This window comes from Pyxicephalus adspersus, chromosome 3, assembly GCF_032062135.1.
Source record: "Pyxicephalus adspersus chromosome 3, UCB_Pads_2.0, whole genome shotgun sequence".
In the NCBI taxonomy this organism is placed as follows: Eukaryota; Metazoa; Chordata; class Amphibia; order Anura; family Pyxicephalidae; genus Pyxicephalus; species Pyxicephalus adspersus.
The window spans coordinates 53209326-53326879 of record NC_092860.1 but is presented as its reverse complement, the minus strand read 5'-3'; the positions used below and the strand labels follow the sequence as shown (position 1 = coordinate 53326879).

Here is a 117554-nt window from a genome sequence, read left to right as displayed (position 1 = left end):
TAAGCACATGTATGAGAAAAATTTGGAGTGGTCAGAGGAATCCTAGGAGACCACACATCCAGAATGTTAACACTTGCAGAAGTCTTCCACGTAAATCAACCAGCTGTTTCCAGAATATATCTTACGTTTACATATATAATCTTTTTTACACACACACACACACACAAACACACACTTTCATTACCAACTGAAAAGTAGTTGTGCAGTCATGTTACACACTTTGTAGTCTTGATTGACGTTAATGCAAGCGGATTGTGTGAAGAGTTGGCAGATGATGAAAGGGTTTGATTTACCTTATGCCAAGAAGCCAAGACCTTTGGAGCAATGCTTTGTACATTGCTATTGAAAATCCTGTGAATCCCCTTGGGAATCATGGGGTATATTTATTTGGCAGTGAATGTAATTTACCATACAACCAATGCTGATGAATCTTCCTTGTGCATGTATTTTTTTTATACAGTGATGCATGATTTGTCATATTCACTTCTTTATAAATATGCCACTTATTTAGTTAATAGTATGTGTATGTATTATTATAAATTAATATGATTAAAAAACAGGATTTATAAAATGCCAACATATTACGCTGTGCTGTACAATTAATAAAGAGTGATAAAGAAATGACAGACAGGAAGAGGACAGGACACAGGAAGAGGAGCCTGCCCCGAAGAGCTTACAATCCAGGATGTGGGGGAAGTAATACACAATAGGTGGTATATTGTCTGAAAAAGGTTGAACCCATCTTGTATTGGATTTCTTCTGACCATGCTATAATAATTCCTTTGCTGTGGCTCCAAACTGAGCTATGATCAGTTTTCTAAACAAGACAGGTTTCACCAACCATCTATAACCCTTTTCAAATTAAACAGTATTTTCATCCTGCAATTATTAAGGCTTTGAAGTGCCAATTTTATTCACTTCTGGGTTTTAAAGAAAAGGATTCTCATTGTAGCCTCTAGATAGCTTTACACTACAAGTGCACTCACTAAGCAATTTTTACTTCATAAAAAGAGAATAAAGTAGTGACATTGGGCTCTTGATGACTGGTAATGTGCTTTTATTTATGCGTGTTTAAGTGAATCTTTCTTGAAAGTAGCTCAGGCATACTCACTGCAGACCTCCTCCTGAACCTTCTATGCTAGTTGACTGACTGTTATGCTGTTTCACTGGCTTAGGTCAAAGAAGCAAGGATGGACTATCAGAGGTGTTAATAGTACATATCCATATAAGCAAAAGGGTAAGCAAGACAGCCATGCAATTATCTGTAGCTGAAAAAAAAAGTCTGATTTCATATTTCATCTTGCAAATCATGTATGGTCTGGAAAGGTTTAAGCAACAACTTATCAACTACAGGTGCTAGAATGCACCTGCAGCCCTTTTTCTACCACCAAAGTCATTAAGGTGCCCTAAGACAACAGGGCTGTTTTCATATTAAGTAAAAGCAGAACAAAGTCAAGCATATACCTAAACACAGCTGGTAAGAATATTTATATTCAAAACAAAAATTTTATATATTGTGCTTAACTAGTCTTTAGATGTGGTGGTTACATTAGATTTTATTCATACTCTCCTTTTTTCCTGAGAATAACACTTTGTGTCCCTTTTCGCTATTGTATCTATGGAAGCAAGCATGGTTCTTACACAGGCTGGATTTCAAATGCCTTGATGGGACTAGTGGTTTACACGGGAAAAAACAGGATGTCTGAGCTTTCTTTTAAAGCAGAACTAAACCTGCAATACTCACCTACTCCCATGTCATCCTATTCTTCCTTCTCTTCCTGTAGACAATCCTTGGCCATCTTGATTTGCAGTGCTGGGGTGACATACTTCCCACACAGGCCTGCGGGATTTTATTCAATGCCGTCATGTGCATGGGAAGTCAGGATTGCCAGGTATCCCGACAACCAAAGCAGAAGGTGAACAGATAGGTAGGAGCAGGTAATTGCAGAATGGACATCACCAGCCCTTTCAGCAATGATCAGCTACCTTATTGTGCATTCTTAACTTCTGCTTTAAACCCTGAGGTTACAACAGTTTTATGGCAGAGTTGGGGGAGATTTCTCATAAATTAATCAGTATTTGGTCGAGAAGATGGAAGGAGTGGTAAGTAATAACTTTTATAGAGCAACCTTGCAATAGTTACATATTTGGTATGAAAGGTCAGTACCCCCAAAGTTGTTATTACAGTTTTTGGTAGATGTGTAAACCACTTGACACTATTTATATCTATTAGAGATACTACTAGTGAGAAACTGAGTTTCATAGTAAGCATACTTAGGAAGGTTGTTACAGAGGGATCCTATTTCCCAGAATAATATGGATTAAAGATTAATGTGTAAATTATTGAACAGAGTCAAAGCTATAAGTTACCAGTTTTTGGGTGCATTGCTCATCTTGAAGCCAGTGTGGTCTTTTTTATTTCCCTTTTTGTTTGTCTTCAATTTGGGTTTTCCTTTTTGAGAAAGAATAAAGCTGTACACACTTGTTGAAAGCTGCAAGGCTTTATTAGGTCTGAGAAAAGCTTCAAAATGTCTAAACAGTTTCAAATGTACGAAATCTCATTGTGTTCTACCGATACCTTAGGTATAAATAAGGGAAGTAGCAAACAAGGGTTGTTGTGCTTTTATAAAAAACAAAAAAAACAAAACATAAACCCAAAAAAGAACCCCAACAAAATAAATGGCTCAATGTTAATTGGTATTTTTTTTTTTTTCCTGAACTATAAGTGAATGCAAGCTAAGCCCTGTAATATTCTATTGAACCAGCAACCAACAATTGTTGCAATGTCTACTTTTTCCCAGAAATCATTTTAACATGGCATTCCTGAGATTTCAAGGCCTAGAATAAAGAGCCTTGCATTATTACATAGATTTTCGTCGATTTCAGAGGAATGCAAAACTGTCATAAGCACACAAGAATGTTGGGTATAAAATGAAACCGAGCCTAAATATTAGCATTCCTTCCTTACGTACCCCTAGATATCAGGTGTGTCAATTTATCCCATGTGCACCTAAAGTGTATACATTTTCTGCAGCCTGGTGTGATATTCAGAAGAACTCCTTGTAGCCCGTTTCCTTCTTTTATAAAGTAAGCAGTAAATTAAATGTTTCGGCAATTCAATATACTTATGCTTTTTTTTGTAAAAATAAAGATTGCTCTAGAAACCTTGAAACATGGGCAGCAGCATTCCAATCCTCAAGGACTTTGATTTTCACAGCTTTCATACTTCCCTAATTAACAGACTACCCAATTGTTGTGTCTGCCTCAATCAATGTCCTTTAGGACTCAGATGCCCTGTACTTACTCAAGTATTTCAGTGCTCATTGCCTCTCTTGTGTCTCAAAATGCTTGTATGTTCTAAGAATTCCAATCCTACCAGAATTAAAAGTATTAGTAACTCTAGTATTCAACATTTCCTTGGATATATGCCATATGATCAAAAGTTTGTGGGCAACTAACCATCATAACTATATATGCTTGTTGGACGTCCAATTTCAAAGCCATGGACATTAATAGAGTTAGCATACCTTTTGTCACTATAGTAATAATACCAGCCTAGCAAATAAATCTTTTGTGGTTAGGTTCCGATGTTGAATTAACTTAAAGCCACTATTGATCACCTTTGGGGTCTTCAGAACACCAGGTTTGCAGTTGACTCCAAATGTGTTCAAAGTAGCTTTGAATTCCATCTTGTCAAAATATGTATTTGTAGATCTGGCTCATGCAGCTAATTTTAATTGTTTGGATTTCGTCCACATGCTTTTGGCCATATAGTTTATTTTTGATTAATAGTAATAAAGTAAAAAAAAATTCTGGAGATATTTATTATGCCTGTATGCAGCTTATATATTGATAGTGCAAAAATTAAAAGCCTGTAGCTTTCTTACATATCCTTCTTAGATTATGAAACTAAAATGGACGTATGTGTCCACATTTTTCACTACAACTGTTTTTTCTGATTTTGGTAAATACACTGTTCATAAGCAGCTACTTTATTTATAGGAATGGACAATGTACTGTAAATGCTTTGTAGTCAAAGTATACTGTCTCTTTGTTGTGCACTGTTCTTTCCCTAAGGTTATCTTTCCACTAACTTTCATATTGTACCTTGTTTGTTGTGTTTGATATTAATCTGTTTAGGTTGGAATGTTAAAGTGTGCAAACGGATTTCTGGTGTGGGTGTAAGCTATAATATAGCATGCTGGTGGCAGCTCAAAGATTCAGGGTAATAGTGGAAATAAATGTCAGAGAAAGTCCCCAGTTAGAAGTGTGAACAATGGCATGGTGAAATATGTTGCTTGAACGTGGTGACTGTTGTAATCATGAACATACCTTCCAACTGGCTTGGACTGTTGTGTCTGGAGAGGAGAACTTTAAAAACCATTAAAAAGCAGTAAAATACAAGCTTTTTGCTTGGGCCAGTAGAATCTGACTGCAAAGCTAGTATCGATGGTGTATTAATGTCTGATCTTGCAATGTAAGCTCTATTGAAAGGGAAGGAGAGAAAACACAAATGCAACCTCTTATAAGTAAGAGAAATAGTGGCAATAAAGCTAGGTTTAATAAAGTCTCCTGTGCACCAGTGTGCAGGGAGTGTTTCTATAGAATGAAAATGGAAATAAGGGTGATTTATAAATATTAGGTGAGGAAAGGAAGGCAGGTAAATAGGGTGAGTTAGTGAAGTTTTTTTTTATAATACATGGCTAACAATAAAATTATTTTTACAGTTTGTTTTTTCTTCCGTTTCCTGTGTAAATTTTCTGTTTAAACCAAATGACTACATTCCAGGAGCATAAAACAAAAGGTGTTTAAATTCTTATAGTTTGTCTTACAAAATCAGCCCAAGTCTGAGTAGGGAAGCCTGTGTATCCTGCCAGCATGCTGAAAAGTGGAAGTGGTGGTCTCTTTTCAGAGGTACAAATATACCCCCTGCTGAGTCAAAGCTCTCCAATCAACAGGTAGCCTAAGCTTTGTTGGGTCTGACATAGTAGAAGGTGTGTCAGATCTCTGGAGAGACACCATTGCTTCAAACACATTCCCTCTATGCAGCTGTTAGCAAATTTTATGTACCTGGAAAAGATAAAGCCTATTTTTACAGGAAGATCAATTGGGCTTAAACTTAAAATAAAAATAAATAGTGTAAAGCAACTGGTGTAACAAAAATAGTCATTACTGCTTTAGGAAACTTGCCAGACGGTTCCCCACATGGAAAAAGATTGAGAAGCAATATTCTAAAAATAATGTATGTACTTAGTTCTGGCACTTCGGACTGCAAAGAGATTTTTGGCTGCAGTCACTAAAATCAGCAGGTGAATGACAAGCAGAGAGTCTACAGAAGTTAAAGAACAAACTGCAAATTGTTTGCTTCAGAAAATGCCATGAAGAAGTTTGTCTAATGCTTGTTCAAGTTTATTAACACAAATATAGTGTAATGGGTCATAAATAAAGGATTAATATTTTAGTGGCCATTCTTCTCAATTAACCTAAGGGAATGTATCGTTCTTCTTTTGGCCAAGGACCCTTTTTCACTGTTTTTATTTGCGGTCTCCATGGCTTTTCATACCTCTAAGAAGGAATAGTTTTGGCAATTACCATTATTGCACACTGGTCTCAATAAGCTGCAGTACCATATTTCATATCCAATAAAAAAGTACCTTTTAGGAAATGTTTAGAATAACAGGTGAAAATGCTAACAGTCCTATCATGGGTTTAATTAAGGCATTTAGATAGCTGGTCTCACAGGGAGGGTTTTCTGCATCTGCCTTAGGAAAGCTGGTCTGGGCTGTGAAGTGAAAATACACATGGATTACATCAAGCATCCTATAACTGATAAAAGGGATCTGAACTACATAGACGTACCCTCATCTGATGCACTTTATTTTGGTTTTGTTTCATGGCTTTTGTTCCTGGTTTTAGATTGATAGAAATTGCAGAAAAAAAATCTATTTTACTATTACATTTGCAGTGTAGTCATTACAAATAAGAGCAACTAAGTATGCTCATCCTGGCCAAGCAGGTGATTTGTTTTCCTACACCTACAGCTGCCTGGCCTAGAACATTAACATGGTTTACAGGCACACAGCCAGTAAAAAAATTAAGCAACTATAAAGTGGGACTCCAGCAATCCAGGCTCACCTGTCTCTTCAGTTTAGCATCCAGGAGCAAGGTTAGTGTTGCCCTAAATTATGCTAGGAATACAATCATTATCAACAGTTCTCAGCACCAACCCTTTCCAAATACTTAATTGCTTTCTAGGAGTTGAGAGAGTCCCAAACGCAACTCGTTGAGCTGACAGATCTTTATATCCAGCTCATCTCCTGCTCGGCTGATCTCTTCTTTTATTCTTTCCCTTTCCAAATGTGTTTCATTCAGGCCCTGCTCCGCCTTCTGCAGCTCTTTTTCCAGCTCCTGGTTTCGATCCTCCAATTCCTGCCAAAGCAGATGGTAAAATGTAGATTAGGCGTAAGAATACCAGACTTTTTCTGTGAGGTTGGATAAGTAAAATAGGGCTGATAATGTAATAATATAACCTTTATTGTGAATAAACACAGGGCAATGCTACCACTATCCAACATGCATAGTTACCATAGCATACACATCTGCAACAATGAATGTTCATTTCAGAAACTATGGGACCATGTAAGAGTCTGCTTACCTGCACATTCTCGTGAATTTGATAAACATTCCAGCAAACTCAAAATTACCACTGAGATTAATGATATGTGCCCACTTGCACTACACTGAATTTTTAGGCAGAAGACAGTATGTAGGTGATAGAAATTATATGGGATTATACTGGTTCAGATTTATACAATGCAACCCAATACAGTAAGCACAAAATGAATGGCAACACACATACAATATCACATAACCATGCTTACTCCAATACTGCACCCCTGGCAGTGTGTGAAACAGCCAGTACTTCTGAGTATGGGAATCATGTCACCCTTTTCTCATGGGATTGCAGTGAAATTGCTGTTATTTTTATAATGTATAGGCACTGCTTTTCCCCCACCTTCCCTCCTCATGGAGTAGAATAGCACAACATCTGCACAGTGCTTGTTTGTTCTCAATGGAAACAATCTTTTTCCAAGGACAACTATTGAACATCTATATGTAACTTAAGTGTAAGCCATTGGTCTCTGGCTTGACAATTTGTATTGTTAAAGCTAATGTATTGCAAATTCTATGTCTGATTTTCTAAAAACAAATTCACTACAGTTCCTCTGATGACAGAGACCGATTGGTTATGGGTGATTGAAAGCACTTCTAATGCTTATAAAACATTCTGAGATTGCGTGATTCTCATTACTACAATATTTTACAAAAACAGAGAGGCACACACATGTGGGCTAAGAATGCGCAAATACTTGTTTACTGCAAAATCTCTTCACAATGAATTTGCTAATGGCTGAGATACTCCAGACCAGCCATCTCTTATAGGATGTGGCATTTATCAATATCTGCTGATTTCAGCTGTATCTACTGACAGCATGTATTACACTAAAGTCAGTCTATTGCTACTCATGAAGATGGTTATCAGAGTCTGTGAAGTGTGTGCATTTATGAAATACAAGGGGTATGAAGAATATTCTTTTACTATAGTTTGTATAGCATAAATAACTGTATACCCAAGAACATGATCAAAAATGGTGCACAGGATAAGACTGTCACATAATCTTTAATGTGCCCATTCTTTGAATTGCTCATTCAGAATGGTGCGTTCAATTAAAATGCATCATTAGTTGTGCAGTTTACATTGTATTTTATAATACTGTACAATGAACAATGCATTTAAGGCAGCGGTCCTCGATGACCAGGATTCACACACATTTTAGTATCTCTCCAAACTATACACACATCAGATAATTGTCACTGAAAAATTGGTGGTGCTCCCCCGAGGTGAAATACTGTTATGCATAGGGCTGTCCCCCAAAGTCATGCAATCCTGGTGGATAACCATAACCTAACTTCTGGATTAAAGTTTATTTTATCAAGCACAATACCTACTCAGCTCCACACCAAACACTCTCTGCATTGGCATAATTTGTAGATGGGGCACTATGGGGCACTGAACAATCATTAAATCTTTTTTTTGCTCACTACACAGATAACCTGGAAATACAATGCCTAATATTTGCACTTATATGTGCAAACCATGAGAATTTTTACTGCATACCTTATTCCCTATAAAAATACCTGGATAAAAAACTATAGTTATAATAAAAAAAAAGCCAACATGTGGGCATTCAGATTTGGTGAGAGGTTTTAGTTTATCCCAGGACCTTAGTTACATCACCTCCTTTGTGCATACATACATACATTCACTTCCTTTCCTGATGGCCACGCCGGATGTTTATAAATAAACCCATATTGATGAATATACAATACAATCTGTGAAAGTGGGCCACAGACAGCCATAAAAACCTATTTGAAATGCCAAACCCTCCCCTCTCTGCATTGTAAAAAGATTTTATTGTTGTTTTCCCTCATTTACTGGTCCAGTAACTGCACATGAAATAAATTATAGCCATACAAAAATATTTTCTGGGGACTGTTCACACAGACAGATGTGAAGCTTTGCTGTAAATGTCTTTGGCATTTGCCCATAATGGTTGACTGCTAACAAATGCTGCACCTAGTATCTACTAACATATGATCTAGTGCATGTACCTACAGAATCTGCCACGAAAGCCACCACCATTATCATAAGGGTTTACATTTGTTTCACAGATAAAGAGTATGGTGTAGCAGTGGGTGATGCATCCACACTGTAAAAATCTGCAAAACCATCTGTGTGAACAGCCCTTTTTGTTTAGTGTATTAACAAAGGAAACAAATGTTGTAGATGTAATTCTTTATTAAGGGACAGATGTTGATGTCTTTTCCTTGTGAAGTTTTCTAATTTGTAATTGTAATAAACAAGTACATCTACCAGCACTATACAGCTGATGCATTGAAGAACCCAACAACCTGTCACAAGGATGCTTTTATTTTATCTTGAAAACTAGAAGCTAACATAAAAAGCAGGCACTTCACAACATGACGCCTTCACAAGAACTGTGGCAGATCAATGTGCAAAGAAAGAGATAAATGTGTAGAGGTGACCTGCACTAGTCTGCTCTTCATGCTAATGCACTTAACCATATTATCTGTGACAAAACAGATTTTCCATGTTTGCTCATTAGAGATAGTTCAAGGTCATCATTAAAGCAGTCATTTTTCCTCACTGCACAGTGAGAATTACTATGTGAAGCATTTAGAAAACAGCCATTCTAAGAGGGAAAAATAATTAGAATGCTTATGTATAAATGACGACTAGACCAATAAATAGGCAAAGTACTGCATTTTAATGAAAACTAATTTGTTTTGCAGTTTTTTTTATATCTCCATGTGGTACTCCTGACTCAGCCTTATTGCATTTTGTGACCAACAGTAAAAAAAAACAAAAAACACCTAATTGCTAATAACATTAATCTTTCATAATCAGTTTAGGCCTATCATATTAATGATGAGTAAGGCATAATGTCTTCCAGCAACTTTTCTTGTCAGTGTGCCCCTTTATAACTTGCCTCCCCCATGCAGAGTGACGCAGCTTAGAAGTATTTAGGAGATGCATGTATGTCCAATCTTTGTCTCAATAAAAATGAGTATGTATTTGCCTTTGTAAATCAATCTGTGCCAGTCTGTAAATATTTTGGAACCTTTCAGTTTACTTTTGCCAGGATAACTATGAATGCCAATCAATGTTCCTACCTATTTGTTTGTGACAATGTTAGTTGGTCTATTACTGCTAGTCTGAGTATCACTTCCCATGTGTGTGTGAACCATTCTGCCTGTCCACCAACACCAGAACACCATCATTGTCTGGTATTTATCATTGTTAATCAGTCCATGTATGTCTGTCTGTGTCGGTACCATCAGTGTTAATCATCATCATTGTATTTGTGTCTATTTGTATTTAAGTCCAGCCTTTCAAAAGGCAAAAGAAACTCCTAATGAAAGTACACACAAAAGAACTGAATTTCAAAGGATTAACTGGACTGCAGTGTATATTTTTTTAATAATTTCCAAATTATAGCTTTTTGATTTTCATTATGGTGCCATAGGTACAGAATGCATTAGTGATTATTGCAGGCGGGCATAATATGCACAGGGGACTAAATATGCTTATTGGGTAAGGGGCAGCTGAAATCTATTGTGCTTGATGATCTATGATTTTAATATGTTTGTCCGCTTATTGCAACATAAGAACATTTATTTCAATGCCATGTTCTGTACAATCACTTGCAGAGAATAACAGCATTTTCTTAGTAATCTGATTGTAAGCATGTGGTCATTTCTATGGAATTCACTAGAACTCACTGTGCAGAGAGAATACACAAAGAAACCATTGTTACTTGTGCTAGAATAAGATGTTATGACAGTCATGATTTCTTTGGTACAAGGTAACAAGTCAAGGTAATGTATATAAATGTAGATGTATAAATCAGTTCATATATGGGAATCATATGCAGTCGAACACACAGCAAGGTTTTTAGCGCAATTGCTCTAGAAGGAAATCTCAGAGGAGACCCGGCTTTCTTCATGCATAGTGTGGGATAGACTGCTCCCCCCTCATTCTGAACTTCTCCCTTCCAACATGTTAGAATAACAGGGAGCCAGCTCTGTATCCTTCAACAAAGCATCAGTGCAAAGAATTGCCATGGCAACCTGGAGCAAGCTGACAATGAGAATCCACAGCAAAACAAAGCCACGTGAATTAAAGGGAATTCAAGACACAAAATGTAAAGAAATATATAATCTACAAGATAAATGTCATATTCACTGGTCACTTCCTTTACCATATGACAAACTCTGGTACACTACATTTCCTAAAACTGGAAACACCGTGCACTGGATTGACACTGCTGTTTGATCTGCAAATGCTGACTGTAAAGAGTCGATTGCACATCTATATGATCTTGTATGGAAATTGTATACATTGTGTATAAAGATGGACATAATAGCAAGGCAGAAAACAGAATAAATATTGCTGAAGTTGGAAAGTCTAAAATGAGGGGACAGCTCTCTAAAGTAAACAAAGTTTCTATTCCAGAGAGTTGATCCTGGAAAATGTTTTTCCATTGGAGGATTTTCCCTATTCTATTCCCACCTATTTCTCCGAATTTATATAAATGCTTAAAGGGGGGAACCTTTTAAGAGAACCCCCAATATAGTTACTATATCCACAGTATAAGTGTGGGAAGAAAGTCACCCTTACAGATAGCCATAAAAATCATTGGTGGCAGTGGTAACTGACCCGAGAGTCACAAATTAATCTTTGCTCAAGGAACCCTTAGCAACCTCTGGAGGAACCCTGGTTGAGAAACAACTGCTCTAAACAAAGCATTTTTAAAGTCTACTGAAATAAAACCCAAGTCTAACCACACACTTTAAGTTTTACATAAAAAAGGAGAGTAGTTAGTATTTCTGTCAGCTTTATATAGTTGCTTATAAACTCAGTAATTCCAACCCCTGTCACAGAAGGACAAAACCTTTTAAAGGTTCCATACAGTGCCCACTGTTGGAGTATCTGCCCCTGATGGAAAGACATTACAGTATATTTCCTGTACAAGTCCATTATTGTCCACCTGCCACCATGACGGCTGGTGGGATAATAAAAAATATAAAAAGCAGCAGGAGAGGTTCATAAATCCAAAGAATGCATAATGTTGAAGCAGAAAGATGCATCTAGTGCAGGACTTCAGTTACATCTTCCTCTCCAGGAAGGGAAAGAATAAGAAGCACAGTAGTCACCATCACCAAATTTGTAATCTCCGCTCTAAATCTTCGGACTCCATAACCGCCTCTTTTTTATATAATTATATCATATACAATAAATTTAATTAAACACATTCAATGGCCCAATAGGGATGAGGAACGCTTTCCTACACCGGGAACAATAAAGTAAAGAAGCAGGGACTAATCAGGGATACACGTGCTATTACAGAGGACACAGCCTCAATGCATCACTTCTAACAGCTACAAGTGCTAATAGGACCAGTTAGGCTGTCCTTTCACCTTCCTTGTTCCTCTGTCACTTTGTTTCATGGAAATTTTCTCCCTAACAGGGATTGTGTATTGACTTATAATGTTAATGTAGAGGAGTGGGGAAAGAAACATAGATGGAAACCTAAGTGTATAGAAGATGGAAAATGATATATAAAGCACCCATATACTATTCACAAGAAAAATGTGAAAATATCACAAACTAAATACCACATTTATTACATTGTTTCTCCTAATGCGATACTTGTTTCTTTTTATCTATTTCAAAGCTTTAATCCTTTACATACCTAATATATATATGTCTATTATTAATATAGTGTATTACAATATAAGTCACTGGGGGGAAAGCAAAGGCAGACACCTTTGGCAATACTTTACTTCAGTGAGATCAAATCAGGTCTAACTTGTCCACTTGATGTTTCATCCAAGAGTAGTCAAGTAGTAGGCTTTTTCCCAAAGATGCACTGTCATTCACATAAAAAACTGTATTGCTTAGTTATTTTCAGCAAATCTAAGCTGTGTTACCTGTATGTGCCTTACCCTTAGCTTCTGCAAGAGATTATCCCGCTCACTCTCCAGTTCTGTGAGTTCTGGTCTGTGTCCTTTCAGTTGAAGTATCTCCTGTAGCCAAAGGAAATGAAAACAGATTAGATAGATAGATAGATAGATAGATAGATAGATAGATAGATAGATTAGATAGATAGATTAGATAGATAGATTAGATAGATAGATAGATAAGATAGATAGATAAGATAAGATAAGATAAGATAGATAAGATAAGATAGATAGATAGATAAGATAGATAGATAAATAAGATAGATAGATAAGATAGATAGATAGATAGATAGATAGATAAGATAGATAGATAGATAGATAGATAGATAGATAGATAGATAGATAGATAGATAGATAGATAGATAGATAGATAGAGAGACTACATTAAGTAAGAAAAATATAAACTGCCTTAACAAGGCACTGCATCTGCCATCTACCGGTTTCTGGACTATGCTATTTGACTGAAGATTTACTTCTTCAATGGTTGCCCTTAAACAAATCTCACACAGCAACTTCCCAATTTACTTAAGGGAGTCCATGGTAATTGTTGTTACTCCACAGACGTGGATGCCAATACTGGTTTGCTAAGGCTATTGACACCTCTATCTTACCCCTGTAACACTTTTCCAACTAGGTCAGCTTCAAAATGCTAAGCACAACATAATTAAGGAAATTTAGAGCCCATCTGCCTATGTGAATCAGTTCCAAATCATACCTGAAACATTTTTAGGTTTCTTATACATCAGGAAATCTGCAAAACAGGGCATTTATTTGGGCTTTTCAATTAGACCAAAATATTTGTATAAATCCATGAATTTTATTAACTTTTATCAATCTGTTCCACTACTATTTGTTAAAGATATAGTACATTGAAGGCTGTCCCATATATGTATGTGTAAGAAGTCACCTCTTCTTTGCTCTTTAGTAGTATTTCCAAATCTTGCAGCCTCTCAGTGAGGTCGCTTTCCTGGTCTGTGGCTGTCAGTGTGGACTGAGACTGGGACTTTGACTCCAATTCTGCCACCTGTAGAATAAATATATATAATATTAATTTTTATTGTACCTTATATAGTATATATAATAAATATATGCTATAAACAAAAAGAATATGTACTCATAATAAATTAGAGAAAGACATTGAAAGAACTAGTCTATTTTTGATAGCTAGGTCAAACAGGCCAAATGCAAGTCTAAAGGACGTTAGGCACAGGTCAAATCCAGCTGTTAATGCTTTCCAAATTATCCGAGCTACATCTCATACTGATGGTAAACCTAGACATCAATGAAAACACAATACATATCCACACAAGCCCTTTGGTTATACACATACATACACAATGGGCCCGATTTATTAAAGCTCTTCAGGACTGGAGAAGACAGACTATTCATGGGTGAACCTGGGTTTCAAGGTTTGCTGGATCACCCAGATTACCCATATTAGTTTATCTTCTACAGTGTTGGGGAACTTTATTAAATCGGGCCCATTGTATCTTGCAATATGACCATATTTATTTTTTAGATTATTAGGTCAACCTATTTTTGGTTTAGTGTATAAATTAAAGCTTTATCAAGCAGCACATGTCTAATGCCCTGTGATAATGTGTGCATTAAAAGCTGCAGCAAATCATATAGGGCCTGCCTTATTTTCTGGCTTCCCCTCATCCTGCCCAGTTAATAGGCAGCATAGTTACCAACATTAATTTTATTACCATAAACACGTTGCCACCAAGCTACAGATTCAAAGCATCACAAATAGTATAAAGCAGGCATGTCCAAAGTCTGGCCCAGATTTCCACCACCCCGCAGCCTCTGTCATAAAATCAATATTATGCGGCCCTCCAGCACTGTTGACCACAGTATAAAATACACGCGTACAAAAAAGCTATGTTGATCAACCGCCTTGCACTAAGTGCAATAAGTGTCTCGCCACTCGGTGGGCATAATCGGCAGGACGGGTCCCCATGTGTGCACAGGGAATCCCTACATCATTATAATAGGCGTGTCTTGTGCGGGACCTGCACCGACCACGCCCACTCCGATTCCAAGATGTGTGCTCTGCACAAAGCCTGCACCGACACCGGACTCCATGCACTGGGAATCCGTCATGTCACCCTGGTGGACGTGTGCTGTGAAGGACCCGCGCGCACCATGCTCACACTAACCCTTAGTACGTGCCGAATAGTCGGCCACCACACATTTTTACCTCATTAAATCTGGCTCTCTTTGCAAAAAGTTTGGACACCCCCGGTATAAAGGGACCACAAACTATTACCATTGAGCACTTATGTAAAAAGTAGAGCCAAGAAGAATATTTTTTGCATTTTGACAGCTTAATCCAAAAAAAAATCTAACTATTTGACACACTTTAACTCTCTAAAAACCATTGATTTTACAGTATTGCCAATCTCATGGTTTGAATCAGCATTCTAAACAACCACTGAATATTTCTCTGCTTGCATAGCTCTAATGCTTACAATATGTGAGAATATTGATCAAAGAGTCTTGAAACACATTGTCAGGTTTTCTGATTACACAATTGATTGTGAACATACCATCCAGTACACAATACTCATAACAGAATACATTTTAAAAAAAGCAGCATAGCACAAAACCCCCTCTGTTATGATGATAGTTATCAATATTTGTAAACATTTCCAGCTTGCATTGTAAAACAAAATATTTCTATTTTGTTTTTCAACACTGTAAAGTTTCATTTTAAATAGCTACTAAAGTTTGTTATTCTAACACTGAAAGCGTTTGACTTTCCTATAAGTTTGCAAAGGTAATTCTGTAATATATTTCAACTAACTTGACAAAAGAGATTTTGCATTGCAATGTCTTAAAAGCTTGTGATTTCGACTAGCTATCCATTAAAGTTATAACTCTTATTTCATTTTATTTATTTTCACGATTCATTATAAAGTAATTATAAAGTAAATTTGCTTTGGGATTTGTTTAAGCAATATTTTCATGTGCCATATGGTGATAGGAAATTAAATCTAACTAACTTTGGCCAAATATGAATTAACAAAACCGAAAGGGTTTTACAGTAATAATGGTATTTCTGCTTTGGGTACAGCAGATAACAAAATACTGTTTTTTCTTAAAAACACATTGCAGCTTATTGATGCATTATAACACATTACAGTGTTTTGCAGCATTTTAGCCTGCAGCATAGCATGTTTTATTTTTATCCAGTGCATACAACTGTAGTTGTTGATCCATGGTAGGCCTATTAAAAATGGAATTCAAGCTGGTCATTGCACTGAACAACAAAACTCTTTGCATCCACTGTGAATAGGCTCTAAGGGGTTTAGAATTTTGAAGCTAAAACACTGCCTTACTAAGTACTGCAAAGTTACATTGGATTTTACTGCAGATTTTTTCACATACCTGTGAGCATTGATGTAAACTAAGCTTCGCTGGTTATAAGCTGATAAAAGCATATACAATATACATTTCAATCATTAGGATTAGGGCATACCGCCAGGGCAGCAGTCTAAGTTCCTTTGGTAGCAGTCTTACTGGAGATTTGGTGTTAAACTTCCCTAAATCTCAGTCTCAATGCATTTCTTATAAGCATGGCTTGCAATAAAAAAAAAAAAAACAACATTTTCTGACTTCTTGTGTTAAATGCTAACAGCATGGGAGAAAATTCTGCCTAGACTCACGCTGACAGAAAAACTTGAAAGTGTGACATTGAGGACAAGCTATGAAAGAAAGCTAACAAGGGGGCCTGCCTGTCCTCGGTGCTGTACTGTTTTCCCTGCCTTAGTTCAGATTATTCTGTTTCTCCTTTCTTTGTGCTGTCAATCTAGCTAAAGTATGTCCATTTTACAGAGCACAGGCTGTATTTTACACCCACACCTATACCATGCACTTAGAAGCCACCTTTACAAAGTCCATTTATTTTTAACATAGTTAATATAACTGTATTTCAAAAGGAGTACTACAAATATGAATTGAATGTATTTACTAACCATTGAAAGTATGCCAGTTAAAGCCAAAACTGTTCTAGGTTTAGGCTTTTTTCTAGTGATCATAAGTATCTGCACTCATGGTTCAAGCTCTCCAAACTGCAGAAAATAGACTATCATGGGAGAACCTGGGTGATGTAGCAAACCTGGAATAGATCCGGTGCAGGATTGAAAACATTCTCCAACTAACTGCAAATGATCTTAAGAAATGCATTGCAAGTTTGCTGGATCCCCCAGATTCATTCATGATAGTCTATCTTCTCCAGTTTTGGACAGCTTTAATAAAACAGACACAATGTTTCTGGGACACAGCCCCCCTCCTCCTTTATCAGTGTGGAAAACTGACACCATGTAGGTCTATATAATATCAGTAAATGTTTTTTTTTACCAACTATAAATGCTTAAATGGATACAAATGAGAATTACAAGGTGTCTTCATATTTGTAAACCACATGTAACTGGCACGTTAGGTGGTTATGTAGCATCATATTTTTTTGCACACCTTGATAGAGAATTTCCATTTAGCTTAATGAATAAGGGGAAGCTTTGCTGACTTCATCCAATTATGTGCAAGCAAGAAAAACATTTGTCTTTACATTTCCTTGCATGTAAATGGGTATTTATTGCAAATTGAATCTTCACCATTTTTTTTATAACCTAAGTGACAATTCCTTTGCAAAATGATTATTCACTTTGTTATATAAGTAGCCTAAACCTACACAAATCCCCCTCTTTTTAATAAAAAGTACTCTAAGGTATTTTTTTAGATTATTGCTTAATAAATATATGAAACAGAAAATATGATAGAAATAAAGGAGTTTTATTTGCTGATTTGTTTTTGGAGGTTTTCAATCATCTTCTTTAATATTTAGTAGGTCAGTGAACTAGGACAAGAATGTGCATTTTTGGTGTCATGACACCTCACAGGATTACTTTGGTTCTAGGTCATTGACTCTACATATAGTAAAGAAAGATCAAAGATGACAGCCCATAAGGATGTCATCTCCCATGTTTCTTCAAATGTAAAACGAACACTACCGACCACATGAGAAACTTACTGCAAATATACAAAGGTATATAAATCCTATTACATACATCCCTTACATACACAAACAGCACCCATAGGTTGGAAAAGAACAAGATTTAACTGAGCAAGATAAATAACTTATGACTAAGGGTGGATTTGTATTTTAGACTTTCCCCATCATTGTTTCACCCACATCACTCCATTAAATTGTATGTTACATGTCTGGCTTTAAAAAGCATAACTCATTTATTCACATTAACACACAATGAATTAATGTGCTGAAATATTGTACCTCTAATAACTAAAACAAAGCTTCTAGAGAACTTGTTAGTATAAACCTTCTAGTTTTATTTAGTTTTCGTCTAGTTGCTGTATTTTTCCAATACCAACTCACTGGTATCATGCCGGTTACTAGCTAAGTAATGAAAGTCTAAAAATCGGAACAGTCTAAAAACCAGGAAGAATAACTTGAAAAAAAACTAAATCTAATCTTTGAGGATTTGTGGATGTAAGAAATTTGGTGCAAGAGCTTTATGCTGAGCCACTGTAATGCAATATAGTGTTTTCAAAATGACTACCACACTACAGCAACACTATGTTTTTTTGAACCCAGTTGGATGGTTCATGGTGGATTGTCTCTAATTTTTAAAATTTTTGAGCCACTGTGGTTTTAAATGGTGGTGATAAATAAGGATGATGTACTGATATCAATATTAATAGCAGAGGCACTTTCTGCACTTTGTTAGAAAGTTTGTTACTCTGTAAAGGTGTCTATATTTCATGCACACCTCTGTTAAACATACATAATATAATTTTTACTGAAGTAATTCCCACTGAATTAGCATTAACCAATGCAAAGGTATGTATGTGAGTTCTAGTATATAGTGTACTGTATAAGTTACAACCAAACCAATATGAATTACATAAATGTAATACACAATTCAATTTCCCTGATATTACTTTAGTGATTTGTAAACTGGAACCCCTGATCTACTACTGATCCATCAGAAATCTTTGTTACTGAGCATTCTTGATGCACTACTTGTAATGTGAATGACATCAGACCCCTTACCCTTAGCCGTAGTCTTTCTGCCTCTTCTTGGTATCCAGACAGCTGCTTTTTCCATTTCTCGACATTCGCATTTGCCTCACGCAAAGCAGCTACCAACTTGTTGTTGTTGTCCTGAAGGCTGAAGAACTCCGCTTCCCATTGCACTTCGCACACCGAACTGCATAAAGAGACACATGAAATCCTGATTTTATTTTTTTATACAAACCTAACTTGCCTAAAGTTAGCCTCCCATACTTCTAAAATAGAAAATAATTGCTAAGTGCCTGAGCCAGGGTATTAAATGATAAGGAATGCTTTTTTTTAAGTATACAGTATCTCAACACCAGCATGCAATATGATAGTTTCCAGTATCGCTATCAATGTTCAGGCCACATAAAGGCAGAACGAAAAAAATTTAGGAGCATTAAATGATTAGCCTTCGCAAGTTTTATTATTATTATTTAGCACCGACATAATATGTGCTTTACAACGTCCATAGTCATGTTACCAACTGTCCCTCTAAGGGACTCACAATCTGATAGCCCTTCCATAGTCATATGTCGTTACCACATTCTATGGGTAGTTTTTGAGGGGAAGCCAACTCACCTAGCTGCATGTTTTTGGAATGTAGGAGAAAACTGAAGTACCGGAAGGAAACCCACACAAACACAGGGCAAACCTGCAAACTCTATGCAGATAGTGTCCTGGACAAGATTCAAACCTGGGACCTGGCACTGCAAAGGCCGTAGTGCCTGCCTATGAGCCAATCGAACTGCCCATATGAATATCAATGCAAATGCAAAAGGCATGAGGTCGGTGGTGCAAAAAGATGCTTCCAGTCCTCCTAGCTAAAAGGTAAAGAATAGTGGTTGTGGATTTCTAACTAGCAAAACCAATGTTTAAATTGAAAAGGCAACTGTTATAATATACGTGTTACCAATATACCTTTGTTTGGTAACATCTGGTTGTTGTGTACTTGTTGCATCACACATACATAAACCCCATACATATAGATAAAAATCTGACATCCTAGACTAAAGGTACCACACACAAATTTTTGTGAAATGCATGCTCAATGTTTCTTGTTGTCACACCTAAGCAATGTTATTTTTACATAACAACGTTTCCCTTTTCTAGTTTGTTCAATGGTGCATAAATAAATAGAGACAAAAATAAAGTTTTTGGTTTGTAAAAAAAAAAGATTTACTGTAAATATGTGATTTTGCATCGAAAAATTGAACTTCTCTAATTTGCAGTATAATCACACGGCTTTGAAAGCCCAACTGAACCCGGAATCAAACAAGATAAATTCCTAAAGAACCCCCATTAGTGTATATTGCAAATATTGCCTTTGAACTGAACTGTGCAAATTAAAAAAAAAAAAACAATTAGATGAATAGTGAAGCAATGAATAATACACTGAGGGAATATATACCAATACAATCTCTACAGAAAGCCTTGAGCATAATCATAGAACAAAAGATAGGTAGAAAGTGAGAAGAAAAAGGCTCTTTTTAAGGCACCAGATTAAGTGATTATCAAAAGATTATAATTCTATTCACAATGTCAAAACATAAAAACCACACAAACATATTCAGAAGGTTGTATCAAAGTAGAAGGTCCCAGTTGTTACTAAAGTATGACAAAGATGTTAAGCTGAGTGTCTTTCCCAACACGTTTTGCCCGCAGGGGGCTTCATCAGGGGATTTTGAAACAACAATACAGGGACTACAGAAAACCACATGAAATTTAGGTTAGTATAAATATAAAAAAAACATAGCTAATTGTAACATCATATTAAGTGACAATGCAAAGGTATAAACAATTTACAACATGTTGCATTAGTCAGAAAAAATTAATGTTGCTAATCATAGTAATAATCAATAATTTAAAAGTATATTCTAAATATAAGAATTTCGGTTTCCAAATAGGAGAAATGACATCAACAGAAACAGAATAAATACAAAACTATAACAATATTTTTAAAAAAGCTTGGAAAGGGAGTGTGCATGCATGGGGTCGGCGGATGGTAATCCTGTGAGCCGGCTTCGTACTGTGAGGGGGAAATCAAAGGCAAAAATAGGCTTACCTGTTGGTGGATCATGTCCCTCCTACTCTCTCCCGCATCCTGGTACACCAAGGCACATAGCAGTGCCGCGATCAATGGCATCCCAGGACAGACGGAGGTATTCAAGGCTGACTACTAAAGCACCCTTATTATGAGCACCAGGCAAGATGGAGCCGGTCAGTCCCTCCACAGACCATGCGGCTGCAGCCACGGATGAGGTGAGTGAGCCAGACATCTTCATGGATAGCTCTCCTTACTTATCATCACAACAGCCTGTTACTGATAAAGAGAGCATGCTGGAAAAGTTCCAGGTGATGCTGCACTCAGCTCTTATAGCTACTTCTAAGAAAATCACAGATCACTTCTCTAAGGGGCTGGGAGCCATAGGCCACTGTACTGTACAGCTTGCACATCGCATGGATGATGTTACAACAGTGCTTGAGGGTCATAAAGAGGACCTAGACCACCTGAAGCAAGAGATACAGGTACTACACTATAAGTTAGAAGATCTAGAGAATAGATCTCGCCGCTCAAATCTGTGGGTCAGGGGGCTTAACTTCTACGGTCACAGCTTTGTTTAAGGAGTTGTGCCCTGAAATACCAATCAAAGGGCTAGAATTTGAGAGCATTCACCGATGGTCCTCCAATGGACATTGTTGTGAAGTTCCATTATTACTGGTCTAAAGACAAATTGCTGCAAGTAGCTCGTATTAAAAAGCCCCTGTCATTCCAAGGTCACACTTACCAAATCTTCACCGACTTGGTTCCAACCACTATCCAGCGTCGCAGGGAGCTTAAACCGTATGTACACATTCTTCAAGACCAGAGGATCAAGTACAGATGGGGTTACCCCTTAAAATTTATCTTCCTCCTTTAATGGGAAAAATCAAGTGATCATGAGGCTGCTCATAAGGCAGTCATCAGAGGCCGCTTGATTCAGATGGCTTCACAGATCAAGAAACAACATTTGGCACAAATAGCACAGTTAGAGCGTGAATACACTGACTTGCGCAGGTAATTATATGCAATATGTATGCTGTCCAAGCCAGATACTGATTCTACCATATAATCCAACTATCGCCCGATCTCCTTACTTAACAAGGATGTCAAACTCCTGGCCTAGTTTTGCGGCATAACTAAATCAAGGAATAGATGGAGTGATAGGCTTGCACCAGACGGGTTTTATCCCTAAAAGGCAGGCTGGAGACAACATTCACAGAATTCTCCACCTGGCATATCACACACGCACCAAGGTAGTACCTGCATTCCTTCTTAGCTTAGACATAAAGGTCATACCTCACTTATCTTGTAGAGAGATGGGGCTTTGGCCCTCACTTATGTAGCTGGGTAGCGGCACTGTATAACTCCCCCAAGGCATACATACAATATATGGGTCATAGGTCCTCCTATTTTCCGATAGGCAGGGGAACCAGGCAGCGTTGCCCGCTGTCAAAGATACTTTTTGTGTTTACAATGGAACCCTTGGCCCAAGCGATCAGGGATCACCCTGATATCTCAGGCAATAATATAGGGCCACACAAACTTAGTATTTTTGCTGATGATGTGCTCCTGTGTCTTTTCAACCCTTTGGTTTCCCTGACTAACCTGATGGCTTCTCTTCAAAAGTTCCAAAAATTTTCTGGCCCGCCACTCAACCTGCACAAATGTAGAGCACTAAATATCACTTTACCACCTGAAATAGTTTCCGCACTTTGAGCATCCTTCCCATTTATCTGGGAAGAACGCCACCTCCGCAACTAGGGGTTTTCATTACAGCTTCCTATAAATTTATGTATGCCGCCAACATTCCAGAGCTAGCCCGGCATATTATCCCCTTGCTTGAATCTTGGAAGAGATACCAGATTTCCTGGCTTGGGTGCATAGCGTCCATAAAAATGACCTGGTTGCTAAAATTGCTGTATCACAAGAGGGTACTGCCAATAAAAAATCCCACCACTACCCTTAAAGTCTTGCAAAAACAAATGTTCTCATTCATTTGGAACTCACGCAGGCCCTGTATTCCTCAGCACACCATACACCGACCACGGCAGGGGGGCCTATCGGTGCCTTGCCACCCATCATACTACACTGCAGCTCAACTAGTGCCCCTCACTGCTTACAATGTTTCACCGGACCCCCCTCATTGGGACACTATTGAGGCAGGTCTGAGAGTCCTGGTTTCAATTGAGAATTTACTGTGGATTCCCCCCAGGGTACATCCTGCACTCTCCAACCCACTACTGAGACATTCGATTCAGATTTGGGATTCAGCCAGACGGTTGGGAGGCTTGGCCACCAATACTGGACCCATGTATATCAAATAGCATACAGGATTGTGGGACAGTCCTTCCCCAAACGCCCTGCAGAGGCCCTGCTTAAACTTAGGTTTGCACTGCGACTCAATTCCATTTATCGAATTAATAATGGCAGCTAAATTTGTCATAGCAAGAGCTTGATGTTCGGCCACCCCTAACATTGCACAAGTCAAGCAGAAGATGTCATGGTTCTTGGTAAATGAAAAAATGAAGGCCATCCTTACAGACTCTTTAAAACGCTTCAATAAGGTATGGTCACCTTGGATCGATTAATATGGGCTGGGATGCTTTAAGGCTTTATCGTAAAAGATATAACCAAGTCAATGGGTATATTCATATTGTGTTCTGTGTTGACCCATCCATCCCCCCCAACCCCTCCCCCATCTACCCCTTTTGAGGGCCTCTTCTTCTTTTTTTACTATTTTCATTACTCTGGTTGAGTATTATTTTCGTTTGCATACCCTCATGCACCTAGCGGATCCACTTGTGCCGCCTCCCCATGCAGACGTGGGCTTGATTTTTGGGGGACTTACCTAATCCCCGACCAAGGGGGGTTTACTCTCTTGGGTGGCAGCAAATGTTTTTTTTACCCACTCTGAAGTAAATGTTTATTAAACTGACCACCATGTCTGCTATGTACTAAAACCTTGCCTGTTGTTCAATTTTGCTAATATATGCCTTCTCTCTCCCCACTTTACTTGTTGGAGTGCCTTATTGCCTGTATTGTTTTGGATTTGTACCTTTATTTTTCTTCAAAACTTTAATAAAAATTTATTGAAACAAAAAAAATGCTTGAAAAGTCACCTTTCAGGATCATGAAAAGGACCAATATTTACAGAAGCAGATTTTAAAATTGTTCACCGCTACAACTGATTGGTTGCTAAGGCAGCATTCTTTTTTTTTCCAGATAATATCCTTGCATGAGAATGTTGTCATTTTGTAGATAGATAACTTGGACATAAAGCCAAGAACCATCAAATTAAGTGTGCTTTCCAGCAAATCATTTACTTAGAAGATAAAATCCTTTCTGAAATAGTTTATCAGGATGGCCATCAGATTTATACTGGCAATAAGTGTGGATAGCTTCCTCATGCTGAAAGTGAAAAGCATAAAATCGTCTAATCCGCTCTGTAAATGCAAGTGATTTACCAAGGTTTCATCACACTAATCTTCACTGAAGTAATCAAGTGATTCAGCACCACAATTCAGGAGTAGACTAGATAATACAAATGATGAATGTTTGAGCATTTCCTTCTTTTCCATCTGACCTCTGCCAGTTACCAGATTGCCTAACATACCCTATCTAAAGGGAAAGGCAAAGCAACAATTTTTTAGCTCTTAAAAGGTTTTTATTTTTATGGCAAAATATGGAACTTCTAAACACATGGAGGAACCTAAATAACTTTACATGTTTTTTAAGTAATGGTTACTTTATTGGCTTGTGGCAGAGGGAGGGGGAAGACTTAGACTCTTTTTTGGGTTAAAATGACATACAATAAATTTCAGCTACATTGTATCCTCTGTATTATTGTAAAACCCCACTCCATTTAATCATTTGTGCATAATGCTGGGTTTATAAAGGATTTACATACAGATGGACAGTCAAAAAGAACTTAAAAATGAAGTTTTAATGTTACCACACAGTGACACTATTTTATTACATTATATATATTTTATGGGCTATATTATAATTCAGAGAAACTGACATCCACCATTCCCTGGTGTTAATCACTTACTGTCATTGAAATACATGGACCTGGAAGATTGCTACCAGGGAATCTTTGAGAGAATGTCTGATTCCCTGGTTTATAAGTAGAGCCCTATAATTAGAATATCCATTCCATCAAAACAAATATTTAATGCCAACAACTATTTAAAACCCTTGGGTAAGATTCAGTGATATGCTGTAAACTATGTCAGCCATTTAAAAGCCAGTGTTTAGAAGTTCCAATTATAAAAAAAACAAATATACATACAGATTTCTCTTTTAATAGGAGCTTTGCTCATGGTCAAAATTTAAAGAACCAAATGATGCAATATAAAGGTACAATTTTTGCTCAAGAATGCCTTTTCTGTGTTAGGAAGATAGAAATTGAAGTTGAATGCACTTGCAGAGTCTGAGTTGTCTATGGACATAGTAGCAATAAAGCAGGTGAAATGCCTTAGGCTTATTACCTATTCCCTGCTATATTACTACACTTTTATGAAATAGTTTATCACAATTACCAAAGTTGGTAATTTCTCAGTCTGTGCCTTCAGAGAAATTAATAAGTGTTGTTAGTAGTTTGCTATTTGATACTAATAATGGATGTAAAACAAGAACATTAAACATCAGCCTAAAACCCTCCCTCTGTTCATTAACAACTCAAAAAATAAGCTTAAATTCTATATATCAATAAATATAATAAGGTTACATGACATGAAAAGGCCGTGGTTTACAGAGAAGAGTGAAAAGGATAATAAAATATTTTGTCAAACAAAACCACTACCTTCTCACTATGTTGACAATGTTCATACATAAAGTAACACTTCACCCATAAGCATTTACTAAAGGTATTTTTATTCCAAGGTTTTTTAGCCCTTCATTGTACAATACCAGTTTTGTATTCATCATCATTATTAGGTACCACAAAACACCTAAAGGCCTTCCTATATTGAATGGGCTTGTTTAGGGTAAATGCCCATAGGTATTTTTTTTCAAATGTTATATTCTTCAAATGGCTATGCATGAGCATAGATGACACAGACAGCATTTAACAATACTTGTTTCACTTTTGAAGTGCCTGTGTCAGTTAACCACAAGTGACTAGAAAATACTGCATTCTAATAGGAAAACATCAGATTATCAACACATTCTGAAACATAATTCACAAGTGTCTGATACCTTAGATGCCTATCAACACTGCATTGTGAAATACCATCAGGATCAATCCAGCACTAAATAAACTTTTGTTTAAAGATCAGTTAAACACAATTAGAACATGCAGGTACTTTAATGCCCAGGATATTTGGCCATAAGAAGATCTTACATACAAAAAAACAAATACAAGAAAGACAAGCTATGTAATACACTTTGCAGCATATATTACAGGATTTGGTATTTTCCATTACAAAACATCTTAATACCTAATATTACAAACAATGTGAAGAAAAATATATTTAGGAAAGCAACTGGAATGTATCTCAACTAACTCTTCCATGCAGAAAAGTTACCTATACAGATGGACCATAGAAATAACACAAAGAGGTAACAATAAAGTCAAGGAATTGGGGAACAATAACGACAAATTAAATAAAAGGACCAAAAGGGGGAATGAACCTTTGTCACATTACACTAACACTGGGGGAGGTACCTAATCCAGGGGTCCAAGTAGCATCAAATTTTAGGAGAATATTAGGCATGCAGATTAATTTATCATTAGTCATTATCCAATTCAATTTAGGAGTAATAGCAGAGAGAGTTAAAGTGGATGATCTCCAAGATTGTGGCTTTAAAATTAGACTCAATAGGAGAAGTATTTATAGAAATCTTGGAAAGTGCAGCAGCCAAAGGATGCCAATGCTCTGGGAATAGTTACATTTATAAAGCATAGTGGTATGTTTTACAAATGAGCTCTGGGCAGTAAAATTTATTAGAAATGTAAATAACAAATACATTGGGAGGAGAGTCTAATCATGTGAACAGTCAAAATCACTTCAATCAGTCAAGAAACCTTGGTTTTCCAGCTACACACCACAACCCGGTTTTTATGAAGCAGATAGTGATGTCAATTTTCTGTTATAAATGATCTCCTAAGAGGTCAATAAGGGAGTCCCTCTCCTATGGTCGTGGTATGTGTCACAGAAAGGTATTTCACTGCCAAGGCTAAATCTAGGCTAAGTAATGCAGGCTATGTCATTTTTGTTTTGTTAAATTATAGGTGATCTAGAAACATACTGATATTGTTGTATATTGTAATATATAGGCACTGAGAAGCCATGACTACATTCAAGGGCACTAATGTGTATTTAAGAGAAACAATGCATTCAGGATATAGCTTCCAGGAAAAACAATAAATGTGACCCAAGCCCCCAGATGATACATTGGGTCTGATTTATTAAAGCTCTCCAAGGCTGGAGAAGATACACATTCATCAGTGGAGCTAGGTGATCCAGCAAACCTGGAATGGACCTGGTCCAGGATGAAAATGAAAACATTTGCTATCAAATAGCAAATGACTTTGAAGAAATCCATTCTAGGTTTGCTGGATCACCTAGCTTCACTGGTGAAAGTGTATCCTCCCCAGCCTTGGAGAGCTTTAATAAAACAGGGCCAATATTTTTGGAAGAATTACATTTTGTTATGTAACTGTTTCAAGTAAAGTCTTTGTTTTATATTAAAAAAATGTTTGCCTGGGTGCAGAGATGCATACCTCATCCTGTTTTGAATGATTTCCAGTAGCCATTACAAAGCACATACATGTTCATAAATCTTTCACATTTGGACAAGAAATGACAATACCTTTAGTGGTGAGGTCAAGACACTAAATTATTTTTATATAATAGCTGGATTTTTTATAAAGGGAGAAAATTAACAGTGATTCAAAAAAGAAAAGCAAAATAATGATGCTCAAAGTGCAGCATGTTGTTTTTGTTACTTAGAATTTAAAAACCATTTAGGGAAACCTCTGAACTAAGAAAAATAACAAAAAGATAATGGCTTCAGTGTCAATATCAATTTTCTAATCTTTTCTGACCATTTTCACCTATATACCTCTACTCCCCCTCAACTCCCTAGCCTAAATTATTGTTATCCGAACTACAGAACTTTTGCATTTCACCATTGTAAATCAGTGCGTTTGCTCTGATGATAAGTGTGAATTTCTCTAATACACTAGTTAATGGGCGCATATCCAGAATAAATGATTGATAACTTCCCTCACACTGATTATTTACCTGGTTATCATTGTGCACTAAGAAGAGTGGACATTGAGTTGAGAACCCTAATAAATTTGAAAATTGGCTATTAGTTGATCACAATGAATACACTAATACTGTACATTTTTTTTATTTATTTGATCTCATATTTACAGATTTATAAATAGCAGTTCCAGTTTGGGATTATATTATAAAACAGGGACTGACCTTCTAGTTTTGTACAGATTTTCAGTAGTAAATATCAAGAAGACAGGGGTTACAGTATACCTGTGTATAAATGTTTTTACAATCTATATTTAGCTACTTTGTCTATGGCCTGGATTCTAATTAATCATTTTGGTAAGTCCATTAAAAATATTGGCATAGAACTGTTCCTTAATAATTTTTTTTAAAGAAAAACAGAAGTTGCCATTGTCTACTTCTTATTCCTAAAACAATCTTTGGCTGCCATGCAGCACATTCTAGATTAGTGACCCAGAACAAATGAAGATTAGGCCTGAATTCAGTGTGACTTCACTGGGTGTATGCTTTTTCCAGATTAGCAGTTTACTAGGTGGTGAAAAAAGAAGAATGACAACCCATTTCTATTTGTTGAGTGCTTACCACTGTATGTAACAACATAGGCATAGTTACATTTCATTTTTTTTTTAATGGAAAGGAGCAGTACCTGTGCTGTCCTTGGTCCTGATGGCATTATGCAAGTTGAATGTTTTTGATTTTTATCCTCACCATTAAAAATCTAAAGGGGATAATGTTCCTAAATAACCTTGATTAAACATGAGCAAACTTTCCTATCCCAGTTGGGTTAACATACAATTGACATAGGACCTTCCTTTCTCCAGCACTTGAAATGTAGGGGGATCTAAAATGAGGAGCAGTATGAAGAGTACACAAATTGCTGGGCACAATATAACAAATATTGTGTGTAGTGATTAAAGCAGGGAACCCTGACTCATGAAAGCATCTAAACAGTACCCCGTCTGACTGTGCCACAACTGCACAATTTTTTTTCACCTAGCCAGTGAATTAGTTGTTACAATGGTAAGGTAAAAATAAAATGCCCAAATAACACACAAAGCTTTTCCTATTTAAAGTGTGCAATTATATTGTGTCATGTGCAGCTTTTAGCATGCTGTAGCACATATTTCAGCTTGATAAAGCAGGCTCTTTGTATCTGAGGTATTCAGATGTGCGTCTGTGCATACTGTGTGATCAAGCTATTCTTGAAACACTGACAAGTTCTACTAATGACCAATAATAACCAGACATTCTTCCTGTTTCATTGCAATAACCTCCAAATAGAATGGTATAAAAGTCCATGCTAAATCATTTGGAAAATTCTGCAGAACCTGTAATTCAGCTCTGTGGAAGCATTCGGCCTCCTCCTGGCTAAAGTGGATTTGGCATTTAAATTGCTTCAGACACAGTTCAATTTCTCCTATAGGGCATGGAAGCGCCTTACATATTTATTGGTCTGATGAACTATCCTTTGTACCATCGCAGACCTCACATATCTACTGGGTACTGTGCCAGGAAAGCTATTACAATTTTCCCTGAGACATACAACTGAGAACACTCATATAGAACTTAATACTAAATTACTGGCTATATACTAAATATTATTTATGCATATTATAGCAAAATATCAGATTTATGTCCAGTTTTAAATGGTTGCAGGGTACTATAAAGATTTATCTTTTGTAAATAGAATGATTTTATTGTCATGATTTTCTCTGGATAAAAAGATTTAAGTTACTTTTAGCAGACCCATCAGTAACAAACTTGCCTAAATATAAATCTGAAATAAATATAAAGTAACAGTATTTTTGAAGGTTGTGCTTTTCACTAAATAGGGAATGTAAACCCTAACAACAAACTACTTTTATTTAATCCCTTTAAATATTCTATTGAAAGAGTTTTGTTATACCTGTTGTAAAAACTACCCATTGATTTAAGCAGGAAATGTTTCACCTGTGCACTCTTGTGTCTTATCAGTAACATTGTTCCCCTGTATCTCTGATGACTACAGAACCATCTCTCATATGTTATGCAAAATAGGGGCAGATTTTAGGAAGCCTATTTTAGGGTGACAACGTTGCTTTTCCATAGATTACAGTAAGTGCACATTGCCACCCTTAGACAGGAAATCTGATATTGACATGATCCCAAAATGAAAATTAGGAAAAAAGCAGGAAAATGAAAACCAATTCAGCTAGTACACCTGCTGCAATATACCACATTTTTACTTGGGCTTGGGTAAATCATTCCTAGATATGCAGTTAGATGATTAAGTATTTATTTCCAAAGACCTTTTAATAAATTTTCTTATCTTTTAAAAGGGGTCATGTGACCACTATTCAGGACAGTATCCCATCTCTGAGATGTAGGGCAGAGACCGCTAGTGGGGATCAGCAGCTTACTTCATGTCAAGTCTTACATCAGCCAGCCCAGGTAGGACTCTACGGATTTGCTGTGCATTTGCATGATCTTCCTGCTGTCTTTCAATGCTGCATGTCTGAATCCAAGACTAGCATTAACAGAAAAAAGTAAAAAGCTTTGCAGCACATATTACACTAGAAGGAAGGGTCACCAAGTATTTGGAGTTTTTGGTAGGTGTGTTCTATAAAAATGACACACACTTAAGTCTAAAATGGAGATTACAATTCATTAAAGTTTTTCATTGTTGGTGGTTTAAATACCTTTTAAAGCATACCACTGGCTAGAAAGCCCATATCTGAAGTAGTGAGTCACTGATCTAAATAAGTATTTTGATAGTAAAGACAGAATTGCCACTCAGTAAACTTGTTCAAGGCCAGAGCTCAGAATTACTGAAGCTAATGGATTTACATGCATGATAGTCAGGCAAGTACCATTTTCAGAAGGTAAGGTCAGCAATGCAGTGTATATATTCTCCCAGTACAAGTTTCTTTTAAAGTGGTACTGAAGTGGATTTATAAAAACCTTAACAGCTTTTTATATGACCCTACATATCTATTTTACAATAAATGTTTAGCATTTATTTTCTACCTGTTCAATGAGCTACTAATTCACAGCTCCCAGCACAGTACAGGCCCAGCATGCCTGACTGAAGGCAAAAGTAACTTCTATGCACATGTGCAGGAGTTACTTTATCCTTACCCAGCCAATAAAGACAGCTTATGACTTCAAATTTAGAGGACTAACATTAAAGGAATTTCATTGGCAACGGGGTGATGACTAAGATGGCAGCCACAGTATCTCTGGGGGAAGACACTTTTAAAGGCAAGTGGCCATATTATGTAAACATGCTACGTTCACTTCATCAACCTTGGGCCAGTATCCTAGTCCAGGAAGCAGACACTGATATTGGAGATAGTAACATGAATGCATTTTCTAATATGAACTTTTTTCAGATGCAAATAATGATTAGGAACAATAAAATGTTTGAAACTGTGTACACTTTAGCATCTGCATGATAATGGCATTGCTTCCAAAATTCAATTGTCATGTATAAAACAATAAAGCTGCTTTATGGGCATTATTATTACACGGGGCAGTGGGATAACACATCTGGTTAAAATATTTTTGTTACCTACCTTTTTAATATACTACCGTGTTTCCCCAAAAATAAGACAGTGTCTTATATTTATTTTACCTCTGAAAATCTCAGTTAGGGCTTATTTTCAGGGGATGTCTTATTTTTCTCACAAAAAAATCTATATTTATTCATGTACAAAAATCTGTATTTACCAAAACCTGTAACCAATATTACAATGCTATAGAAAGATACCACTGTGTTACCTGTGACCTGTCAAAATCACAGATTTCTTCTGTTATATACAAGAAGTCATGAATAAGAATTGACATAAATGAGTAATGAAAAAAAACACAGCTTCATAAGCAAACAAGTGCAACATAACAAGAAAATGTGCTGACAATTAACATGTGACTCAGAGTTACATGTTAAATCTGAGTAAAAGCAAAAAAAAAAATCAATTAATAAATATGCATTGCTGCTAATGAATGAAACACCAGCAAGGACCTATTGAAAAGAGAATCCACCAACCTCTTAGTGCTAGTGTCACACCAGAGTACTGTAGGTTAATTAACCCTGCAATTTCTTCACCCCTTGCTCCAGTGCTTTTGAAATCTCCTGCTCTCTCTCTGCTCCCTCCTTCCTCCTCCTCCTCCTGGTATCCCTCCGTGTACCACGTGACCACACCCTCCGAAGAAGCCTATAGGGCTTACTTTTCGGGTAGGGCTTATATTTCACCCTTGCATGATTAGCATGCTAGGGCTTACTTTCGGGGTAGGTCTTATTTTCGGGGAAACACGGTAGTAAAATGTCCCTACTGTTGGTTGTGATGGTGGCTATATTGTAACAAGCAACAATCCAGTCTCAGAGAGCTTATTAAATCAGGCTCTATGTGTCAATCTGCCTCTATAAAACTTTTTGGGAGAAAACTGAACCCTGGCAGAGATGTGGCTCTTTCCTTTCTTTCTTTTTGCCGAATTTTATTACGGCTGCAGATAGTTTCCCCTTGTAGCTGATTTGGAATGCCATCCGTCTATCTGGAGCAGCTTTAATGAGTTTCAGTAATCCACAATGGACATTAGTATGGATTCAATAATAAATATGAAGGTCCACCTGAAAGTGGAAAGCCATATCAACTCTCTGCTATATTCAGCTCCCCAAGCATGGTTTGCTGGTTTCCACATTACCCTTTCCTGGGCATCTTCGATTGTTGTCCATATACACTGAATATTTGAAATGATTGAAGAGAAAGAGAGGCTTTTTTGGCATTATCAGTATACAAGTTGACTTATAACATGAACAATTACAAACTATTTAATTGTGAAATGACTCTGCAGGATAGAGAATCCATCATATAATTCTGCTAGATATGGAGATGTCCAAAATTTCAAATATGTAAAATGTCTCGTCCTGACATGTTTCGCCAGTTTTGGCTTCCTCAGGGGAATATGGAGACTTGGATAGCAGAGCTATAAGTGTCAAAAAGTAATAAACAAGATCTAATATGTATTGCAAATAAAGCAAAAATGATCAAAATCAAAAAGCAGTGGACTCATTATTCAATTTAGATTCTACCTAGTGGTTATAATGATATACATAGAGAATCTATGTTTCATATAACATAATGCCATATACCATATTACCATCATTCATGTTATAGAAAATAGAAAAGGGTTTTCAAATAATGTAAAAGTTAGGTATGAAATTAGTTATCGTACCCATTAGTATATAAAAGGTAAAAGGGGGCTGTAATTACTTACAAATTGGTTTCCAATGGCCCCAGAGTAGTATCAGTGCTGAGAAATAAATTTTTAGATGTTGTGAGTGTTTACTGCGTGAAATAGTAGATGATATCAAATGAGAAGTGAGATGTTAGTACTTAAAACTATTAGGGGTTTGATCAGTTTAATTAGAATAATAAAACTTACATTCACATTACGGGAATCCAATAGCCACAGATAGGCTATTTCAAGGTTTTAGGAGAGCTTATTGAGCGTTTTTGCTTTTTGCTCAAAGGGGTAAAGGGCATTAAAGTCCCTTGAATTGGTTATGTTTATTCTGAAAAGACAATAAAAAGGATAAAAGGATAAAAGTTTTTTATATCACGATAATATCACAGCTTCTTAATTTAAACTTTTGTGGGATTGTACATCTATGATAATGACACTTACATGATCAGGAAAAGAGAATTCTAATCTATATATCTGTTGTTTTGGGGAAAGTCCTATCCAGGTAGTGTAGCGTGATACAATGGACTTAGTTGGTGCAAAAAAGGTTCTAAAGGTTAAAAATGAAATATTAATAAATACTCAAAAAGCTCAGATCAATTGAGATATATTTAAAATAGTATGTTTGGAGTATCCATGTAATAGCTGTAGGATAGGGTTAAGTGTAGGTCACCAATTAGGTAAAGAGAGAGGATATATTGAGGCCGTAGCTGTCAAGAATAGTGAAAGGTTGTAGTAAGAGACACGGGATAATTATATATACAGTGTTGGTATGCTTGAGAGTAGGAGAGTTACTTACTTGGGATGTTAAAGTGTATCAAAAGAACAGAGCATCCGCAGCCAGCCAGCAAAGCAACTGTGTTCTGCGGGCGGACTGTTCTAACAAAAAGTTAAGTCTCATTAGAGTTCGTACCGCACGCGCAGTGGTGAATAGGAGGCCTGAACAGGCCAATACTTCTGCCCCTAACAGGGAAATAATAATAAGTTGGTAATGTGCCCGCGCATTAGGATGCGCACGTGCAAAGTGGTATAGGAGGTTCCCGGTGATTAATTTTCATTCCCTATTTAATAATAGGCGTGATTCCTAAAAATTTATGCACTCCCCCTTTGCGCTCTCACCTGCTAGCAGCGGAGAAAGATTTCTTTATAGAACAGGCTCTGGGCATCAGAGCAGATCAGATGCTCAAACAAGGGGCCGGCATTAACGGGCACTTAGATATTGTGCACAGTTATCGACTGTCACGCACTACATCATCTACACGGACTACATCCCATTAACCAAGAAAAATGCAGCATCTACAAGGATATGCGTGGTTTGTTACTCAAAGAGAGATGACAGTGAACGGAAGACACGAAAAGGAAACCAGGTTCTACTGTCCTGATTGTGATGTTGGACTTTGTGCAGTACCATGTTTTACAATTTACCATACCCGGGATGTTTATTAGACATTTAATTTAAAATTATTCAATATTATTGCACCCTTGTTTGGACAGATTTCAGTGTTTTTGGTTTGATTTATTTTTAAATTACATTATATTACTTAATTACTTTTTTATAATTATTATTTATAATTATTTATTATATTATAATTTATTATTTGTTTTTCAAACTTTATCATATCTGGGAGTTATTCCTAAGAATTACAGACCTACAATATTAAACAACAAATTTCCATGCAAAACAATGTACCGCTTTTGGCATAAAAATATTGACATATTTAGACCGCCAGGGAGATTAAAACCTTGAAATAGCCTATCTCTGGCTATTGGATTGCCGTGAATGTAAGTTTTTTGATCATTCTAATTCAACTGATCAACTAAGTACTAACATCCCCTTTCTCATTGGATAACATCTACTATTTCATGCAGCCAACACTATCAAACTGTAGATTTTGCCACTCCTAATATTGTAGCAATTTCTCAGATGGGGCTTGTTTCACCTGCATGGAGAGCTCCTTTGACCGCATGTTGTCTGTTCAGAGCAAAATCTTCCACATACAAGCACCTCTGCTTAATTGATAATGACATAGCGAAGGAATTGCCCACACCAGCCCATGAAATAGCCTTTGAGTCAATTGTCCAATTCCAATTGAAATGAAGTGATTGTGTAAAAAAGGCATTAGTTACTTGTATTTTTATGCAATCTTTTTGTTCAACCCACTGAATTAAAGCTGAAAGTCTGCAGTTCAACTGCTCCTGAGTTGTTTCATTTAAAATTAATTGTGGTAATGTACAGAACCAAAATTAGAAAAAGTTGTCTCTGCCCAAATATTTATGGACCTAACTGTATATCATTATATCAGTTACAATATATAACTGTATTTATTATCTAAATTGAATAATGAGTCCACTGCTTTTTTAATTTGATAATTTTTGCTTTATTATACAATACATAATAGATGTTTTTATTACTTTTTGACACTTATAGCTCTGCTATCCAAGTCTCCATATACCCCTGAGAAAGCTAAAATAGGCGAAACCTGTCGGGGCGAGACATTTTACATTTATGAAATTTTGGACATCTCCACATCTAGCAGAAGTATATGATGGATTCTCTGTCCTGCAGAATCATTGCACAATGAAATAGTTTGTATTTGTACGAATTATAAGTAAACTTGTATACTGATTATGCCAAAAACGCCTCTCTTTCCCTTTAATCGTTTCAAATGTTACTGCGCATACAGACTTGGCATACACTGATGAACATGCTACTATACTTTCTCCGTCCTCTTCTTTCCTGAACTACGTTCATATACACTAAATATCATAGGGTTGCACAGTCACCTGATAAGTGAGAAAAAAGTCTCAGCCAAAGTCAGAACAAGATTGACACTGCTGTAATGTTTCTAACCCAATGTGCAAAAAGCATTTCATGGTTTTGGAGTTTGACTACAGAAACCCCATACTTTCATACACTTATTTAAACATTCTTTAATCAATTGAGTCACCTTTCCTTCCACTAAAATATGAAATGAAAGATCAGTAAATTGTTTTTATTTACCCCTCTGATAGCATCTTCTTCACCCGTTCTCTCTCTGTGCTAAATTCCATTTCTGCACTTTGGCTTCTAAACAACTTCTCATCTCCTGGTCCATTGGCACTAATGATGGGAGAAGGTACAATCTGCAGAGAAATTACAAAAGGGAATTTGAAATTTAACTAATCAACAACAATAAAAAATATTCTCCACTATCACATTGTCTATATAAACAAGTGCAGGAATTTAGTATAACAATTATTTCCTGAAATTACATTCTAGATTTTCCTCTTGAGATAGGCTAAACTACAATCTTAATCTCTTGCTACTGTGAGCAAGTGTTGTGCATTGGGTTAAGGCATTCATTGTTCAATTCTTACATATATTCTTCACTTCAGCCTTGATAACTATAAACATTTTTTTGATGGCACAGGTTCGGTCAGCTTTATTTCTACAGCTGAGTTCCAGGTAAAAAAAATGACTTTTTAAGTAGGGCTGTTTTCATCTAGGGGAAAAAAGCAGCTTCTTACTTATTACTCTGCTTACATTATTCTTAGGTCCTCCAACAGCTGGCACTCCTCTATCTTATTGTCTCCACTTCAAAAGCAGGACTGCTGGTCCTGCACTGTACAATAGAACAACAGAATGTCTGGGATCAACAAAGCGTGAAGTGAACAGGACCAGCTGTGCAGCTGAGGGGAAGTCTTTAGGGAGCAAGGAAGATGGCAACTATAATCATTTTGTTATGTTACCTTGACATTTAGCCCTTGGATGGGGAGAAACCCACTGCAAAGGTTCTTTTCATTCATTTCCAGAGTTAAGTTTTAAAGTACAGTGGGAAAGGGTTAGAATCTTACTTTTTGTCTGTCCCCAAGGTGCCCAAAGTCAGGATTCTTCAGAAAGAAAACAGTAGAAATGCCCCAATAGGAACACAGATATAAAAAAAAAAAACTTACAGGTCATCTACAATTCTCTCTAAGCTAATCCCAACATTTTTTGAAGGAGTGTTTAAATTGTGAATCTGAAAAAAGAAGAATATGACAGAATACTGGTGGATCCTATTTCTCATAACATGAGCCCCAGGGCAGAACTATCACCACACCAGTTCAAGAGGCTTTTATGAAAAGCCTGGAGTGACAAGAGGCAAGTGCGTGTTAAAGTTCTACCAAGCATCACCAAGTCTCCATCTTGTTTTACTTTTGGACACTTCACTGATCACAAATGTAACAGGGGCTGTTGTGAATAAACCACTAATGTGGTGTGGGGCCTTCTTCACTCACTACTAATATAACAGGGACAATACACTGACCACTGATGAAACGGGCTGTGCTGAACACTAACCACCAACAATATTTTATGTTTTACTGCATTTCAGGCACATTTTTAGTGTGGTGAAGCATGCTAAATTACAGTAAAATGTATGATAAAAAAACAAAGATAAAGTATTTTACAGTCCTTCAGTAGGAACCTTTATATAATAAAAAAAGCAGAACTAATTATATTTAACAAACTATGTAGTTTTAAAAGCACCTATTTATTATCTGATAATAAACCAACACTAACAGCAACACAAGAGTGGAAAAACATTGTGGTCAGCTTTGGATTTCATGCAGTCAGACTATGATAAAAGCCGCAGGTCAAGTATTAGTGCAATAACGTATTGAAGTGAATGAACCTTTATTGCATCTTTTGGTTCATTTGCTTCCTATTCGTTTGCATGGAAACTCAAAGTTAAAGCTCGTGACACTGAATGCAAATAGAGGGATGAGGACAAATTCTGCAGCCTAGCAAGAAGTTTAGAAGAAAGCATTTCATATTTGTTAAAAATAATTATTTCTCTATCACGCCCACTAACAATGATCATTCCTGAATGCAAATGTGACATGGATACTTCTATCACTTCCTTTTCGTGATATGTGATATTCTTAATTTAAAAATGTCAAGACACATCTATTTCTGAATTAAAAATATATAAAAAGGGTAAAAAAACACTGTGAAGTCAGCATACATTAATACATGATATGCAATCAAAACATGTAGCCAGTATCAGGAACAGAAAGCGTTAAAACTCTGCGATGGAAATAGCCTCAGTTAACCCGGTGTGTGCACCAGCAAGGGGCTGCAAGTCATAGAGAGGCTAAATTAGGAGATTCACATGGACCTCACAGCTGAGCCAAGGAAATCAAGGAGAGGGATTGACAGGCCAAGCTGTGAGAAATTGATTAGTCCGTGTACTTAAATATGTAGAAGATGAGTTGAGCACCCCCCTCCATTTTACACTGTAAAATCATGCTGACTTTTCTGAAGGAAAGTGACATCTCAGTCCAAGAAAACCATGAAATATGTTATTTCATAACCTGAGAGATGTTACATGTGTTCTGAATTTACTGTAACACAAACTGTTTTTTTTTGTTTTTTTTACTGGCTACAGTTCACATCCTAGAGCAAATAAAATGTAGCCATTTTTGTATTTCAATATACAAAAGATTGTAAGAATAAACTGAAACCTGAACCAAAATGTCTTGTCTTGAATAAAAAAAACTTTGCATTATACAAAACAGAACAAATGCAGTACATGGCAAATAGGTCTTCGGTTAAATTTTGCTATCCTGGTGCAAATAAACCTTTGTGGCAATACATGTTTATGAAGCTGACTTACTGCTTGATTCACACAGGTTCAGCTTGTAATCACTAGTTTAAACAGCGGAGCATGTACATCAATGTTATGCAAAGCATTTGAAACTTGCAGTCGGCTTCAAACAGTGTTTTTGAAGCCTAAAGGACTTGCAAAGATGCCCTTCAGCTTGGATAAGAACAATGTGTACAGCAAATTGTTGCAAAGCTTTAAGCAACATTCTGAATACAAAACTTTAAGGGATGACTGCACTTATAAAGTAAAGTACATATATCCATTTCTCCCCAACCTTTTTAGATTTTATTAGTACTCCCTATCTGGGACTTGCCATTACATTGATATACCTACCATGGCCTGCTGCATCTTGGCTTCTGTTTTGCTATATAAACAATCAAAGGTAGACCCAGCTCCTGTTGTTCTCAGTAGAACCTGGAGCCAAAGGTAGATTGCAGCATTTACAAAGGAGAAAAAGGAGAAACAGAACAGAAGACCCAGCGGGCAATTTCTTATGTAACAGTGGGTAGAAGCACATTTGGATGATAAAACAGGTATTTTCCCCACCAATTTTTTATTCATGTATCAACCTGATTGTTAATAAAATCTGTCTTGCTTTATTGTGGGTTTAGCTGTGCTTTTCATTTAAATTTGGGTGTGTTCAATACAGATTGTAATAGAAAAGTTGAACGTGGCTTTAGACAAGCTGCTAGCGTCAGCACTAGTAAACCCATTTTTATCTGTATTTGTTTCCAAACTGGAACTGAGGAATGGTTCAAAAGAAAAATTCTCAGCTTTCTAAAGCATGCTGTACACATTATTGTTTACAAACTGGAGCCCATGTAAATTAAGCCAAAGTTTAATAAGAAATCATTTTAAATAATTTGGAGTCCAGGGGGATACTATTATATTATATTCAGTATACTATTACATTCTTTTTGAGATGGGAAGGTTTTCAGTGCTTAATGATGTGTTTAACCACTCTTTGGTTTTGTTTTACCTTTTATCCTCCTAGGATGTTTTTTTTTTTTTTTTTTTGGTCATGAAACCAGTGGTTTAATTTGCTAGTAATTTTTTAAAACATGTTCCAGGCAAATGCAACATAGGTAAGTGGTTCTTTCTCTATATTGTTCTATGATGACATGGTACTTGGCGCGCGCGCGCACACACACACACACAGTTAGGTCCATAAATATTTGGACAGAGACAATTTTTTTCTAATTTTGGTTCTGTACAATTAATTACAATTAATTTTAAATGAAACAACTCAGATGCAGTTAAACTGCAGACTTTCAGCTTTAATTCAGTGGGTTGAGCAAAAAGATAGCATAAAAATGTGAGGAACTAAAGCCTTTTTTTCACACAATCACCTAATTTCAGGGGCTCAAAAGTAATTGAACAATTGACTGAACGGCTATTTCATGGGCTGGTGTGGGCAACACCATTACAAATTATTACTGTCATTACCAATTAAGCAGATAAAAGGCCTGGAGTTGATTTGAGGGGGGGGAGGGGTGCTTGTGTGTGAAAGATTTTGCTGTGTTTTGCATGCAGGTGAAACAAGCCATCCTTAAGCTGCAAAAATAGAAAAACCCATCTGAGAAATTGCTACAATATTAGTAGTGGCAAAATCTGCAGTTTGGTACATCATGAGAAAGAAACAAAGCACTGGTGAACTCAGCAACGCCAAAACACCTGGACGTCCACAGAAGACAACAGTGGTGGATGATCGCAGAATCATTTCCATGGTGAAGAGAAACCCCTTCACAACAGCCAACCAAGTGAACAACGCTCTCCAGGAAGTAGGTGTATCGATATCCAAGTACCATAAAGAGAAGTCTGCATGTAAGTAAATAAAGAGGGTGCACTGCAAGGTGCAAGCCACTCATAAGCCTCGAGAATAGAAAGGCTAGATTGGACTTTGCTCAAAAACATCTAAAAAAGCCAGCACAGTTCTGGAAAAACATTTTTTGGACAGATGAATCCAAGATCAACCTTTAGCAGAATGATGGCAAGAAAAAAGTATGGAGCAGGCGTGGAACAGCTCATGATCCAAAGCATAGCACATCATCTGTAAAACATGGCGGAGGCAGTGTGATGGCTTGGGCGTGCATGGCTGCCCAGAAGCAGCCGAATGAATTCTGAGGTGTTCAGAGACATACTGTCTGCTCAAATCCAGCTATTCTTGAATGGCCAAGTCAGTCACCTGATCTGAAACCAACTGAGCATGCATTTCACTTGTTGAAGACTAAACTTCGGACAGAAAAACAGCAACTGAAAGCCGCTGCAGTAAAGGCCTGGCAGAGCATTAAAAAGGAGGAAACCCAGCATCTGGCGATGTCCATGAGTTCAGGACTACAGGCTGTCATTGCCAGCAAAGGGTTTTCAACCAAGTATTAGAAAATGAACATTTTATTTTCAGCTTTTTAATTTGTCCAGATACTTCTGAGCCCCTGAAATGAAGTGATTGTGTTAAACAAATGCTAAAAAAATGTTAAAAAAAATGTTCCTCACATTTTTATACAATCTTTTTGTTCAACACACTGAATTAAAGCTGAAAGTCCGTAGTTCAACTGCACTTGTTCAACTGAGTTGTTTGATTTATAATTATTTGCGGTAATATACAGAACCGAAATGAGAAAAAAGTTGTATGTGTGTATATATATATATATATATATATATATATATATATATAAATAAAAAGAAGCATACACAAAACATGTCACTTGGGAAAGATAGGCATATCTGTGGATATCCTTTTAATTGTTGATTATACCAAGGTTTAACAATGACATTGGTTAAGGTAACGTAATATTATCAGATAATGTAAGATATCCAGAACATGGACTTGTACACCTTACATCTTAGGGATATCTTGGGTCGCCTACTCATCATTCTTTTTGTATCTAGGGTCAATATACTTTCTGGAAATGCATGGAGATTTTATCTCTGATGTTTTTGTGTAATGCCGATATCTTAACTTGTTGCATTAAAACCTCTGCGACTTTCTACACTTACAAGTATTTCAAATAACTGAACACCTTTATTGGAAAGCAAACACAATCCCTTAGTGACATTCTAACCTATATTTTAAAAATATTAGCTTGTAAATTCTCCTTTATCTCTCATACGGATTCTATGTGGATACATTTTACATCAGGTATGATAAATGTTTATGTATTTACCCATTCTTCAGACAATTGTCAACATTATTTAGAGCTAGGGAAACAGTTTTGCCAGATGTACTCTACTGTAGTGCAATTTACTCTTCAGCACATACATTTTCTTGGGACAAACAGATGTCAGATCCTGTCACTAATAGAATACTGAGCTTAGTTTACACAGATTGCCTTCAGCAGCCAAAGTACTACACAGAGTCATAGACTGATTGGTGTTCAAAGAAGCTATGTATTGTAGATTTTTCCTTTGGCACTGTATAAATGAATTTATAATATCCCTCTCCAAAATAAAAATTTTTTAACCTTTAATGAAGTATGTGATATTATCTTGAAATTAGCAGATCTGATTTTCTGACTTAACGGTTTTATTACTCTAGGCATTTACAATTTAGGCATATATGAATGTGTAATAGACCTGTTTGCAGTTTAAACAATAAATTAACGATTAGAAACTTTATTAGGTGACGAAACAGGAACTCCAGTCTACTATTACTATTCAGTAAATTGAAGAAAAGTAAATAAAGCGGTCAAACTATAATGTAATCTGATTCTACAGCCTCTATGAGGACACATCTGAGCAACCATTCAATTTGTATTAAAAGAAGTGTGCAAATTCCCCATGTTGCACCACACATTAGTGTGACTATGTGAAAGAAAAGTATATGTATTCTTATCGGCTATTGCATTAAATCCCCCAATCTCCCCAAAAATGATTTTCAAATATGCTAAAACAAAAGTTATGTAGACAAAAAATTGTAGCTATCCAAAATATAAAATATTATCCTACAATGAAAAAAGTAGAGGTCCTTGGAGGGTTAACTGTACAGTCAATTTAATTTAAATGTAAAAAAGAGCGAAGACACAGATATGTACCAGTGTTTTAGAAAATGTAACAGAAGTTTCAGAGAAAACATCTTGTTTCAAAATGGTTAATCGATTCTAAACCACATTTTTCATGTTAATTTAACTTTGTGCTACTTTGGAGTTCCAGGGAGATAATCATGTAACAGCTTGTTTAAAAAACCAACAGTGAGTTTTTCTCCCATCTGTTCAATGCCCTGAGATGACAGTGGGTAATCCAGAAGTCTCTCCAACGTCTGGCACAGTCATAGATGATGAAGCGCCAGGCTATGATACTGCCAGAATGTGGCGTTGACAGTGTCCATTGCCACAGAGAGAAAGAAGCAAAGTCTATGAGGGTCTGGTCAGAGTTATAAATAATTTTTTTTTCAATAATGACATAAGAAATAATTTATAACAAAATATCTATAGTTTATCTGGATAAAAAAAAAAAAGTCATTTAAAAACATTCCAGGTGAATCAAAACTTTGGTAATTCAAAACTTTTGGTGAATTCAAAGTTTGGTAAATATTCTAAATATCTTAATATCACAGGAGTCTGCATAAGTGTAATGTGATAAAGCATTGTTACAATGAGGAGGCAAAGCAATGCTTTTGTGTTAATTGCTAATGTAGCATTAATAGATATAGAGATATAAAAATAATTATAAAATTATGTTAACTTGTACTAGGTATTGTAAAGCTATTAGGAGATCTTGGTAGGAGTGATTTGGTACATACCATTTAAATAACACTAGTTTGCTCTTAAAATGAATAGGAAAAAATGATAAAGATGTAAAACATGCTGTATCAGGCTATGTATATTTAATGGAAACCTGTTTAAGCCACTGACATAATCAAGTATACAGATCAGGAGAGTTAGATTTATGAAGACTTCCTTCATTCTAGCCTACTTATTACAAGTCAGTGCCTCAGAAAAGCATTCAAACCATTGGATCACATCATGACAGCAAGAGATCGAGTATTGTTCAGAAGAAGAGGCCCCTTTTACTTCCCCATTACAGGTTTGGTTTTAAAGGCTGAACTATGATTTTTGGAAAGATTGTATTGCAAAAACACAAACACGGCTATAAAAGTTTAAACTTTTAACTTCCATTGGAGAATTATAAGAATTAGAGTCTTCTGCAGGTCACTAGCACCATTTAAAATGTTTAGGTCTCGCTCTCTACCACATATGAACAGCTGCCTGTTTGCTCTCTCCACCACAATGGTATGAAGGATGCCTTACCTGCTGTGCAGTGATGCTAAGGGCTGGGTTTGTTAGCTCGGTCTTATCTTGAGATCTTTCCCTTGCCAGTCGAGCAGCCTCCCGTACCTCCTGGAATTTCTCTGCAAACTTTCAGACACCAAGAAAGAAATGGAAGTTAGGGTTGCATTTTCACAGTAAATATCTAAATAGACACTAGATTTTTGTTGCCCAATAAAGTTGTTTGTTCATTTCAGCTATCCCATGACATAATGTAGTGATCCATTATGCCAGATCATTAAATAAATAGCAACAACAGATACCAAGCTTTTTACCATTGCAAGTAACAGATATGAGGTGTACAAGTATAAATAAAGAATTCTGAACCATTTCAGTTTGATTGCTGTTTTAGCAGCCGTGTTCTTAGGAGTGGCAACTTGGTATTTCATTAGACATTTACCATTACCTTCCAGTCGGGTGCTAGGTAATATATATAGTGTAAATTACACAGATAAATACATATTTTTAAAGAAAGAAAAAAAATGTATATTTTATAATCGAATGTATTTAAGGCTGCTTCTAGCTTGGACACAGATGCACTTTACCATGTAATAACAAGCCATTTAGGGCTGTAAGGAGAAATAATGTTTTTGTAGTGTTGAAAATATACCACATATAAAATATATTAATTATAGGTATAAAGCTGTAAACAGATGTGGATTTTTGTTGTTCAAGAATGTGATTGTCTTCAGTGAACATTTAGCATTTGTACAGCTGAGATAGTAATTGACCGTGTGTGCGCAGCTTTATTCTAACACAAAAATAAGCTATAAACATTATTCCGAATTTGTATTTTGTTTCTACACTGAAACAAAAAGAATAGTTTCTCTTATAGAAAAAATATAAAGATATAAGGTTTAGGCTCATCCAGGTTTAATTTTAAAGTGTGATTTTTTTCTGGTCCAAGGTATAACAATAAACAAGAAACACATTTTTATTAAATTTATTGAAAAACCATGGCAATGAAATAAAACAATTCATGTAAACCATTGTATTTAGTTGCTATTGGTAGCTTATGAATTCTGTGATACTGGAAAGATCCCTAAACTTTTTTGTAATTATGCCAATACAATTTTTTTTAGTTTTTTTTGTTTTAACATTTTAGTTCTTAAAAATGTTTCAAAATTTATAGCTGAATCACTTGTACAGGTAAACACCCTAACATTTCAATAAGACTGAGTTAAGGTCATCTGCGTTTTTGAGCCAATACGTTGATGATGTTTTTCTTTTTTCGTTTTTAATAGTTATTTCAAACTATTTTGCATTTTAGGCCACATATACCTGCCCTGACATTTTGCTGTAGAATTTGTATCATGCACATTGAAACTGAATTACAGCTTGATAACACCAAGCTGTCCACACCATGTGGTAGCAAAGAAGCACCATACAACTAATTTTGGCAACAGCAGAACATGTGTCAAAGATGTGTAATACAATTGCTTGGTTTTTAAAAATAAATTTAAAAAAAAATTAATTTTGTATACTGCACATAATTTGGTACTACATTACTACACTATAAAAACCACACTGCTCCTAAATATCATAACTGTGTGCTAACAGTCTCCAGTTTTGTTTCCTAACTCTGACCCCTACTAGTCTTTAAGGATATATATATATATATATATATATATATATATATATATATATATATATATATATATATATATATATATATATATATAAAATGGTATTTACAACCAGTTGTAAATGTAGGGTTTTTAAAGGCTATTTCTTGTAGTTGTGCTGGAAAAATACTCTAAACATGCCTTAAAATATTGCATAAAGCGAAATGGACCTCAATATGTATTAGGTTTCATGCAGACATTTAATTAGCTTTAACATTAACCTACTGTATTGCCATATTCAAGAGAAATCAGCCTGGTAACACGGCCAGCATAATAGGTCATTTAGGACCTGCTGTATGTGTAGGTGCTGACAGAAGGAATGAGCAGAGTGCATAAGAAGGAATGACTTTTCCTGCCTTTTCCTTATTGTAAAAGCACCTAGATGGGAATATGCCTGGGTCTTGCTGTACTCATGTAGCTGCAGCAGTGATGAAGAATACCTGTGGTACATGGTGGAAATTATGGCTAAATCAAAATCATACAAGGAATTAAAAATGATTTTACGGATAAAACAGAAGCCATCTTTATTTAAACTGTGTATTAAGCAGTTTGCACTGTATTCACAATTAAGAACAGTGACTATATCCCAAAGATTTGATATAGAAAGGGATCATAGTTCAGTGTTATATACCTACAACAAAGCTTTAATATTTCATTGTCTAAATGAGGTTAATGACTTTAGCTTGCTGCACTCAAAAGTGGGCCACTGACTCTTTGCAATGCATGCATTCAACCTCAAAAGCAGCCCTTAGTAGGCGACATATGTAATACTGGTGCGCTAGATAAATGATCCACTGACAACCATTTAATGTATCTTCTTCAGCCAAGCACACTTTGTCATACATTTAACACATCTAAAAGGATGGTATCTACTTTGCATATAGAAGCACAATTTTTTTAGGAGAAAACTTTTGCAGACTTGTGATATAGTCAGTTAACTTTTCTTTGAATTTTAGCTACACACTATCTACAATCTACGAGTAAAAGTTCATTTTAATTGTAAGCTTTACTATGCTCAATCTTGATTTACATACTTCAGACTTGGTGCTTACTGAAATCCACACCCTGTAACAAAAGTGTCAGGTCTTGACAGAACTGTAGCTTTGGTACTAAAATCCACATTACCAAGCCCAGTATATTCCAGAAGGCTATAGCATGTTTGAATAAAGACTTTTTGCAATTGACTTATTGCAATTTTTAGTATAAAAATCCCATAGAAAGTGCCCATAAAACATTTTTTGAAATGTAAAGAAGTGCAGGCTAACATCTAGAGAATAGCTGGGGATGCTTTTTTTTTTTAAATTCTTTAAACCACAAAGGGCCACTGGGAAGAACCAAAAATGACCACATGCAGGTCTATCTAGCACTAGTTTGACATATCCAATCTAAATATCCTATTTACAGTATCCTTATCCCTTTTATTTTCTCATGCCTATATACAATTGCATTGTATACACAAGCATCTATACATAAGACGTATTGTGTTAGTATCCATTCTAAAAAAAAAACTCAACACAAGCTACATTCCAATTCAGAAAGTATAAGGGCACGTAAGTCTTTACCTGGGTCAGGTTCTGTTCAGAAGCAAAGCCCAGACCATACACTGTGTTAGCTCGACTATCAGCCCATTGTCCGAATTTCTGTGAGGTTTTGGTGAAGGTCATGTTTGGAGTAATGGTACTGTTGATGATGGCCTGCACAATAAGGACACATGATTAGAAGATGCTTCTTTATAATTTTCATTCTTTCTGGATACAATGTGTTGTGACTCACCTTGTTGCCACCCACACTGATGATACGATACACATTTCTTGTGGCATCGTAGAAGTAGGACACAGTGGCAGCATGTTTGCTGGCTGGAATCCAGTTCTTTTTGGTAACTGGGTCTATCTGAAAAACGTGAGCTCGAGTGCTAAAAATGGGTTGTTCCCTGTAATAAAGAGATAATTACTGATCAGTGATAATGATCTGCTGGTAGAGAAAATTATTAATTCTCCAAATCTAAATATTTTAATGGTATTTGGTTAAAATGAAGGAGTGAAGACATATTACAGATCAAAGAGAAGAGATACAGAAGAGATACAATACAAATAGGATCAAACCAGTGTTTTGACCTCAAGCAGGATCAACATGATAGAGGAGAGAACACATATGAAACACGTGTAATGGCAACAGCACAGGCACCATAATATTGTGGCCTAAAATAAAAATTGATGGTGGTTGACCCACCATGTACATGAACGAGGTGCGGGGTCTAAGATAGCAACCTCTGGTTTCACTAGCGCACCATACAAAGAATGATGGACTTTGAGAGACAGTGTCAAGTTTACAGTCCTCATTCATCTGCTGATATATAGTAAAATTCCAGTGTGTGGGTGTCTCACAGTAAAGTTTACGTGGGAGGCCGCAAAAGCATCATTCACAGGCCATACCCCCCCCCCCCCCAAAACTTTAATTTGGAAACAAGTATTACAATAAAGAATAGCAACATGATGGTGATGTCACCCTTTTCAGCGCAAAGACAAGTAGCAAGGTTGGCATATTACCTAACTTTTTACCAGCCGATTGGTCCACAGAGAAATAGAAAAGTGACCAAGTCATCACTCTACTCAGTCTACTGTTTTTCCTGTTCACATTCCCCGTCACCAAATATGAGTGCAACCAGCCTGTCTGGCTACTAGTGAAGACTATTCCTCTGCTTATCTGGTGGCTGCCTGACAGGGGGTTATGGGAGGTTGAAATCAGCACTAATTTTGTTGCAATAATAGTTACATTAGAAAATAAAAAAAAACTTCAGTAAATACATTACACATTATTAGCTGATGTTTTATATGTATATGCCCAGAATTGTAAGCAAGACCTTGCAATTAGGGGGAAAAAGCAATTAATATGTTGGCGTTATATAAATACAAGTTGGCATTATTATTATTAATAATAATAATAATAATAATAATAACGCTTTCTTGCAGACCACCTAATTGTGACAATAAAACAAAGATTAAAATACATACACATAAATAAAAATGCAACTACTAAAAATGGTTCTTTTAATTTGATCAGTGTGAGCTTTACCATATAGGATGTCACAGCAAGTCAGTATCTTCCACTGGGCAATTACCATTGTGAAATAGCATTCTGATTTCAGTGGTATTCTGCACCATTATTTCAAAAGAAGACATTTGCATGCTGATTTTGAGACAAAGTCGAGAATGTGTATTACACTGCTGAGAGATATAGCATTGACATTTAAACTATGAATAGCTGTAAAGTAAATTAGAATAAAACATTTAATGCCTGTATTGGTTTTAAGTGCACTGTATCCAATGCACGCAGACAAAAAATCAAAAGCTTTGCAAATGCAAAAAAATACAATAATGTCAGGTGAGAACAGAGAGCCAGAAACCTCAAGTCTCTGCACATGAGAGTCAATGTACCCAATAGGGGTCTGGGCCACGCTGATATGAACAACTTTGTTTCCTAAATGTATGACTTGTCTGCCCCTCCAGTGCCTAGCTATTGATTACTGAGTCTGTCAATCATCCCTAAAAACCAATAGCTTATAAAAGGTAGAATGGCTTGAAAATACATTACAAACATGAACAATGACATTACAAAAGTTGCTTTACACCAGCAGTCGTCATTGCAATTTTAAGGCATTTCCAAAAAATTAAGTAAACATTTCAATGTCTGCAGGTTGGCTTTTTACTTTAAACTACACATTTTATTTGCTTTCCATATAGTGATGGTATTTCATTGTGGTACCCACTCTTCACTCTTCAACCACCTCAATAAATTGGTTAAAACTTTGGCTAATCTATCCAAATCGACATTTAATGTTAATGACACTTTGTCACTTATAAACAACTTTTTAAAATTTCCCCAAACAAAAATATTTTAACGACAATTGTACCTTTGGCCTCCCTTCTACAGGGAGTACAGCATTCACGTAGAAATACTTTGGTAAAACCATTTAGCAAATTTCATTGTGCAGCCCAGGCTGCTGCCAACCGTAACAAATCAGATTGTTTTCATTTTCCAATGCAAGTTGATAATAAAATATAAAATTAGCAACTGTCGTGTTTTGCATTTCCTCCAGCTTTTATAAAGCAAATAGTAAAATACTGAGCACCATCATATTTTCTTAACATAACTATATTTTATGTCATTTAGCTGATATTAAATAGATTGAAAAAGAAGTGTAGGTGGGTGGCAGCCCCTGTATTGTGACCCAGCTCTTCAGTAACCACCCAAAAACAGCCGGGTGGTTAATGAAAAGACAAACAACCAAAGAATCCCTGCTTTCTAAGGTAAGACATGAAGGGGTACATTGCATAAACCGTCATATTTCCATGAGATAATTATACCATATGGATATGCTGATTTATGGCAGCATTTTTTTTAGTATTTTGAATTTATTGTAGCAACATATGCAGTCTGGCACAATTTAGAAACTGCAAAAAAAATACATCTACATCAATAAAATACAACATGAGACAAAACTCTGCTCAGCTTCAATACAGTCTAAGCTAAAGCAATGTTTAGTTTGACGAATACAGTAGGACGGAAGTCGTTATTTCACTCCAAGACTAAAAAGGGTGGATTGATTAAAAAGCATTCTGTTAAAGAAGCATATTGTTTTACTAATTACTTACTTCCTAATTAATAGGCAGATTCTTTCCCAAAGGATGGGGCGAGTGGTGCAAGCATTAAGATTTTCACTGTGTGCTTCGTGTGACCCAGATGAAATGACAGCTGATTAATCTGACCCAAACCAAAGCTTCCCTTAATTGAGTCTTGGGGAATTTCCAAGTAAGATGCACATGCTCCCTGTTAATCATGGCTGGGTCATAAAGTGATAATTCCTTTTGGCTGAGATCAAAGGAAAATGTAGATTTCTTTAAAAAAGGCTATAATATTTGACCATTTTACACATTTACAAAAAGTCATTTTTACCAGTTTATAAGGAGTTATTTAGCTAGTACTCAGTGGACAAGAAGAAATAGAAATGCAAGCATTTCCGAGAATAGCGATATTCCTTGCAAAAGATTTGCATGATATGTAATGATTTCCCCGCTTTACTTTCATTTCTCATGATGTGCCTGGGATAAGGATTGGGGCTCAGCGGGGAGGAAAAACACTGCTAATTTCAGCCACTTTCCACCAGCTTGCTATTGCCAAAATTAATGGATCAATGCAATTAGTGGGCTCTAAAGGGTTGCAAGACACGTCTAAAAATATGTGTGCATTATCCCACTGATACAGCAATCTTATGAAAAACATGTTTGTTAAGGTTTTCATTTATCCAGGTCATTTTACAACTAGTAGAAGTTAGTCACATTCAACTAGGCTTGTTCCCCTTCATCAGTTCTACTAGTGTACAACTGGTTCCACTCAGCCCAAACACCTTATCTGATAATCTCTTGACACAACTCCTTCCTTTAGGCCTATTTTTAGACTACTATCTATAGTTCTTTTGGATTTGTAATGTATTTGTTGAACTACTAGACAAAGTACATATGTGTGGGTTTGTGTGTGTATATATTGTTTTGAGTGTATGAAACATTCAACATTTTAGGCATGGAGGAGGAACATTTTAGGCAGATGGAGAGAACAAGTGGAGTGATGTAACAGAATTGCTGGGTAAAATCTATGTTAGCTTTGTATCACTGTTAGCTTTTGTGTTTGTGACACCAGTAAGTGTGTAAAAATTAACACACAGTTGTAAAAAAAAAAAAAAAAAAAAAAAAAAAAAAAAAGGTGGTTTGGAATGTTTTGCAGCATGGCGAGAAGAACAGTTATTATTTCTAATTCTCTGTACAGCAAAAGTGCTATGGTTTTGTTGTGCACATTATTAGAATCATGGATGGACAATGAAATAATATACTATAGTTATACTTGCTCTACTAGCACTGAAATCCAAGATGATAACTGATGTTGGAATCTAGGGGACCCATGACGATACTCTCCCCAGTCAAGTAACAATGGTAGGTAGGTGATATAACCGCTCACGATGATAGAATCTTTTAAAACATTGTAGGTCTTTCTGTGGTTGAAGGACAACAGCTTAGCAGTTGTATATTTGAACATCTTACCTATTTCAGTCTGTTGATGGTCAATAGAGGTTTTTATGAACAGCTTTCTAATATTGATGACATTTCAATTTTTGATAAAACTGTTTGCTGTTATAAATAAATATTTTTGAGGGAATGCAAATAGAGAAAAGATGATTTAGTGTTATAAATGTAGTGAATGTAACAGGTATATGCATGCCAAAAATAGCTTATCTGGCAAATTACACGGCAAAGGTATCTTAGGTTTACTGATCTTCATACATCTTCAAAATCAAAGTAGCAGTGAAAGAATATAAATTTCCCCCTGACAATTAACCTGCCATAAGCCCTGGCAGATTTGGCAGAAATTTTAGGAGCAATCCTGACAGTCTGGGTTGTCTTTTCCACTTTCCTAAAATCCCTTTTAGTCTTTGGATGTGAAGAGGCATTCATATTTAATAAAGAAGGTCAGGACACAGTAAGAGGTGGAGCCAACCATCCTGGATCTATTGATTATGTTAAAATATGGTATTCACACACACACACACACAAACACAGGTTGACACAGAAACACACAGAAAATCCGGTCATCAATAATCCGGATCCTTCATTTTCCCGGCATGAATTTCGAAACGCATTTTCAGTACTGCATTACAATACAGGGACTGCATTACACTGTTTGGCCACTAATGTTTTCATGGTGCTGTTCTGCAGAAACAGGTGTTAGCTTGTTTGCTAAACTAAATGCACGCTGAGACATCCCTGCTGCCAGTTCCCTGGAACTGTGCCAGATGTCCACGGTGCTGCAAGAGGAAGGCTGACAGTCCTTAGGTCCAGAGGTTGATGTATATATATATATATATATATATATATATATATATATATATACACACACACATACACATATACACACACACACACATTTTTTTAATGCATATTAGAGCAAGCAAACATTAGATTTTATCCATACAGTGTCTACAGATAAAGGTGATATAATTGAAAAACAATTTCACATAAAACTAAAATGACACCAAAAAAACTAACATTACTGTGTGCATTTTGATAATGTAAATTACCACATTTATTACCAATAATAAGAACATCTGTAGGCAACATCCTTGTTGAATCTGCCCTATTTAAATTTCAGATATGAAGGGTCCGATTTTCTCTTTGCTACGAATGTGTGGTGTCATCATGATCAAAAGGGTTCTCTAAGGTCAACAGAAGGAAGGATGTGGATGTCTAGTGAGCGATTTAAAAGCACTGTCTATTTATTTGAACTCACCTATTCTATTGTAAGAAAAGAAGCTGAAAGTGGCTAAGAGTTCAAAAAACTGTTGTTGCTTTGCTGCTTCATGGTCCAGGAAGCTTGCAGCCATCGAGTCAACAATAAATTCAGCCTCATATCAAAGTGATCCAAAACTTTAAAGTGAGGCAGAAATTGATATTTCAACATATTTTTTATGCACACTGGCACATCTACCAAGAAAATGGCTCAAAAAGAAAATACATTATAGGGATTATGGACAACATACCAAAAATAGTGTTTTAGTCCACCTTGTTATATCAACAAAATGCCACATCCCCAAAACTGGACAAACGCAACATACAGTGAACAGGTTGATGGTACTGTAACAGTGAAAAATTAAAAAAAATGATGATCTCCAATAAATACTTACAAAGTATATTGTTTGCATAAAAAAATATATTTCCTGCCAGTTTATCATAATCTGGTAAACATTTTATGAAATGTTTACAATACCATGACGGCCAGGAAATGTATCATATACATAAATATATTTTCCCTCTATGTGTTTCAGGTAAGGGCAAATAATAGTAAAGTAGTTTATGTAAGAAACCAGTGTGCATATCTCCAAGCAGCCAAGCCAGTGAGAACCTTATACCACCTGATAAGATTAAGGCAACCAGAGGGTGGGCAAGGAGAAGATGACAGGAGATTCCACCTATCATTTATGCTACGGAGCTTTAAAAAAGTCTTCATGAAACCTTGGTAGCATAAGTTATAGGTGGAGTCTCTTGCTATCCTCTCTTCTCTCACCTTCTCCAATAATGACAACATAACCATTTTTTTTTTATTTTGGGGTATGTATGTATTTATTACCCTTAATGAATGCTGTAAAATACCTTCAACAAAGTTTGAAAAAAAAAAAAATCAGTAATCAGTAAAGAGTTTCGCTCAAAAACAGATTTCCCTACTAAATCATATGCACATACACCATCATATCTAAATGCCTGAAGTGCATCCTAAAAAAACACCAAATCAAATTCTCAAAGCAGTTGCTAAGCACAGAAAATGTGTGAAGAAATGTACAGAAAGAAGTGTATGCTTCCTTGTGTGAATGTACAACATCTACGTGCAGGATTTTAACAGGAAAGCACCGATGCACAGTGGCATATGATGTGAACAGAGATTCTAGTAATACAAACCTTTACACTGCCTTGTTTCCTTTGGCAATATAGTGTATTGTTATTGTAGATTTTCTTTGCTTTGAACCATTTACTTTAGTGAATTATCCAGCAGCTTTTCACATTTTTTTTTTAAGATGGAATCTGTACACACATTCCTTTGTACACGTTTTGAGAAAGTAAGGAACCTAAAAGCAACATTATTTAAATATTTAATGAATTCTGTGAACAGGAATTCAACTATATCCATTAACCCTATGTATACTCTCTAAAAAGTGCATTTTGATCATCACTGGGTGTACATTTTATTATTGTTAAAATTATCATGTTTTCACATAGCCCAACAAGTTATACAGAACTTTAAATGGTCCATAGTCATGTCTATGTCTCTCAGAGAAGCTCACAATTTAATGTTTGTACTATAGTCATATGTCATTAATATAAACTAAGTACAATTTGTAGAGGAAGCCAATTCACCAAACAGCATGTATGCGCACTTATGGGAACCCCACAATATAAGGGCCAGTGTTAACAGGCTTCTATGAGCAAAATCACCTTGATACATCAGTATGAGATCATTCAGAATCTGATAGGTGTATTTGACCTACTGATGACCTTCTTCTCACCTGCAATTGACCCTGCTTTAGTTGTGTTTGCCTTCCCACAGACTTGTAAATGAGCACTTCTGAATCAAACAAAAGCCTGTAAAAACAATGGCCCCAAGTGTGCCAATTATCCTTATAGAGCCTTTTTTTAGTACATTAAGCCTATTGTCTGCAATTGGTCCTGATCCTACAACTAACACCGCTTTTGGCATTAAAAGGATTTTCTGGAAGTGACAGGCTGAAAACTCTTTTGCTTCTTAGAAATAGTCAACCGTAACAAAAAGCAGACTCTGATAAGTATTTGATTTCGCTGAAATATGTCTTTTAAATTTACTAGCAAAAAAAGTAGTTGTAGTTAGGACACAGAAAGCATTCACTATATATGGTTATATAAATTACTGATTTTCCAAAGCACTCGAATCAAAACATTCATTGCTGTTTCTGTTGAGGAAGGATGGGGGGAACAGTATGGTAAATCCTGTTTGATAATAGATACAAAAGTATGAATCCCCATTAGAATTTTTGGTCTGCGTACCTATCGGAGAGATCTCTCTCCTATTTCCTGTAATATTATTGGGCAAGGAAGAAAAGGCTTCCCGGACTTAATAAAAGTATGCCGATATAAAACTGAATCATCTGATTATTTTTTCCCCATAGTATTTCCTCTTAGTGCAACACTGAAACTGATTATCAGATTGTAATTCACGGAAACTCCTACTCAACAGAAGGAAGTAATAGCAGGAAGTGACTAAAATTCATGCAACAGAAGCAAGGAGTCTGTAATAAAGCTCAATAATCCTTGCAATGTATATAAATAACTAAGAGAAGGTATTTTTTTGTCTACACAAGTGGAGTACCATGTTAAAAGCAGATATCATTCTTTGGAGCATTTATGCTTTTTTGACTTCTGAGTAAATATGGAAATACAAATGTGGAGTTGTCTTCACAGCATGCATGTGTGGATAATTACCAGACTACCAAATCTGGACAATCTGTGGCCTGTGTACATATTATTGAAACATTTCTGTGCAGATCTATAAGCAAACGGCAAAGATAATATGGACAAGAATGGCTATGCAGAGCTGTACATGAGAAGACTCAATAGAAAGCCATACCTGTTAGTAGTAGACATTTGTGTGTTAGAGATTGTGGAAGACGAATGACAAAGTAGAGAGAGGGAGAGAAGTCACAGTTTCCTTGACAGGTGTGAACACAGCACAGACTAAAAAAGTCCTTCCTTAGGCTCCAATTGGGCAAAGTCTGGCCTGCTCAGAGCTGAAATTATTCATTTCCTGAAGAAATAGGAAACAGATGTCATTTGTCTATTTTATAAAAAAACAAAAAGCATGAACACCTCTTCATGTTCTAGCCACTTCATTGTATGAGTATACCAACTGAACTATATATATATATATATATATATATATATATATATATATATATATATACACACACACATACACACACACACACACACTGACTACTACATAGATTGTGTTAGTGTTATGTTATTCACAGTATTTAAATTTCAGATCCCTTCCTGCTTTAATTCTCATATATTATACCTCCACAGTTCTTGTACCACTTACCTTTCTGACCTGGTAGAAAAATACCCTGTCACTCCCTTTGCTCCTTAAATAACCTACTACTGACTTTCTCACTCATAACCTCCTCACACCTCCTCACTTTTCTAGAGCTGCTCTGACTCTCTGGAATGGTTGTCCCCATCCTATTTAGCTTGCACTTTCTACTAGTTTAAAGAGCACTCAAAACTCATTTTTTCAAACTCTCCTACCGGACTTCTTCTGTATTTTAAAACCCTCACTACTTCCCACCACTCCATATCTTCCCTATAATTGTGTGAGACTTCCCCCAGCTCCTAGATTGTAAGCTCTTCGGGGCAGGGTCCTCTCCTCCTCCTGTCACTGTCTGTATCTGTCTGTCATTTGCAACCCCTATAAATTTGTACAGTGCTGTGTAATATGTTGGTGCTATATAAATCGAGTTTATTATTAATGTTGTTATTATTATTATTATTATTATTATTATTATTAATAATACAAACATCACTTTAAATAATAGTAAAATTTTGACAGTTCAACAGGCAATCGATATAGAGCTTGTCATTTGGTGTGGCAAAATGGACCATAAATTGCTCTTTATTAAGAGATAACTGCTTATCTACAACTTGGTAGACTCTGAGGAAACCTTACAGAGTGTGCATTAAACATAGCACATTTTGTGCAGCAAAGAAGACTTGCAGAGGCAGCCTTTCTCAACCTCTTTACCCTTGAAATACCATTCAGGTCTCAGGGAGCCTGTGCAATATTTATGGGTTGCCCAATTCATGATACATTAGTAAAAGATGGTCAATGGAATAAATGCCTCTTATGTTATGTTGCTGCCCAGTGAAAAGATTGCCACAAGATAGCTTTCCAAAGAAATCCAAATGGATCATTGGTGTCAGTGGTAACTGAGAACCACAAATAGCTCATGCAGTGTTCTCCCCATCTCCTTTTAGCCGGGCGCACCATTTTTCAGTAACTACCTGGCTGTTTTTGGGTGGTTACTCATAAGTTGGGTCACAATACAGGGGCTGCCACTCGCCTACAATTTCTCCCCACTCAGCTTAAATATTTAAGTAATTTAAGCAATTAGGTATTTAAGCAATTTACTGCATTTAATAATGTAGAAATTTGCACACCTAAATCATGTTTATTCTATATTTTTAGGTACATATAAGTCTTTTATACAAGAAAATGTTTTAATTAAAAGTTTCTCTCCGCTCTGCTTTTAATATAGCCAGTAATTATGCAAAAAAAAAATTTGATTTAAATTTGTAATTACTTTAGTGCAGCCGATTTCTGTGTTACACAGTTAAAAGATAGCACTGCAGATAAACACTACAGCCTGAAAGAAATAATTTTGTCATTGAAGCCTCCAACCTGCATTTGATCTTTGGCAGCGCGGTCAGTAGTCAAATGCGTGAAAATCACATTGGTTTCTGATAGTCAGTAGGGGTTCAGTCAAGTATGAGAGCCAGCAGCCAGCAAAGTGTTGGCTGCCTGCTATCAAGGAGGACATTGATTAATACAATATTGGCACAGGTGCTGAGAAATGTTAATAGACAGAGAACAAGTTAAAAATCATTGCACACCAAAAATTATGAAAAACCCTTCTGCGTGGCTTTTAGGCAAATGTGAAGATGTTTTCCTAATAGCCTACATATGTATTCTGTAACCAATATCATGAAATACATGTTATGTTTACAAATACTTAATTTTACACTGAAACCAGAATTTATAAATCTTCCACAGGAGCCTAACCGAAAAGGCGATAATGGTAATTTCTGTTGGGGGGGAAGCCATTATATGGTTATCAATGAAGCAGAACAGTTTTTATTGTTTACCAGATTGATTACAGATTTACCAGATAGATCTTTTTTATTTTTCTAAAATGTACATGTGGATTTTCCTGTGTAAAAGATATAATTTAGAAAAGTTTTAGAAAAAGTTTGATGTGAGGAACCACTATGTAACTGGTAAAAACAAAAACCTCTTTCAGTATGATAAGCACAGTGTCTTTTTTGTGAATCTATTGAAAGGTTTCTTACCTGGAGATTCACAAAACACCCCAAGTTAGGTTGACAACACTAAGACACTGCTTCATAATTATAAGCAGTGTTGCCATGTACTCCCCCTCTGCTGGCCCTTGGATTTGTTCAATCACATGGTAGACTAACAATGCTGCTTCTTATAGCAAGGCCATGGCTTAGTGTTGTCAGGCTGGAACAGGCTGAAAATCTGCAAGTAAGAATCTTTGCATCAGATTTAGAAAAAAATTGTTTGCTTCAGAAAACTGCTTACAATAGAGCATGATGGCAAACATTCTGAAAAATAGACTTGTATATGCACTTTAAATTCCATTTTAAACTGAAAGAATTTTAGTGCTCGGATAACATTGTTCTGGCACTTTGGTATGTTTCTTGGAAATAGTTGGGTACTAAATTCAGCTAATATATCTAGCGTGATAGAAAACTGTTACCTTCACCCAAGGATATACACTTTCCAGGTAAGTATACTGTACACTACAGAATAGAACATTCTCTGTGATTTGTCCAGTTTATTGGAATAAACCGTTTGAGAAGAAAGGAGAGAGGAGAAAAAAGGTGAGGCACAGCCTCTCTGCATGCCATAACCTTTGTTGGGTTAGCACCAAATTTTGTGATATATTAACATCACTTTTTCAATTTTGTTATGTGGCAGCCTGACGCTAGGTTAAATTTAAATTCTTTTTTTTCTCAATAATCTACACCCAGTGAAAACAGGATATATACTCTATATGAAAAACTGAAATATATTAACTTCCCTGGTGGTATTCCTGAGTGTGGCTTGGGGATAATTTTCAGTATCAAAAGCGTTAACCCCATGCCACATTTGAGGTGACATTGTAAAGGGCTTACCTGCCCTCCACGAGCCCGCAGTGTCCTCCGATGATGCCCACCCAGCATTTGTGTCCCCTGGCCTTGCATCCCCGGCGTGATCAATGACACTTCTGAGCGTTACTGACCTAATAAGACCGCCAGGGAGGTTAAGTATTCAGAACCTTTACTTAGCTAAATTACAGTCTTGATGCAACAAGTTTGACCACCTGGATTGGGAGATTTTCTGTCATTCCTCTTTGCAAATCCTCTCAAGCTCAATCAGGTTGGATGGGGACCAGTGGACAGCCATTTACAGGTCGCTCTGGTGATGTTCAATAGAGTTTAAATCAGGGATATGACTGGGCCACTCTAGGATTTGTGCAGTGTTGTTTTTAATGTTGTCTTTGCTGTGTGCTTTGAGTCATTGTCATGTTGGAAGGTGACCCTTCGGCTCATTCTGAAGTCCTGAGCATTGTAGGATAGGATTTCATTGGGGATATATCTCTACTTTGCTCCACTGAGCTTTCTGTCAACCCTAACCAGTCTTTCAGTCCCTACCACTGAATAACACCCCCCACAGCATGATGCTGCCACCGCCATGCTTCACTGTTGTATTAGCATGGAGCAGGTGATGAGTGGTGCCTGTTTTTTTCTCAGACATAACATTTAGAGTTGAGGCCAAACAGATCAATTTTTACTTAATCAGACTCAAGAATCTGTTTCCTCACAGTCTGAGAGTCTTTCAGGTGCATACTTCAAGTAGACTTTCTTTGTTTTACACGGAGGACAGACTTCCGTGAAGCCACTTTGCCATAAAGCCTTGATTGGTGGAGAACTGCAGTTGTGCTTCTGGAACACGTCCCATCTGTGTTCGAGAGATTCTGCGTGGATCTTGGTCAACTCTCTCACTAAGGCTCTTCTCCCTCAATTTGGCCAGAGTGACCAGCTTTTGGATAAGTCCTGGTTGTGCCAAAATTCTTCCATTTGAGATCTGTGGAGACCACTGTGCTCTTGGGAAGCTTCAGTGCAGCAAAAAAAAAGGTTTGTAGACTTTCTGTGATTTGTGCTTTGCAACAATCCTGTCTCTGAGCCCTGTTCCTTTTACCTCATGGCTTGGCCTTTCCAAATCTTGTCCAATCAATTTAATTCAATTTACAATAGGTGGACTCCAAACAAGGTGCAGAAACATCTCAGAGATTTTAAATTTTACCATTTTGGCAATTTATATTGGAGTAATTATAGAAGGAAAAATTAGAGGGGAAAAGCCTTTTGGGGGTTAAAGGGGGATTCCTCAATGATTCTGGACCTGTTATTGTACCACAACTAAACTGACCCCCATTATTTATTAGTTTCATTTTTCTAGACATAGAAATAAACACTGAGGAAAAAACAATTCGCAATTCACAATACACACAAAAAGAAAAAAAACAAATTAGTGAATGCAAAGTAATGATAGTTTCCAACTATAGAAACACTAATTTTGTGGTGACATTGGTTTCTTAAGGTCACTCCACTTACCCTCTAGCAGTCTGCCCAGTACTGGTTTGTACTGTCAGACATTTACATTGGGCAGGGGACAGCAGAAACTGTTGTGCGAGAAGTATTTGTACTCTGACAGGGCCCTTATCTGTCCATATCCTAAATGCCAGCATTCAGAATCAGAGTGAGGAAAATTTTCAGTGATAAGTATCTACAATGACCTTTTCTGCACCCCATACAAAACGACAATAATTTTCACTGAAAACAACTGTTAGTGATGATTTCCAGCAATAATCAAACAAATAGGGATAGATTCTGCATCCACCCCAACAACAGAGGTCATTGTATCAGTCACATAGTGATCCAGCACACCAGACCAGATCATTAGTCTCATTTGAGTATAAGTCCTGGATAATAAAATATCTGTACCTATGTCTTTTTAGTTGTATAACACACTGATGATTAGGTTCTGTACATGTAATTGTAAAAATATGGAAGTTATTTTTTAAAGAATCTCCAAGACACTTTTGTATTTGGGGAGATCTGTATATAAGAATATAAGTTTATTTCAAATTATATACATATTCAGAGATATTGGCCAACTCTTGGGACATAGAAGATGATATGAAAGAGATGCATATAAGTCAGGCTGTCTGAGTGCACAAGTCTGGCGTTAAGGAACAGCAAGCAGTAATTGTAGCACAGCATGAATTTATCCAAACATCTTCCAATCCATTATTAATGCTGTGGGATTCCCACTCTGGCTGCAAAGCCTGGGCTCTTCTATCTGCACTCCCGCTGCTTGTAGAAATGGATGTATTTCTAAACACTATACAAGAGTACACTGAGCATTCAAGCACACACATGATCTGTTCTACTGTTTTTACCCCAGTCCATGAAAGCAGTAAAAACTCGCAGTGGGAAGCTATACTATACAGACTACACTGTGTGCAGCTTAGTCCCCTGAGCTTTCTTCAAAGCCCAGCATTGCCAATGGTGCCAGCATCATAATTCTACATATAGCAAGGTTAAATCAGGATTTTCCTATTAGATATTTAGCCCTCCCTCCCTCACAATAGCTCACATCTTTCTCACCCGCATGGTTGCTCTTGTGTGCTATGATTCTCTCTGATGTGCGGTTACTCTTCCTTTGCTTGCAATTTCTGTGTAAATCAAGTTTTCTGACCCCATTCCATATTTAACCCACTAGACACCACAAGCTTTTGAAGATGACTCATTTTATCACACCACAACATACAGGATAATATTTTTTGTTACTATGTATGAAGTTGGTTTGGATATTTTATAGGCACACAAAAAGCCTCTGACCAATCAAAAAAAAAAAGGAAGGAGTATACCTGTATGTGTGGATCATTGCATGTGCATATTGATATGTGTGCAACATTGCACCTAGAACTGTATGGAGGTAGGTGAGAGTATCTTGCTACATAAGGTAAGGGGCACTTCAAACCATTGGGATGAGTTGGGAGTGGGAGGGTGGGAGTGAGGAGTTGGGCAGACAATAGATTTTGTGCAAAGATGGACTTTAAATTGTATTATACAGAAAAGAAAAAAGCTATGGTTCAGATAATTAAACAACTGGGACAACTGGGTAGAGCTCACATAATTTTTGGCAGGGCAACATGTGTTTTTCTGTACCTACAGTATCATAAAAGGGATTAAACCTGGGAGAATATAATGTAGAGATGTACTGCATTTTTTTTCTGCCATAACATTTTTAATTAATACCACGTAGACAGATATAGTACACAAACATTCACGCCATTGATTGCTAGTTTAATATAACCTCTTTTTCTACGCATTTAGGTATATGTGAATATCCCTTAAATATTATACACAGAAAACATTCTAAACTTTAATATTCAGCAGAAATATAGGCATGAACTTTTTTTTTTTTTTTTTTTTTTTTTTTTTGCTGAATTGCTATCCGATATGGATACCTAGAAGAACAAAGGAAGTTTCATTATGGTAGGTGGGTTCTTATTAGTTCTCCTTTTCACATCTCTTCTTCAGGAAAGAGTTGGTTCCATGGATAAAATGTGATTCAGCTAGAAAGAAGACACTCATTGTGCTACAACACAACAGTTTATTATAATTTTGTGATCTCACTGAATAAAATGTGCTTACATCTCCTACACTGCTGCCAGCTTGTACACACAGATCACTTGGTATTTACCAAGTCGTGGGCTCAGCCCTACATCTTTCTCTATCACAACACTTTCTGCATGCAGCTGACAGAAATTTGTTTATTCACGTGTAAAAAAAGTGGAAAAACAGCAGATGACCTTGTTATGACTGCTTTGTCCACTCCTAGGAAGGGAAAAGAAGACCATTTTAGCTACATTTTATTTACCTACAGTGTACTCTGAAAATTTGACATCTTTAGGTCCATTTCCTGGCACAGCCCCTTCACACTTTGCAAGTCACGGTCCCTACTTTTCTAAGAATGTCGAAGTGCTTATTCTGGCTCAATTCTTCCACTTTTCTCCTCACCTCCCACATAACCTTTTATACGGCAACTGAAATAGGGGAGAATAAATGTACTACAAAATATCATTTAAGTGACGGCTCACAGTTTGCTGGGGCTGCAGACATCACATCCAAGATGGTGGTGCCCAGCAGCAGTCTCAGGGCTTTTGGATGTCTACAAAAAGGAGATTTTCACAGGTAAATAACTTTCCTTACATATGTTAAACACATATAAGAATATTATAGAAAGAATGTTGTATAATTAATGATGTAGCAATGAATGATGGTGTCTTTTTAGGAAGAAAATAGACGTGGAGTTAGGTTAGAAGCTTGTACAGATTACCAAAGTAACAAAGTTTGGAAGGCAAAGGGTTGAGGATATAACCGACGAACCTTCTTGTTTTGAACATTGAGATGGGCAGATCAAAACTCCTCAATTTCTTTAAGTTGCAACAACCTTTTCATTACAAAGATATAGAAAAACTACAGTTGAAATGGCGAAGACCAATAAATGGGAAATTGAATTGCAGTAATCATTTTCAGTTTGGAAAATGGTCATAAATGTGCACATTGGTATGTTAACATAACAGACCAAACAGCGTGTTTACAGCTGAGGCATTTTAACCTTCTGTAAGTTACAACAGAAAGCTGCTTGATGTGCAGCATAACAAGCACATTATACTTAGTGTGTGAATGTGCAATAATAACTAGCAAAACAAATAAACATATAGTCAATAGAGAGAAGAACAATATAAAATCATAGCCAATGCATGTTATGGACTGCTGAAAGTTCATAACAAATAAAGTGCAGTCAGGAAATTCCTGACTGGTATTATATATAGTATGAAATATTGAAATGTGTTAAAAATACAGAGCTAGAAGCAGTTTGGTATGATGTGGGCTATATTTGTAGGTAAAAGAACAAAAGACAAGTTTGTGGCAAATCAAGGTAAAAAAATACACACATTAAAAAAATGACCTTTTGTCACACATGTCACACAGTCAACACAACTGCAAAGAGTAAAGAAGTTTTGAGTTGTTTATAACAATGCAGCATTGAAATTAAAATCACTCAATGGTATTGTGACCATTAGGAGGTAAAGATTTTGAAAGCACAGGGAAAACTACATGTACTGTATTTATGTGATATGAATGTATTACCTTTGCTTCATTTTTTTACTCTACAAAGCCACAATTTGCTCCTGCTACCTTTGTTCTTTGGCTGACCATGATCTGTATTCCTTGATTCTTTTCTATCCGCCCCTACTATCTGTGATCCACCTTCAATGCCCTTTGTTTCCCCTGCCACAGACTGTAATCCAGATCCACTGGCTCTAAACCCGTCATCATCATAGAAGCACTTCCTATACTTATCATTTCTTCTGTTCTGCTACCTTCACCCAAAAGATGTCATCCTGGTCCTGACTGTGAATCACGTACCACAAACAAGCATGCAGCCAGTAAAATCTGAATTATCTGACATCATGACATATTTCCAAATAATGATCAATGACAATGAGTAATAAATCCAGAAAAATGAACACATTCCTGACCCCTTTAACTTTAAAAATAGTGGTAGCTAGTACATATTTATGCATTTAGAGGAACTTTACAGTTTTATGCAAAACACAAAAGGGAATAAATTTTTCCTTTAACAAACAACTTCTTCCCACATGGTAGAAAGGGAATTGCCAATGGGACCCCCACAAACATGTCATATGCTCTTCATAAGCCAAGTTATATAGTACACTGCAAGCTGTTATTATGTTCCTTTCCAAGTACAATCACTACATTATCTAAAACATGTTCCATGAGATGGCCTGGGACGGATAAGAAAGGGAATGTGCAAAGGTTCCAAATCTAAAAACGCTGCATTGTACTGTTGTTTAAGAAAGGTTTCTAACAATTTCAAACGCATAATGTTCATGCAAGCAGTGCCTGAAAGAAGACAGGAAATCCGGTCAAAGAAGAGAATTGAGGAACAGCAGGTAAGTGGGTGTAAACAGTAAGTCTACCAAAAGCATATAAAATATACGAAATATCGATGCCCAGATAAAAGCTTTTGCATGAGTTAAGATGCGGACGCAACTGGTTATAACAGAAAATTGGGGGTATGATTAAGAAAGCCACTATATTATTGGACAAAATGTCTGAGACTTATTAAACTTTTCTAACTATCTTTTGGCAATCACGGTCATAAGTTATGCAGAATTATTTTTTTTTTAAAAAAACAGAATGTAAGTTGTTCCCAAAAAAAGTGGCAAGGGCTGGTATTGAAAGTGGTCCCCTACATCTGACAACCTATTCTTTTTTCTGAACTGTATCCTCATGTGAAGATATCACCTTGATAAGCCTCAAAACCTCTAACATCTGAACACTAAGCAGCACAGAAGGTATATCACTAAATCTAGCAGTCGGAAAGGCAACAGAGACTAGGAATTCAGAATGCAAATATACAGCCATGAAGTGCCTAGGCAACCCCATATAACAGGCAGCACAGGGGCAATTAAAGATAAAAAGCACATTTTTTAGTTTACCCATAAAACACAGGTAATATGTCCAAATGTTCTCTACTGCAAACATTTACATTTAGTTCCTGTCCACTTTAAAATCCCTTATGGTCCAGATAAGTCCGTGCCTGTTTAGTTTATTCTTTGTACTGAAAATACCTACTACAAATAATTTTAAAGGAAACAACTCAGATGCAGTTGAACTGCAGACTTTCAGCTTTAATTCAGTGGGTTGAACAAAAAGATTGCATAAAAATGTGAGGAACTAAAGCTTTTTTTTTTTTTTTTTACACAATAACTTCATTTCAGGGGCTCAAAAGTAATTGGACAATTGACTCAAAGGCTATTTCATGGGCTGGTATGGGCAATTCCTTTGTAGCCTGGAGTTGATTTGAGGGGGGGGGAGGGGTGCTTGTATGTGGAAGATTTTGCTGTGGACAACATGCGGTCAAAGGAGCTCTCCATGCAGGTGAAACAAGCCATCCTTAAGCTGCAAAAACAGAAAAAACACATCTGAGAAATTGCTACAATATTAGGAGTGGCAAAATCTACAGTCTGGTACATCATGAGAAAGAAACAAAGCACTGGTGAACTCAGCAATGCCAAAAGACCTGGACGTCCACGTAAGACAACAGTGATGGATGATCCCAGAATCATTTCCATGGTGAAGAGAAACCCCTTCACAACAGCCAACCAAGTGAACAACACTTTCCAGGAAGTAGGCGTATCGATATCCAAGTCTACCATAAAGAGAAGACTGCATGAAAGTAAATACAGAGGGTGCACTGCAAGGTGCAAGCCACTCATAAGCCTCAAGAATAGAAAGGCTAGATTGGACTTTGCTAAAAACAAGATCTAAAAAAGCCAGCACAGTTCTGGAAAAACATTCTTTGGACAGATGAAACCAAGATCACCCTTAACCAGAATGATGGCAGGAAAAAAAGTATGGAGAAGGCATGGAACAGCTCATGATCCAAAGCATAGCACATCATCTGTAAAACATGGCGGAGGCAGTGTGATGGCTTAGGTGTTCATGGCTGCCAGTTGCACTGGGACACTAGTGTTTATCCATGATGTGACACAGGACAGAAGCAGCCGAATGAATTCTGAGGTGTTCAGAGACATACTGTCTGCTCAAATCCAGCTAAATGCAGTCACATTGATTGGGAGGCGTTTCATAATACAGATGGACAATGACCCAAAACATACAGCCAAAGCAACCCAGGAGTTTATTAAGGCAAAGAAGTGGAATATTCTTGAATGGCCAAGTCAGTCACCTGATCTGAACCCAATTGAGCATGCATTTCACTTGTTGAAGACTAAACTTCGGACAGAAAGGCCCACAAACAAACAGCAACTGAAAGCCGCTGCAGTAGAGGCCTGGCAGAGCTTTAAAAAGGAGGAAACCCAGCATCTGGTGATGTCCATGAGTTCAAGACTACATGCTGTCATTGCCAGCAAAGGATTTTCATCCAAGTATTAGAAATGAACATTTTATTTTCAGCTTTTTAATTTGTCCAATTACTTTTCAGCCCCTAAAATGAAGTGATTGTGTAAAAAAAGTCTTTAGTTCCTAGTACATTTTTATGCAATCTTTTTGTTCAACCCACTGAATTAAAGCTGAAAGTCTGCAGTTCAACTGCATCTGAGTTGTTTAATTTAAAATTAATTGTGGTAATGTACAGAACCAAAATTAGAAAAAAAAAAAGTTGTCTCTGTCCAAATATTTATGGACCTAACTGTATAGTAAGAACAGTACAAAAAGGGAAATGACAAGGTTTTACCACTGTATACAAATGTGAACCAGTTCAGCTATCACACAATTATACTCCAATATACTGGCAATATATATATATATATATCGCCAGGCTGATTTATTAAAGCCAGGAGAAGATAAGCTATGATGGGGGAACCTGGGTGATCTAGCAAACCTTGAATGGATCTGGAGCGGCTGAAGACATTTGTCAACCAACAGCAAAACTTTAACTTTTTTTATATCATTAAATTGACGTTATCTGAAAAACAAAAGTATTACAAATATTATTTTCAGTACAGTAAGGGCTTTTTTTCAACAATATTTTTTTCTTTTTAATTGTGTCTGTAAAAATTAGAAGTGAAAACAATTAGCAAAAAGTTTACATTAATGGTAGTAATAGAAAAAAAAATCAGAAGAAAAATAAGAGACACAGAGAAAAGGGGAATAAATTATATCAAAGTGGGGTTAACTAAATATTTCAAAGTAAATATATGTAACACTTTTTTGGCTGATCTGTTATGAATGAACCAAAGAGGCTACAGTTAGGTAATAACATTGCTTGCATTGTATTTCTTCCTGACACTATGCAATGATTGTGTGCCTGTCTATTTCAGAGTAAAATGACAGCAAACTAATTGCTAGTAAACACAACAGGGGAGTAGCAGATGTGTACATACATGCCCAAATCATTTAGATAAAGTTTATACAAATGTAGAATGCCCAAAGAACATAACTGTTCAGGTACAAATTTACATATATAAGTTTCAGAGACAGGCACTTTAGAATGATTTCTCCTAACGGTGCCCTGAATCTTTGACGCGTGGCATCCCAAGTTCTTTTGTGCAAATCAGGAAAAAAAACGTGGTTCTACTCAAGTCAATGGTAAGCCTGATGGTCCAGTCAGATCTTTCCATTGTCAGATGCCAGATCCATTTCCGCCAATAATATTCCGGCATGCATGAGTTCAGTTGACTGACAGGGCTAAGGCTTATTTTCAGGATGGGTGAGAACTGATCTTGACTTGAACAGAACTTGAGGTCCCATTAGAATTTAGACCCAGCATACAAATGGTCCTGAATAGGCTAAAAACTAAAGTGGTAAAGACTAGCACTGGGACATTCAATTCAGAACTGTTGTTACTAGATGCATTTAGGCCAGGTCAGGTTCACTTTATATACTAGTGTTTTCTGCATAGTGGAATTCTTTCCCAGGAAGCAGATTCTAACCTCTGCCCACGTCATCAGGCACAACTGAGCATCCAACGGAAGAGGTTAACTAGTTGAGCACTTTACCTTGATTTGATCAGCTGTAAAGTATGTAAAAAAATTTAATTATATGTATCCAAGCAACTTAACATATTAACTGCAATTTTATATTTTTTCATTTGACAACGTTGAGTTGCATCATTTCACAAAGACAACAATCCTAAGAGTAAATAAACTGGTTGTAATGGAGGCATGAATTAAAAAAAAATTAGAGATGAAGATCTGTATTAGTCATACTAAAGCCAAGTAATGTCACCACAAACGTCTTGTGCTGAAGTGAAGAAAAAAGATTCACACCTTTTATTACACAGCTTAATTTAAACACATCAACCTTGCTTGCAATCATTAACAAGTTAGGAGTCAGATTTAATCACAATAAACTAAGCAAAGGAAATTTATTCTCATCATCACAAAGGCAAATGCAACCTTTTTTCATCTTACTTTTCTTCCATCTTTTTACAAATGTTCTGTAGCATGATTACAAAGCTGTTTAAAATACATCCGATAGATATTATCTTCAAAGAATGTATAAATAAAACTAAAGCTGTGTTGTAGCTTATGTCCACAGGTGGTCAACAGGTTTGTGGAAGACAGAGGATTCTTTCCTTGATTGACCTGCATAGTCTATAACATATAAAAAAGTCTACACAGGCTTCTGCATGCCAAAAAAACTTGTGAAGCAGTTGTGTTTTCTGACAAACACAAAGCAGACAAGGAAATTGCTATTTATGGTTTTTAGTCATTACAAATCTTGTGCCTCCTTGGACTTTGTTTTTTTCCTTGAAGTCTAAACCCAAAAGTGCCCATTTAAGTCTGCACTCCATATACGCTGTGAAACAACATTTTAACAACATCTGCTTCAAAGTTCTGTCATATTTGGACCACCTATTCCCCTGTGACTTAAGTTTCATGCTAATTAATATCAGATTAGCTTCTCGTTCTATCCAGGCCCTGAAGACATGAAATCATCATGCTCATCATTAGGCTCGAATAAATGTGGATTTAAATACTTGGGTGTAAATACCAATTTCAGTTTCCTAGTATAAATTACAGTTTATAAAAGAACCATAACAAATGTAGTTCAGCAAAAAGGTGCAAAGTGCAATGTTAAACTGATTGTCTGTTTTTGTGTTACTTTTAGTCAATCTATTTCTTTTGGACAGGTTTCTTTACAAATAAAAATAGTTCAGTGAAACATCCTAAACATTATTTTTTACGCTATGTTAGAATCTAAATAAATAATTGCAATCTCCCATATTACTAAAATATTTAGGATCTGTTTTGGGAGCAGTTTTAGGCTTAAATGAAGAATAGCAGAGGTGATTTTGGGAAATACCTATGCCACTTTATCCGACAACAAAGTTAATGGAAGAAGTTTGAAAAGTAGTGGCAGCAGCAGGAAACTGAGAAATTAGATTTATTAGAATATACAGATGTAAAATGAGGAGAGCATTGAAATCCAAACAGATGTCACTCAAGAACTGTGCTGATACATCAAGCTTTGGAAACATGCTTAATACTTTGTTCCCATTCTAAACTAATAGTGACTACAGTTCTAAAAGGAACCTGGATGAGAAACACTCTTTGAAAGAGATAGGAAAGACCCTACATTCTTAACAAAAGAGGTTATCCTAATCCTCATAGATAAATGGAGACAGGTATAACCTGGTAGTTCACTATATAAAGTAAACTACCAATGGCAAATATAAATTAATTTTAAAAACTTTACATACAAACTCTACTAAAAGTTATACCTGAAGAATACTGGATCTGCTTTTTTTAGTCCAGACATTTTGGCTTCAACGTCCTGTTATCATGAAGGGGCCTTGTTTACTAAAGTGGGAAATAAGGTCAAGTCCAGTAAAGTAAAATTAATGCAAATATGTAATCATGTGTAAAGAAATTTTAGAAAAATATGATCCTTTTGACTATGGCTGAAAGTGGACACAAGTCTATTTCTCTGCAGTGCACCCCACTGAAGTAAATCGGGCCCTTTGTGTCCATCACCATCATTGTTAGCCCTCTGCCTGGATCAAGCTGCTAATAGAATTTTTAGTTAGAAAGTGATGCTTTGTATTTACCTGCCAGACAAGTATCAAAATGCATCATAATCATTGCTGGCTTCCAATCAGTCTAAAATTTTGGCAGTACTAATACTGTCACACATGTTCAAGCACCAACCTAGATTTACTCAGAACAAGGTTTTGTTATGGGGGTTTGACAACGGAGCAGGGCAGTTGAGATGGCAAACAAACATGTTTAACACCTTGTAAAAACAGAAGATTAGCCATTCAGTTTGTAGTTGCTTCTTACCCTTTAATGTAGAAAGTTTGTAGTTTAAGAGATACCCTTCATTGGCTAACTTAAATTAATAAAAATGCATGGTTTTGGGTATGTTTTCAATATCTTCTTAAGCTATCCTGAAAGCTTGATGTAACGCCCTGGTCCAGCACCAGTACTCACCAAATGCTAGTCCTCATGTCTAACGGCCCACATAGCAAGACTCACTCAGCCTGGGGAGGCTAGTTACACCGTCCCAGCACAGTTGCCCATCCCCCCCCCCCCCTCGGGGACAAGAAATGGCATCTGGGGACTGAGAGTGGTCCAGGAGCCCAAAGATTAAACGGTATAGAAGAATCCAACAGAGGCAAGTCCAGAAAGCAGAGCCAGAAGTCATACACAGGTACTCAGTCTGCCAAGAGAGGTATCAAATGGTAAGACAAAGCAAGGGTCGGTCCAGGCAGCAATCTCATGGTCAGAAAACAGGCAGAGTCAATAACGGTAAATTAAAAGAATAAACACCAGCAGAAGGTAAGCCAAGCTTAATGCTACAACAAGCAACTGGTGACTGTGAGTAGAAAGGACTGTAAAGTCCTAGCACACATTGGCAGGGCAGGAAGCCAGAACTACTCTGCTCCTGAAATCCCCTTCAGCTGTGCACAGCCTCAATGTATGTGCTGCATATGCTGAGAAGGTACATCTGAGGCTACATGGCTAAAGGTAACAGGAGAGGCAGTGAGCTGCTAAGTAGAGGGCAGACAACTAATTCCTTCATCTCTTTGTTGATGCAAGCCAGAGAGAATAAACAGGGCGTCATATACTGAGGTACAATGCGGGATTGGCCAGATAGGTGTCCCCTAACACATGACTTTATTAACTAAAGTTAGACAATTTTTAAAAACTCAAGAAGCTGAGACCACAAACCGATCTTGTTGTTGCCCTCTTGTCAATGTCTTACAATCTGAACAGTAATCAGCTCATGATCAACTGATAATGCTAAAGAATATAGGGCTGGGACTACAGATGTCACAGGACTGCAGATTAAGGCTTCATTTACAAATCAGCACAAGACCAAAAAAGATATGGAAGTGTATGTATTGTACATTTTTGTTTCATATTGAATAAAGTAGGGAATGGTAAACCCCCTCTCTGTCTGTATCCTGCTGGGGAGAATAAACTTTTCTTACCAAAAATGCAAATAAATAGGATATCTTTACAAGGTTGGAGAATTGTCCTCTTGAATAGAGTCCAAGTTTTACCAGGTTTCCCTTTGGAATATTTCATTTCACGTCTTGTTTTTTGGCAACTCTAACAATTTCGATTACCAACTATTTTTTGTCACTGTGCTGAGTTAACTAGGAGAAAAAGAGGAAGTAATTATACCTAGCAGGTACTGAATCTAATAAAACCAGACAAGGGTTCTAATCCTTCCTCTCTCTATATAACAAAACACTTTTGGCTTTACATACACCTTAGAAATAGCCAGCAAAAAAGGCAAGACTTAATAGTCCATTTATACATTCAGGTAAAGCTACCACTGCCAAATTCTGCAGTGCAATGAAGCTAATCTTTATGCAAAGCAATGCATTCCAAGAACAACATCTTATCATTGCTGTCATTAATCTGAGCTGCACTGCTGGATGTGCAAGGTCCTGAAATGTCATTTTGTCAGGGATATGGACAGCAGTGCACTGCATGTGCCAAGCAGGAGTATTCTGATACCAGAGGAATGCAGCAGCAAGTGACATGAGGTCACACGAGAGCACCTATAAATACCCATACATGAATCTTAACAGATGACGTGCTGCCCTGTTTAGGAAACAAGATATATTCGTGACAAACCACTTTTCACATAAAGTTAAAACAGCGTTGGAAGATACAGTTTGTCAATTTATTTTTAACTTTCACAAGACCAAATTTTCTAATCACCCAGCCCATTTACTCCCTTAGCACTAAGCTGTATAGTTGCAAACAACTGTGTCACCAAAGTGATGGGAAGGCACTTCAAAAGTAATATGGCCCAGGGGACACATTGTCACCCTATGCTAGAGATACACTATACAATTTTTTTTACCTTGTAACAATATATTTTCATTACCCTTCATTTTAACTTGCAATACATCCTTCAAGTTAAATAGATAAAGGGGGAACATAAACCCAAGATACTTAGACCGCAGTAATTTTCTACCATGATCAGGGTCGGATTTATACCTTTCCTCCTGTAGTCCAAATACCTTGAGAAATTACTTTGAAACACTTCCTCCCTTTTCACTAATGTATATATGCATTCTTCCACAAACAAAGGAGGTCATAAATAGTGAATTAAGCTAACTGCATAATCAGCAACAAACTGTTTCAGCTTTATAAATATTGCAGAGACGCAATCAACGCTGTACTGTCACAGCCAGAAACTTGTTCACAGAGACACAATTACTACCAACTAGACAAATGTCAACAGAGACTCAATCTCTACTATAATTGTATAACCAGAAACCTGTCCACAGTAATATACTGAAACAACCAGTATCACGCTGACAAAAGAATTGTTATATATATATATATATATACACATATACACATAACTACCACTACTGGTAAGAGATTGTAGGGGTACTTTGGAGTATACAGTAGCACATGGTGCCCCATTTGTTATTTTAAAGAGTCCTTATTATTACCTATATGAAATAAAGAACACATCTACATGGACAAAAAGGTTTTTAAAAGAGAACCAGTTATGTTGTCTATGTTGCCAGTCTATCTTATATTCAAAAGATAGCTCTGCCTGAAGAACTTTCCGCATCTGACAGTTTTCTGATTGCTGATGTTTTTTCATCTAGTGGTATCTATTGAATGCTGTAAATTAGTGGTGGCACTGGCAGTGGGACAGGAGACAATGAAAAGCCTTCTTTTTTATTTTTGTAAGTTCAAATGAATCATCTTTTATTGAGCTTTGAATAAAATTTTTTAATTTTTGACAAGTAAGACCAGTAAGAATAATTTCATAGAAATCAACTCATTAGCATGAGTCACTAGCAAACATACCCAAGCATACTCATATGCACAATGTACCAGTTCAAAAAACAGTACACCTTATTCAAACTTCAACTGAAAACCTCCTACTGTACCAGAAGGCTTCCAATGACATTTCAGTGACATATATTGCTAGATGTGATGCAGCACACAGCCCAGTGTGTCTATGCTGTAACTTATTCATCTTCATTTATAATAGCAGGCAGAGAGCAATAATTGCCTCCTTCAGCTATGACCCTAAAGCTGCATACACACGTGCAATTCTTGCCGTTGGAAAGGATCTTTCACGATCCTTTCCAACGATAAGAACCGCAAGATGTATGAACGATGCTGTACATACAGCACCGTTCATGCTCTATGGAGAGGGGAGGGGGAGAGCGATGGAGCGGCACCCTGCTGCGCGCTCTCCCCCCTCCCTTGCGTTAGGATCGCTCACCGTTCATCGTCCGCCAGGACGGATCCGCGGACGATGAAAGACCTGGGCTGTACACACGGCAGATTCTTGCCCGATATCTGGCCGATGCCAATTATCGGGCGAGAAAAATTTGAAGTGTGTACGCAGCTTAAGATTTGAACCTGCAGCTTGTCTGCCCCCACCACTGCATGCAATAAATATTGGCTGAACAAGGGGGGCAGTTTCTAATTCCACACACTGGATATCCTTTCCCCTACCAACATCTTGCAATTGATATTTTATATGTGCTGAAAGTGAGTACTCTAGCTCTAAAAAGGTTGGCACTGTTTTTGAGAAAAAAATAAAAGCCCCATGTTTTTTTTACTAATAATGACATAACAAATCAAATTTTGACTAACCAGACCAGTACAATACAATTAGCTGGCAACCTTACCCCTTAATCATGTTCTGGATGGGAAGGGGCAAGACTAGCCATGGCTGAAATCACATCTGCAACTAATGCCGTATCTGACGATGGACAGGGAGAGGCATAACCAAAGCATTTTTAGGTGCAGCCACAGCAACCTAGACCACATCCCATCCCATTTAAATTTGTCAGAGAACATCCAGACATGCAAAAACGGTCTCAATGTCCTAAGATGTCTTGTGGACCAAAGCATAAACCTTATAAAGAGGGTAGAAAGGGTTTGTATTAACCACAGATAACATTGTTTCTGGTTTATTTAAGGGTACACAATCCTGAATTGACCAAGTTTTCAAAACTGTACAATCATTATTTCCCTCCAGAAATGTCAGCTGGTGGTGTTGACACCTCAACATGATATCGTCTCCCAGTTTGGCTGTCCTTAGTCATGTGCCTGTCATAAGTTAACGGGTGCCTTATAAATAAAAGTTCAGATATAGTTTATTTAAAGGAATCAGTCCTGAAACATCTGCTTTACACATCTCCAATGGAAGCTGTCACTGTCTAACTCACAGGCAGTGGGTTTCTGTACATACGAAGGGTAGAATTCTTTTAAATTTAGCATGGCATTGTAAACTGTAAGAGTGCGTAACCTGACACAGATGGATTTGGTGTAAACAAAATGTATTTAATTATCAAACTGATATATGAGGGAGTGCTGGGGTACAGATTCCCTTTGGCTCAACCATGAACCATTGATCCAGCACACATAGACAACACTCTGCATAGTGTAATGTTATGTATAATGGGAATCTCCTTGCATCCTTGTCCTACTTACTATTTTCTAAATAGTTTTCCCTAGTCTGGCATCCTGCAATTATGCAAACTCCTTATTTATATTTAAAAGAGTGTGCATTTTCTTTTCTCCGTCACTGCAAAATGATCAGGAAACATCTGCTCTCTTCTGCATAATGCCTAAAACAATTTGCTTGCACTAATGTATGAAGGTTATGTGTACCTTATGTTGGGAGTCCAATAAACTAACACATGAAAATAGGGGACATTTTTAGAGTAGTGATACTGTGTAGATAAGAAAGAATCTCACACTTGCAAATGCATAATCCTTGGCATCGCATGTGGTGTGTAAAGAATATCACCTTGTGATACATTTCCAGTGATGAAAGTTATACAGTGCACCCTAAGAGCCTCCAGGTAGTGCTGTCCTGTACAGGTATGGTATGGTTTTGCTGTTAGAAATTAGGGACAGACTGAAAAATGTGGTTTAATACAGAAAGCCCAAACACAATTTATCATCCTGAATCCTTACACTAACCAACCCACAAAATATTATCACTAGAAATGATCCTAAACCCCTACGCTTAATTTAACTCTAAAATTATTCTTAATCCCTAAACCTAATCCTTGACATTACTAGAAGTAGATTTGTTGGTGTGGCTGTGCTTTTGCCATAATCGACACATTTTAAACAGCATATTGCAGATTATGGCACACACACCTCGTCCATTGTGCTCTCCAGGGATGATGGGTCTAAGATCCTGTCACTGTTGCCTCTATTATCGCTGCAATCTTCTTCAGCCATTGGGCGACCACTAAGGAATTAAGATTTGCACAAGTGCGAGAATTAAACGTCTTCAGCATCCAGGTCTATTCTTGGGTGAACGAAGGGGGCATGTTCAGAGAAGACATGCACAAACGATCTCAATGTCTTAAAATGTCTTTTGGACCAAAACATAAACCTTATAAAGGGGGTAGAAAGGGTTTGTAATAACCACAGATAACATTGTTTCTGGTTTATTTAAGGGTACACAATCCTGATTTGACTAAGTTTTCAAAACTGTACAATCATTATTTCCCTCCAGAACTGTCAGCTGGTGGTGTTGACACCTCGGCATGACATCGTTTCCCAGTTTGGCTGTTCTTAGTCACGTGGCTGTCATATCAAGTTAATGGGTGCCTTATAAATAGAAATTAGGGACAGACTGAAAATTGTGGTAATACAGGAAGCTAAACAAAATTTATCATCATGAAACCTTACACTAACAACCCACAAAATATTATCACTGGAAATTAGCTTCACCCCAGTGCTTAAATTAACTATAAAATAATCTTAATCCCTTAAACCTAACCCTTGACATTACTAGAAGTAGATTTGTTGGTGTGGGTATACTTTTGCCCCAATCGGCAAGTTTAAACAGCATATTGCAGATTATGGCACACACACCTCGTCCATTGTCACTGCTGCATCCCCTGCTGCCTCCATTATCACTGCAATCCTCTTCAGCCATTGGGCGACCACTGAGGAATTAAGATTTACACATGTGCAAGAATTAAACGTCTTCAGAATCCAGGTCTATTCTTGGCAGAAGAGTCAGGCTCCACACTGCATGGCACATGTCTAGACTGAGAACAAAAAGCCACCAGGGCAGAGGAAAGGTTTTTTTTCTCCAAAAGGATGTCTCTTCTGCCAAAAACCCTTACCACCTGGTAATTTTTTATATTTTGAATTTTCTTTAGCTTTATTATAATGGTAAGGGACTTAAAAAGGGCAAAGTATCAAGTATTTTGCTGCTACTGATAGCTTCCCATGTTCCTGCACAGCAATATATCTGATAGAGCTTTTAAGGCTAGTACACATTTTCAACAAAACGATTCAACGTTATTCAAAAGGGAATATAACAGCCGACTGACCAATATGACAGCTCCAATTTTTGAATTTCTGATTGGTTGTGGATAGATTCTCATGTTGGTATGAAAGTACACATGTTGTGTCGTGTGTGGGAATTCAGAGCTGAAATTTGAAAAATCCAAATGTATTCAAATGCAAGAACAAAAAATATTATATACTGCACCTTATCAGTATTTACAATAATTTATTTTTATTACCAACAATTCTTGTCCTAGGGTGACAACACTCACCCAATCACTGTATCTATGGAGGTGCAGTGTTGTCAATCGAGGACTAATATTTTAAGTCTGCAGAATCCTCATTTCCTAAACCTAGGGGAAGATGTTCTGTAGTTCATAAACTGTGGAGGGCTAATAGGTATGTAAAGTTAGTTGCACAAAACTCTGCATGTCTGTCAGGGTTAGCAGATATAAAAGTTCTTTCAGTTGTATATTAAACAGACCAATGGTGAAAAAGAACAGTATATTGTTAGGGTTTACATGAACTTTATCATCTAAAAGTAACCATTAAATTTAACCTAAATCTATTACTACTTTACTGTGATAAAATCTGCAGTATCACACTGGTAATATGACTGAAAATATTCTGTAACTACAGGCAGTAGGTTGTAATGGTTGTTTTTACAATAAATCTCTCTGTGACTTCCTAAAAATCATTACAAAAATGAGCTAAATTAAAATATAATAACCCCTAAGCTGAAGGGAAAAGAGACAATTCTGTGATCTAAATTATATGTTCTGTAAACTGAAACTGATGAATTATACACCAGAAAGAAAGAAATCTTGACTGTGCAGTGCTCTGCTCTGAATAAAACAATCACATTTACTTAACAAGAAGGCAAGCAACATGTACAGTATGTTAAAGCAACTGATCAGCAGTTATTTGTCTACTGTAAATAGACAAAATTTAGTTGCTAGGGGTTTGCTTTGTTAAAGCAGACGTGCACTATGGCATAAACAATAAAAAAAAAATCTCTTAACTGCTTACTGCCCATATAAGTACCCTACATGCCTTTTTCCCCAAAGTCCTCCTATTTCATGGTACAATATTGCTAGAAGAAGCCATATTGTATAGTTAGGTCATATCCTGTTCAAGGCTTTAGTTCAGTCATTTTTCTTGTCAATGGCAGTGTTCTTGGTCTGTTTGCACTGCAACTAGTAGCTTCTCCCCTCCCCTCATCAAGAGATTTAAATCCAGTACAATTCCAGCTGCCTCAGCTTTTGTGAGATAATGAATCTAAATTAGGTAAATCATTTTTTCTAGGAATCTGTTCCTAGAAGTAATAAAAGTGTGGTAAATGTATAGGAGCAGAGTGGAAAATTTTACTATGGTTTACTTTAAAGTATAACTAAAGGCAAAAATGTCACTGGTAATAAAAATCTAAATCTATGGCCAAAATAGTGAGTCTTCACCAGAAAAAAACTAGAATGAAATTTTTCAAATGTGGACAATTTACTGAATGATATATCGTTCCTATCCCTCTTTCTGTTGAGTCCAGATGACAGGAAGTTAAGAGAAATCCACCTAATGACAAAGTGACTGTCTTTGGCTTTAGAATGATCCAATGGACTGTTGTCAGACTCATCCAATAAAGATTTGTCAGACTAGCCCAGCAGATCCTTGTCTGATTGAACCAGCAGACGGTCATCACACTGATTCAATGGATCTGGTCAGATCATAAGACTCTCAGTAAGAATCACTGATGCTGAACAATCACAGGTGTCAATGTTTTTGTTACCTTAACCTTCCCAAAGGTCTTTTGTCATGAAAGAATGGTCACAGTGTGGAGTTCTGCAGAAACCATTACCAGATGGGCAGACACATGGGTGTATACATATATACTTGGCTCTATATATACTTGGATCTATATATACTTGGTTCTATATTTGGACTATAATGATCACATGTGACTGGACTCATCTGATGAAAACTATCACTTTTTGTAATAATACAGGTCAATATCTTGATAGCTATGAGAAATATTGAGATTGCAGGCAGCAGGAGAAGGTGGATCACAAGTGGCAAAACTTTTTACCTGTCATCAGCTGTAGATATAATGAAATCACTCACATACAAGGATCCAGACTGCTGTCATACACATTGTGATCCCATATACTGTATTATATTATCAGTAGTGAGCTCAGTGCATATGACTTGTAATACTAATATCATGTATAGAAGGGTTTAATCTGCCATCCATGGGGATGTGATGACATGTATGTCTCCTATACACGTGTCCATAATATAAAGTGTGATGAGCACAGATATGTGACCATTGCATGCATTCACTTACGTGCCGTCCTTCTCCATGTCTGTCTCTTTCATGGCTCTGCCGTCACTTTGCCGTCGTCTTCCCCTCCACTCTGTGTGTCAAGCCGGATGCTGCCCAAATTTCCTGTAATGTCCCCCTTCCCAGACCCGTTAGGTCCTCCAGCCGCCCCCTTTCTCTTCCCAGACACAATGGCTGATCAGACACAGCTGCTGCACACACGGCTCCGGCACGGAGAACTTTCATTGACTTCCCTGTGGTGTCAGCACATGATATAGAGTGCTCCTTACACGGCAGCCCTGTCCCTTTGTTCTAGGCTCAATCCTTCCTCCTACAGCTGCCCCATCCCATTCCATTTTATTCCTATTTTCCTCACTTTTTTCTTAGCAGTTTACAGACTCGCTGTCTCCCTCTGCTGATGGTTCAAATGTTCACTTTTCTTTATTTCCTCATCTCTTTACTTTTTGGTTTCCCCAAAGTTGACGCATTCTTTAATGAGTAAGTTACGTTTGCGGTTTGCTTTAGAGGGAGGTAGACAATTTTGGGGCTGGAATGTGTCTGGGGTAAGTGAGGTGAAGGTATTGACAGGTATTCGTAAATGGTGGCAGTGCACTTGTCACATGACGCAAAGAACATATGATATTGGCAGGCATTTATAAGCGATTGGTGAGCGTTTTAGTAACTGGTCTATTGTCACATGACGCAAATAACATATGATATTGGCAGGCATTGATAGACGATTGCTGAGCGTTTTAGTAACTGGTCGTTTGTCACATGACACAAATAACATATGATTTTGGCAGGCATTGATAAACGATTGCTGAGCGCTTTAAATGATCGCAGCGCTCTTGTCACATGACCTAAAGGATGTATGATAGGAACAGGTATTGACAGGCATTCATAAGCGATTGCTGAGTGCTTTAAAAATGGCTGAAGTTTTCTTGTCAGATGACGCAAAGGAATCCCAAAGGAATCATAAATATGAATTGCAGCTGGACCGTGGCTGCATTGAAATAGCGCCGCAACTACAATTCTCGGCATCATTTGCATCTATAGACCAGCGGGCTCTCTGCCTATGGGTGGCCCCGCATTGGACTGTTTTCTTGACGCAGGGAATTGTAGTAGCGGTGCATTTTCAGTTTCAAGTTTGTCCCGCGACTTCCTAAGTTTTTAATTTTGGCCCACTGTGTATTTGAGTTTGACACCCCTGACCTAAAGCATGTGTGATAGGAACAGGTATTGACAGGCATTCATAAGCGATTGCTGAGTGCTTTAAAAAATGGCTGAAGTTTTCTTGTCAGATGACGCAAAGGATGTATGATAGGAGGAGATATTGGCAGGCATTTATAAACGATTGCTGAGCACTTTGAATGGTCACAGTTCTCTTGTCACATGACCTAAAGCAGGGGTGTCAAACTCTGGCCCACAATGTCCTTTTTTTGGCCCCCAAAGGAATCATAAATATGAATTGCAGCTGGACCGCGGCTGCATTGAAATAGCGCCACTACTACAATTCCCGACATCACTCCCATCTATAGACCAGCGGGCTCTCTGCCTATGGGTGGCCCCGCATTTGACTGTTTTCTTGACGCAGGGAATTGTAGTAGCGGTGCATTTTCAGTTTCAAGTTTGTCTCGCGACTTTTTAAGTTTTTAATTTCGTCCCACTGTGTATTTGAGTTTGACACCCCTGACCTAAAGCATGTATGATAAGAACAGATATTGACAGGCTTTCATAAGCGATTGCTGAGCATTCCTGCAAATGGCTGAGGTTCTCTTGTCACATGAGGCAAAGGATGTATGATAGGAGAAGGTATTGGCAGGCATTTATAAGCGATTGCTGAGCAAAATGGTCACAGTTCTCTTGTCACGCGATGCAAAGCATTTGGTGTTCCTTAGAACATTTGCTTCACTACTTCTCGCTAATGCTTCCTAATGCGGTTGAAAAGTATTTTTATTTAGGTCTATGGAAATGGTGAGGTGGAAAACAGGTGGTTTAGTACTGGCCCCATAATAGTACCACTTAGAATAATCACCTATCTGAACATAGTCTACAGACTTTTGACTAGGGATGAGCGAGTTTTTAAAACTCGATCTTGTGGCCAATTCGTCCGTTCTCGCTTACTGAAATTGTAAGTGAGAATCGCTGGTGTAATTTCTCCAAATGAGAAAAAATTTAAAAAAAAAAAAGATTGCGGGCTGAATTCATTGATCAGCCCAGTGTGCGATCCCTGGCACTAGAGGTTAAATGGGGACAAGTCTTCCCATTCAAAACCTCTAGTGCTCTCTAATTGGCTGAGGAAAGCTTTCCTAAGCCAATCACAGAGCACTAGGGGTTTTGAATGGTGAAACTTGTCCCCATTTAACCTCTAGTGCCGGGGATCGCACACAGGATTTCCAGCGCTGCATGAAGGAATGCAGCCCTGAAAATCCATTGCGATCCCTGGGCACTAGAGGTTAATTATTAACCTATTGAGGGTTCATCTGCAGTTCAGTTCCCACGGTCACTGCGCTGTTCATCCGGAGTTCAGTTCCCACAGTCACTTGGCTGTGTTTATCAGCCCGGGGACCGTGGGAACTGAACTGCAGATGAACTCCCAATGGAGAAACTCCATTGAGAGTTCATCTGCAGTTCCACTGCAAACCTCTAGTGCCGGGGATCGCAAACTGGAGGATTCCCAGGGCTGCAAGAATTAATGCAGCCCTGAGAATCCACTGCCATCCCAGGGCACTATAGGTTAATTACCCTCTAGTGCCTGGGATTGTAATGATTTCCTCAATCTTCGGATGGTTTCACAAAATCGGTTTGCTGAACTTTCGCGGACCCACCTGAAGTTCAAGGAAATTTTTGCTCATCCCTACTTTTGACATCCAAACCAATTCTTTGTGATCATCCCAGGTTAAAATCTAGAATTAGTACAGATGGCTAAGGACATCATTTAGTGGTCCCCCATGACAGATTTTATATGTGACCCCATCAGGTATCGGGTGTCCAAAATGTTTCCGCATTGAAGGCATTCCTCATTGTTTCTGATCTTATCAAAAAATGTGGTGAAGTTTAGTAAGACCTGGGTTCATTCTTTTGATCTCCACAAAATTATTAGATTAAAGGTAGTCCCTGGGTTTCATACCAGATAGGGACTGTAAATTTGTTCTTAAGTTGATTTTGTATGTTAGTCAGTACAGGTACATTATTTTATTAAATGCAGTTAGGACAGATGTTTGTCTCAACATATTATTAGGCATACTGTAAAAAAAATCCTTACTGTGAGTTAATCACAAACAAAGCAATAAAAAAAACTTTATGGAGCCTAGACATACATTACCTTCTGGAGCAAGCTGTGCTTTGATATGCAAAAATAAACAACTGCAGAGTTTGTCTTGGTAACTAAAGGGTTACAAGAGGCTGCAGAAAGAGCACACCCCCCTAAGATCACCATCAACATCAGTTGTATTTAGCAAAAGATTTCTTCTGCAAGTCATGCAAACCCCCTCCCCCCCTCTAAGCCTCCATCCTGCACACCAGAGACAAGGGAAGCCCCATTTGTATCTAAGAGTTGTCCGTATGTCCGATGTACTTAACCTGGGGGCTACCTGTACTACTACTCATAGATACCCCAGCCCAAGGCTTCTCAGGTGGATAACAACAAGACAAACTAGAAGGGAACTCAATTCTATGCCCATGGTAGGCAGAGAGCAAATAACTAGTCCCTTGTTTTATGTCTTTAATCAGCTTAGCTTTTCCTCCATTACTAACTTACCATGTCTTGTTTCACAGGATGTCTCTGTATCGAGGAGGCCATATTGGTAGAGGAAGGTTTTACTACCACATGTAAGAATCTCCAGCAAGGAGAACAGTAAGCAATACAGCAGTGACTTCTCCAAGTCTACCATTTTACAGCATCAGTCAAGTAAAAAAGTAAATACCTTTCAAAAAATAGTTTCTTTTTTTACATATTTGAACAGGCAAACATTGGGTCTTTATTAAACACTGCCTACTGTTTTAAGGTAAACAGGGATAAGAGGATACAAAGTGTGCTGGCTGCACAAGGGTCCTATATTCTTTTCAGCCAACTCAGTTCTGAATAGAGCCCCGCTGATGTCCACCAGTGATTAATAGTAATACTTAAATAAAACACAAGTTTTAAGTAAATATTAAAAGGGAGAGAGTAAGAAAGCAGGCTTTTATAGGCAAGGTAAGAGATATTAAATGGTTTAATGTGATGTGTTCAAAGTTTACTTCTAGCAAAGTTCAACTGAACACTATTAAGCATACATTATGCAAAAAGACAAAAATTGTGGTATTACAAAGGTACAAACAGTCACTTTGGTATACAAGGTCCAAAAGACAGTTCAAGATCTCAAATTCCCAACGTGTTTTGCCATTAGGCTTCCTCAGGGGATTGCTTGAGATTGTAGTCTGATTGAGTCATAGACAATCACAAAACATGACAAGTTTTAGGTACACACTTGGAATCGGAAGCTGATATTGCCATCTTTGCCTTGACAAATATTTCTGCGCTGTCATTTCCTCTCAGGGTTCCAACCCACGCAGCCTATTCTCAACAACTGACTGCCTCCTAAATCCCACACCTGCTCCCCCCACAGCTACCTTCTCTGCCCAAGACATAGCCACCTACTTTGGAGATAAAATTGATAAAATCAGACATGATGTCTGTGTTCACCAGGCCACTCCAACGATACCCACCCCTTCCACCTGTAAATCATCACTGGCCTCCCTCAGCCCTGTTACTGTGGATGAAGTCTCCTCTCTTCTCTCATCATCTCCATCTACTACCTGTCCACTTGACCCAATGCCCTCTGATCCACTTCATGCCCACCCCTTCACTCTGGCCCCCACCCTAACCCAACTATTTAACCTCTATCTTTCTACTAAATCTACCCTTCCGCTTTCAAACATGCCAATATTCTCCCTATCCTGAAAAAAACCTCACTAGACCCCTCCTTACCTTCTAGCTACTGTCCCATCTCTGTTCTCCCATATGTTTCCAAACTACCTGAGCACCTTGTTTTTAAAAGACTCAGCGATTACCTGAGCAGTAACTCTCTTTTTGACCCCCTCCAGTCTGGCTTCTGACCTGCCCATTGCACTGAAACAGCCCTTACTAAAGTGGCCAATAATCTCATCAGAGCTCAAGTCTCAGGGCAACTTTTCCCTCCTCCTTATCCTTGATCTTTCCTCTGCTTTTGACACTGTTGATCACCCCCTTCTAATCCAAATCTTGCGCTCCATTGCTATCAGTGACACTGCTCTCTCTTGGTTTACTTCCTACCTGTCTGAGTGCTCCTTTCAAGTTTCTTTCAATGGTACTTCCTCCTCTCCAACTCTCCTCTCTGTTGGTGTTCCCCAAGGGTCAGTTCTTGGACCGGTTCTCTTCTCTCTGTATACCTCCTCACTCGGTAGTCTCATCTCCTCCTTTGGCTTACAGTACCATCTGTTTGCTGATGACACTCAAATCTATCTGACCACCCCTGACTTGTCTCCCTCAGTCCTGGACAAGGTTTCATGCTGTCTGTGAGCCATATCATCATGTTAGTCTGACAGATTTCTGAAACTCAAACTGGATAAAACCAAACTCAACATCTCCCCCCGCTCAAATTCCAAATCTCCCCCTGACATATTCCTAATGGTTAACAGCACTCTTATTCATTCCTCCCCTCAGGCACATTGTCTTGGCATCACCTTCGATTCTGCCCACTCATTTACCCCCCATATTCAGAACATTTCCAGGTCCTGTCACTTTCACCTGCCAACATCTGCAAAATCTGCCCCTACCTGTCCCCTGAGACCACCAAACTCCTTGTACATGCTCTTATCATCTTTCATCTGGACTACTGTAACCTCCTCCTCTCTGGTATTCCACTAACCCAACTCTCCCCTCTACAATCTATTATGAATGCTGCAGCCAGACTCATCCATCCTTCCCACGGCTCCTCTTCTGCTGCCTCTATTTGTAGTTCCCTTCATTGGCTTCCATTTCACCTGAGAATCAAATTCAAGCTCCTGTGATTTGCCTTCAAATCCTTACACACCTTTTGTCCAACCTACCTTTCTGACCCAATAGAAAAATTCTCCCCTAGCCGCTCTCTTCGCTCCTCCAATGACCTACTACTGACTTCCTCACCCATAACCTCATCACACGCACAGCTCCATTCTTTTCTAGAGCTGCTCCAACTCTCTGGAATGGTCTTCCTCATCCTATTCGGCTTGCTCCTTCCTTTTATAGGTAAAAGAGTACTCAAAAAACACTTTTTCAGACTTGCCTATCCATCTTCTTCTGTCTCCTAAAACCCTCATTAATTCCCATCACTCCATATCTCCCCTTCTATTGTGTGAGACTTCCCCCACCTCCTAGATTGTGAGCTCCCTGGGGCAGGGTCCTCTTCTCCTCCTGTGTCACTGTCTGTAACTGTCTGTCATTTGCTACCCCTATTTAATGTACAGCGCTGTGTCTTTTGTTGGCGCTATAAAAATCCTGTTTATTAATAATAATAATCTTTAGCAGAAATTACTTAATAAACTTCTCACTTAAAATCCCCCCCCCCCCCCCCAAACATTTCAAGAAATATCAAATCAGGTTTCTAACCAGGCCAGTCCATAACTCTCCATTTCTTCTTTTTGATTTTTTCATCGGTACATTTGCAAGTGTGCTTCAGATCATTATCATATTGAAGATGCATTTCCAGTTCAGCTTGGACAGATGGCCTCATATTTACATAAAGCACACTTTGATATAATGCAGGATTAATAGTAAATGAGTGCAAATTGAGTAAGTCTTGAAGCAACCCATAACATTATTCCTGCTATGCTTCACTGTTGAGACTGTATGAGACTCCTCTGAAATGTAGTCTTTGCACCTGTCTACTATTTTAGCCAAGCAACTTTATCCATATAATGCCAGAAGCCCTGGTGTTTGTCTATTATGACAAGAATGACAAACTGTAATTGTGATTTAATGTATTTCTTGGGCACCAAGGGGTTTTCCCAGCACACTGCCCATGCAATTTAAATTGGAGCAATCTCTATCCTAATGTAGATTCATATAATATGACCCCAACTATTGAAAATATTACCTGAGGATTCCACATGGGGTTCTTTAGTATTCAACCGTCAACTCTTGACCTGAATTTGCTGGGCTGGCCCATCCTGGACAAATTGGCAGTTGTTTTAAATCTCTGCTTGTTGTGGACTATTTTGCATATAGTAAAATCATGTCTAATACCTTCAATCAAGTTTGTTTAGATACCTAAAATGTCCCAAATGAAAGTTTAAAGGAGACATTGTGGTTATATAACAGGGATGTGGTACTTAAACTGTTTCTCCCACCTGTTTAATGATAAAAAATAATGTCTAATAACTTGACAATCTTTTAAAACCCCTTGACTGACATAATCATTTACATTGTAGATATCTGATGTTTAAATATTTTCATTTTCCCCAAGGATGTTTCTAATTGTTGGCACCTAATGTTAAATACTATGTTCTAATTTCATGAGTTAGAATTGGTGGTAAATGTTCAAAAAGGATATTCCCTGAGGAGGTTCCTATTATTGGCACCTAATCTGAAATATTGTATTCTTAGTGCATGGATTTAAAGTGGTGGTAAACGTAGAGGTGTACTTTCTTTTCACTTGACATATATGCGTATTCCTTCATTTAAATTATGAGAATGTACACAACACGTCAATTGTGTGTGTCATACATTCATTTATATCATCTTTCTCTAAGTACTGTTTCCAGATCTAATGTTAGCCTGGTAAAATATGTTAAAAAGGTCAGCAGTTTCCATGAGGTGTGCCTAATTTTTTCACATGACTTTATGAGGCTCTTGACAAAGGCATAGAAAGGCCTTAACATATCAGAAAGAGAACCGGTATTTTTCAAGAGAAATTCATGACAAATTAAAAATGCAAAATTAACAGTTCTATTTTTTTTCTAGAAACAATATTAACTTTTATTATGGACATCATCATTAGGTCTATGAGCTTCTTTCTGCTATACAAGCAGATCATGCTGGTGGGGCAAGAAGGGTGCTATACATTCTGAAAAGCTATGGGGCAATTGGAGATGGAGAGTAAAGAGCTAAATGATGTTGGATGTTCTCTAGCCAGAAAATGAGGCAGGCTCCGTCTGACAAACATACTGTGGGAAGCTCAGTGTGCAATGAAATCAGAAAAAGTTCAGTACAGATAGGAGCCTCTAGAATTGTGCAATACTTAAAATCAGGCTGGAGCTCAGCTTTAAAACACTTTCCCTGATTATTGATTTAATATTTACATGTATGTAATGTAGCTGCTTTTTTTTATAAATGAAGGCAATAAGAAAATGATAGCAGGAGAATCTCCTTCCTTGTTTAAGACCTGACAGGATATGAAGAAAGAGACTTCCAGCTAGTATCAGAGGTACATTGGGACAGATGCATTACAAACCTTAACATGACCCTTCTACACTCTACACAATATATTGTACTGATACACACTATATCAGTATATATATTTTGTGAATTATAAATTTGTTTAAAAAAAATGTAAAAAGTACTGTATACTCTGTATATTATGTGACTGGAGAGCTAAGGGCCCCAGCATAATTTGTTTGCATTATATTATATTAGCTTTTCTTCTATTAATGTGATTGAGGGGTGATAAGCACAAATGTACTGTGCATCAGTATAATGGATATACTTGTGTACATGCCACTGACACTTCCTAAACTACACCCATATATACTCTTACCTGGCCTAGAAACTCAGAATTGAGTCTCTGTATGATTCTTAATCTATAGTTGGTGTAGATCTGATAAGGGAAATATTTTTAGTTTAGGGGCCACAATGAAAAAACGTACATTCAAATTACGTTCAATTTCAGTGAGAACAGTGTTGTTGGTCACCCTTTTTTGCTGGTGGACAATTTAATTATAAATATTATACATATATATATAATATTATTAATATAGTGGCCCTGATTTATTAAAGCTCTCCATGGCTGGAGAGAATTCACTGTCATCAGTGAAGCTGGGGGATCCAACAAACCTGGAATGGATCTGGTCCAGGATTCAAAATGTTTGAAAGCAAATAGCAAATGATTTAAAAATCCATTCTATCTCACTCCATATCGACAATGGTTTATATTTGAAAAGCGATTCCTGTATTATGCTGTTTTCTTGTAAACGCGGGGGTTTTTGCCCCTATTTTTCTTTCTTTTGTTTGTGTCCTTTTTTCATTATGTATGTTTTTTGTAATGTTGAAAACCTATAAAATGATTGAAAAAAAAATCCATTCTATGTTTTCTGGATCACCCAGCTTCATTTCTGAAAGTGTATTCTCTCCAGCCTTGGAGAGATTTCATAAATCAGGCCCATTATGCCAATATTTGACGGGCCAAATTTTAATAAATATGGAATAATAAAATAAAATGTAATACAATATGAAATAATAAAAAAAATAAATATATAAATTCTTGCTATTCTCCAAACCTCTTACCTATTAGCAGCTGTACCCAAGCATAGAAAAATTAAATACATACCACAAATCAAATAAATGCAGGTAATAAGGAAAATAATAAAAACATACATTCCAATTTATACAAATAAAAATGCTTTCAAGTTCCTGGTTCGGTATGTACACTGTGGACTTTCCCACTTTTCTAAACTGTATTTTATATTATCTTTTTTTTATATTAGGAGGAACTCACAAAGTAGCCCTGGAACATACAAAGGTAGGTGAGAACACTAATTTTGTAAGTGGTCACAAACTATTGCAATGAGCTATCCCTAGTAGAATATCTAAGACATATGATATCAGTTAAGGTAAATTTTTAGTTGAGATTTCACAATTATATCCAAAGTGATAATGTAAGCTTACAGGTAAATAAAATGTTTCTTGTTATGCAACACTAAATAAATAAAAAGAAAAAAAAGAAAAGGGAATAGATTGAATACTTCCTGAGTCACAAATCCAAAATAAGTATGATAATCAGAAATTTTGTTTCACTTTTTCCTAAATACCAATTATCTTCTTTGGTCAGCCTCATCCTTTTTTTCAATTTAATCTATTATATATTAATTTGTTGTTATATGTTTTCTGCTTTTCTTTCTTTACCCACTGTCCCCCATAGTTATTTCCTAACGCTTTATAAAGTTACACTCTTTGACCTTTTCTTGGTTTCATCAATGCCCACTTTTCCCCGTAGTCATTCTTCTTTATTTCTTTGGATTTCTTTTCTTGTTCCTCTTTGGTCAATCTTGTCCATTAGGATGACAGAGTGGCCTTTGTAGTGCTAGGTCCCAGGTTTGAATATTGGACATGGTACTATCTGCATTGAGTTTGCATGTTCTCCCCATGTTTGCATGGGTTTCCTCCCACATTCCAAAGGTTAGGTTAATTGGCTTCCCTCCAAATTGACTATGGTAATAACTATGGTAGGGACATTAGATTGTGAGCCTCTTTGACAGCTAGTGAAATGACTATGGACTTTGCATGTGGGATAGCATACAACAAAATAAACCATATTTCCTGCATTAAACATACACACAGGAAAATAAATACACATGGAGTGTTACTCCATTCAAATTACTCCATTCATGAACTGGTGCACAGGGAGATCTAATGTTTAAATGTTGATTTAGTTACATAATTATTGTAGTTAGTTTATGATTGCTTAGCTGTTAATTGGGGTATTGAAGTAATTGCTTATATGGTAATATTTTATTGTTTAGTAAATTTGAATTGCTGCCTAAATGTTGCAACAACCTTCTATGTACATTAATAATGTGTTTTTGCCATAGCAGAAATCACAATAGATTTATATTTATATCAAGATTGGTCAATTATGGGTAAATCTAGTTTTATTTGCATTTCAAAAGGGAAATACCAACAGTACAGTCAAAAGAAAGAACAATATAAAAATAGAGCAATTGTACATCCAATAAGGACCATAGTAAGAAAATGATTGGTCATTTATGTTATTTTTAGTATCATTAATATTGTAGGCTTAATTATTATTTTCATTACACAGAAATACAGTATATAACATATAAACAATATACATCTATGTATTTGAACTGTAAAAGCAATGGTTTGTCTGGAGCTCAACTTGTCAAGCAAAGTGATTCTATTGTGGTTCTGTTGTAACCTATGCCCATTATTTTTACCACACCTTTTCCTCTCCATTGCTATCCTAAAGCCCATGGGTATGGAGGCGCATTTCAACTACCCTGTGTAAGATATTTCACTTTGTCTGTTGAAGCATCACAACAACAAAAAAGTATATATTGCAGCTTACCAGGGGTGGCTGCATTATTTTCCTTTTTTTATCTGATAATCTTGCCAGTAGCACACATGTTGATCTAGAATGAAAAGACTCTCACTTTTCTGTATCTAGGAAGAAGCAACATTGTCACCTTGAGCAAAAGCTTAGGCTATATACACTCACACGCAATCGCACTCTATACACACAGTGCTCATTCTGTTCAATGAAAAGGGGAGGGGGGAGGACAAGTGGACAGCACCCCACTGTGCTCTGCACCATTGACATGCATAGCAGTCCTTTCCGTTAGTCGGTCATGAATCCACCATATTGGATTGATGAATGATGTTGGGCAATCTTTGTACACCTGTCAAATTTTTGCCCGAAACAATCACAACTGTTTGTCTTGAGTGCTGGTTATCTGACATGTGTACACACTTTTAGAGTACATAGATTTCATAGCTAACACCTTTCAAACTGGCAAAATCATTTTTAATGTATTTTAAGGTAATTGTTAGTGATGTTAGGGCTTTGTCGCCCTTTGATCTCCTTTGTCAGTTTTTAAAATAAAACGTGCCAAATCCAATGATTTTCCATTGCAGATTACAAATCACAGGCAGCTAAAGTGTAAAAGGCAAAATGAAGTGATTGCTAAACCACAGCCTGCCTCACAACAGTGTGACCTTACTTCATATGTGACAAACTCGCTTTAAGTGCACTTGTGCCTCTCAAAATATGCAATAAATACTGTACCCATTATATGTACTGAACTATACATACTGTGTACAATGAATACTGTAGGCATTATATGTATTAAACAATGTAACATGAACATGTAATCTTCTACAAAACAGCCTGAATCCGCAGGGGTTCCACTTGTTTTTATTTTTCACTGCTTTTTTATCTGAATAAATCCTTTCTGCTAATGGTTAGCTATGATATAAGCAAATTGTCTTCTTTTCTAGTATTACACATATATCATTCTATTTACAAATGCTTGGGGCTGATCTTTAAAAAAATATAGCATTCAAAGTAGTTTCTGTTTTGAGCAAAACACATCCTATACTACATTGAAATTATTGTATTTCAATCCAAGCACAAAAAATATACGGTACATTGCAGTTTACCAGACTTTAAGAAGATAAAAGGAAGCAAATAAGAATTTTTAGGGTTTACATGCACTTTAAACTTAGAATGTAGAATTATATATGACACATTGTGCACACAATATTGTACTTTTAAAGAAGAATTTAGAAAAACTAGAGGTTGCTAGAGGTTCTTTGAGCAATGAGCAGTTTATGCCTCTGGTTTAAGTGACACCATTGATCATTCTGGCTTTCTGTAATAGTGGCATTCTTCCCATTGGCTAACAATGTAAAAGGCATTCTTCCTACTAATTACCATGTTACAATACCATGAGCTGTGGATATAGTACTTATAGGAGGGGTTCCCCAAAGACCTGAATTTTTTTTGTAAGAGTTCCCCATAATAAAAGGTTGAGAAACCTGACTTATAACATCATATACTATTTATCTCTCTGAATGTCTGTTTATTATCTTCTCATTCTTCATGTTAGCTTTTGGGTGTCTGCTTTAAATACTCATTTTGTTTAAATATTATTATTATTATTATTATTATTAATAATACTAATAATAATAATAATAATAAAAATAATAATAATACATCTATGTATTTACATTTATGAGGGGAAAAATCTGAAACAATAGTTAAAATATTAAAGTAAAAGTTCTTTCAAACATTTTTAAATTGCACTCTCTTCCATTTTATTACTATGCTTTGCTCTAGCTGGAAATGAGGACATTTAATTCACCTATAATTAAAATTAAGCAAAAACAGCCTAAATGACAGTTGTATCTTTAAAACTAATTAGGATGATTAATGGCATTTGCTAATGTTAGATGTGTCCTTCTCTGGTGGCTTCTTCTGATGAAAAAATAGATGTTGTGCCATTTTTCAAACAGTAGGGCAAGTCCAACAAGTGGGACTCTGTAGCCTACATTCTTCACTCTCCACTGCTTAGATAATATACAGGTCAATTTTCTATAGGCTCATTGCCAGTTCATTTTAAAAGATATGTTGTTCCAATTTCTGCTTTTATCAAGCACGGAGTGATCTGTAGACTGTACACAGCTGTGTTATTAAGGATTTACAGTTTTTGCTTCTAATTAAGGGCATAGAGACAGAACTCCCCCCACCACCACCAATGCAAAATGTAATACATCAACCAATCCATACTATCTGCCATCTCCCTGGAGATGTCTACCCCCCAGTTGGTGCCATTGTCAGAGTTTAGCAGTATGGAGGATGCTCAGGTGACAGAATTCAGAACTGCAAATGGCTGCTTAGGTCAGGAGTGTGGATTGCTCAGTATATCTTTCTGGGGTGGTGGTGAGGGGGGAAATAGGAGCTAATGGGAGGGACTGTCACTTTGCTGCTCTAGTAAAATTACAAGCAACACTGGTGACTAGTCCCTTTACCCATTTTTACCCACTCAGCCTTGGGAAACTGGTTGCTTCTCCCAGCACTTGGTTGCCCCCAGCCCACAGATAGAAGTACCAAGATTCCAATAGACAAGTTCAGAATTCAGAGCCAGAGATTATAACAGATAATTCATCCACACGAAGTACACAGGGTCAAAACACAAATAGTCACGGTCAAAGGCAATAGGTCAGTTCAGGCAGCATAAACTCACAGGGTCGGAAACAGGCAAAGTCAGCAACAGTAAATAAACTGAGAAACTCTCCAACACAGATTAGCCCAGCTCAACGCTACAACAGGCACTGGTGACTGGGGTCTATAATGTCCCAGCAGCCAATGGCAATGCAGGAGGGTGTCAGGAGCTTATTGCCTCTAAAATCCCCTTCAGCTGTGCACAGCCTCACAGAGTGGTGCTGGAGATGCCAATAAAATACATCAGGCTGCACAGCTAAAGGGAAGCAGGGGCTGCTGCTATCTTAGTTCTCCTGGCTGCTGCAAATCACTGGACAGAATAAACTGTATAACTTTGTAAGTATTAAGTTTTATACTGCAATGGCACACAGCACAGAATCGCCAGGCAGATAAACATCTCCTAACAGATACAATGTTTGTGAAACAATGGATTCTCCACATACTTTCTTAGGGGCAAATAGGAGCAGGGCAAGAAACCTGCACGAAAAATTATTTTATTCAAAAAATGTTCCCTTTTGTTTATTAAAACATAGAAAGAACATGTAAAATATATTCTCCTGCTCCTAGTAGCCCATATACTTTCCTCTACAGCAGCACTCCCCAACCTGTGGTCCGCAAGAAAATTTTGGTGGTCTGCGGCTCTGGCTGGTGCACGCCCCAGTGGGGTCAGGAGAAGGACCCCGCTTGGGGGGGCACACCAGCCTGAGCTGCGGACCATGTCTCCCATATGTATCGAAGGCTCAGGATAGTTGGTGGGTTGTGTCTTCAAACCTGCGATGGGAGAGTGTTCTGGCATAATTTATATTTAAGGCACCACAGTGCACAGATAATTGGCAGTATCCTAATGCCGTGGAAGTGGCCCCGGGGGTCCCTAACATGCAAACTCAATTTGGGGACCCTGGTCTTGAAACAGCCATATGCAAATGCTGGGCGGCTCAGTGATCCACACCCAGGGCTGTGGATCAAATGGTGGGTGAAAAGCTGGGATCCCCTTGCCTATTGCCCAAGGGGCCGGCGGCTGGACCTCAATGCCCACTTAATTTGCCTTGGATGACAAATGGCCCTTACGCGTCTTCAGTCCCTATCGGGGGGTGGTACCACACCCTATGCTATACAGCAATGTTTTACTAAAATATATCTCTTGGATTAATATTATTGTGTTTTTCCCAAATATATCAACAATCATGTGTTACTTTGACACAAAAGAAATAACAGCAACAATTTTCTACAACTGTTCCCATTTAATAGGGCAGCAATATACAAAACAATGACATGTGAACACTTAGAGTTTTGTGTACAGGAGGAAATATAGTGATCAGACTTGAACATTGTAACTTTGTAGCAAGTAACAAAACAAGAGGCTGTTGTAAGGAGCTGATCTGTCAGATATTTTCTATTCCCGATTTGTCAAATGTCCCTTTTTCTGTACTTTTGTGGGGAGTGGGCTTGCATGGTTTACATGCTTTGTATATTTGGTCATTGGCAATACATGGGCATCACATAGCCTTTATTCCCCTAAAGAAATGGACTTTCCGGTCTATGAAATAAATTACATACCGGGGTAGTTACATAGTAGGTCAGGTTGAAAAAAGACTTTACTATAAATAAAAAAGTTTTACTATAAAAAAAAGTTGAGATTCAACTTCTAGCCATCATTGACGTTCTGTGAAAAATCATACCACTGAATTTATGTATTACCAGTGTTTATGGATATAATAGATACATAAAATTTGTCTCTTAATCTGAAAGAACCTATTTTATCTCAATGTTTGTACAGTTTTCTACATTCAATCAATTTGATATTGCAACATTTTTGTTCAAAAAATCAAGTTTTACTATAAAATACTTAGATAACTGGAAGAAGTTGTTTTAATTTTTTTCTAATTGGGTTGTAACAGAGTATATAGGCAAATAAATTAGTATATTCATGTAGGTTTAGTGGTGGGAAAAAAAATCTTTAAATTTCCTATGAGAATCTGTTCTAGTAATAACAATAACACCTACATAATGCTTTTTGTTCCTATGGGACTCAAAACACTTTACACCTTATAAGCAGTGTTCTTCAGAAATGCATGCATTTATTAAATGTGTATTAGCATCACATGTACTCATCCTACTGGCCTAATGTTAACCACAGCAACAAACCGGCAAATCCAACAGATGTTCTTCTATCTTTGTTCTCACTTATTCATCTGTTTACAAGTTTTTTTTGCTATATAACACATTTTCTTTGCTGTTTATGGAACAGCTTAACTTTGCTTTTGTTTGTTACTTTAACCACTTCGGCTTTCATATCTGTAAGTCCTTTATGAACCAGAGCGAATCTTACATTTCTACTTTGAGCCTACTCTTCCACCAACAACTTCTAATTTAAGATATTGAAGTAATACATATATGTAAAATGCAAAATTAGAAAATATTCTATTTAACTTTTTTTTTACTTGTAATATTGTTTCAACTGATGTTATATGCAGCCTGAAGATTACCTGTTTGATTTACATATGAATGCAATAGTACATTAAAATTAACCATTTTGACATTAGATTTATTTATTGACCTTTATTTATTGACTTTCTTTAAGAATCATTTCACACAAGAGCAGCTATATTTTGACAGCCACTCCTACTATATGATACATAGCAAGACCTGGCAGTGCAGCGCCAGTAAAAAGAAGAACAGCAGAGAATAGGACCTATACTCTAACAATAATATAGATATTGTTAGAGCATATCTCCAAGGTCCTAAAGGGGTTGATATTCAAGTAAATAAATACATTTAAATGTATCAGAATACATGAAAGCCAGTAAGAGCTGCAGCAGTTGTTAAAAAAACTATAGTGTAAATTTTTCAAATATTTTGGTTCAGTGTTGCAGATCAAAATAAATGCAAGGGAAATAAGACATGCCTTGTCATACAGACAGATCAATAAAGTTTAAAACCAATGTTACTTTATGTCATAAAAGCATAACCCCATATCATGCCTATAGGAAACTTTAGTTTTCATGTTAAAAGATAAATTAACACAAAAGTGAGATTTTTGTTTTTAGCAGAAGCTGTAAAATGGAGTGACATTTAAACTGGTAATGATTTAATATATAATTTACATTTTCCATAAATATAAAAAAGTAAATAAAATATGTATTTTTACAATTTTTTTCCATTTTTGATTACGTCTCTGTGCTTACACCATCCTGCTTTCTCGTCCAAATGGATATGCTCCAACTGTGGTTGCATGACATTTATCAGGGCAAATTGGCAAACAATAGTGAACAATGTGTGTATAATATGTGTGAAAAAGGCCAGGTGACAAGGTGGTAATGCAGGAGCATAATTAGTAAAATAAAGCAGGAATTAAACATGTTAATACTTCTGTCATTTGGGTTATTGGCTTTACATATGCTGTAAAGCTTCTGACAATTTCTATTTTTTATATTTGTTTATATATATATTTATATATATAATTTAGGGTTGTAGGTAATTCTGGACAAGTTATGGAGGTAGTGCATTCTAATATCAATTTTGATTCTGTACTTGGGCCAAAAATCCCTTTGCAATTTAAATTTTCAATTTGAGTTTGTCAATGTTTTTATATTTAAAAAAATGAAATGAAATTCAGTTAATTCACTATCCAGTCAGCTATCTACAGCAAGAAGACAGAATCAAAATAATCTTTATCATGTATCAAAAACAAAAATTAAATATATTGCAGTTCACCAGTCCTGTGCAAGAGTGGCCCTGGTTGTTTATGGCTAATTTCTTGATTTTTATTATATAGACGAAATGGAGAGGGTGGGGGGGAAACATAGTTTATTTAAATATAGCTTGGGATAATGATACATTTGTTTGTGATTTCAGTTCATCTTACAGAATGTGACAAGGACACCACATTTCTGGAATTGTATTCACTTGCTGGAAATGTTCCACGTCTACAGCCATATCTAACAAAACTAATACAACATATTACATTTTTTAAGTTTTAAATTTTTAATCTTAGATTTAGATATACTTTAACTGTAACATAATATTGAAGGTTGATGGTGTATATTAATCAAAAAAGTAGATTAATAAAATCACAAATATTTATATAAAACTAAAAGGATAGATATTCAAAAGAAGCAACTTTTATGTGTCAAAACAAATCCAACTGTCACCATAAGATAAAAACCAAATGTTGTTTAGAAAAAGAAACTGACCCTCAAATAGAATTTGAAGTGCATTTAGCGGGAGTGCATCACCTCCTGTCCTTGAAATCAGTAAGGATCATTCATGCAAAACTGCAATATCAAGAGTCCTAGATTTCTTAGTCTAGAGTTAAAAATAGCAAGTCATTGCCCTTTCTGTCTTTCTGGTCTGTATCCCTAGCTAAATCCCTAGTAATTTCACATATTGTAACCTCACCTAGCAATACTATTTCTTCTTCTTATGCATTGCTCTGTTAATCTTTAGTATACACACCAGGAGCTATTTGAATTTTTAGATGTAATAAATTTTTTAAGCTTGATAAGGAATGAAATATATCAAAGCTATATAAATAACCTATTGGCCAGATACACTCGGAATGATAGAACCTCAAGGTAGAATTCTTAACCAGGCAAAGTTTACCAAGACAATTTTAAAGTTGAATTTCAAATAAAAAGACAAAAAATTCTGAAGCTCTGCATTCACAATACCATTTTGTAGACATGCTTATATGATTATATGCATGCAGTTTTAGAGAATTTGTATTAACTTTGTGCACAGCAGACCTCATACTAGACCTGGTTTAATAAAGCATTCCGAAACTGGAGAATATAGACTGTCATGGAAGAACCTGGGTAATCCCGCAAATGTTTTCTATATTGGACCAGATCCATTCAAGGTTTGCTGATTACCCAGGTTCTCCCATGATAGTCTATATTCTCCAGTCAGTCCCATTGTGAGTGGAAAAAACAATATAAGAAACTAATGCTTATGTCTTAAATATTGATGTGATAATTATTATTATTATTTTTATTACATAGTATTTATATAGTGCTGACATATTACACATCGCTTTACAGAGTCCATAGTCATTTCACTAGCTGTCCCTCAAAGAGGCTCACAATAATAAGGCTAATTTTAGGGGAGAAGCCAATTAATCTAACTGCATGTTTTGTTTTGTTTTTGGAATGTGGGAGGAAACCCACATAAACATAGGGAGAACCTGTAAACTCCATGCAAATAGTGTCCTCTGCCAAGAATCAAACCTGGGACCTGCGCTGCAAAGGCTAGAGTGCTAACCTCTGAGCCACTGTGCTGGAGAGCGAGAATGAACAGATTGGAAAAGTAATTTGCTGATTATTAGTCTGCTTCTTCTTCTTTGACTGCACAGTCACCATTACGTGGTTAGGTAAAATAGTTTTTTCTTTATTAAATTACTGCCTGTTACAAAAGCTTTCATGGTTGTTGTATCAAAGGGTGATAGAAGTAAAGAGTACTGTGATTCATTTATCTATTTATAGCAAATTTACCTGGAATGAAAAACTGTAGGTATACAGTGTAAAAATTTTAAAATGCAAGCTGACATTTGCTGCCTCCTAAAACCTGTAGTTATGGGCAAATGCCAAGCCAATCTCACAGAGAGCTCCACAACATCCTAACAGTTCCAAAACTTGTCTTTCCCTTCATGCCCCTTTCCTAAAAGCCAGTGAGGAAGCCCATCTTATTGACTGGTTAATAAGAATGAGTGGGGGTAGACCTAGCAGCAAGTTTAGACACTAATTAAAAGTGTTGGAACTTTGCCTGCCAAAATAGCTCAAGTATGGGTTCTTGGGATGTAATAATGTTGATTATAATTAATAAAAGTGTAGAGGTTTTAGTCCAGAACTTATGGATGTTTGTACAACACCATACAATATGAAGAAGAGAACCAGTGTCTTTAAAATCCTGCTAGCATTTATTTGACAATGAGTAAAAAAATTATGAGTTGGTGTGAAGTCCTACCAAGGATGATTGATCTTTTGCATCTGTTTCCAATAGTTAGTGCAATAAGAAGCTATACAGGAGGAATAAATGACCTTTGTCAATCAAACATAGCTCTTGTCTCCTATGGTATTATAGGAAAAATGCCCTTTTAGCCAAAGGATGTGGAGTGGTAAACATTATGTCTAGATGGAGGAAATTCAGTTGCTACTGCAAGAAACAGATTAGGCCTTCCTATGTGGAGTGTATTGCAAGCATGGTATGCCTGGTTGCTTTCATCAGAAAAGGGTAAACTCAGATATGCAATTAGCTAAAGAGTCAGTGCGAGTCATAAAGACCATGAAGGAAAGGGGTTGAGATTAACTAGCTACATAATTCTCAAAAACCTAAATATGGCATGGATTGCTAGTTAGAAATCATGTGCTAATGAGCAAGTTTTAGTTGCAATTAATATAATTTTGAGGTCTCCTCCTGTGAAAATCTGATTCTCTAATGATACCCACAACTTCTTGTAAGAGTTTTTTCACCAATATTAGGTTGGTAAAGGATTGTGGTCATGGTAGTAATTAAGCAAAAATTGTAGTCTCATGCCTCTTGCTCTTGTGTCTGGATAGAATGATTTGAGGGCACCTATGTCTCCTTTCATTCCAAATAAAATGTTAGCAATAGCTTGTAAGGAGCATAAAAATGATAAAGGGAGAAGAATCACAGCAGCTCTAAATAAACGCTATTCCCACTGTAGAAATAAATATATGGGAGTATTTATGAAAATCATTCAACTGATTTCCTGTGAACCCTTGGCATCAAGAATCTATATATTAGGGTTAGATCATAAAGAATTTCCCAGGGTTCAAAAGAGAATACTGAAATTATGCCGGTAATGGCACCACATGATTAGGTAGGTGTATTCTTTGAAGAATTTGTCAGGTGATTGGACCAAAGAAAATTTTTAAAAAACAAAAGAATGAAGGCATTGAATATAGTCAGGCCTTAAGACATAGATATACCAAAGGATTTTTTCGAAAACATTACAAACAAATTTTGGTTTACCATGGGTTTGCTCAATGTAGTGATGTGTAATTGCTTTCTAATTTAATTAAACAATATTACACATATATGTTACAAAATAGAAATAATCTAATGGAACAAATATATAGATAAAAAGACTCTATCACCACATTCCTGTAAATTACTTTTATGTACAATTTGCCAATAAGAGAATAGCATCTTTTAGCCATTGCTAGCTCAGAAGGACCCAAAGCAATGCAAACCTCTAACAATCAAAATAAGAACTTTTATTTTCATTTGAAGGTGGAAAGCATGAAAATGGCATTTTAGTCATTTACTGTACAATTTTTGACCCCCCTGTTCCTAAAATATACATCAGGCACAGCAGCTTAAAAAACCATGAGGACCTTTACCAATGAACCTGTCTCTATCACAAGAGCTTTGAGTGAGTACAATAGCCACTGAGTATAAGAAAATGACACAGTATAAAAGATTTTAAGTACTGTTCTGAATGAAAAACATAACCTTGACAATCACAACAATATATTGTCATTTACCACAATCAGAAGCAAGGCATCTCATACAAAACTGATCTCATTAAAATACAATGCTAAGACTTGGTTGAGAAAATACACATATAATAGAGGAAGAAGCAAAAGAAAAGTCTTGTGTAAATATTAGGGAATTTGCCCAAACTAAAAAGTGGGTAACAGATTTGAGGGTATTGTTTTCGAACATGACTATTTATTTCAAAAAGTATAAACTTTGTATTTATGTCTTTGTATGTGTATACACCAAGGATCTTTATTTATTCAAACTTCCCAAAAATTCTGTAATATTTGTAAGAATTGGCAGCCACCATAGAAAGTGATAAATAAAAAAATAATATTTACCAACAAATACATCATAAGACTTGTTCCCTAAAATTAGATGAGTCTCGCTCAGACCTCCTTTTCATAGTAAATACCTGTTGCTGAGCAAATAGTAAATGCCAACTAATCCATTTCTTCCACTATGCTCTCGCTTGTTGGTATTCATGGTCAATTGTTTGGATTTTAAGCTATTTGCAAAATGTTAAATTCTGAGATACACTCAGTATTTCCATTGACACAGAAATCACATTATACACACCTTAAATCCTCAGTAAACATTGGATTCTTCCAGCTGTTTTTAGGTGCTAAAGATGTTTATAACATAAGCACAAGGTGTTAATGTGAGTGAGCAATCTGGAGCATGGCAGAGGAACACCCACTACACATTGGCCCTGATTTATTAAAGTGCTCCAAGGCAGGACAAGATAGACTATCATGGGAGAAGCTGGGTGATCCAACAAACCTGGAATGGCTAGGTAATTTGCCAAATAATAGGAAACGATTTTTAGGAAATCCATTCCAGCTTTGCTGGATCACCCAGGTTCTCCCTTGATATTCTATATTCTCCAGACTTGGAGAGTTTTAAAAAATCAGACCCTTTGCATTGTGTGATTGCATATGACCATATGTTCAAAACTTAAGTGGATTATTGGTCTTTGTACATATGCACTATATGCAGGCAATACTAGTGTATACACTATAGAACATCATTTTTTTCAATGGGTTCTTGGAAACAATGTAGTGCAATGTCAGTTTGTGCAAGGACATTGAATAAATATTTTATTGTTTTAAAGACCTTCAGGCATAAGCCATGAAACACAACTGTAACCAGGACCCTACAACTGATTTGAAATATTCATGTGTTAAAGAATTCTTAGGTTGCTGTGATACAACATGTAATAAATAGTTTGTTATATCATATTTTATATTTATGGCACCTTTACTCTTGACATGTGCTTTATAATTCCTGCGAAGGCACACATTTCACATTACACATTTTCAATCACACATGTATCTGCTGTGTAGGATGTGTTGACATTTACATTTTTTATATTACTATACATCTATTCTTCAAAATCAAACTTTTTATCCTATTACATTATTACCAATAATTAGAAGCAATTAAAATAAAAGTTTACATTCTTTTATTATTATGTTTAAAAAAGATTAATTAGTATTCCAATCTTCAATTCAGACTATTTTGCCAAGCAGTAAAAATGTATGATTTCATCATTGCTTTTACCAAAAACAAATACATGTGAGTGAAAAAGTGTTAGAACATCAGTTATATTTTATTTACTGCTTTTGAACTTGCTCTGTAGATTTACAATCTCTATTTGTCTGACATTTGGAAAATCATGGAAAATTGAAAATTGTAGACAACCCAGTACACCCTGGTTTAAACATATTCCTCTTAATATTTAGTAGATTTTGGTGATCAGAAAATATTTTGTAAGTCCATTTGCACTCTTGTGTGATACAAGTTTGTCCTTTTCTAATTGGTGGTCCACGAGAAAATTTTGGTGGTCTGCAGAAAAATGACCCTTACCTTTACCATTACACATACACATGCAATTACCCTCACACACTCCCCTTCCCTGGCACACTCACCTACATTCCACCTACCTATTCATTCATTTAGACTTGCGGGGGAAGTTTAGCAAACAGGTCTGAGCCTGCAATGGGAGATTGGGCGGTTTCTGGCACATCACGTCACTCTGGGGAAAGTTTCTTCCCCTTTGAGTGGCACATGGCTCCCTGCACATGGTCTGAAGTTCGTGCATTTAGTGGTCCGTGAGCTCCAAAAAGTTCGGGACCACTGATCCAGCCCTTCATTGTTTGTTTTTTTGTCCTTTGAAACATCTAGGCATTATTTAGGGCAAGCCTCCCAAAATTTTCAGAAAGCTATTTACCTTGCAGGCCCCTTCCACCAGCCATGATCTTTTTGATGTCTTCATTGCACAGAGAAGCAGAGAAACAAAGCGATAATGGTGTCACCGGATCTTAAAAAGGGAAATGCATCTTGCTAGAAGATTAAACTTTAACTGTAATACTGTATAACGTGATGCAGGAGAAGAGAAAAAAGATAAAATGGGATCTATTCTCTATTCTAAACCAGGTCTTCCAGGTTCATGTGTTTTTAATGGCAGTGAATAATTCTCCACCAAAGAATTTTTAGTGAAAGTCATATTCACTGCTTTATAAATATACCCCATGGTTGAATTGTAATAATTGTATTACTCTTTTCTTTTTTTATAAAAAATCAGTTTGGGGGTAGATAATATATTCAGGTGCCACATTCATAGTTACAGTTTCTGCAATGTTTATTTTCCAGATTTATTGGACTTTTAAGGCACCATAAGCCATTGTTCTTTACACAACATCAATTATGAAAAACATAATTTATTAATTTTTAAAAAATGGATTATCAGTTGAAAATTTTCCATAGAACAAATCATATAGATGTTAACAAAAATTGTCTCTCTGCAGTCTGCACAGACATGCAGCAGATTCCCTGAAGTCTAATCGTCTTCATGAAAGGAAAGGTTATGAAGATATCTATAATAAAAGAATATAAGAAAAAAGTTTGAAGATGAGCAGCACATATTCCTCCCTCTAAATCTCTCCAAGATAAGTGATGACAATGCAGGGTGCTGAGTTCAATTATTTTCATTCATTAGGTACAGGTATAGGTGTAGGATCTTTCATAGGATCTGAATCACCCTTTTTACACATAAGGACATTTTGTCCTGATAAAGATTTAGCTTATTGAGACTTATCAATATTGTTTTGTTTTTTTTTTATGTCCCATGCCTCCTGAGGAAGCAATGCTTAGGTATGCGTCGAGAAATGAAACATGGGACATTTTTGTTGTCCCACTTACCTCCTTCTCACTAAAGTGCAGACACCTCTCTCCTGCGCATGTGGACAATTCTTACTCTGTGCATGCCTACGCTACAAAGCTTTACCAGTTTCGTCCAACCTGCTGGCCAATCAGATAATAGCCTCTTAACCATCCCTGGCTATCTAGCTAGCTCATACACAGCACTCAGCGTTCATGCAATGTGTCTCCACTAGTGCCGAGCCCCCTAGCTTCTGAGCTAGTTCCTGTACACCTTTTGCTTGATTCAGGGTTTCCTCTCCAGCTCCTGCATTACCCCTTGTTGCCCGGTCTTTTGTTTCCATCCCATTCCCTTGTGCTTTTCCAGTGTTCCTCTGTCTGTGTATATTCCTGTGTCACCTGTGCCTCCTGTTGCTTCAAATGTCTCGTGTTCCCTGTGTCTGCAGTGGCCCCTGTGTCACTGGTATTTATTTCTTGGATCCCTGGTATTTGACCCCTGGCTTGTGACCCGACCTCTTTTGCTTGCTGCCTGCCCTGACCCCAGGCCTTCCATGACGTTTCTTCTGCTTAGTGATTTGGTATCTTCCTGCCACCCTGGTGTGCCCAAGGACTTTAACCTGGCGGTAATCAGCAGCACAACATCCTCATCATCCAAGGCTTTGAAGAAGATCTGGTTGCCGCTTAGACTCTGTGCCTTGGCCCTTTTTAGGGCTTACACAACTTTTGTGCAAGCTGTAGCACCCCTAGAGGCCCTGTATCCCCTAGTGTGACATTTGTTAACATCCACTGATGTCTCATGTATGCCTTTTATTGAATAATTAATTATGTTTCTATATTTGATGTTGTGTAAAGAATAATGACTTTTGGTGCCTTGAAAGTATAATAAATCTGGACAATAAACATTTTTAATATATATGGTATAGGAAAAGTTCTGCCTAATATTAAAACAGTTTGGGACAGACGACTGGGTAAGGATGTCATGTGTTTGCTCCCTGCTCCCCTAACATACAAGCAGCTGTAATCTAGTTGGGGTTTCTGTAACTTGTTTTTTCCATTCTGATTCCTTTCTCCTGCATATCTCAATTGTTTTTCGGTGGTCTTTCACTATCTTTGTCCTTGTTTTGTTAGGTTTAGCCTTTTCTCCTAAGACCCTTTACTTGGCACACCATGATGTTTTTTAACCTCTACATTTCTATGTGACAGTATTCCAGATTTCTTTCTTCTTTGTGAATTACCAGTGTTAGCAGAGATTCTATATTGTTATAGCTGGGGATCATCTGTACGAGCGTTAAGTGGAGAACCTCTTACTTGTATGTTTATTGTCATTTCCATTTAGTTCTCTCGCTTTCTTTGTTATTTTCCTAAACTCTCAATAAAAATATTGAAATATAAATCTTTCATACATTAGTGCAAGGTCGTCTCTGGTTTTAACAGGAGTACTTTAGACTTCTAGATTTTGCATTCAATGTTTTTTTATCCAAAAGTTTTATCATTCTGTTACATATAAAAAATCGAACATGTAAATAGTTTATGTCACAATTTATAGAAGGCATGACATAATCAAGTGCTAGTAACAGGGTGTACTAGAAAAGAGAGGGAAGTGAAATGCAGGGTATGTGGGGATGAGGAGTGGGAGGGCGGAAGCTAAGTTTTTGGGTGGGACATGTTATTAAGATGGATTTATAAGGAAGGTACAGATGCAAGGTGGGGTCCAGGCCTTGGCACCTTTACATTAAAGAGCATTTTGGCAGTAAAGCATTTTTTAACATTTAAAGAGAGGTTTTCCCATGAAAGAAGCATTTGAGCATGGATGGGCAGAGGGAATTACATTAGGCAGGGAGCAAGCAGTGAATATTGAAGCGGGCAGAGCTCTTCATGTCATCCAGGGACTTTTCCAAGGTGTACTGGTGAAGACTGGGCATCGCTTAGACTACATGCCCAGGGTAATCCTGTGCCACCAGCCACGGGGTGTAGCCCTAACAATAGGGTTCTGAACTAGTAGAGGAGTTTTAGTAGTTATATGGTTTTGCTGGCATTAGGATTACTGAGCCATGAAATGTTAAGGGAATACCAGGAAGAGAGCAAGTTATTCAAAGTTTTAAACATGCAGCCAGTAGTTTTTATGCAACCTATGTGCAGGGGATAATGAACTGTAATTTATTTATTGTTAAGAATAAAGAATCTTGGAATAAAGAAATTAGAATGAAGAGAATAAAAGTTAACTTCAAACTTATACACAGTTAAAAAAGAACTTTGCCCTTGAGATTAGGTTGTTTGTAAAGTCCCTCAAAAAATGAATGCACCCTTTTAAATGTAATTGCAGTAAATGCTATGTTTCTATTTCAGAAGGGCCTGGATACATGGAGGGACTTTTGTGAATGAATAGAAAATAAAATTCAGGAAAGAATTTAAAAGCAGAGAACGATAAAACTGCCAGAAATCAGGAAAAATAACATAGAATTAAAATTCCACCCAGGCAAATCTCTCATTTAGATTCTAAATATAAAATTATAGAACAATAGTTCTCCAAAAAAATGTATGTAAAGTAAGCCTATTCTTTTTTAATACTGAATAGACATTCCAATGACACATCCAATGACAAGTCTGTTGAGCAATCCTATATTCTTTTGCATGTCCTCTAAATCTGTAACTCTGGTGAGAATATTCAAAGTTTAAAGCAAATTAAGTGTCTTGGGTTGAATCAGTGACAGCGGCTGTGCAGTTTACACTGTTTAAGGGTTTAATCAACCAAAAGGGATCTGGTAATCCATATAATATTCAACCTATAACAATCATTAGGAGCCCACTCCCTACAAACAAGAATGTATATTTTGTGGGAAGTGGCCTTGAATTTGTTCAAACATGCATTGGCAATACATTAGCATCAACTGAGATGAATGTTTTATTTATGTGATGGATATACAGAACATTGTGATTAAAAAATAACTACACCTGCGCTACTACCTATCTCTATTCCATTGCAGGGCGCCAACATCTTCTCAACAAACCTTGGTGATCATGGTTTTGGAACTTGGTCACACTATAGTTCAATTACATCAAAACTATTAGTGTAAAAAGTATTACTATTTCAGCGTATTAAGAACAGGATCGTCTTCTGCTGTGTTTTAAAAAAACTTGTGTATTTTTTCAAAAAATCTGTGTATGAATGTGAATATGTGTATGTGTGTGTGTGATGTGAAATCTTACAATATAGTTACAATACAATATATACAAGTCCATACATTCAAATATGGTCTTACAGAAATTAAATAATGAAAACCATATGATAACACAACTGAATGAATAGTTGCTCCAAAGAGTGTTTACTCCAGGGACAGAACTTTTGCTTGGAAAATGGCACCGACAAGAGCTGCGGACCATGTTTTCTGTACAGATCGCAGGGGCAGTGGGCAGTGTCTATGGACACTACCTGCCCACTGTCCCATCGCATGTCTGGCATATGCCAGAGTTCTGGCATCATGACCTTACTCTGGGGGATGTTTCCTCCCCTTTGAGTGACACACAGCTCCCTGCACATGGTCTGGAGTTCGTGCATTTATTGGTCCGTGAGCTCCAAAAGGTTGGCGACCACTGATCTAAACCACACATGATATGGTATTAAAGCTGGTGTAAAAAAAAATGTTATAAATTTATAATAAAACATGTTTGATCATTTTTTTACATACCCAATCTTACTAAATGCCTCAAATACCCATAAAGAGAGAAATATGTAGGTACCCATTGCTGATTATACCACCAATAAATCATAATAAAATGATCGCATTCTTTTTCTAAATCAGTAATTAGGAAAGAAAATTAAAGGAAAAGGATCAGCATGACTATTAGAAAAATAGCATTTTAGGATGTGGCATCCACTGCATTTCTGTCAGCTTTTCTTTTCCTTTTTAATTATAACAATTAAATCCCCTACTATCAATGGAAGGACAACTAGATTACTGGATTTGTATTTTGTACTGTTAAGTCAAGATAGTTTCAATCCAGTTGGAAGTAATATACCCAGCACAGGAAATATGATAGGCACATATCCCAGGAAGTTGGAGGTGGCAGAATAAAGTTTCTAAATATAACAGCACAGGTGCTTAGTGTTTACACAGAGGTCAGTGGAAATATTTGCTATGCTAGTACATAGTTATTAATATGTAGTATGTGCCTCCCATGATGCAGATAGTACTGTGATTGCAATATGCTATTCACAATGGCCAGTATGTTTATAGGGTTTTCTTTTAGGGTCAGAATAATTTTTTCACTAATGCTTATATACAGTTCATATAGGCATGTAAAGTAAAGAAGGCAGTAAATTTGCAGCCATTTATTTTTTTTATTTTTTTTGATGGAGTGAGGAAGAACATGAACCCCTGTCCAGGGCAACTTTAGAAAAAGGTTTCCTTACGCTGTATGCTGGTGACAACAGTTTCACTAGATAGGTAGATAACTTTAAAAGACTGAGAAGGGGGAGCCCACAACTTATCTAAAATGTCCCTTAATTGAGCTTGAGCTGTCATCAGGGTTTACCTTTCCTCCGCCAATCACAGAGCACTAGAGGTGATGAATGGGGAGATTTGTCCTTATTTAACCTCTAGTGCCCGGGGATCCCACACTGACAGAAGGATTCCCACGGCTGTGCTCATGAATGAATGCATCCTGTCAGTGTCACGGGCCGTGAAGTCACACACTACAGTTCCGCTAGAGCTGCTAACAATATTAAGATGCCATTAGAACCTTTTTCTTCATGGAGTTGTGGGTTTCTAAGTACATATTCTATGTTAAGAAGATTCAGAGAAGTGAGACTTTGTTACTGCTTGCTATGAAAGTTTACTTTTATTAAAAACAACTGCTATACAAATGTAAATATACAGGTAGTCACATGGGCACATAATGCCTACATCCTTCAACATGTTTTGTCTCTCCCAATTGTTTAAACAGCATTGGCTTTATAAACCTACAAACAGCAAATCAACATATCGAAAGAGACAAAAAGTAAATTGGCCTATATTAAGGGATACTGACTGTAAAAAAATGTTCTATTAGTCAATACTTAATCTGTAAGTAGCCTATTCTATTGCTTGGAGTTTCCTACCCATGATATTGGCAACCTTGCTTGAGTAGTGTAGAAATTTGCCAATATGCACCTATAAACCATTCTTACTCCGAATGATGGCATATATTTAGTGTAATTGATCTTACTTTGACATTCCATATGCAAAAGAGGTTTATAGCTTAATTATTATATTGTAAGAGGATACCTTTTTATGTTGGCATTTGTCCAGCAGGAGATTTTACTGGAAACATTTTCTCTCAATTCCTGTTTTAACCTCAAGGGATGCAAAATTGACAATAAAAAAAATTCTTTAAAGCAGCAATCACTGTTGAAGCTTACACTCAAAACAACATTGAAAAGGGTAAATGCATATTACTGAATTAAATTCCCTAGAATTTGTCCATAGTAGCTTTGTATTGGTGCTCTTTTATAGGTAATATGATTTAGTGCTGGAGAACGTTATACTATATATCCCTATTTCTTGTACAGGGCAGAGTAATATGTTGCCGCTATATAAATACAGTTTATTATTAATAATATTATCTATGAGTATTTAGTCACACTTATCTGGACTTGTTCTTGTAATATTGAAAATGTTTCGCGGGTTTTCAAGTTGGTTCAACAGTTCTGGAATCAGTTGTACTGCATAATGACTTTGTGACACCCCCCCCTTCATTTAGGAGCAGTGAATAATCATTTAGATCATGTACTTCTGAGTACGAAAATTATATTAACATAAAGGGAACAATAGATCATTTAGATAGATAGATTTTTTACTTTTTTCCCTCAGATACTTTAAGACAAAAGGGACACAAGGACAATGTTTTCCTTTCACATGAAAATTATGAACTAAGGGAACATTTTAGAGAACGTGAATGGTTAGAGAGATAGTCATCAATTAATCACAATGTGCAATTACTCTAACCATGGGGAAGGGACAAAGATTCTGAAATAAGCTATTTCAGAACTAAAAGTCACCAAGACAGCATGTTGCTTACCATATAATCACAAGTTGGACGAAAAGCATTTGTTCTGCGCACATAAAGTGTAGAATTACTGAGCTCAGGAAGTAACAGGATGTAATTTCTATATTCAGCCTACACACTGCAAAAAGCAATACGCTTTTCTATACTTTTCATCAAAACAACATACATAATCTTGATATACTTTGTCACTTTTTTTTTTATAAATGTCTATAAAGGATCTATATCCAACAGAGAAAATGAAATGTAATGTACCTAGCAAATCATTTCATTCCTACTGGAAGCCAAGGACTCCCTTTTCCCAGCCATGCAAATAATGAATGCCCCACATTTTAGTCTTTGCCTCACACTCAACCCCAGTCACAATAATTTAAAATGGAAATTACAAGGTAATAAACTTTTTAAACCTGGAAAAAACTGAGAGCTATAACAAGAGGTGGGGGGCTCAGCATCTTGAAGATACAGTCATATGTGACCATGTATAGGGAATCAGAGGTTAGCACTCTGGCCTTTGCAACGCTGGGTCCCAAGCTAGAATATCGGCCAGGACACTATAGGCATAGAGTTTGCAGGTTATCCCCGTATTCGCGTGGGTTTGCTCTGAGTACTCTGGTTTCCTCCCAAAATCCAAAAAAACTTGCAGTTAGGTTAATTAGCTTCCCCTCAAAATTGACTTTAGACTGTATTAAAGACGTGAATATGGTAAGGACATTAGATTGTGAGCCCCTTTGAGGGACAGCTTAATGATATGACTATTGACTTTTTAAAGCGCTGCATATTATGTTAATGCTATAAAAATACTGTGTAACAATAATAACCATTTGTGAGAGCAGCATAAAAGCAAACTAATTGCATTGCAAAGCACTGAACACAACTGCTGGTCAAATCTATGATGGCACAATCTTCTGTCCTAAAGCCATTTTGCTCTGTTTTTTTGCTAACCATGATATAAGTCCTACTACACATGAACTGTTTTTTCCCTTTTAAACCAACAACATTTAAAGTGAAATCTCCAGCTGAGGAATTTTTAGCAACCAACTTTTGGGTCCTCAGTTGGACCTTTTTGTGTTTGTAAATTTTGATCAAAAGTTCTGTTGTGTGTTCATACCATCAAGTAAATCCAATCAAAAGTTCCTTTCTATTCTGGGGTTTAAACAAGACAGAAAATAGTACACTTATGTGCCATATTTTTGGAGAGTAATTATCATTTGGAAAATGATTTGGCAACAAATTTGGTTGTATGTATTAGACCTAAAGCTTAGGAGTAAATTATAAATACATTGCCCCTGATTCATCAATAAAATCCGCGCTCGCTGGAAGCGCAAAAATACGCGCGGCCAGCCATCGCGGTTTACCGCGGTCCGGACTCGAGTGTGCTCGTACACTCGCCTCCTCACTGCCAGCCGGATTCCTGCCTTCATAATAATGAGCAATAGGGGGCGCGAATCTTTCCAATTAAGGCGATTAGATTTCAGCTGCGCGATTAAGGAGGATCGCCATTAGAAAGAATGATTTTTTAGGGGAACAGTGACTTTTAATGCAGGCTCGCCAGTGTAAAGCTGCCGGAGATGCGCGGCTCCGGCCGCGATCTTTTTCAGTTGCTGAATAGCGCGATGGCGTACAAATTCGGATCGCGAATACGAATGCGCGAGCGATAATCCGATTCTGCTTGATGAATCAGGGGCATTATATACATTGACTTCAAAACATGCATCCATTAAGTCCATTGAACTAGAAAATGATTTTGACATATTTGTTTTCTTAATTTATACGGCTTTAGGTTACTTTAATATTATATTTACTCAAACAGAAGTGTCATTTTAAAAGATAAACTTCTCCATACTTCATGCAGCTACAAGGGTTACTGAGGTCCTTTACAGATCATTTTGGTTTCAATAAATTTTTATTGGATTTTACAAAATAGAAATATACCAATTCAATAAAAACAGAAAATACAAAAATCAGTATGAAAATAAAAGGGAAAACATACCAAGTATCATATATCAATGTAACCAGATTGCACAAAACAGCAACAACTTTTGAATTATAAAACCCCGAAGTCTGGACCCAACATCATGCACTAATTACAGACCATTTCACTATTGAATGTTGACGTGAAGCTGTATGCTAAGGTTTGGCAGCCCGCCTCACTCCTTTCATACAAAGTTTGATACACCCAGATCAAGTAGGTTTTGTTCCTAATCGTGAAGCGAGGGATAACACTGCTAAGATCCTTGATGCCATCCATTTGGCGTAAACTAAGGGGTATCAATATATGCTTCTCTCAACTGACGCAGAGAAAGCTTTTAATAGAGTTAATTGGAATTTTATCAAACAAATTCTGCGTCATATTGGTCTGGGGTACGAAATGTTGTCACATATACTCACGCTTTATTCTGTTCCGTCAGCAAAAATAAAGGCCAATGATGTTCTTTAGGACCCTATTCAGATTTCCCATGGCATGAGGCAGGGTTGCCCCCTCTCGCCATTGATCTTCATTCTCACACTGGAACCTCTCTTGCGTATGATTGGGCAAAATCCGAGTATACACAAACTGCCGATTGCTGGCAATCCTTGTAAGGCCGCGGCTTTTGTGGACGACTTACTATTCTACGTTACTTCACTGGTGATCTCTCAATCTTATGGAAGAGCTCCGGCATTATGGTGCCCTGTCTAATTTTAAGATTAATTATCAGTAGTCGGAGGCCCTCAATATTTCCCTACCACAATCGATTTGTCATACCCTTAGAGAGTCTTTTTCTTTCCGTTGGTCCAATGATTTGATTGTGTATTTAGGGGTTCGGATTTGTAAAAATAAAAGTAGATTATATGTCTTGAATTTTCTCCCCCTGCTAAACAGTTTTAAAAACAAACTCTCACAATGGCATCTGAAGCTGCTATCATGGTTCGGTAGATACAACGCAATTAGGATAGTGCTCTTGCCTAAATTGTTATATGTAATGGAAGCACTACTGAATAAAATTCTAGCTGCATTTTTCTGTTTCATGAAGTCACTTTTTACACAATTTATGTGGCCCCATAAGAGACCCAGGTTGAGTTTCCAGATTCTCCGTATGTCAAAGCAACAGGGAGGGGTAAGGGTGCCAGACACCTATGTGTACTACACAGCAATGGATTTGGGTAGGGTGATTGAATGGTTCCGTCATGCTGACTGGAAGCAGTGGTTTGGGATAGAGCAAGCATCATATCTTCCTCTTTCAGCTCCACAAATGAGGAGACTGGTTACAAAATTCTAACCAGATGCTTTAGAGGCCTCGGACACATGCTGGAGATGCTGCGGAGAGAGAGGAACCTTTTTACATGTTTTCTTGGAATGCCCAGGGGTTTCTCCATTTTGGGAGAAAGTATATAGACTCCTCCCAAAAATTACTGATTTTCAGGTTCCCTTTGAAGCTGGACTCTTCCACCTACACCATACTACAATCCTGAGAAAAAACATATCATAGTGCACTTCTCATACGACTGATGCGGCACGTTCCTGCATACCTGCATTATGGTGACAGACAGGAACTCCCACAATATCTCAATGGTTGTTGCATGTTAATGAGATTTACACCATGGAGGTTTTGACTGCCTCCTTATCAGGCACCGAGGACAGGCATAGGCAGAGATGGTTTTATTGGGTCCTGTTCTGAGACTAATCAGACTATTTAACTGCCCTTCAAGCGGATGGGGGATCATTAACTCTAAGTGCAATGTACACGATTTCTAATCTTCCAGCTACTTTTTTTATTCTTTCAAATATATTCCTTAGTAAATTTTTCAGGTATACACAAATACAACATACGAATATAGATAAAGAAAAAAACAACAATTTTAGAAATGTACAGTCCAACAAAGGGTGTGAATCGTGAAACATTGCAAATAAAAGTAGGGCAGGCCCTGGATATAACAATGCCACTCATAGAACAGGAGAAACCAGGACCATAACTTGAAAGGGTTTGATCAGCTGTAACTTAAAAAAGGGGTCTTGAAAGACCTCAGTAGCCCTTTGCCTGCATCCTGATGGATAACCGTACCATAACAGCATCATTCAAATTAACAATTAAGGGAAACAAAACAAAGGGACAACGGACGAAGACAGAGACAGGTAAAAAGGGGGGAATGGGAGAAGGGAAGGATGGGAGAAGGGAAGGACGGGGGAAGGGAAAGGGAGTTAGGATGAAACTTAGTACGCCAAAACATGTATGTCTAATTAGTGTAGATACCTAAGGAGTTGAGAGGAATCTTTGAACCAGTACCAGGCAGCCCAAGTCAATTTAAATTGTTCAAATCTATCATCATCATGCGCAATCATTTGTTCCATATGCCTGATTTTCTCCAGTTCAGTTTATGTGTTGTGTTTTCTTCAATTCAATTTATGTGTGAGAGTAAAGAATTTCTCCCATTCTTTGACAGTTACGGTCATCCCTAGGTAAGATTCCCAGTATCTAGTAAATGTTCGGGCATTGGGGGCCATAGCCTGATTAAGAAGAGTTAATAACACAGATACAACATAGATAGGGCAATTGGGGGACCTCAAAATCTCCTCAAAACCTGTTAGGGTTCTAAGTAACACAGATATATCTGAGAATGAAGATACATAGAGGACAATTTCTCTGTATGCAAACCAGGGAGCCATCCTGTTTGGGGTTGGAAAACAGAGGACATCCCTTAGTAGGCATCGTCTGAGGATGCCCACACCAGGAAATTTGCCTTGCCCATTGCCGGGGGAAAAGCCGGGTTGTCAAACATAGGAGTCATGGGGCCAGGGTTGGAGGAAAGTTTACCATTCCCAAGAAGGTTGTCTGAAAAACGTAGCAGGTCGGTAGTAAGACTTGGCAAAGGATTCAGTTGGGGTAAAAGCGAACGATCTATCCATGGGAGAGACCTGGGATCCACCGGTGAAAGGTATTCTTCAATAAGGACCCAATCTTCCTATCCTTAATATGAAACCAGTCAGTCATTCGGGTTAGTACCGATGCTTTATAATATGCAGGTAAATCTGGTACACCCATCCCTCCTCTGGTTTTAGCTGTAGCTAAGGTACGGTAAGCTACGCAGGGACATCTTGCTTTCCACAAGAAAGTCCGGAACAGTCTATGCAGTTTACTAAGGTATGCAGCAGGGGGGGACTGTCTGGAACACGTAGAGTAAGCGAGGCAATACATACATTTTGAGCGCATTTATTCTCGCGAACCAAGAGAGGGGTAAGGACGTATATTTCTGCAGGTCTGATTTTAAGTATAGAGGGACGTAATTGTATGTAAATAGCTTGGAGGGGTCCGAGGAAATAAGGATCCCTAAATATTTGATTACATCATTGCAAATCCTGAAAGAGTTGATACCGCGGATAGAACTAATTTGGTCAATCCTTAGAGAGATATCAAGGATTTCTGGCTTAGAGAAATCAACCTTAAAATTGCTGTAAGTACTGAACCGTTCGAATTCCTTGTGATGAGAGTCACCCAGTTGAATACCTTTGACATCGGGATTATTCCGCAAAGCCACAGCCAAGTGCTCCATAACCAGAGCGTACAACAGTGGAGACAGTGGGCAACCTTGTCTGGTACCATTGTGTATTTTAAAAGGTGCAGATAAGGAGCCGTTAACTCTCACCTTAGCCAACGGAGAGGAATAAAGAGACAAATTCTTCAAAGTAAGATTAGTCCCTAGTCCCACCTGTTGTAATGCTTCATACATGAAGGGCCAACTGACCCTGTCAAAAGCTTTCTCGGCGTCTATAGATAGCAAGCACATAGGGATTCCTGACCAGGAAAGGCATATGTTGAGAAAGTCTATTAGCTATCAGCTTGGAGAACAATTTAACATCTACATTAATTAATGAAATGGGCCTATAGTTAGAGCATATGGTATGGTCCTTGCCTGGTTTCGGGAGGACTGTGATGTGGGCTTCCAAACTTTGAGAAAGGCGTAGAGTCCGAAACAGAATTATAAACCCTGGTAAAAAAGGAGGTCAAGTTAGAGGCATGGAGCTTAAAAAAACTTAGGAGTGAAGCCATTTGGGCCTGGGCGTAGATTTGATGGCCGCTGAAACCTCCTCTTCCGTGAATGGGGATTCTAGATCAAAGATTATCTCAGTGTCTAATACAGGTAGGCCTGTTTCCATAGCATACTGATGAAGGGAGGTTAGAGCCACTTGATTAGGGTAAAGCTGGTATAACTCTGAGTAGTATTAATGGAATGCCTGTAAAATGCCCTGAGGAATGGAAGTCATTGTACCCCTGGAAGTCCGGATAGAGGGAATATATATGGTTAGTGCCCGAGGGTGTAGCCCTTTTGCCAAGATTCTTCCCCATTTGTCGCCATATTGATATATAAGTTTGCAAAAACGGTCCCAAAAGCATTGTTGTGCGAGATCATACAATTCTAAAAGCCGAGTACAGGCAGCAGACGATTCTATAAAAGCATCTGGTAACATATTCTGTTTATGAAAACGTTCTTGAGTACTAATTTTATTAGATATGGATTGGATGTCTTGTGACCTGATTTTCTTGAGAAGCGAGCTGTGTTGTATTAGCACTCCCCTAATTACTGCTTTCATAGCCTCCCATTTCATTGGTAGGGGGTAATGTCTGAGGAATGGTCCCTTATAAAATTAGTGATGGCGTCCACCACTGCCTTTGCACAGAGAGAGTCTTTGAACAGGGAGTTATTGCATTTCCAGGACCAACCACTGAATTGCACTTGTGGGATGTGTAAAGTTACTGAAACCGGCACATGGTCAGACCAACGACAGGAATCAATGTCAGCTGAGGTTTTCCAATCTAAGGCAGAGTGGCTAACCAGGATATAATCAATGCGAGATTACATGCTGTGAGGGTTGGAATAGAAAGTAAAGTCCTTGGTGGGCGGGTGTAATGTACGCCACACATCCAACAATCTAATTTCATTAAGTTTAGAGTGGAATGAGTTTAATTTGACATATGGAACGTGAGTTTTCCCAGAAGAGGTGTCAATTTGGGGATCGAGGGCAAAATAAAAATCCCCTCCCACCAGTAAAGTACCTTCAGAAAATCTATTCAGATCCTTTTAATAGTTAATCGT

The 117554-nt window shown here is 37.0% G+C and overlaps 1 protein-coding gene and 1 long non-coding RNA gene across 6 annotated transcripts; one reads left to right on the top strand and one right to left on the bottom strand.

Moving 5' to 3' along the window:
- Positions 1-5860: 5860 nt before the first annotated feature.
- HOMER3 (homer scaffold protein 3) lies at positions 5861-80324 on the bottom strand. 5 transcript variants are annotated; one of them, XM_072404634.1, is made up of 11 exons: positions 79852-80323; positions 63297-63367; positions 55916-56092; positions 47492-47648; positions 47281-47412; positions 44076-44183; positions 36204-36325; positions 18683-18839; positions 13514-13630; positions 12592-12672; positions 5861-6429 (listed from the first exon to the last, which is right to left on the bottom strand). In XM_072404634.1, exons 3-11 carry the CDS (start codon positions 55930-55932, stop codon positions 6241-6243), a joined length of 1080 nt encoding a protein of 359 aa, XP_072260735.1. In that variant the 5' UTR covers positions 55933-56092; positions 63297-63367; positions 79852-80323; the 3' UTR covers positions 5861-6240. The 5 variants fall into 5 exon arrangements, with proteins under 5 accessions (XP_072260735.1, XP_072260734.1, XP_072260737.1 ...); XM_072404633.1 differs by lacking the exon at positions 63297-63367 and having other exon boundaries at positions 79852-80322; XM_072404636.1 differs by lacking the exons at positions 63297-63367; positions 79852-80323 and adding an exon at positions 63077-63276.
- Positions 80325-83378: 3054 nt separating this feature from the next.
- LOC140327712 (uncharacterized) lies at positions 83379-91959 on the top strand. The gene is made up of 4 exons (XR_011920083.1): positions 83379-83511; positions 83605-83745; positions 89527-89561; positions 91694-91959. It is a non-coding gene; the product is annotated as an uncharacterized lncRNA (long non-coding RNA).
- Positions 91960-117554: the final 25595 nt, after the last annotated feature.

Bases quoted from the DNA above. Each gene is read 5' to 3' on its own strand.
- HOMER3 (XM_072404632.1), bottom strand. From the start codon at position 79,883: ATGAAAGAGACAGACATGGAGAAGGACGGCAC. The intron at 44,184-47,280 runs GTAAAGACTTAC...GGTGTCTGAAAG, and splicing joins CTGAACAGAACCTGACCCAG to TTTGCAGAGAAATTCCAGGA. The intron at 12,673-13,513 runs GTGACTTCTTAC...CTTTGGCTACAG, and splicing joins TACTAAAGAGCAAAGAAGAG to GAGATACTTCAACTGAAAGG.